We start from the raw sequence: 123,259 nt of genomic DNA, 5'->3' as shown, positions 1-123,259 counted from the left end.
ATTACTTCAGATACATGGCAATGGAACAAACGCTTCAAGCACTAAAACTGGAAATTTGGCTATGACATCCGGTAATGTTCATGCTTACTCGGCTTTATCCAAAACTCAATTTATTGTTGACTCTGGGGCTACGGACCACATGTGTAGTTCTCCAAACTTGCTATCCAATATTACTTCAGGTGTGTCATATCCACCTATTACTATTGCTAATGGTAGGCGGGTTCCAACTAGAGGTATTGGACAAATTGAATTCTTCTCTCATAACTCTGAAGCTTTATTGGTACCCGAATTATCCTCAAATTTATTGTCAGTTAGCAAATGCACTAATGAGTGGAATTGCAATGCTATTTTTACTCCTCGGAAGGTTTTCTTCCAAGATCGAACCACCAGGAGGATGATTGGTGAAGGGCGATTCTGCGAATGGGTCAGTATATGGTGAATTTCAACAGCAAAGTGTTGATGGCGCAAAGGAAGACTGTTGACACATCCCGATTGTGGCATTGGCGTTTAGGTCATCCCTCTGACCGGGTGTTACATGCTCTTGATATGACTTTAAGTTATGATTCCAATTGCTGTGATCCTTGTCATTATGCTCAAGAAGATAGGTTACCGTTTCCACATAGCACACATAAATCGAACAGGTTATTTTATTTAGTTCACTCGGATGTTTGGGGGGCTTCTCCTATTGATTCTAAGGAGGGGTTCAAGTATTTTGTTACATTTATTGATGATAAATCCCGAGCCACGTGGCTTTATTTGCTTAAATCCAAAAGTGAAGTTACGATTGTGTTTCAAGATTTTTGCAATATGGTGAAAAATCAATTTAACACTACAGTAAAGGTTCTTCGTACAGACAATGGAACCGAATATACCAATCGGGCTTTTCAAGTGTTCTTGCGTGACCCGGGAATCATTCATCAGACCTCTTGCGTGGGAACTTCACAGCAGAATGGAGTCGCAGAAAGGAAAAATAGGCATCTACTTGAAGTTACTCGAGCGTTATTATTCTCGGGAAATTTACCCAAGACATATTGGGCGGATGCGCTTCTTACTAGCTGCTACTTAATCAACCGTTTGCCTAGTAAGGTGTTGGAATATAAGGTTCCAATTGAAAGTCCGTATGGCCGAAAATTTGGTATCTCCCACCTAAGAATTTTCGGATGCATGTGTTATGTGCATTCTCAATGCGGTGACAAGCTAGATCCGCGAGCTCGAAAGTGTGTGTTTTTGGGATACTCGAATGTCAAGAAGGGATATAAATGCTATGAACCAAGTACTAGGCGCGTTTATATTTCTCGTGATGTTGTTTTTGATGAGACTAACATGTTTTTTGCCAAGAATCAAATTCAGGGGGAGCAAGATAACTATTCTGAATTTTTGCTTCCTATCCTACCTATCGAACCTTCAATGTTCGATCAAGAGGAAATTCCAACAGCAACTGTTCAAGGGAATCGATCTATGAATATAGAAAATGTCGGCACTGCTCCTGTTCAAGTTGCGACCGATTTGGAAGTTGGCGCCGACGATGCAACAGAGGGAGTTCCAGCAGATGCGGTACCTATTATCTCGGCCCCAATCCGCAGATCATCGCGCATTCCAAGGCTTTCAACGCGGCTCCGTGATTTTTCCACATATTATACTGCTCAGCATCCTATTCAAGATTTTATTGGGTATGATAGAATTTCTCATAAGTATTTAAGTTTCTTATCTGCCGTTGAAAATCAACAGGAGCCTAATACCTTCTTGGAAGCATGTAAAAACAGTGTGTGGGTGAATGCCATGAAAGATGAGCTTCGGGCATTGGACCGTAATCGTACTTGGGAACTTGTTAAATTGCCAAGTGGGAAGAAGACAATTGGATGTCGGTGGATTTATAAGATCAAATATAATAGTGATGGGTCGGTTGAGAGGTACAAAGCTCGACTTGTCGCAAAAGGGTATACTCAAACCTATGGGATAGACTATAAGGAAACATTTGCTCTCGTAGTGAAAATGAATACCGTTCGTGTCCTTCTATCCGTGGCGCTTAACCGTGGCTGGCCGTTGTTTCAAATGGATGTGAAGAATGCCTTCCTCCAAGGAGACTTGGAGGAAGAGGTCTATATGGATGTACCTCCCGGACATTTCTCAGAGAGTGATAAGGGAATGGTTTGCAAATTAAAGAAGGCAATATATGGTCTCAAATAGTCACCTAGAGCATGGTATGGCAAACCGAGTTCTGCACTCATTAGATTTGGTTTCAAAAGGAGCACAGCTGATTCTTCAATGTTTACTAAAGCGATCGGTGAAGGTATTGTTGTCATTCTCATTTATGTTGATGATCTTATTATTACTGGCAAGAACTTAACGGGTATTGCGGAACTTAAGCAATTGTTGAGCAAGGAATTTAACATTAAAGACCTTGGAAAATTGAGGTACTTTTTGGGCATAGAGGTAGCAAGTTCTGACAAAGGTCTATTCTTGACTCAAAGAAAATATGTCCTAGTTCTATTGAAAAAGACTGGTAAGTTGGGAGTTAAACCCGCTAGCACTCCTATGGATTATAACAAGAAGATTGTGTCTAATGAAACACCATTAGAGGATATTGGGCAATTTCAACGTATGGTAGGGAGATTGATTTACCTAACCATTACTAGGCCTGACATTGCTTATTCAGTCGCCTATGTAAGCCGGTTTATGCAGAAACCTACACAAGGGCACATGGAATTGATAAACCAGCTCCTTCGATATCCGAAAGCTTCCCCCGGAAGAGGAATATTGTTGAAGAATAATGGGAATACAGAGATTGTAGGTTTCACCGATGCTGATTAATGGGCAACCTTATGGATAGAAAATCTACCACAGGTTTTTGTACTTTTGTTGGTGGAAATATTGTTACTTGGAAAAGTAAGAAGCAAACGGTTGTGGCAAGATCTAGTGCAGAAGCTAAGTACCGAGCCATGGCTGCCGCCACTAGTGAGATCGTATGGCTCCGTCTATTGCTTCAAGAATTGGGCTGTGATGCCATGTCTAAACCTACGAAGTTATTCTGTGATAATCAAGCGGCAACACATATTGCTTCAAATCCAGTCTTCCATGAGAGGACCAAACACATAGAGGTCGATTGTCACTTTGTAAGGGAAAAGGTTCAAGACAAGACAATAGAGACGCCATATATTCGTAGTAAGGATCAACTTGCTGATGTCTTCACCAAAGCTTTATCCAAGGGAGTATTTCAGGATATGGTGAACAAGTTGACCTCCGACGATGTCTTCGCTCCAACTTGAGGGGGAGTATTGGCGATATTTGCGGGGTATTGTGAGATTTGCGTTTTTCCTATTCAAAGGAAAGGAGATATTGTAGGCAAATATGTTGCAAATCTGTATATTTGGTAGTTTTCCTATTTTTTCGGGTTTGCTTGTTTCCTTTGTTGTAGCAACCCTTGTGTGCAAATTGCGTAACAATAGCAACCGATCTCTCATGACAAAATAAGAGAGTTTTTTCGCCCGAGGACGTAGGTACATCGCCGAACCTCGTAATTCTTGTGTTCTTCTTTGTGATTGCTTTACCAAAATTCAACACATATCAAGCCTAATGGTTAATATGTATAATCTTATGTGTGCCCATAATAAGGAATAGTTTAGTCTCGATATGAGATTTGAATCTCATGAAAGTACAAAAATGATGTGCCAAGATACATCATAATTAACGGATTTGACAATTTTTTATGGTGACGTGAAATTATAATGTTTAACGGCGATTTTTAACGGAGAGTTAAAGAATGCAAATTTAAGATTGTAATGAAAATTAAGGATTTATGTTTAGACAAAAAAAAAAATTTGTAGCAGGTTGAGTCAATGTTTTGTCGGTATCCATATCTGCCACGTAATCAGGGAAATGTACAAAGAGGATCCCTAATGCACAGTGGGTGCTTGAGGGGATCGAAAATTGATGGGAAAGAAGAGCGAGGGGGGCAGAGGCCAAAGATGAGAAGAGGACATTCCTTCAGAGCCCTCTCTCTTTCTCTCTTCTCTGTGGGGCAACCCACGACGACACAAACTACGAAACAAAACTGGTGACAAGACCACTCGATTCCCACCCGTTCCAGCAGTTGCAGCAACAGTCAAAACACAGTGGGTGTGTCAGTGATCAAATCCCGATGACGACCCAAATCGCAAGGTTACTCTCCTCTCCTCTCCTCTCCTCTCCTCTCCTCGTCTAGTTCGTTCTCGACCAGCAACTTCAACTTGTAGTTACTGCTGTCCCCATCCCATGCAACGCCATCCAATTCCACCATCTATCTGTTTATAAACCAGGAAGCAAGCAAAAGCAAGCAAGCAACAGTTCCGCACACCTACGCTCCTGCAGAGTCATTTGTATTTGAAGCGCCGAGAGAGAAATGGATCCTGAAGCATTTGCGGTTGTTGGGTTGCGAACCATGGGGGGACTGGAGGAGCTTTTCGAGGCCTATGGGATACGGTACCTCACCGCCTCCAGGATCGCGGAGATGGGTTTCACCGCCAACACCCTCCTCGACATGAAGGAGGAGGAGCTCGACGACATGATGAACTCCCTCTCCCACATCTTCCGCTGGGACCTCCTCGTCGGCGAGCGCTACGGCATCAAAGCCGCCATCCGCGCCGAGCGCAGGCGCCTCCTCGAAGCCGACGACCGCCGCCACCACCTCCACTCCACCGACCATCCCCTCCTCGATGCTCTCTCTCACCAAGGTACCACCACCTAACCTAACTTGGCCCTCTTTTACTTCTTCTGACGTTATGGCTGATGTCATTATGGTCATTCCCCACGCAGGGCTGTCGGAGGAACAAGTGGTGCAGCACACGGAGAAGGATCAGGTGGGCGGGGCGGGAAGCGCGGACACGGCGGGGACGACGAGGGGGGTCCAGCAACAGAGGAAGAAGCACCGTCATCGTCACCGCATCACCGCCGCGAGGAAAGGAGCGGCCGCGGAAGAGGTCGAGGAGGAGGAGGAGGAAGAGGAGGAGATGAGGAGGCAGAGGGAGCACCCCTTCATAGTGACGGAGCCCGGGGAAGTGGCGCGTGGGAAGAAGAACGGCCTGGACTACCTCTTCCATCTCTACGACCAGTGCCGCGACTTCCTCCTCCAAGTGCAATCGCTGGCCAAGGAGCGGGGCGAAAAATGCCCCACCAAGGTCCCTCCCTCTCTCTTCTAGTTCTTTTACCTGCTATCGAACGTACCCCCGGGCCACCGAGCATACATGCATGCGTTATTCAAACAAGAAGACTCAATGCAGGTGACGAACCAGGTGTTCAGGTACGCGAAGAAGGCGGGAGCAAGCTACATAAACAAGCCGAAGATGAGGCACTACGTCCACTGCTACGCCCTGCACTGCCTGGACGAGCACGCCTCCAACGCCCTCCGCAAGAGCTTCAAGGAGCGCGGGGAGAACGTCGGCGCCTGGAGGCAAGCCTGTTACCACCCCCTGGTCACCATCGCCGGGCGCAGGGCCGGCTGGGACATCGACGCCATCTTCAATGCGCACCCTCGCCTCTGCATCTGGTACGTCCCCACCAAGCTCCGCCAGCTCTGCCATGCTCACCGCCACTCCTCCGCCTCTGCTGCTTCCTCTGCTTCCACCTCCACGTCTGCTCCCAACGCTCACCATCTTGACCTTCCTTACTAGTGAGGGAGATGAGAGTGCTGGTGCTGTGGTCTATTTCTACCGCAACGAGAGGAGTCTGTTAATGAATTTCGACGTGTAGTTGAGCTGAGCTGAGCTGAGCTGAGCCGATGATCATTTTCTCTTCACTGAGTTTCTATTCCTTCTGTAATACTCTAAATCCAGGACTTCAATTTCGCTTCTCTTCTCACACTAAAGGGATGAACAATCATGCAAATGGATATAAGTATAACCTTCTCCAAATCAATTAGTTAGCTAGATTTTGTCAAAACCATATGGCGGACTTGACGGACCTGAAGTGCAAGTGACCCTTGTGAAAAGTAAGGACCCGAATTGCCATCGGAGCCAATCAATGACATTTTTGTCATTTTTATATATTTTTTCTTGTTTATTTATTTCTTGCCGGTCTCCGCCTGAGACTGGCCCTCTGGCCTGAAGGAAGGGCAAAAGAAAAGGAAAAAAAAAAGAATAAAGGAAAATAAATAAATAAAAATAAATGATGAAAATGGCTTGATCATTAAAACAATAAGGGCACTTGCTTTACTTTATGAGAAAATAAGAGCACTCTATATTTTTATTTGGAATTTTCTCAACTATATATGCAAGGTCGTCGAGAATGGGGGGAAATGGCGCGCACCGTCACTTTAACGTGAAAGAAAAGAGAATGTTGGGCTTCGACAAATCGTCAGCATCACAAGTTATTGTTTGTCTAGTATGATGGGTCATTACATTTATTCTTTAGACCATTCGTTCACTCATAGAACTATTGTAAATCCGACGAGACATAACAGTCATGGATCTTAGTTTGTCCAAACATGCAAGTCGAGGGTGCCACCGAGGCGAGTTTTTCAAGTCAATTAATGCTGGCTCTCGTGTGAATTGGAACCTCCTTTATTCCGGCTGCAAAATAACTTGGGCTTTTAATGCCAACTTTGCATCTCGTTGTGTTGTGATCATGATCTCACTCGAGTCGAGTGGGTGTCATTAGCTATGATTTAAATCTAACGCCCCGTAAGGAGCTGCCGTACATTATGATGCTTGAGGCTAATGCCGGTCGTTCCTCCTCGCCATTCTAGTTCATTAAAAATGCAAGTTAATCAATAGTCGAGCAGAACTTCGAAAAGGAAGCTTGTCTTAGTTTGGTAAAGCAGGCTGAATTTATGCTATGACCAAACATTCGTTGGGGTTGGGGAGATACTTAGATTGGTATTATCCATTTAAATGAGATGGATGCAAGCAGGCAATACGACGACTTCACATTAAGTCCATTGTTCTTAGGTCAAAAGGAAGCTTGTCTTAGCTTGGTAAACTCCGATTTCGTGAAATCTAATAAGACACCATCAAAACTAAACTCAAGTGGGTGGGTCAAATACGAAATCGTAAATAGACCCCGCAGTGTGCACCTTATCCGCATCCGTATTGTCTTTATTTTCATCTCGTAAGTCTATTTTAGGAGCTAACTTAATGTAACCGCATCATTAAATTTGGGTAGCCTTTTTAAGGTCTCGACTCCTGAGCAGATTTTTGTAACTTCTTAACGTAAAATGAATGACAAGAACAGTTCCATTAATAAATAATGAGATGGGTACGAATTAGGGAAGATTACCACTCAAGTAATTCTTTCTTAAATGACAAGACAGGTAACCTTCAATTTCATGAAATTTATTAATCTCATTGATTGGCGGGACGCCGTGGAATTTAAATTGAAGCATCCGGCTCGAATACCAGATTATTTGAACAAAGTGATTCGAGAAATTAGACCGTACATGTTATCTGCACCGTGTACTTTCATTATCTTACCAACGGGCCGATCTTATTTTGTTAAGATGTTCGTGTGCGATGTGTTAGAAAAATCTCGCACCGAAGAATTGATGTGGTGTTGAGTAGTTAATATATTCTAGTTGGCTTATAATTCATTAGCTTAAGCTTTTGAGTGAAGGCGGACTCAATTGGATATGTTGACGGACTTAGACTTAGGCTCCCTCTTGGCGATCTTTCCGGGGCAAAGGTATCGGACTTTTGCTGCACGCCTTTCAAAATACTTATTATAACATAGAATCTGTTTGTGACTCTAGCCTTTTTAAATACTAGAACACATGAAACTTTCATGCAATGGAGATGTTGATACACAACATGACATAATAATTTGTCATGTCTTTTCAAAATATACATATAATTATTTTTTCCTTCTTTTGGCCCGAATGTCTGAATTATCATTTAATATTTTATGGAATGTATGTAATATTTTATTGATTCCAAGGAAGAGGTTTTAAGATATCATCCGCCTAGTCGGGATCCCCACTTGAAATATTGGGTGACTTTAATAGTCCACGTAAGCAAATTACCACTCCATTCATTGATTGCCATCTGTCGGAATTGGGCCCACCTTTCAGACTTTTTTTGTCCCTCGCCTCCCTTTCCCGCTCGGTTACCCTCCCTCTCCCCTCGGTTACTTTCCTTCTGCACCACACCATGAAACAGAAAATGCTTGCACGCCATTGAAGCTCCAAACAGAGATGTGCACGACATGATGACCGAATTTGCAGGAAAAATTCAAGAGCAAAACCCCTCGAGCTTTATTGGATGAAACGAATGGAGAAATCAAAACCTGCTTCAAATTGCAGAATCCTTCGTAAACTCACACCCAAACTCGGAAAACACAAACCTCATAGAAACCAAAGCCCGAACCTCCCTTTCATTCTCGAGAACAAGAAGCGCGACGAGGCCATCGCCAGGCTCAGCGACCGTCACCAAAGCACACGTCAGCAGCTCCCTGCTCTGTGAGCTTGACGCCGACCACTGTCCGGTCACTTGGAACTTCGGTCGCGTCGCAAGCTCTACAATGGCAACTCTGCCTGGAAGCATTTTCATCTTGTGGACGCGAGCTTCAAAATCCGAAGCTCGTTCTGGCTGAAGAAGAGGTGAGGGCTTTTTTTTTTTTTTTTTTTCTTTCTTGGTCGAAAGAAGAGGTGAGGTTTGACGGCATGAGTGAGAGGAGAGAGAAAAAGTAACGGAGGAGAGAAAAAAGTCTGAAAGGTGGGCCCAATTCGGACATATGGCAATCAATGAATGGAGTGGTAATTTGCTTACGTGGACTATTAAACTCACCCAATATTTTCTCGGAGGAGGGATTCCTTGATTGGGTTGGTCCAACCATAAACCTAGAATCTACCCGCATTAGGGTCAGTTTCTAGATTTAGGAACAGGAATCTATCCTAGACCAATCATGCTGGTTTGGTCTAGTTTCAGGATTGATCCAGGGAGCCTACCGATTCTTTTTTTGTTTGTTTTTTTGTTTTTTTTTTAAAGGACAGACTTACTTTTTCAAAGTACACATCCATCAACATATAGTATATATATAACCGCGAAACTTAGCAAAGCCAACAGAAATCTAAAGCAACATTGAATTATCCAACTCATCCCTTAATCAAGTAGAACAAAAGATAAAGTAACAGAAGAAATCTTCACTTGCCAAAAGCAAAAGGAGAAGAAGAAGAAGAAAAAAGCAACAACCCATAAATGATGAACACGTGAAATGAAATAAACAATGAAAAGTTCAAAACGCGTAATATAAAATATGAATCATAGAAATCGGGTCTTACATTTGACTTTGATTGGAGATTTTAAAAGTTGGCGTAAAAGATTACTCCAAATTCTAACCAGCTGAAAACAAAATAAATCACAAATACAGTTGAAATGGGTTTGGTGTAGGGTCATCGGTCCGGTTCAACACCCTGACCCCTAAAACCAAACTATTTCTAGTGAAAATTGGACCAAATTAGATCGTACAAATTGATCCGGTTCCAATATCTATCTTGAACCGATGCTCACCCCTATCCTTTGTTACTCAACTCAGCTAAAACGACGTATAGAATCACCAGATTTGATATAGGAGCATGACTAAGCCAGGCTTAATTAGCTAGTCTACACTGCAGGAGTGGGGACTCATGTACAGGACAAAAAGACCCCTCCATGAGGAGAGCCCTTGTAGTCAACCTTTTTTTTTTGTCATTGACCGAGTTTCAGAAGCATCTGATGCCTGTCGAGATTCAACATAATTACAAAGTTTGATTGTTTTGTTCTGCATCGAGAAAACCAGGCCATAAAGTTGACTTTGACCGGCAGCTCATTCCGCTTAGCTATTTCAAAGATTGAGGCTATAACCGCGTATGTGGGATTGGAATTTTGCAAGGGCACCCAATGATGGGGATGTGACAACAAGTCCTTTTGGACATTTTCTAGTGTAGTGACAACTGTTACGGTTGACGACTTTTTCTTTTCTCATTTCGCGTAATTATTATTGAATAGGGCTTAACTTTCTCAGCCGTGTCTATTAAGGCAAATCTTTTGTTTGTGTTCTTGTACTTTTACATGGATCAGGCCCTTTCCTTACGCTGCGACGAGATTCACTGCTCCATCAATTCACTTCTGGGGTTCACCACGGAGTCAACTTGAACTTTTTTTATGGGCAAAACAAGAAAATCGCTTCACTTTGTCATTAATTATAGAGTAGATGGTTCAATGTACATTCTAGTTTAAATAAGGTGAGGTCGTTTTGAACTTTATAATGTGCAGCATTATCATCGCCTGCGATGTATTGTGCATTCCCGATTCCGATATATGCTAGGCGAGTTTTTTTTATAAGCTAAGTGAATTAGATCTCGCAACTAATAAACTAAATTATTGTGATCGAAAGACCGATACTATCATCCGAGAAAATTGTTCAGAGGGAGCTCAAATTCAAGTCCGTCAACATATTCAATGGGCAACTATGATATATTAATTGCTCCATACCTTACCGATTATCGGATGTGAGGATTTTTTTCTTTTTTTAACACATCTCTTACACATGTATGTATCTCAACATTTCTCCTATTGTTTTCGGCGTTTAGTCTTGAGAATAAAAGTCCTAATGCGGGTTCATGATTTCAAATCTGAATTATATAATGAACCAAAAGTGTTTGATGTCTGTGCTAGAAAAAAACTTGAGCTAGTATGACAAAGTTTGTGTCTAATTATAAGAAATGTACGTTACGTGAGCACTTTCTGCAGCAAAAGAGTAGGACTATAATGCCATAACTCTTCGACTTCAACGATTGCTTTGTTCGATCTAGTAAATGGAATAGTTGTTGCTTTCTTTCCTCGCACAATGAAATAAGACTTGTGGAGCAATAAAGTATTCATAGTACCACCATACCGCTCTTTATTCATAATCTGGACCTTATATTTTAGATTTTGTGTGGGTTCCATCAGGGTGGATCTTGAAGTTTACAAAAAAATTAATCTAGGAGTAGTTAAACATATACTCATATTATAATAGGTTAGTCATAACGGTTACATATATAAGAAGACGGTCATAATGTTGACTGCTCGAGAGACTATAGTTGTAATGTCTAAAATATGATCGTAATAAGCATACATCTTAATAGTCATTTCCAAGGAAATTTACCAAAAAAATCCTAAACTTGTTACAATTGTGGCAATTCGAGTCTTATGGCCTTTTTTTTATTTTGCCAATTGAGCCATATGTACCAATTCAGTCCATCCAATCAATTTTAGTCGGAAATCGCTAACGTGACGCGACCGGCGCCGACGTGGATAATCTCTAATATTATTTTGATTTATTTTTCAAATTTTTATTTATTATTTATTTCTTTTTTTCTTTTCTGTCTCCATCTTTTTTTTTTCCTTCCTTCTTCCTCCAATTGGTCACAAGGTCCAGTGACCGGCTAGAGGCGAGGATCGGCGAGGTAGACCTTGCCGGTCTCTAGTGAAGCTCACCTTGAAGGAGGTTGCGCCTCGTCGGCCCTCACCTTTGGCTACAATCGGCTGGAGGAAGAAGGAGGAAAAAAAAAGGAATAAATAAATAAGTAAATAATTTGAAATACATTATAATATTAGTAAAAATTACTCACGCCGGTGATTTTTGACCAAAATTGATCGGTGGACTGAATTAAAATAAATGCAAAAGGTTTAGTACTCAATAGGCAAGAAAAAGGTTTAGGACCGAATCGACACAATTGCAATAAGTTTAGGACATTTTTGGTAATTCTCCCTGCATTGCCGCAACCGAACATATCATATTTGTCTAATTACAACGGTGAGTCTATATGCTTTCTTCATTCATGAAGAGTAGCATTGTCCTTCGTTGATTATAGAGTAGACAGGATAAGAGAGCACGGATGTATGATTTCATTATACATAGAAATGAGTGATATATGGAAGATGATAAGTTGACTTCCTATAAATATCAAAATAAGACACATACTTTATCTCTCAGCCAGTTCATTGGATAAGTTATTTGAAATATTTTCATTTGACAGTAATTAGTAAAAAAAAATGGAGATCCACAAAGAAAATGAGATGAAATGAAATGGAAAAAAAAAACAAAAAAACATGGGAGCCTTAGAGCTCAGTTTCGCACCAGGAAAACCCTAATCTTCATGTAGGGTTTCTCGCTTGAGTCTAGTCTAACCCTCTTCTCCTTCTCCGGCAAATATTCCAAGTCAATCAAGAACAAATTTATAACATTGAGTCACAGAGGGAGGGGGAGAGAGAGAGAGAGAGAGAGAGACTGTGTGTAGACAAAGACGGGCATCTTAACCAAAAGAGGAAAGAGAGAGAGAGGGGATTAATTGTTGATGGAGGGGAGAAACTGGAAGAGATCCAAGTCCCAAGCAGGCCATGTATCGGAGGAGAAAGAGGGTGCTGATCAGAAGAGTGACATTTATCCATACCCCTCGAGCTTGATGGAAACGGCCCGATCTCAACGGGACAGATCTGCCATCGTGTCCGCCCTCACTCAAGTCATCGCAAACCCTGCTGCCGCTGCATCTCATCATGCATCCCACAGTTCATCAGCATCTTTATCTCAAAGTTCGCTTCACGATCATCAGGTTCCGGATGCACAAGGTAAGGCTACAACGCTATAGTACTACTAGGAGGATTGGATGCCTTCAATTTCTTTAAATGCTAACAAGGGTTTGCACGAGCACGCGAACGCAAGCTCTTCTATTATGTATACATAGGGTTTCATTTCAATCACCACACAGTGTAGAAGAGCAGTGATTGTGATGTAGAGAAGTATTGTGTGTATTTTGATGTCAGCACGCTTAATTATGCTTTGGAACAGGGAAGAACAAGAAGCTGGAGGTGAGGAGCAGGAACTATAGAGGCGTGAGACAAAGGCCGTGGGGTAAGTATGCAGCTGAGATCCGTGATCCGAAGAAGGCGGCTCGAGTGTGGCTTGGTACGTTCGACACTGCGGAGGGAGCTGCACTCGCTTACGATGAGGCAGCCCTCCGGTTCAAAGGCAACAAAGCCAAGCTCAATTTCCCTGAAAGAGTTCACTCTTTGCCTCCACCATATAGTAGCGGTAATGATGCTTCTCAGACTCAATCTCAGGAGCTCCCTCCAGCTTTCAGCTCATGTGACAATGATGTTGGGGCTCAACTCATGGATGGTTCTGTCATGCCAGCTCCACGTCCCAGCTTTGTCCACGGACAAGGTCCTACTTCTTCTGCTTCCGCGGGTGATTATTTTCAGTCTCTGCAGCCAAATCCTCTGTCGTCGTCGTCGTCGTCTTCTTCCATGCCGTTCTCTTTCCATCAACACGATCCGGAACATTGCTTCGATGGCTTTTCTTCTTCTTCTTCTTCGAGATCCTCCAAAGAGTAGGACATCACTCAGCCATTAAATGTTGCATCCACACCTTAAGAAAGCTATCCTTTTATCCCACTACTTGCTCTTAATTACTTTATAAAGCTTCATCACCTTATATACTCACTCTCTCTTAAGGAGTTAACATATTAATCATTTATGCAGCGTTCTTCCTCCATTCCATTCTTGTTTCCTTTGTCTTGAGATGTGAAATGTTAAATTAGATAATAATCTCGTGAGAGAGAAGTGGACAGATGGGGTTTTAAGGGTCGTTTAGTACAAAATCGAATGGTAAGGGTGTATCATAGCTTACAATCCCTATGGAAATTTGGATTGGCATTGCTAAACACTCCATATTCACCTTCAACTTTGAGCAACTACAGACACAAATCTCTAAGGAACTTTACAAAAGCTCCTTCACTACCAATTGATGACACATGACAGTGCATCTATTGGATGCCTCAATGGATATCCAAACTGTCTTGTTTGTGGTTTTCATTGTACTGGGAAGTTTAATCACACAATCCAAACAAAAAAGGCAGTGTGTAAATCCAGGTAGCTCAACAGATAAGGTGTTAGTTATGATGTAGTTATGTAGCATGGATCGCCCTTCGTCCGCTTCGCCGCTAGCACTTGATGTGGTTATGGATCCACAAAATCATTTTCTTAGATAGATGTGAAGCAAGTGTGGTATGGACTCACTTTGTTAGATCAAGCTGATCCCATTTGAAGAACTTGTACTAGGCCCGACCAAGATGTTTAAGTTCGTATACGGTTCTAGTGTCGTGATTGGTTTTGTTCAAAACGAATCGTAAATAGACCAAGTCTATCTAAAGTTTCCTCAGACATTGATACCCTGTGAAACTCAAGAAGAACATCCACAAAGATTGTGCAATCACTGTGAGATTTTGTCGCGACAGCAGCGGTTAAGTGTAGATGTTCAGAAAAAGATTGCTTCCCTCAGATGTTGATCCAGGTAGAGAAGAAGCTGAGTATGAGGTATGGAATATGAGCAATAGGAAGTTGTGTTGTGAAATCTCATCCTGGGAACAAGCTAATGAAGAAGAGCGATTTCAAATGAGATCGAGCTTACCATCACTTGTCGGGGATAGAGAGAAAGGAGAAGCAAAACTATCCGTGCAAAAAAAAAAAAAAAAAAAATTGTGAATACGTACCCTCAGACCACCATGATGGTGTGTGGTGGAAGGTTGAAGTAGGGACCGGCCAGGGGAAAACGAATATGAAAGCGAAGAAGCCGCTAAGGGAGTCAACTGGACACCGAAAAAACACCTTTTGTAGCTGTGTGTAGGGAATGGAATGAAATGATGGGCCTTGTTCGAGGAAGACCTCGTTTTAGACGACGATGGTGAGGACGAAACATAGGCGGGTTGCAAAAACAACGCTGGATATACGACATACCTTTTGTTGTTGTCGGCCTCGTTGTGAACGGGAATAAGCAGCTGGTTATTTCAATGGGCACGTCCAAACTGGAATTTGCAATTCTACCAACTTCATTCCCATTCCATTCCTACACACCCTTCATTCGCATATATCGTATCTCATCAAGCTAAAGGACAGGAATTCTAGAAAAATGGTCATAGAATTCGGCTTCTTTGGGTCGGCGCCCATCCACATGTCGGTGTTGGAGGTATGCCAGTCAACTTTGTCTATCCTCTTCCCTCCTCAGACGAATGCTTCCAAAAGATTTATGCAACATCTTCTTCTAATCATATCTCATCCACGAGAAAGTAGCCAATTATTCATATTTGTACAAGCAAAAACCCACTGTTGACACAAAATTGACTAATTCAAACTTGCCACGCCATTGTTTAATGAAATTCTCATGAACTTCGCGACCAGCTCTAGCAAGTAATGCTAGCAAAAAGTCGCACCACCAAGGGTCTACAGCCGACGAGACCTGTTGTAGGTGAGGAGTACGCAGGCAGGTGGGTTAGTCGTCCATGTGATGTGCGTAACTGCGTGGCACACAGTGACATCTTCTAGAATATTTCTCGATCTATTACTTCCACCAGAGTTTAGGATAAAAAAAAAGGAATGGGAAATGAAAGGTTACGCTTGCGAACAACCACAATGATACATGGTAGCACTCGGCTTAGTTATTCAAGTTTCGATTCACATGCCGCAAATCAACTGTTCCACCCAAGCGAGCATGCATTTCCGGCACTAAACATATCTCGTAGATTGTTTTAGTTATCGATTTTTTTGGCTGATTCATGTGTTCGGCCTTGTTGTGTGTTCGTTTCTAGAAAGTCAAAGAAGTACAAACCAACTCAACGAGAAGGTTTGTTGACTCTCTCGGGGATGCCACCCGAATCTATCTAATGTCTCCTCCGCCGGGCTTGGAAATTGGATCGCCAATGGCGGAGAAGCAGGGGAAGGAATAGATCGCACACGTCCAAAAAATTGACACACAGGGTATGTGATTTCTAGGTGTTTTTGCGAACCTTTTTCTTTTGACCAATTTACGTTCCGAATCATTCTCGTGTGCCACATTCTGCCACACGAAAGAAATTTAGACACAGCACACGTCCACTTGCACCCTGCCCCTACTAGATCGCACTAAAGCATCGCGTCGTTTCTAGAAACACGTACGTCGCAACAAAAAAGATAAAGGAAAAGCAAACGAACGAACGAACCAACGGTCGTGATCGTGAATCACATCTACCCTCGCTCTCGCTACTTTTTTTTGGCGTATCTTCCTTTAATTCACTTTGTGGCGCCAACGTTTGTGGTGTGACCAACTAGGAAGGAGTATCGAATACGGTTCAGTCTGGTGGGTGTCTTCTGTCTAACTTTGCGGCCGCTGATTGCTGCCCCGTTCCCAGCTATTTATCAGACTATTACGACAGCAACAAACCCATTCACATCTTTGCCAATTTGTTGTCGAGCTGGCCCGGCGATACCCGTGCTCGCTTTTGGCATCTTTTGCGCAATGCCTCTCAGACAGTAACAGCATGGGATCACTTCATGGAAACCACAATTACAACTTTGCAACTTCCTCTTACTTCGTAAACTAGACTCCAAAATAATTGCTGACATCTCTATCAAGCAGATTGAATGCGCGACATACTTGTTCCTTCAGTATCTTTTGACTCCTCACTTCCACATTCCTCTTGAATAACATTTCACGTGACAATGAAAACTTCTACTCTAGAAGAATAACCACTCATCAAGTTTGTGTGAAAAGTCGGTCGCTAAGGGCGCGCATAATAACACTTCTGCTTGAGAAATGAACTTCTAGCTAGAAATTGATTTTTCTACTTCTACTTAGAAACAGAAGTTAATTTTTTCACTTCCGTTCTAGAAGTTGATTCTGATCATAGAAATTCGTTTGGTAACAGTTGAAAATTTCTAATTCTAAAATATTGTTAACAGAAAATCTTCTATGAACAATTATTGTCGGCGGCCGAAAAATTTCTACTTCATTTTTAAACTTTTTAAATTTTTTAAAAAATAATTTTTATTATTAAAAAATAACATTTTTTAAAAATAAAAAATTATTATTTATTTTTTACTCTAGAGGCCGGAGACGACGACTTGGCGGTAGCGGTTAGCAGAGGGCGGTGATCGGCGGTCATGGCCGGTGGCAGGTGATGGTCGGTGGTCGCGGGTGGCAATGGGCGATGACCGACAATGGGCGATGAGCAAGAATGGTTGGCAATGGTTGGCGGTTGTCGGCAATAGTGGTGGGTGTTAGTAGTCAACGATTGGCAGCGGCGGAAGATAGTAGAGGCGAGTTGGATGGAAAAGAGGGTGATGGCGTAATGAAAAGAAAGTGTGGCAAGAAGTATTTTGTAAGTTTTTTTTTTTAATCCAAGAAGTACTCCGTAAGTTGATAGGCTACTTTTTTAACTTCCGAAATTGGAGGAAAAATAAATTCAGAAATAAAATTTTTTACCAAACGGATTTCCGCTTTAGAAGCACTTCTACAGCAGTAATCCACTTCTAGAAGTGTTAACATGCGCACCCTAAGCATTCGATTGCATGTGGGGTTAATACCACGTAAAATCTCAAACCGATACACTTGTAATAAATTTACTCTAAACTATTTTTTTTATCACAAAAAACCTCAAACCGGTACACTTGTGACAAATTTATCCCAAACTGATACACCCGTGACAAATTTACCATATATTAGTTTTTTTAAAATTTAACCATCAAATTGTTAAGTTAGATGACACGTGGCGGTTGACGAGTATACTAGTTTGAGATTTTTAATAGAGACAGGTTTATCAATTTGAGATTTTTCGTTATATTAATTCAATTTAACGGAGGGTAAATTTGTCACGGGTGTACCAATTTTTGGTATTTCGTGGTCAACGTAATTAATTTAGGGTAAATTTGTCATAAATATACCAGTTTACGATTTTTGGTGGTCAAAAAATTAATTTGGAATAAATTTCCAGTTTGGAATTTTTCGTGGTAAAAAAAATAATTTGAGATAAATTTATTATAAGTGTACCAATTTAAGATTTTTCATGGTATTAATCATTGCATGTGACATAGGCCGGGTTTCTTCCACAAGTACTACGCCTGATTCACTCTCACAGTAGTCCCAGGATTCTCAACATCACACAACTGCGACCTCGGATTTCCTTCCTCGCGACTAAGAGAGGCCTTCATATCCCTAAGAGTGTTTGATAGTTTTTGCAACATAACCCTACATCTACATTCACTACTGTTCTTCCACAATCCTGCCACAGATTCATATCCTCCAAAAGATTCGATGGAAGCCACTTGCTATGTTAAACGAAGAAAAAATCTCTATCTTAACTATGGCACAAGTACGCTGCAACGATCCATGCTGCTGCAACTGTCTCTATGTGTTTGACGCAAGTTTGAATTTCACGGGTTTACTCCAAAATTGTGTGGAGACGAATATGAATAACAAAATATTCAGAACAAGTATGCAGGGACTCCTAATAATCAGCAAAGATGGAGCCAATCTCATATATCAATTGCTACATCCCAAGGAATGTTACTCAAGTAGTTGGTTCCAAGTGCTTTCTATAAACGTGTTTGCTTCGAGTATCTTTTCCGTTGCATGCTTCAATTGCTAAAAGAACAATCTGCATGTAAAAACCTCCGATTCACAGGTCGGAAATGTGTAGCACACTGGTAGTAGCTTTGGCTTCTTTTCCTGGTAACTTTTTACGCTTCTTCAGAGACTGGGGTTCTTTCAGTTTGAGCTCATCGCAAAAGGACCGCAATGAGATGGCCAGGTGTTCATTCCTATGTGCTGCCACACAAATTTTAGATCAAAACAAGCAGCTCGAAAGGCCGTGAAGGCGCACCGCCGGTGTAGCTGTCCCATGACAAATTAGCAGCATACATGGCTAATTTTTTTTATTTAGGGTCTTAACGACTCTCACTAAGAAGCACAAAGTAGGAGAACAGGGCAATTCGACAAGAAAGGGGACTCACCAGAGAGGATGACATCTTCCATGTTAACAGACTTACGCCCAGCATGGTGAGCAAAACGCTCGAGGTCCTTAGCCAACTGTTCTGTTTTCACGAGACAACCGGAACAGTTGTGAGTTAATGACACTGAGCAGGGTCGAAGAAAGACCAGCTCCAATGATGAACAATACAGCAGAGTCCCCAAAAGATGATAGATAATTCCTCAATTCGTAGATTAATTCCCCATAAGCCAAGCTACTAGCTAGCACCGCCATATTCAGGTGATTGGACACCCGAACTGACATGAAACAGGTAATTTCTCTATTTGAAATCTAAGCAGTATCGCGATAATCAGCTAGTTTAGTTGATACGACAAACAAACAAACAAACAAGAAGCCTATTATTCAACAAAGCAGAGGACGACCAGGTTGTGAATCGGAGTAAGGACGCGGTGATTTAACACGAAGAAGAGGATAATGGAGGCTGAGGGAGACCTGAGAATTGGAAAGCCAAATCGGCGAGGCAGGCAACTACAGGTTCCGCGATCTCCAAGCCACTTCGCCGGGCTGCTCTACCAGTAGCCAATAGAAAAGATAAAAGACCGAGACAGTGAGAGATTCAGCAGATTGACCGCGGGGCGGGCGGGTGATGTGAGAGAGAGGGAGAGAGATGAACCTTGAGCATGGGCGATGGAGATGGAGGAGAGCCGGAAACGATCTCTGGACACCTCTCGCGCCGGATCGAACTCGCCTTCCATATCCTGACCCTCGGCCGCAGCAGTTCTTCTCTCCGTCTCCATGAGACGAAAGCGCCTGGGTCGTCTTCCTCCTCTCTTTCGGAATGGGAAAGAGCGGGAAACCCAGAAGAAAAAAAGCGCCAACTCCGATTGGAAAGCCCACCCAAAAACTGCCATTTGAATCCAACTCATGATGTGTCGGGTCGGGCTGGGCTGTGCTGTGCTGTGCACAAATGCTCAAATCTGTCTGGGCCTTAAAAAACAATCCGACTATGATGTGTCGGGTCGGGTCGGGTCGGGTCGGGTCGGGTCGGGTCGGGTCGGGTAGCAAGTTGAGCGGTTAATTCAATAAGAAACGGTAATTAGCACTCGAGTGCTGGCCAGCGATGCAAGCTTCGTATTCAGCAACATTGTTCGTACTCCACTTGAAGGCCCATGGTCCTTTTAAAGGCTAAGCAAAATAATCCGAAGTTTTAGCTATTTATCTCCTCTGTTTTGGCGAAACAACGCCCAGGGGCAAATTTTTCTTGTATGGTTTTTTTTTTTTTTTTTTTGGCAGTCTCTGGTACATGTGCCATTTATTCTTTGTGATGATAAATAACCTTACAAAGCAAAAAAAATTATCTCATTATCTCTAACAGCACATTAATTATAAAGAGTCATCACTAATCATATTAGTCGTAGTGATTTAGGAAATATGGAAAAATAGTGTCATGCATTTTGAATACGTAATGATGACTTTTATATTTTTCGAAATTTATTTTGGTCAATTTCCTAACATACAATACATTATTCCATAAGAAATGGAAAATTTTTAATAATTCTCTAAAATGACTTATTCGTCGAATATGGACTAGCATATGACATATAATTTTTTGTAACGAACACCTAACATCATTTATTTGTGAAAAAATAATACAAATTTTCCATGAACTTTGGCCCAATATGTAATATGATCCCTCAATAATATTTGATATTTTTACAAATAATTTCCTCAATGTTGTCCCTTAACTTGAATTAAGAGAAGGATAATATTGAAATTTTCATATAGTTCAGGGTCTACATTAAACATGTACTAAAAATTTAGGGGCCACATTGTACATTGGATCAAAGTTTAGAGATTATGTAAATAGAGATGCGAAACTAAGGGAAACAGTTACAAAAGGACAAAAGAGGATGACTCATAGCAATAATCAACCCCAATGCAACAAGTAGGGATGAGCACGGTTCCAGGGTTGAACCTAATACCTAAAATCGTACCGGTGGAGAACGGGTCCGGTTCCAAGTTTTAAGGTATGCATGATAGGTTCTAGATTCCAAAAATAAGGGAACCCGTTTCGACAGGTAGGTTCTAGGTTTCGGACTTTAGGTAAATAGAACTTGAAACCTGTAACTTGTGACAATTTCTTTTTGTTTTTCTTAGTATATGTCTTCCTTGGATGCTACGGTATTTCATGATATCCGATGATAAGTGTGTAAAAAATCTAAAACCACTATTCGGAAGTTCCATTTCTAATGATATTTATGGTAGACTTTTACTTTGTTCATGTTTCATATTCATTCGAGTGTCTAATATGAGTTGTGATTAGTTAATTATAATAGCAAATGGTGATTATTAAATATGATAATTCACTATAATAGTTCAATCAAAAGTATAGGTGAAACCGAGCGGACCTTGAAACCCGATTCCAAAGGAACCTCTTGACGGGTAGGTTCCGGCTCACGCCTAGCGGCTAGCCCGGGTTGTCTTGGTCCCACTCTATTGCCAATATATATATATTCTCGCTTGTTTGGGACGGTGAAGATAGAGGTGGCAGGTTCGGCCGAATCGCCGGTTCCGGTTCCAGGTTGGAACTGTGGGCCCGGTTAACGGGTCGGTTCCGGGCCCATTTGGCCATGTCTAGGTGAACAGACTTTCCCTGCTCCTGCTCTGTTGAATGGGACTCGGCATTGACTTGCGTCGACTATTTAATGCATTGCCAGCGTCTCCTCTCCATCTGATTCTACTTCCTTTCTTGCTTACGTCCCTCCAAGGTCTGGTTGCTCTGGCTTTTTGCTCGTTCCTAGCATTAGCAGCAACTCCTCCCACTACGAGCTTGAGGGCCTTTGTCCGGGCTTTCCTTTTGCTCCTGCTTCTTTCCTGCACCCAATCCAAGTACATTGACTACAACACAGCTCCCGTGTCGTGCCCGGCAAGCTCAACGTCCATTTGGTCCCTCATACCCACGGCGACGTCGGCCGGTTGAAGACCGTTGATCAGTACTACGTCGGTTCCAGCAATACCATTCAGGTTGCCTCGCACTCCCGACCCAAAAGTCTCCGTCATCCTTTCTTTCCTAACGAAACGTGTTATCTTTACTGTCTTTTTGATGGATTCAGGGCGCTTGTGTTGAGAATGAACTGGACTCCATAGTTCCCGCACTGCTCGCCGACAAGAACCACAAGTTCATCTATGCGGAACAGGCTTGAACTTGCACCCTCTCCCCTTCTTTTTACCTTCTTTCGCTTTCTTTAACCTGACTTATTATTAGGATATCCCCTCTGTCCATGCAGGCTTTTTTCCAACGTTGGTGGAGAGGTCAGAGCGAGCAAGTCCAAAGTACAGTCAAGCAGCTCGCGAATTCAGGTCAACTGGAGTTCATGTAAATGACCCACTCCCACTCTTTTATAATAATTAACCCCTGCTGTGTGGTTGAGGGAGAGGAAGGAAAAACTACTTTCTGTTGAATTGTCCAGAGCCAGTCTGTGCCTTTTAGCTTCGTTTTACTTGCCAACCAAGTAACTGACTCCCCGTGACGCATCTTTATATTCATCCGTGAGCGTGACGATTCTAATTGTCCATTTCTATCTTTCAGGCACAGAAATGGAGGAATGTGCATGCATGATGAGGCAACAGCTCATTACATTGACATGATTGATCAGACAACTCTTGGTCACCGATTTATCGAGGAAGAATTTGGTGTAACCCCAAGAATTGGTTGGCAAATTGATCCTTTTGGTCATTCGTCCGTGCAGGCTTACTTGTTAGGAGCAGAGGTCTTGCCTTCTCTATATATACTTTTAACATATGCACCTCTTCGTCTCAAGGAAGAACGCCGGTCAAGTGATGGATTGGATCTTTGATGATCCAGGTCAACAGCATTGATTTCATGGCTTGCTCACCACAAAGTTTACTTACGCTGCTTACAGGTTGGATTTGATTCTGTTTTCTTCACACGAATTGACTACCAAGATAGAGCCCAACGGAAAGCAGAAAAAACTCTCGAGGTTGTCTGGCGAACATCTAATTGTCTTGATTCATCTGCACAGGTGAGTGCTGGAGAATTTTGTCTTCTCCCTCCTTGATGGAGGAACTTGATACATCCCCGTACAAATTGACCTTTGTTGTCCAGAGTATTCTTCAAAGCTTATTTGGATTCACAAGTATATGCATTAAGAATTTTCAGTCCTCTGTAGATATTTGCCGGAGCATTTCCACATAACTATGGACCTCCCAATAATTTCCATTATGAAGTTAACGATGATTCGCCTATTGTTCAGGTAATTATCAAGTTTTTCAGGATTTACCCTGTAGATTCATATTATTGTCTATCTAATATTATTACATTGTGTCAATTCGCAGGATGATTACAATCTGTTTGATTACAATGTCCCGGAGCGAGTGAATGAGTTTGTGTCTGCTGCCATATCACAAGTAGGACTGGCATAATAAGATAGCAATTCATTTGACTTAGGAACCTTGCAGGATTTAAATTCCATATGCTTTCAGCTTCTCAGCTTCTTGTCAACGTGATCTGTCTGTTCATAATCCATACAAAGCAGTGGATAATATTTCCCTTCAGAAGCAATTTATCCTGGATGACGTGAATATTAGACTTCGGATTATTTACTCAAGAGGAGATACTACTCCTTTTTAATGATGTATCGACTGTTTGTTGAGTTCTTTCATCGGTTGGCTCTTGCTTTGGAGTGAAATTGATACTTCTGTCGAGAATGATTCATATCTTTGTTCCGCTAGTAAATGAACCAAATCATTGTTGCCAAAACAATCTCCATCCGAATTTGGGCTCATCAGAAATGCCCATCTAATCTGTTTTTCAGGCCAACATCACTCGTACAAACCATGTCATGTGGACTATGGGCAATGACTTCAAGTACCATTATGCGCAGACATGGTTCCGGCAATTGGATAAATTCATTCACTACGTCAATCAAGTTAGTATCTACTATCTTTTATGCTATCAGAAATGCATCATGATGGATTGCTTCTATGCACTCATGATTGATTACTTTATGTAATTCTCCGGGTTCAAGTGATATTGGTCAACATTGACTAGTTTTTGCTCCATTTGATAACTATTATTGACAATGCATCCTATGAATTCACAACTTTACATTCTAGAACATGAAAGATGCAAATACCTTGCTACCACCTGATGACCACATTTTGCAATACCATTGCTTCATAGCACACAGACTAGAGTAATGTCGAACAACTGTGGCATCTTATGATTTTCGTGCATATCTCGTTACTGACTACTAAATTTGCAATCCCTTTGAAATCCATTTCCCAGTTAACTCCAGCAGTCTTATGTCAACATGATCATTTCTCACTCAAATAAACATAGATAAGTGATTTTCATTTTGTTCTCAATGCAATTTGGAGTGATTTCTAGGATGGACGGGTCAATGCCTTGTACTCGACCCCTTCAATTTACACCGATGCCAAGCATGCTTCCAACGAGCAATGGCCACTTAAAACTGGGGACTTCTTTCCGTAAGCTCGTTGTCTTAGAGGAACATAAAAGTTGCATAAAAATATTCTTTAATATTTTTTATCTTGACCTCTCAAAGATGCAGATAAGCAGATCAAATAAATGTTTACTGGACTGGATACTTCATGAGCAGGCCTGCCCTCAAAGGCCACATAAGGATGCTGAGTGGTTACTACTTGGTAACATCCACGTGACCCAGCTCTCAATTCCAATTTCCAGTAACACATTTATTAAGCTCATGATCATATGCAGATGAGTTATGAATATCGGCCTTTCCATATATAAATAGGCTGCCAGGCAATTAGAATTTTTGGCAGGAAGAAAGAAACTGGGGCCAAACACTGATTCCTTAGCTGACGCTTTAGCCATTGCACAGCATCACGATGCAATTACTGGTACTGAGAGACTGCATGTTGCTGATGACTACACCAAGCGACTCTCTGCAGGCTCCACCGAGGTTTAGCTCGTTATATCCTCCTGAGAGTTTTCAAGACATATGACCACATATATTCCGAGATTCTTGTGACTCGTATTTACTTTGTCAGGCCGAGGACATAGTTGCAGCATCTCTTGCCTGCATGATGGAGTCACCCAGAACAGCTTCTTGCAACTCTTCAGAGACAAAAATTCAACAGGCAAATGCAATGAACTGTTTTAAAATTTCCTAGGATTAGTCTGCTTCAATATGAGCTTTTAGCCCGTCACATAACAGCCTTATTATGTGTCTGCAGTATACTTTTTGCATTGGTTGCATAATAATTAGAGATGAGACATTAAAAATGCACCTACATCCACTTTAGCATCAAACTGACATGCAATGGCTAAATATTTGAGTCAGCATTGATGGAAGAGATTTAGTAAATACTTACTCTTCCCTCTAAAAATTTGCGAACTGTTCTGCACTGTACAGTGCCTAGCAGTCTGTTACTTCAAAATCATGACATGCTAATTTCTGATCTGTCTTCTTGGCATGAGTTCAGTGTCCACTTTTGAACATTAGTGACTGTCCACCATCAGAAGTTGATCTATCAACTGGGAAGAAGCTGGTGAGTATTGCAAAACACCTTGGATGGATTTTCATAAACTACCCAAAAAGCAAAAAAGTTGGCGTTTAAGACATAATTTTTGTAGGTGTTTGTTGTCTACAATTTCCTAGGATGGAAAAGACAGGATGTTATAAGAGTTCCTGTGAGTATTTGACTTACTTTTATCTTAGAAAGACAAATTATTAATCGTTATTAGAGTTCCTGTGAGTTTTTGACATACATGGTATGGTACAGGTTGTTAGTGAAGATGTTAGCGTTCAAGACATAAGCTAGATATGCATTATGGTCTTGCTTCCAAATAGCTTATAGATTTTGGGAAAAATGGTTGCGTGAAACAAATGTTGTTGAAATTCTCAAGATCCTCTTTAAAGATAATTTAGGTAATGTTTGCTACCTGCCGTGCCATCACCATGCACATTAAGCATCATGCAGTCACTATGTGGAATGAAAAGGAACACAAGGGCCTATAACATCATCACCAGATGTGAATTTATTCATGATGAAAGTTTCTAGAAGCATTTCATGGGTCAATTTCATGCAAGACACTTGGGCAGTTGGGCTAACCTCATAAGCCCTATCTGTTAGGAAATGACTAGGTATCCTTTTATCACTTGGAGTTAGTCTGCATCAGGTACGCATATATGTCCATTGCTCTTTATTCAAGATGACAATTCTAGCTTCCTAGTCTAGCTTATTTTTGTTAGACATTTCTACTCAGAATGATACACATGAATTCTGAAATCAAGAGCAAGTTAACTAAGAAAGTCGGTCGTCAAAGTCAATTGGTAATACAATATTAATAGATTATGAAACAGAAATAACTCAGCATCATATTCTGTCTTTGGAGATTGACCATGTGATTGATCGTTCTATCTTCCGAGTATCTTAGCAAGTCCTTTCTTCAGAAAATTACTAATTTTCTTACAAGAGGTTTTACATCAGAAAATGCCACAATTTTGAAAACTGCCTGGATCTGGAGTAGAAGATAGAACTCTGTGTTTTGTGGTAACTTGAGAATTTGGCCCATATGCAGATAACAAGAGTTTACGAAAAAAAAGAGCATGTTGAGGTTGAGTTCACTGTAAGTTTGTCGATCTTATCGTTTAGCATCATCAGGGTGAACACTATGAAACACTATGTGATGACCTTATCCAATTTCTGCTGGAGCTATGTTATGCTTGTAGGTGGGGCCTATCCCGATTGATGATGATGATATCGGCAAAGAGGTTGTCACTCAGATTAGAACTACCATAAACAACAATAAGACGTTCTATGCTGATTCCAACGGTCGTGATTTCCTGAAAAGGTTAAGTCATGCAGTTGCCCCTTCTGTCCTAAAGTACTACCATATCCCTTCGTTATTTTTTGGTGCTTGTTTCTTCTTCCCCATGTCATTTGCACCAAGGTAGGGTGTTGGTAAAGATTCTGATTGTACTTTCAGTTGTTTAGTTGATCCATGAAAAATATTCTTGCAGATTCGAAATTACAGAGAAGATTGGGACTTGAAGGGTACTCGACCAGTTGCAGGAAATTATTACCCCATATGTTCTCGTCATATTGCATAACGATCTCATCCACACTGTGTACCAATTGCTCAGTCTTTTCCAGTACGTTTTCCCGCCGGCCTAGTTGAACATAATCCAGATGGAAGAACTCGTCTGATACGCTGATAAGCTAATATATGGAGAGGAAGACTTGAGGTATTGACCTTGACTTGGATGGCTTTCATGGCTCTGCAGCAGACTCAGTTCATGTCAATTGCAAACGGACTTTTGAAAACTTTCAATTGAATTAATAGGACAGAGCTGATATAATATCCTCACAGGGTAAAAATAACCACAATGTAGACGGTCAACTAAAATGTAATTTTATTCTTACATAGTCAGTCTACCACTAGTTTACTAAATTACATTCAACTGTGTGGCAAAAAGTTTAGCATCCATCTGAAAATGCTAGCTGCTTTTTGCGACATCATAGGATGACATCAGGGTTTATTTGCCTTTTCCATTAAGTTAACAGTTGAAATGCATTTCTTGATTGCCAACCCGGGATAATAGGAAGAATCCACTTTATTCGTTTTTCACTTTCAGCCCACAATTGAAACAAACCCAGATGTTGGCAGTCCTTTGTCTAACTCATATAGACGCAGTAAATTCTGGAGCTGTATGTATTATCAACCGGGTTGATTACCTATAAAGTTATCTTTTTTGCATGAATTAGTGGTAAAAGAGAAGTTTTTCAGCTTTGTCAATGTTTCAAAACCTATCGGAAGGTCCTGAATTAGACCAATGGAATTCTGTCTGCTATAATAATAACTAAAATAGCAAATTCTTCAATCACATGAGTGACATGATTAAAGTCAACTCGAGAACACTGATCCCCTTCTAGCAAAGAGTTATGAAACAGGCACATATCAGAATGCGACGGAAAAAGATCAACTTAAGCTTGATTGGAAGTGGCTTTTACTACAGACTTCGTTTAAAATGGGAAAACAGAATTTTGCTTGCTAAAGATCACGACTAGAATTTCTCCAATCCCATCAAATTACTGTTTTAGCCTCTGTTTCCTCGTTAACTCTTTGAGTAACACAAAGATCCATGTGAAAGTAAAAATGTTTTACTGCAATCAACTCCCGTGTCAATCATTCTGGTATTTTCCTTCCAGATCAATCTTGGCCTATACATTCAAGATGACAGGAAAGAGCTCTCAGTTCTAGTCGACCAAACCTGTGGGAGGTTCGAGCATCATTGATGGGCAATTGGAACTTATGCTCCACAGGTTTCTTTTATCCCTTTTGCTTTGAACCTCATTAAACTATGATAAATGCCCTATTCCATTATATCACTGGACAAGTCTAGGTCATACAGGAGACTACTTCGTGATGATGACAAAGGCATCACCGAGGCGCTAAATGAAACACTCTGTGTCATTGATCGTTGCAGGGGACTCACTGTTAGTGGTTACAGGTTCTATTCCGTTTTCTTCAATCAAAAGCCAGTTCTATTTACACATTGTAAGATGTAACCTGCAGATTGTGGGAAAGCACTACCTGAGAATTGATCCTTCAGGCAAGGGTAATAAATGGCGTGGAACATTTGGACAGGAGATATATTCTCCGCTTCTACTAGCCTTTACAGAGCAGGTGAAAGAGTAATGTCTTCGTTTTTCTTGCCGTCACTGCGGACAAAACTCATTATTATCTCATTATCGTTCTGCAGGGAGGGAACGAGGGGGCAAACTCCTTTATACCAACTTTTTCAGCATTAGCTTCTTCCTATACCTTACCTGATAATATTGCCCTGATAACCCTCCAGGTTATGAATCTCATTCTAAGTTTAGTGTTTAGAAAAGGAAAAGTTTAAGACCAATTTTATAGAGTGTGCTTTGAGATTGTATTTGTAGTTCTTCTAGATATTTTGATCAAAGATTTCTATGCTTCAGCCTGACTTTGGCACTAAAAAAACTCAAATGATGGAACAAAAAATATCTCTCTTCTTTTGCTAAATCATTGTTCTGTTTCCTCAACCAATGCAGGAGCTAGAAGATGGGAATGTCCTCCTCAGATTGGCACACTTATACGAGGTCCTTACTTTATTTAGATCGTAGCTCTCCAAAGAATTATTTACACGTTCATAACATTTTTTGAAGATGCGACCTTTCTGTGGTACTTTAAACTCAAGATTGGAGAGGACAAGGATCTGTCAGTTATGGCCACTGTCGAATTGAAGAAACTCTTTCCAGATAAGAAGGTAACTGCAGAATAGACTGAAACAGTTAGGAGTTGCATCGCTGTCAGCCGCTTAAGTGATTTGTCTCACGTTATCTTGTCCCACGATGATTCAGATGAACAGAATAGTGGAGCTTAATTTATCTGCTAACCAAGAAAAAGCGGATATGCTGAAAAGAAGACTGGTGTGGAGAGTAGAAGGCTCTCCTGAAGGAGCCAATCCAGTCAGGGGAGGTCCTGTAGATCCTATAGAACTTGTGGTGGAGCTTGCACCCATGGAGATCCGCACCTTTGTTATAAACTTTGGCTCTTAAGGGCCTTTCAAGCGTAAGAAATGCAGTGCAAATGTGAGTCCAAAGAATTTTTCTTCAGACAATCGATTAATCATGCAGGGTGACCCTCTAGAAGGCCATCCTGAATGGTACTCACTTGAGTTTGAAAGGACAAGGCATATGTTGCATGAGAAAAAAATCAGACATCATCTTACTCTCTCTATTTCTCTCTCTTCTCTGGTTTTAATTTCCAATCCCCTGGGAAATCCCATCTCCAATAAGCAGGTCTTCACAGTGGAATGACTCTTCCTGTCTACCAGCAAGACATTATGTTTCATTTCACCAATCTATCCTATACACAACAGGTCTCATATAGTAGAAATAGACGTAACATTCCATAACCAACACTTCTAGGTTAAGAAAGCATCGTATTTGGCCCAGAATCATATAGGCAATTTTGTCAAGCCTTCATTCTCTCCTTTCTGGAACTCTTTCGTTGTCATGGGATTGGTATGTACATTTTCTTTTGAATTTGGTTCTTCCTCCAAAAGAAAAGGCTACCACAACAGTAATATATATGGAGTACCCCCTTCAAATTATAATAAATTCAGGCTCCAAAACGAAACATTGGACTTGGAGTACTACGTTGTTCCAAGCATCATAAAAGAAGAACCACGGGGGCTTCATTTCACAAATTATACAGTATGGCCGACAAGTTATGTAAAACCCACATCTTGGGCGATTTACCTGCTTTATACGTTGACGCTCCAACTGTACATTCCCCAACTGCACGAAGAGCTTTACCCATGTGATGTTTATAGAGTTCTTCCTCATACGCTAACATAACAACTTCATTCATTCTGTCCTTTCCACCAGACAAACCATAACAGTGCTTGCAAAGTTAATTATCAAAGCCTTAGAGTAGTTCAAGTGCCTTGCTGATTTGTCTGTGTTATGCCCCCATTGCACAACAATGGGTCAGAGCTCCCAATACTTCAGACGTTCTACTGACTGTTAATCATGATCGTTCATGGGTTACAAGATGAACGATTATAAGATGAAAACAGTTTTATGTTCCACCAGAAGAATTCAATATAGGATTCAATGAAAACTTAGGAAAGGCGGCTTGATGCGTCTTCGTCCATTTGAGATTGATAAGTTACTGCAATATGGACTAATTAAAACGAATACAGGTGCATCGAAGGAGCTACTTCTTGCACTTACGATATATGTTATGCCAATTCTTCCCCTTCTCACGAAAAAACAGAAAAAAAATATTGTGACCACTATATCAAGACGGTTGTAAATTGGGAGCAAAGGAATGTAGTTAAATCTCCATATATAACAATTGCATTGGAGAGACAAATTGAACTGGCTTTAGTTTTAAACTGACAGCAACCATTGAGTGAGCCCACATAATCACAAGCTTACAGGTATATCCATTGTCTCCACATCCACCACCGCTAAGACCACTCTCTATCTGTTATTTTTTATTCCACTGCCAATGAGTCCCTAATGTCTTCCACGTTGATGAAAAACACTTTCGACAATTGCGGTCATGAAAATCAGTCACATGGAATCATATCACATTTGCGTGAAAGTTGAAACTAAGCCAACTCCTTCCTCAACCGTTCCCTTCCATTAGTCACTGCAAATGAAAGATTTTAGTTGAAGTGATGCCTACAGTATCAACAATTTGGAACCCAGTGATACACAGAGTCTAGAAAACAGAACACCGATTTGAACTGGATGAGCAATCTGAAGATAACCCAAGAGAAAAACCAACACAAGCAAAAAAATTGTTATGTGCAGTTTAAGTAAGTAATTTTGCCGCTATGAACAATAGTGGATGTGGCACTTCGCTTCGGCATACAGATAGCTATCCTTAACAAAAGCCAATAAGCTAATCAAATGCCCAACTACAGCCTAATAAAAATCCAAAGAGGTGACGGTTGATCGATCTGAAAAACTTCATGCAACCCACAAAATAAAACCTGTCTGAGATATCTTCATGACCAAGCGAATGTGTATATAAATATTATTTGAAGTTCCTGCACTAGGCAATTCTGAAGAAATTCATGAAGAGAAAACCGACAAAGGCCATCACAGGTACTTCCCTAAGCTTCATTTGCAGCTATATGACTGACCTTACATTTTGGAAGCAGAATGAGGAAAAGAACTCCACCGGCAACCCTTATGACTAGTACCATGACATCAGAACATTAGTCTAGTACATAACTGGGAAGGGATGCACATTCTCCTAAACAAAACGTGAATGAAAGGATTAGTTACATAGTTGTTGAGGATGTATCATAACCGAATTATTATTCAAGAAAGATTCAAGATATTACCTCTCTAGACATTATTATGACGTTTCGGTTCCAAAATTTCTTGCCATTCGCTTAGGAAGAATGCCACATGTAATAAACAATAACCATCTCAAAGAGCCATAACATGCATATCCAGGGCAGTCTAGACCCAGCAAAAGCCATCAAGAATTTGCCATTGAGTGGAGAATTACTTGAAACTTATAAAGTTTATCGATATCAAGTTGAAGCCTGAGAAGCAACTTCCATCTCTTCTTCTTTGAAGAAGTTCCCCGGGTCATTCTTGTGGCCACCAATTTCAACCTTATAAAAATCACTTAGAACAGTGGAAACTGGTAACCATCCAAGCCTAACTGCACTTTCCAGAATCTTTTCTGCTTTTTCCATACTTCCTGCTTTGGCAAATCCACAGACCAAAGTACTACATGTAGTCACACTTAGCTTAGGTTTGCGCTCTCCTATCTTATCGAGTACCATCAGAATTTCCGGAAAACTTACTTTTTCACACAATGTAGCCAAAAGATCATTATAGACACCTTCACTAATGGTAAAGCCCTTGACAAGCAATTCATCAAAAAGCTCAATAGCTTTTATCAAGTCACCTTCCTTGCAATACGCATCAACCATCACCGAATAGATTACTTCATCAGGCTCAATCCCTCGGCTCACCATCTCCTCGAAAGCAGCGAATGCTTTGGGTCTGTTCCCAGTGCTGCTCTGACCATTTATTAGGGAAGTATAAGTCACGACGTTTGGTGTCAGATTCTGCCGTTGCATCTTGATGAAGAGATCCTCTGCTTTACTTAACATTCCTGCCTTACAAAAATAATCAATGAGAATGGTATAGGTCACATGATTAGGTGCAATGTGCCTATCAACCATAACTTCCACCAAATTCTCAGCTTCACTCAGCTTTCCCAACTTGCTGAATCCATCAATTACAGCGTTGAAAGAAACAGTAGATGCAAAGCCTTTGTTCACCATATCATTAAACAAAGAAAGAGCCTTCTCTACGTTGCCTTCTTTGAAGCAACCATTGATAAGGGCAGAATAAACAAAGCTATCAGGTTGAACTCCCACGGATAGCATCTCATCAAACAAATGGAATGCCTCACCTAAATTGCCAGACTTACAGTATCCATCTATGATTGTGGCATAGGTCACTCTATTAGGAGCCAAACCTCTAGCTGAAATTCCATCAAACAGTTTCCTAGCTCCAACAATGTCTCCTAACTTACAAAGACCATTAAGCAAGGCATTGTAAGTGACAATATTAGGATTGACACATCTTTGACCCATCTCCTCGAGGAGTTGAAAAGCATCTGCTAGTTTACCCAGTTTAGACAAACAAGATATAACAGAATTGTAAATAAAAATATCAGCCACTAGGCCTTTTTCCTGGAGCTCAGAAAAAACTTCCATTGCTTCTTTTTTTTTCCCATTCTTAGAAAGTCCTTGGATCAACAGTCCGTAAATCTGTACATCTGGGAGCACTTGCCGCTCAAGCATGACCTTAACAATTGTGAACGCGTCTCCAATGTCACCTCCTTTACAATGACCATCAATAAGAGTCGTGCAGATAACACCATTTGGTGCTACACCGCAGTCTATCATCTCCATGAAGAATCTGCCAGCTGCCAGCATATCTCCTGCCTTACAATACCCACTGACGAAAGCCCCATAAGTATATTCGTTAGGCTTGAACCCCTTCTCCGACATTTCAACTAAGTATGCCCTTGCTTCTTCCATCTTGTTTGCTTTGCAGAGCCCCATGATAAGAGAATTATAACAAAAAACATCAGGTGAAATCCCTCTATCCTTCATTTCCTCGAAAATTCTCTTTGCATCTTCATACTTATTTTGTTCAATGTGGCCCTTGATCAGAGTCGTGTAAATTATTGTATTTGGTTTTACATTTGCACTAATCATCTCATCCAAAAGGTTGTTAGACGCTTGGAGATGTCCACTGAGGCATAGGCCCTTTATTATCACAGCATACGTGTAAACTGAGGGTAGCAAGTTTCTACTTTTCATCTCAATCAACATCTCACGAGTCTTAACCATGTTTTGCTTCCTACAGTATTCCTCTATCAGTGGATTATAACTCTGGGTGTCAGGGCTTGTGCCCACGACAGTCATCTCTTTGAGCAGAGTACCTGCCTTCTCCACGTCACCATTCCTACAAAGACCCGCGATGAGTACGTTGTATGTGGGAACCTTCAACTTTAGACCACGGTTAACCATCAAATCTTTGATTCTGAAAGCCTCGTCGACATCACCTTCTTTCATGAACCCATCCAGCAACGCTGTGTAGGTAATTTGTTCAGGATTTAATCCAACATGGAACATTTCATCAAGTAATGCTTCTGCCTCTCTCGACCTCCTGTGCTTACAAAACCCATCGATGAGTATGGTGTAAGTATATCGATCGGGCGTGAAACCCTGGCCAGGCATAGCCTTGAACAAACTTAAAGCGTCATCTAGGAGCCCAGATCTGCACAGTCCTCCGATCATTACGTTGAATATAACTAAATTGGGGGTACATCCCTTCTTCTTCATGTCAGAAAGCACCTGTTTAGCCCCCTCAGCATCGTCCACCTTGAAGTACGCAGTGATGAGACTAGTATAGGTGTAAACGTCAGGAACAGCACCGGCCTCCAACATGCCGCCGTAAACCTTCCAAAACAGGGGCATTCTATTGGCCTTGCACAAATCCTTGAGGAGCGTGTTGCAACACACTAAACTAGGCACGAGCCCACCGTCCATGGCACCGAAAAACACGGAGCAAGCTTCGCCCAAAAGCCCTCTCCTTTTGTAAACACTGATGGCAATCTCAAAAACCGCAACATCATTACCACTGCTAAATTGACGGTAACTCCAAAGCAAAGAGTCTAATATCTGGGACACCGGCGCGCCCGTATCGATCATCCGGTCGGCGACGCCATGGGCGAGAGGAAAAAGCATAGAATTGCAGAGAATGACGGCGAGAATCGAGAAGGAATGCAAGTTCTGGGGCACGCCCAGAAAGGAATCGGACCAGCAGAAGAAGCTGAGGAGGCGTTTGGGGTCGCGTACCTTGTTGTTGCGGAGCACGGATAGGACCACATCGGGGTTGAGCTTCTGGGGAAGGTCGGAGGAACGAAGGAGGAGCTCCCAATCATTATGAGTGAGGATGGCGGCGATCTCGCTCGCCGTCCGGTGGTTGAGCTGAGAATGCGAGGGGCTTGGGGAGGTGGAAAGTGATCGGACGCACTTGAGGCGAGCGAGTCTGGATGATATTGACATGGGCCAACGACAAGTTTGATCCTTGGAATCCGCGCGAGCGGCGATGCGAGTGTGCCTCTGCTGAGGTCCGGATGGCCACTGAACCGGAGGAACAACAGTGACGAGAGGGGGAAGAGACAATGGAGACGGCGGCGTCGGTTGGCTTTCCGCATGGGCCGCCATTCCTGGGCTTAGTTCTTGGGCCTTAGGCCTTGGGCCTTGGAATCCTCGATAATGCGCATCCTACTTTCGATTCGCTCATGTGTGCCGGGCCAAGTCCAGAGACTTTATTTTGCACGAACAATATCTCTCTTAGTCATGCGTCGTCGGATCACTTGGGTTAAAATGTAAGTTATGCGTATACGTGCACGGGGGCCGGTTCCATGTGAGGAATGACTAAGCATTCTCATGACATCTTTTTCAAAAAGTTACCTTGTTATTGGTTAAGTTCTCAATTAAGTTCGTCATTTAATTTCTCTGCGTGCATATTAATTACATGAATGGTAATGAAAAATTATATTGAATCCAATGCTTCAAATTCAAACTAAGATAAACGATCGTTAATACCTAAATTCATTTCGAAATCCCAACAATATTTCGATATTTAAGTATCCCTTTCCACATGGTAAGCAATTTTTCGGCTCGACAATATCCAAAGCCAAGCACGCGAGTTGTTTTATGCAATAAATTTACGAGAACATGCTTAAAGAGTCTCAGAAAGCACTATTATTAAGAAAAAAAGAAAAAGCCAAAATTCATGAAAAAAAAAAACCAAAACATCTATGGGTAGGGGACGTTATAAAGTATAGCTCGTAGTTTGGTTGATAAAAGTGATTAAATTGTCATTCTAAAGAGGAAACAAACCAAGAGGAAAAAGATTAGATGAATTGTGATTCGTGAATACTAAATGAACAAAATGACGAAACCAGAGCTTCTTGAGCGAGCGACACACATGCGCCCCCAAAAACCCTCCTTTCATAATGTTTTCTTTTAATAGATTTCATTCGAATTGGAGAATAATTTAAAACGTGCGGCAATCATATTATGTGTATGTAACGAGCTGTTCCAATTTACCTACGATTAGGGATTAAGGGCGCGAATGATGACTATTCTATTTTCGGGAGCCACTCCTAGCATGAGATAAATTTTCTATTTTCTATTCCCTAGGCGAGTTTCTAAGCAGAGCAACGCATTTTACAATAATACAAAATTTTTGTTTCTAAAATAGAAATTCATTTGGTAACAACATAAAATTTCTACTATTGTCGACCGTCGGCGGGCAGCAAGCGACTACCGGCAAAACCGACTACAAGCAAAAGGGTGGAACAGCAAACGACCTCCGGAGATGGGCGGACCATGGCCAAGGGATAGCGGATAGGAGGCCGGAAACCGACGACCGACGGATGGCGATTGGTGGACAAGGATCGAAGACCGTGGAACCGTCAGACGGCGATCGACAGACAACTACTGGCAAAACTAGCTACCAGCAAAAGGGTGGAGCAACAAATGGTCGCCGGAGACAAGTGGACCACGACCAACGATGACGGACAGAAGGCTAGAGACCGACGACCAACGAATGGCAATCGGTGGACAAGGACCAAAGATCGTGGAACCGGCAGACGGCGATTGGTGAACGAGGACCGGAGATCGAGGAACCGGTGATAGGAACGCGAGAGAGGGGAAGAGAGCAATGAGAAGAATTCTTATTTTCATTTTTGTTGCAAAAATAGAAAAGTAGAAAATTTTTACTTCTCATTTCTATTTCCAAATCTATTTCTGGACAGAAAATTTATTTTATATATTGGGTTACCAAACGATTTTCTGTTCCAAATCTATTATCGAGAATAAAAAAAAATAGAAATAGAATGTTTATCACGGACATCCTAAAGTAGTGTAGAAAAAACGTGTCCATGATCGGCATAAAAGAGATAATGAAGATACATTAATGTAGCCTAGAACTATAGATGAGAAGAAGATGGAAGCCATCTCAACGGCAGATATAACTGAGATTTAATTACTTGATGTCACGTATGGGGTGGACCCAGGCGGCACCTAGACCAAACTAGATCGATCTATATGTGGATTTAATTAAGCAAATGGATAGGGGCGGTGACGGCGACCGAATTCAAAGTGCAACGCTAGTGATGTCATGGGCCCATCTTCGACCCTTGGCAATTAACAATTAACAATTACGTTGGGTTGGGTTGGGTTGGGTTGGGTTGGGTCGCTAGGATTGAGGAAGCTCTCCTCCTGGCCCTACGACCCCAAAGTATGAATTTGGCAAAATTCACTGATCGATCATGATCTTCATGTTTTCGAGTTGACCAAGATAAAACTGATTCATAATGTTTTGGTGGACGGTCCACTCAAAGGGTCGACCACAAATCTTGAGGCACATGGACATCGTCGTGGCTAGTTTCATAATGAGGTCGTGAAAAACGAGAGGTTGAGGACACACGGGTCTTTTTAAGAATGACGTACGTATACCAAAATACATCGGATTCATATAATATTCGATCCAGATCATGGCCCTCGAGTTTAAATAATACGAAAGCTGACCTTCTAGCGGTTCGACAAGGACAATGTTGTCTTAACTGGGCATGTTAGTCCAAATTGCACGAACAATAAGCGCCATGCTGGCTCTTAATCTTCGTGTTGAACATGTTTGGTGGAACTAAGCCGTCCTCGATGAGGTACGATGAGATAATTAAAAGCTCCTTTTTTTGTTTTTAATCCTATTTGGCAGCGTGAGAAACGAGGCACGTAGGAGCAGACCAGGACACAAGAACATGCGGAGCTCCTGGTCTGACCGGCATGGATTTGGTGATCTCCATTTAGACGCGTATCCTTTTCTTACGTTGTTTAATCCTTTACCGTGACTAATAACTTGCTTGTATGAGTTAGCCTTTGCCAACCATGACTTACTCGTCAAGGGACGTATGGGAGTTAGCAAAACCAGATTTGGAAAATTCGCGTGGAAGGAGTTGCGGCTAGTGAAATTGACCCGATGCAACGACACATTTGGGACAAGATTGGCTAGTACAACTTGGGGCTTAGGAGAAAGATGTAATGAGGAAAACACCTTCGATTTGACCTGTCGAAATTCACTGGAGTTGGATAAGAAGGAATGGGACATTGTCTTTGTCATCACATTTGATAGTTAAACTTGAGAATCATTCATTCAACGTGGGACTTGTCGTGTCATGGCGCAAAAATACACGCACAATTTAAACCTTATTATCCAATCCCGCTGAACCCATTCGCTTATCGCAATATGAAATGTGGGCTAATATGGGTTGCCCCCGAATGATTAATTAACCCAGGAGGGGACGGAGCCTAGCCTGGTCTGGTCCCAATTGTCTTCCTCCTCCGCCGGCCAGTCAACCGCTGCAGCACCATGGACGAGCGGCGGAGGAGCTGGCAGTGGCGACGGGTGAAATGGAGTCGATGGTCCCCTCTCCATTGAAATCTCTCTCTCTCTCTCTATCTCCCTTTTCCTTTTCGGGGCTCGTGAAAATGCCAAAAATAGTGAAAGTAAGAGCGTGGTGGGCACTCGGATTCTCCTTGTTGGCACACAAGTGGCTTCAGCCTTGATAGCATTTTGGAATTGACGCACCTTTTTATGTGCTCTTTCCCTTTCCCCACTTCCTTTCGCGGAGCGATGTCGTGAGCCATTCCCACGCCACCATCACATATTTCCCATGCTCCATTGTATCGTACCCTTCTCTTACCCTCTTTGTCTTTTCTCGCCCATGCTCTCTCTCATTTTTCGCGGGGTTGCTTTTCTTCGCTACAGTGGTTGGGGTAATTTTCGTACGGAGGACACGCCATTTCCACGAGTCAAGTCGCTCTTCTCTGACAGCTCCATTTTTCTTTGATTAAAACTCTCTCACACACGCGCGCGCGCTCGCGCATACAATGCACGTGCCCTGATCCGCAGCCCTCCATCACAAATTTATAGTTTCTCGCGATGGGCGCCACCGTTTGAGGTCATGACTCATATCGAATTCTGGTTAATGTCACAAAAAATATCATCTTCGTAATACGTATGTAATAAATTTATTCAAAATTATTATTTTTTTTACCGTCAAAAGTCCTAAACTGATAAACATATGATAAATTTATCCTAAATTAATTTATTTATCACAAAAAAGCCTCGAGTAAGTACACTTGTGATAGATTTACCCTCCGTTAGTTTATCTTAAATTTGATTAAAACCACGAAAAATATCAAAATAGGTACAGCCGTGATAATCTGATGGTAAAATCCCAAACTAGTACACTTATCAACTGCATCATGCATCCAACTCAGCAATTTGATGGTAAAATTTAATGAAATTTAACGGATGACGGATTTATCACATGTGTACCAAATTAAGATTTTTCGTGGTCACAAAATTAATTTAGTGTAAAATTGTCATAGGCATATTTATTTAAGGTCTTTCGTGTTATTAACTCGACCGAATTCCAATAGCCAATAACTCTGCACCTAGTGTAAATATCTAATTTTATTGATCCCTTAACTAAAGAATGCATTTGATATAACGTCTAATAGAATACACGACATGACAATAAACTACAACAAAACCAAGTTATTCAAAAGCGAAACGCATATGTTTAGAGATCCCAAGTAACAAAAAGGGATAATAACACAAATAGTTTCATCTATTGTGCAATGTCGTCCTTGAAATTTAGCCCAACTTGCAATATCGCACCCTCAATTTTTTGTTGTTTGCTAATACGATTACCTAAAAGGGGTGAATAGATGATTATAATCAGCCTTCGTAAAATAATGCAGAAATAAAAAAAAATTCCAAGTTTGATAGGAGTAGATATAAATAACAAACCCGTGCAGTGCTTCTATCAAACAGTAAGTATATGCTAGTAAAAGTATAAAAAATAATACACAAAGAGTTATAGTGGTTTAACTTTTGGTAGCCTACGTCCCCTCCTATACCAATAGCCTATTGATTGGATTTCACTAAATAATTAAATAAGAGATTATAGAAAGATGTGATGGATTGAACACAAATACTTCAACAGAAGCTAGTGTTGCTTCTACCGAAGCTATCTCACCCTACCCACATTTGAATTATGTATTATACCTCTCACCGGATCTTATCCAATAAGCTCGAAAAGATAATTTGAACTCTTGATCTCACTTACTTCTCTTTGAACCTCATGCTTCTTATATACTCCTCATCACCCAAGCTTTACGTTGGATAAAACCGCACTAAGGATCAATTTCAAACTAGCCGCTAACGACTTGGTGAATAAAGATCACGAGACAATTGAGGTTTGAAAGAACAGAGATTTGAGAGGATTTGTTCGTCCATATAATCAAATCCTCGAACCCATAAATCAAGCTTTTAATAAAGAAAATTATCTAAAGTATGATTGCCAATCAATCAAAATTCATCAAGAAACTTATGAGAATATCTTTTAGATTGTTGGTGTGTGACTTAGGAATGAAATATTTGACCATATTATTAACCATTAGCGAGGGATATTTTATCCAATAAACATTAAAAAAAATTATAATAACAATGAGGATTGCTTAATGATCATACATCCCGACACAAATAACTTGAGCGAGTCTATTTCAAATTAGAAACTTGCTTCTATCAGAATATAAGCATTTATCAGATTGTAAATAAGGCGTAAGTGGCCTCAGAGTAATTCGCAAAGCCTTTTCAACATATTATAACAATTTTGTTTCTTTCGAAATGTAATATAATTGTTCAACACTTTTAATTTCTTTAATGTTGTCTTTAAATTTTTTATAAATGTTCAATTTGATCCATAGAATATATTAATTTTTTTTAATATTATCTTTCAATTGATTCAAGTTTATATTTTTAAATTAAATATGTATAAAAAATTTAAAGATGATATTATATATTAAGCGAAAATTCATTAATTTTTCCTAACCAAAAAGAAGAAGAAGGAGGGAAAAGTAACTCCGGTTAGAGTCTCGACCACACTCCAACTTGCCCGTTGCTCCCGTGACAAGACAAACAAGGGACCCACCCAAATTTGCCCCCATTATATGCCACTGGCCAACCGCACCCTGACATGCGCACAACAACGAGAAAAAGCTGCCTTCGCGTCCACCGCCTGCAGCCGGTCTCATAAAGCACTCCCACCGGTGACTGTCGGTGACTTGGGTGGTTGAGGAATTGACCGCGGTTGAATAATTGCGCTTCGAGTCACACAAATTCGGAGAGAATTGGATCGTGGCATCTCCAAGCAACTGCAAGCAGCCTGAACTCATATCAAAAACAGAAGAAGACCATTACCCAGCAGAGAGTCGCAAGTCCACCCGCAAATTCCATATTCTCGACGAACCAAGCGCCAGCGATTTCACGGTCTCCTTTGCCTTCTCCTCCTCTTCCTTTCATGTGTTTCCGGTCCAAATAGCAGGTTCCTGATTTGGAGGACGACGACGAGCTCCGAGCACAAGCCCTTCCGTCCGATACTCTCCAGTTCCACCTCGATTTCTCCCTCATAGCTAGTGTACTGCGCTCTATTTCTCCTTCGACCTCATCCTGTATTGGAGCGGCCTTGGGTCATGGATTGAGCGGGCTGAGTGAAGCTCAGGGTGTTCTTATCGTCGTGTCTGACTATACTTTTTGGCGGGAGACGAGAGATCTGTGCTGCGACCAGGTAGAAATGGCGTCGGGGAATGTCAGGGTAGAGGGCCGAGCTGGTAATTCCTACTTTTCCCGCCCCTGTTTTGCCCGGCGAGGTTGAGCTGCACTCCCTTGAGATCTGAACTGATCGTGACTCGGGTGTTTTTGCACTTGGCAGATGTTGAAACTGCGCTCTACAATGAGCTCTGGCAAGCCTGCGCTGGTCCTCTCGTCGCCGTCCCTCGTCAAGGCGAGCGTGTTTTCTATTTTCCCCAGGGCCACATCGAGCAGGTTAATTACCTCCCTCAGAATATTGGTCCTTCTCTGGTGAACAACACAAGTAGTAGTCCTGCTTTGGTTAGATGTTGCAGTTAATGTTGCTTTTTGAGTTTGGTTTTAGGTCGAGGCCTCCACCAATCAGGTCGCCAACCAGCAGATGCCCCTCTATAATCTTCCCTCAAAGATCCTTTGTCGTGTCATCAACGTCCAATTGAAGGTTGGTATCAATCGTCAGCTCCTATTCATTCGGGTCCTGTTCTGTCGAAATCCGTTCGACTTTAACTTGGTTGGCTGCTTGCTTTTCGTTCACTTAGTTCATCTCTTGGCTTTGCAGGCTGAACCAGACACTGATGAGGTGTTTGCGCAAATAACCTTGCTTCCCGAGGCAAACGTAAGTGACGATTCATTGTTCCAACGTGTGTAATTCGAGTATATTCATACTAATATTCGAGCTGCTTCTTCAATTTCAGCAAGATGAGAACTCCCTGGACAAGGAACCTCCTCCTCCCCCTCCTCCAAGATTTAAGGTGCATTCTTTCTGCAAGACCTTGACTGCCTCGGACACCAGCACTCATGGTGGATTCTCAGTGTTGAGACGTCATGCGGATGAATGCCTTCCACCCCTGGTGAGGATGTCCATCTGCTCATCATATGTAGAACCTGAACTTCTTTCCTACCAAACAATCCGGGCGCGGTCTCTAATTTATTGCCTTTCGCCCTAACTATCACAGGACATGTCCAAGCAACCTCCTACACAAGAACTGGCTGCCAAGGATTTGCATGGGAATGAATGGCGTTTTCGGCACATATTCCGGGGTGCGAATTGATGACTTTGATTCTTGGCTATTATAGTGACTATGCAAATGTGCTGGGGAATTGTTCCGTGTTTGGATTGTTATTGCATCAATATACGACATCTTTTATCAGTCATTAAACAACCAAATTTGTTGTTCCACTCGTCATGGTTTATCCTATTCTTTTTTTGTTGTTTTTTTTTTGGTCGAAATGGTTTACCCTACTCATCTGGTATGATATTGCCAGGTCAGCCAAGGAGGCACCTACTGCAAAGTGGTTGGAGTGTTTTTGTGAGCTCCAAAAGACTTGTCTCTGGAGATGCATTTATATTCCTAAGGTGGCTATATTGTCTTCAGAATTATTTTTCCATGGTTTATGCGGCGACAAAACCCAAGCTCACTGACATATGTAATGCAGGGGCGAAAATGGGGAACTTCGTGTTGGTGTTAGACGAGCTATGAAACAGCAAGCCAACGTTTCACCATCGGTCATATCTAGTCACAGCATGCATCTTGGCGTCCTTGCTACGGCATGGCATGCCATTTCTACAGGAACTATGTTCACTGTTTACTACAAACCTAGGTCAGTGCTTTGCATCGGATACTTACACACGGTCAAGAAGAAAGTTTTGGTTTTCCATTTAAATATTGTGATGTGAACTTTTTTAACCAAAATAACTTTGTACTTCATAATTGGTTCTAGATGCAGACATTTAACTGGTCAATTAGAACATGATGCTTTATACTCCAATTCGTAGGGTACTTGCCTAATCAGCCTTGCAAATTTGACTTTAGCATACGTTTGGCATTCTCTGGTTGTATTCTCCTTTAAAGAGGAATTTATCACCATTCTATGGGCTTTGTATTCATATGTAGAAGTGAAGTGTGATTGGATAGGATAGTCCTGGGTATCTTATGTGTGGGGTAGACCAACTTTGTTAACTCACAACTGTCACTCCCCTTAAAATTAGAGGGAAAATTAGTACCAGGATATGCACTGACAGATGAAACTCAAACCCCCTACTTCCGTTGTCCCTTGTGGAGGAGGGAGACGGAAAATATTTTGACCTACCTTGTGGTGGGTGAGATGGAAAGAAATTGTTTCTTTAACATTTTTGTGAGATAACTGTGTTTGCTTTGACATTTTTTAGTCCAATGTTTTGACATATTTGATCACACTGTAACATAGTTAATATACAGTTTGTTCTGCAATATGTGTCGCCATGTAATTGATTTTTTGTTATACTTAGATATGCACCTGCCCTCTGTAATGGTTTTGCTATAGCAAAGCCTAGCAACAAATATGGCCTTTACGTGGTTGGACCAGTCACATGGAAATTAGATTTTTTGCTAGTCTAAAAATTGTTTGACCCTTTTCTTTATTGAATGGAGCAAGTGAAATTGTCAAGTTGCTTAAGTGTATTGTTGTTATGTTGTGTTAACTGAATGCTCTGTAATAAATATGTTGTCTTAGGATAAGCCCTGCTGAGTTCATCATCCCTTATGATCAGTACATGGAGTCTCTCAAGAAGAATTACTCCATTGGAATGAGATTCAAAATGAGATTTGAAGGGGAAGAAGCTCCGGAGCAGAGGTATACAACTTGTTCCTAAATGAGATCTCAAGAATTCTTTTCAATGTTGTTGCTATGTTTGAGATCGACAATATGTGGATTTAGCTTTCAAGGCCAAAACTACCAATGTCCCTGCATGAACACGCTGCATGCTTGTCTCAATGAGAAGGGATAATATTTAATATCTCCCTCTCACACACGAACAACCCCCCACCTACACACTATCAATGCCTGAGATTCTGCTACTTATTTGTTATCTGTTAATTCTTGTATTCTCTGGTTGATATTAGGACCTTCTTTTTTTTTTGCACAAAAGATATTAGGACCTTGCACAGCTGGCTAGTGAGGATTTTCTGTATAGTCTCAGAGTTAGCTATTATAAACTTCACTAAAGCAAGATGAGTGGGTTGATATTGTTAATGCGTAGCTTTGTGACTTATTAAATATTTCTCTTACTTGGGCATTTGAAAATCACATAGGTTTACTGGAACAATAGTTGGCGTTGAAGATGCTGACCCAAAAGGGTGGCGAGATTCAAAATGGAGAAGTCTCAAGGTAGTATTTTGATCCCTGGCCTTATGGTGTTGCTGGCATGGTTCCCACTTAAAATGTCATACCCCTTTTTCAGGTGAGATGGGATGAGAATTCTGCCATACCTCGTCCAGAAAGAGTATCACCTTGGAATATAGAACCTGCTATGGCTCCTCTTGCTCTAAACCCTCTTGCAGTTTCCAGGCCTAAAAGGCCTAGGACAAGCATTTTGCCCTCGTCTCCTGAATCTTCAGTTCTTACTAGGGAAGGTACAGCTTTTATTGCTCTTGTTAGTGAAATGTCCATAATTTTATAGGTTCAGGACCCATTGACTGACTTTGTTCAGGTTATATATGTAAAGTAGGTGCAGACCCTTCATGTTCAAATGGGTATTCGAGGGTCTTGCAAGATCCAGAATCATCGATCTTGAGAGGAATTGCCACCAATAATGATTTTGATGCCATGGAGAAGTCTGTAATGTTTCCACCTTCACTGGAGGAAGAAAAGTTTGATATGCTTTCTGCTTCTAAACGACATGAACTGGAGAGCTGGATGACTTCAAGCAGGAGGGGGCCAACCTGCGCTGATTTACTATCAGGTTTCGGTGGAGATACTGATGTCTCCCGTGGGTTCAGCTTGTCCTCTGAACAATCTTCTGCAGCTAATCCAGCGAGGAAACAGTTAGTAGATCAGGAAAGGAAATATCATATAATCGGGAATTCTTGGTCCATGATACCTTCTACTCTATCGCTTAACTTGTCAGAATCTAATAGGAACACTTCTTTACATGGAAATGATACGCACTCTCCGCAATGTATTGGTCAATATAGCGGGTCCAATGAATATCCAGTTGTTCATGGCCAGAGAGTTGAGCAGCCACATCAGAATTGGGTGATGCGTCCACCCACGTCACCTCATTTTAATTTTCCTCATGCAAGTGAGTCAATCTCGAAGTCTGCCTTGGAGCAACAGCATGAAGCCTCAAAAGCAAAGGAAGGCAACTGCAAGCTCTTTGGAATTCCTTTGGCCAGCAATCCTGTTATGCCTAAATTTGCTCTTTCAGTTGGAAGCATGACAAATGTGTTAATAGACCATATGCATTCCCCTTCATGCCAAGCTCATGGGTTTCCACTGGATCAGCCAACAGAGACACTAAATGGGGCAAACAATGGAGATGATCTGGTTGCCAATGAGCTGGAGAAGGAGAAGCTGTTCCAGAATAGTCAACCATATAGCAGAGAAATCCAACATAGGGTGCAGGGAAGCTCAACTAGAAGCTGTACTAAGGTTATCTTTTTCTCCAATAATTTTTCCGAGCCGAGGTGACCTCTTTGAGGTTTCTCATATTAATGAAGTATTTATTCAGGTTCACAAGCAGGGGATTGCGCTTGGTAGATCTGTGGACCTAGCCAAGTTCAACAATTATGACGAACTGGTGGCGGAATTAGATCGATTATTTGAATTTGGTGGGGAGTTAATGAATCCGAGGAGCAACTGGCTAATTGTATATACTGATGACGAGGGTGACATGATGCTTGTTGGGGATGACCCGTGGCAGTGAGTGTTTATGTTAAATCATGTTTTGGATTATGTTTCACGGCCTTCAATTTGATGGCAATCTGCTTGATGCCACTGTTCTTTTAATTGACCAGTTTTATCTTGTTGGTTTAGGGAATTTTGTGGCATTGTTCGGAAGATTTCTATTTATACTCGAGAGGAGGTTCAAAAGATGAACCCAAGGACTATTAGTTCCAAGGACGAAGACAATTTGATGGTCGATGAAGGGGTGGTTTCAAAGAAAATGACTTTGGACGTGCTGCCTTCAGCATCTGTCGCTAAAAACTGTTAAAATTTTTCTCATCTCTGTGAGGTAACAATCTCTCTGTATGCTCTAGCTGATTAGTGCATGAAAGAATCCATGCCAGATGATAAAATTATACTCTTGCTGTCTGAACTAGACAAATCATTGTGAATGTATTATGTTTAGGTTCTATCTTGTGGCATTATGTAAAATGTGATTTTCTCCCTTTGTCAGGTCTTTTAAAGTCATTGGCTGAGCCTAATCAAGTCGGTATGTGATAAGGAATTTATTCTCTCTGTTATTTGAGAAATGGTTTTGTAAAAATCAGTAAGGAATAGATCTGAAGTATTCCATTCTCCAGTTTTGGACAAATGGACTTAGTATTGTATGGTTCTTCGCTCTATTGTACATGGAATTGAATGCATGTATTCTGTTAGGGGAGCTTCAATAACGAATCAGCTTCACTTTGTGTAGAGCTGTTATTGCTGCTACATCTTGATGATGGATGAAAATGAATGCATCGTCCATTATGACATATTTTTAAGTGGATGGTTTTTGTCAGTGATGTTAATTGGAATGGTATGACCTTAATCTGATACCCAGTTTCAGTGTCAAAAGTAAGCTCATTGGTATTTGCGACGGGATGGTAAACCCATTTACGAACCGTGTAATATACCCAAAGTTATCCCTCCTGTCCAGCTTCATCCTTATGGTCTCTGCTTTATGGTCATATAAATAGGGGATGCCTGTTAAAGCATTTTATTCGATTTTATGGGATCTTGATTGTCCTAGTCTTTTGTATGAATTTTTCAGAGTGTATGTGTTTTCCAGAGACATGAATTTGGGCTTCGAGTTCCTTTTATGGAATTTTTTCTCCAACCTTTTTGCTATGGGAACAGATATTATACGTATATCACTAGTTAATTAGTTACTGAGTTAGTGTCTCCTTCTGTGTGGCTGCAGTTCCCTGATGCTGAAATTCGTTGCTGTCCACGGGGACTACACATGATCTTCTTTGTCTATTTTCTCTGTGCTTCAGTGACCATTTTCTGTCCGACAAAGCCGTATTTGTATCATCAATGGTATCCTTGGATTTGGCTTCAAGATGCATGGGTAGAGCTTGTATGAGCTTTTAATTTGGACTTTTTTTTTATTTATTTGATTGGTCTTTTGTATTGTGGCCTGATATGTCTTCCGCACAGTGTGTTTGGTTAATATAAATCCTTTCTTATAGCTCCCTGAGGAGGCCAGAGGCAAATCAAAAAGGAGAACAATGAGGCTGTTTGTACTCAGCATTTTTTAGAAGGTATGCGACTCTTCTTTGCTTGCCTTGGAATTATCCACAAGTTGGATTGTTATGCATGTCATATTTCATTTACAATTTAAGTTTGCATTTGGAGCATACTCATCAGCGATTTTAGGGATGATGTCACGAGTGGTTTCTCTACTTTTGCTTGAAATTCAAAACCTTCCAAGCACCTCTTTTTTTCCCAAAATCATCACTTCACTTTTTGAGAAGTTACATCAGTCATCCTTCGGTTAATAACTTAATTTTTTTCGACTGATTGTTTTTGACATGGACCATCGGAAAGTTGAGTTAGCTACCAGAAAAGTTGATGTGTTTTAAATGAGTAGGAAAAATTTAAAATAAATCAAAGCACATAATGCATAAAGTAATAGGCAAAATAGGAAATTAAAATACAAAGAAAGAACCTAGTCCTATCAATACCAAGCCGCCGCTTGCCACCGTCTCGTGATGCCACCTTGCTTGTTGTCCATGGTTGCAAGACGTCGAAGCTCGAGTGGCCATGAGACTCTAGATTGAGCATCAAGTGCCACAACACTTTGAATCTAGTAGTCGTGGCTGCGAGCTCGAGCTTTGCAGCTATGGCGGCCATGAGACGCCGGATCGAGCATCCCATTGCCACGACACTTCCATCTAGCAGCCATGGGTGCGTGAGCTTGAAGCTCGAGCGGCCATGGATGCCGTGAGCGAGCTGGAGCTCTAGATATGGTGGGTTGAGCATTCATTGCCACGACGCTCCAGATCTAGCGGCTATGGCCACAAACCTTGAAAACTTACGTGACTTTGTTAGCAAGCTTGAGGCCACGAATGAGCAGAGGTTTGTCTGAAGGTCAGCTAGTGGTTTTGAAGTTGAAGATGCGTTTTAGGATTTAAGAGGAAGAACTCTGTTCATTTTTGCCAAAAGGTTTGAGTTGCTGCAGATGTTGATGGAGAGAAAGAGGGAGGGAGAGGGAGAGGGAGAGGGAGAGGGAGAGGAGAGGGGGGGGGAGGGGGAAGTCCCTTTGGACACTCCACATCACCTTTTCTTTTTTCAAACAAAAGTCTAAACCAGCTTTTTTTGACTGCGTCAAGTTCACGTCAGCAATTTCTAATTGCATCAAGTCCATATCAGCAAAATCCTTCATCGGAACTGTGCAAGGACGGATGATGGCACATTTTATGGACCATTGTGAACCAAAAACAGTTGATGGACAGTTTTGAATTTCGAGCAAAAGTAGAGGGACTACTGGTGACATTATCCTGCCATTTTGTCTTTCGCGTTTCTTATTTTGTGTGTAACTGAGAATCTGCGCATATATGAACGTTGAATAGGCCAGGGGAGTTGAAATGGATCGCTACTGGGGGAGCTTCCACAGCGAATGGGCTTCACTTCTTATAGAGTTGTTGTTGACTACCTCTTCATGGTGATTGGGTGCTACTTAAGCACATCATCCGCTTCTTGAGGAGAATACTAGCTTGATGCAGTGAGTTCTGGTTGTTGCTATTGTACTTGTGGTGGATGAATGACTATATTTTGATTGTACTGACATTGGGGATTTCATGATGAATGGAAACGACGGCAAATCAATATTTGCTTGTGGTTTTGACAAGGAAGGTGGTGCAGGAGTGAGGAAGAGTCGAAGCAAAAGAGAGCCATGCTATGCTATGAGTTTTTTCTTTTTTTTTTGGGTATCATGTAAGTTTGGACAGACCCGAAGAACCTTCTGTTTTGGTTTTTCTGTTCGGTGTTCCCGTCGATGTCTTACAAAGGTAGTCTTCTTAAAATTTCCTGTATTTCTCGGCTTCAGATAATTTCAGATTTCAAGTGGTCGGCAAAGTGTAGGAAAAAAACAACACAGAATTATCATTGCTCAACTCTGGTTGTATATATAGCTTCTTTGGGCGTGTGAACCTATATGAAAAGAATGTATCTCTTTGTTCTATACTTTCATGGCATGCCAATGAGATAAGGGAACTTCTGTTCCGACACATTCACAGAAAACAGTTACAACCGATGGATCTTTTACGTAGTAATTTGAGTATCAATGGGATGAAGAAAGAGCAAACAGAGAATTCAGGTTCAAGAAAGCATGGATTCATTCGCTAGTGAAGACGCCACATTGCAAATGAAATCTCAGCTCAAATCTACTAGAATCTTTCTAAGGTGTTTAGCATGTGATTTGAGAATCGAGTTTTGACTCATTTGAGCACGGGGAATACAAGTGCCAATTGGGGAGCGGCATCTCAGTGATTGAACTGCTATCTCCAATTTTCAAAAGAGTGTCCCGTCGACGATAATAGCTTGATGTCTGCGGTCGTCACCAAAAATCTGAAAGAGGCGCTTCGGTTGTCTTGTTAGGTGTGAGAATCAGGGTTGTATCGGGGAAGAGAACATTAGCAGGACATATTTTTGACTGACGGTTGCGCTTGAAAAGAAGGTGGGTGGGAATCTTAATTCCACTTCTGACACGAGATAATATATATTTTTTTTACTATGGGAAACGATCGATATTAATAAGAATGGAAGCTACCGCGCCAAGCGGTCGCGACTCATGACCCGTGCACGTAACGTAAGCACCGGTCGAGCCGCATCAAATTTGCAATTCTCCTGGAACCACGTCGCCCCCACACCAGAGCGAGAAAAGATAGAAATATCTGTCTGTGCGTGGGAATGGAATGGCCGAGACGCTTCATCTGTCCGTATTTCCTTTCCACTTCGTGTCCCCATTTTTAAGATAACTGAAAATCATTTGGGTAAAAAGGAGGAGGAGGATTTGCACGGGGGATATTTATCAGGATTGGGATTGATGGACGAGAATTCACGAGAAACAAGAAAATATCGTTTTTGGAGTTTGGAGGGGAAAGAGTGACGACAGCCAAAAAAATGGGATGGTGTTATCCTGGAATCGTCCGTAACCTCTATTTATCTTATTAAAGTAACGACGACAGACGAAGCCGCCTCCCTGTAGTCCGGGCCTCCCCGCCTTATCATATATCCTCATCATCGTCTTCTCCTTTTGTTTCTTCTTCTTCTTCTTCTCTCTCTCTCTCTCCCTCCGAGTCGAGCCTTTCAGGTAAGGCCCTTTCGATGTGCGATCCTTTCCTTTCTCTCAATTGAATTCCGTAATGCTTTTCCCGACAACATAAAATTAGTTACTTTGGGTTAGTTCATTCATTACCCGAACAAGGTTTCCTTCTCAGCTACCCTCCGCCGGATGATGAGTGAGCCCACCTCACACACCGTATTTTCTCTCTTTCTGTGTGCTCCGTCCATTCATTCCGTGCCTATTTCGTCGCAGTTCCTAATCGCCGCCTTCTTGCTTGCGCCGATTCTGCTTCTGTTCCATCTTCTTTCTTGCTGGTCTGAGCAGCTTAGTTTGGACGTCATCCCACTTTCCCACTCATTCCTACATTTCTGCATCTAGTATGTAGGTTGATGATGAATGCCTGAATTAGATACTTTACTCATTTCCCAGTTTTCATTTGATTATGGATTTCGTCTCTGGGGGTCTGTTTTGCCGAGCCCCTTAGGGTAGCCTGAGCTCTCTCTCTCCCGCATGAAGCACTTTGTGCACAAACTTATACCGGAACGACATCTGCGAAAAGGCTACAATTTGAACATGTGTTTCTTTCCAAGTCACATATTTGCTTGCTCATTTTGCAGACTGACAGATCGTCGCCCATACCGGCAACTTGGTCAGAGTTATGGCTGGGGTCCTGGCGCAGTCGAGGAATGTACCAGCTATAGTGTCTGGCCAGAGGTATGGCGGCTCCAGTGGCTCTGCAAAGTCGAGGAGAACCGTGAAAATGATGTCCGCTCTAAAACCACCCAGTGTAAGGATGAGGGGCTTCTCCGGTCTTAGAGGATCCAACACTTTGGACAACTTGTTGAATTCAAGCCCCGACTTTCGCTCTAGGGTGGCAAATTCAATCTCCTTTCGCAGGGGAAAGGCAAGCCGTGGTGTAGTCAGGGCTATGTTCGAGCGCTTCACTGAGAAAGCGATCAAAGTCATTATGCTTGCTCAAGAGGAAGCACGGAGGCTGGGTCACAATTTCGTGGGGACAGAGCAAATTCTTCTGGGTCTTATCGGCGAAGGCACTGGTATTGCTGCTAAAGTCCTCAAGTCCATGGGAATCAATTTAAAAGATGCACGTGTTGAGGTTGAAAAGATTATTGGGAGGGGAAGTGGATTTGTTGCTGTGGAGATTCCTTTCACTCCGCGTGCAAAGCGCGTCTTGGAACTGTCACTGGAAGAAGCTCGGCAATTAGGTATGATATTGCCCCTCTTTGATGCTGCTGCAACTGTCTCTCTACTTCTAGGGTATTCTCCCCCCACTGAATGTTGCAGATTTCCTGACGTGTATCTTGTACTCACTAGCTAGTAAAATTTGCCTCTCTTGAATCTTAAGGCCATAACTACATTGGGTCTGAGCACTTGCTTCTTGGATTGCTTCGTGAGGGTGAGGGTGTGGCTGCTCGTGTTCTTGAGAACATGGGTGCTGATCCTAGCAACATTCGCACACAGGCAAGCAAGCGTTTTGTGCTTATTCTTTTGATATCATCACAATAGTGCATGCTGTGAGTATTTTCAAGGGCGAGACACTAATATATCCCGTAAATAGGTTATTAGGATGGTGGGTGAGAGCACCGAGGCTGTTGGTGCTGGTGTTGGTGGAGGAAGTAGCGGCAACAAAATGCCAACGCTTGAGGAGTATGGAACCAATTTGACTAAGATGGCAGAGGAGGTGATCCTTTGGTCATCGTTTTGTTATTCTGTCTATTCAAGTGATTATATTGCTATCCTATTCTTAAGCTTGTTTTTCATATTTTCTAGGGAAAATTGGATCCCGTTGTTGGAAGGCAGCCGCAAATAGAACGAGTTGTCCAAATTCTTGGTCGCCGAACCAAAAATAATCCCTGCCTTGTTGGAGAACCTGGTGTTGGGAAGACTGCAATTGCCGAAGGTCTTGCTCAGCGTATTTCAAGTGGTGATGTCCCTGAAACAATCGAAGGGAAGAAGGTATGCAACTGGTTTACTCTTTCACAATGGTGTTGCATTGCTGTTAACCATCACCCCTTGTGGGTACTAGAGTCGGTTTTCAATGAGCTCGAGCAGAGCACAACTGGCAAAGTACTATAGAAGTGACAATGTTAAAATTGTCCCGTCCCATCATACTCTCTATCTGATTTTGTTCTAGATTGTTTGAATTCACAATGACTGAGCTGGGTATAGTCCTTAGCACTTCACAACCATATAGTCCTTAGCACTTTGCAGCCATAAATTGATGAAGGTTTATCTATGATTGCGGTTCAGGTCATTACCTTGGACATGGGTCTTTTAGTTGCTGGAACAAAGTATCGTGGAGAGTTTGAAGAGAGATTGAAGAAGCTAATGGAGGAAATTAAACAGAGTGATGAAATTATACTCTTCATCGATGAGGTGCATACTCTCATTGGAGCAGGGGCAGCAGAGGGGGCTATTGATGCTGCAAATATCCTAAAGCCCGCTCTGGCACGAGGTGAACTGCAGGTAAGTTGCATTGACATGTGGCTTTTGGTTATGCAAATTGTTGGCTATCTGGCTCTAAGTGTGCTGTGGATTGGTGATTCTGATAAAGATAATTGAGAGCTTGGGTCAACTGCTGGAGTCCCTCAGCTTTAGACTGTTCTAAGAGCATGTTGTTTGGCTTTTTAAACTTTCACACATGTGGACCACTATTTTCATGCAATATATTTGCAAATCCCTAAGCACCTCCTTTATGATCCTGATCAAGATTGGGTCCTCTGGAAGGACATGTGCCACCAGAGCTCTGTTTTAGCCTCTTTGCATCCTACTCTACCACTTTACTGCTTTTTTCTGTGTATCCTGATCAAGATTGGGTCCTCTGGAAGGACGTGTGCCACCAGAGCTCTGTTTTAGCCTCTTTGCATCCTACTCTACCACTTTCCTGCCTTTTTCTGTGTATACACATAAGCTAAAGAATCCTTTGAAGCAAAAAGGTCCTTGCCTAAGGGAATGTCCATTGCCTTCAAAACTTCCTCCTTTCTCGAGAAGAGTGAGACAAGGATGGATTTCCCTGCAAAATTGGAGATGGACCTTACCCAGGCCTGTCTTGTGGACTGGTGGGTATAGAAGGCAGTCAAAACTTCCAACTGACTATAAATTTGGATGGCTTGCCTTTCCTGGTGTAACTTGCACCCTCTTGCAATTGATGATGGTGAATTACGTTAGTGGAAACTGCTTTTCTGGTCTCGGGTTGACCATACATTGTAAATAATCTTGAGAAGATGGACAAGATGGCTTTCTCTTCTGTCACAAGGAGCTTTTCTATGCCAAGTCGACCACTGTTCTTTACTCTCTTTTGTGGAGTGTTATGAATCTGCTTTTCCTTGATTTGAATTAACTGATTATAGAGAGAGAATAGCAGTTAGCCTACTGCTCAGTCAATTTTCATATACATTCACCTTGGTTAGAACTTTAATGGGAGATAAGATCAATTCAATTACAATGGTGCAGTGTATTGGGGCCACCACACTGGATGAATACAGGAAGCACATTGAAAAGGACCCAGCCTTAGAAAGACGTTTCCAGCCTGTCAAAGTTCCTGAGCCGACCGTAGATGAAACTATTCTGATTCTGAAGGGACTTCGAGAGAGATATGAGATCCATCACAAGCTTCGTTACACTGATGAAGCCTTAGTATCTGCTGCACATCTCTCTTACCAGTACATAAGGTATGAAGCCCTGAAATGCGTTTCCTTGCTGGATTTACCTGATGTCTATCCACAATTTTGGATTTTGGGAAGCTCTTAGGGATTTTGTCTTAAATTCATTATTGTGCAATCTGTGGTGCAATCAGATCGATGGGACATCCCTGGTTTATGCATTTGTTCAATTTTGAATCTTAATTGCATTTGTCTCGCGTCATGATTCTTCAGAGTGAATGTGTGTTAATTCCTGACAATTTGAATTCGGGGTTTCAGTTACCTTTGTGATGATTGCTGTCCAGCCCATTCACAATGAGCCATTGGAGTAAATCTTGTGCATGTGACTGGTTATTCAAGTATCTTTGTTCTGTTCCGACTAAAAAAAAAAAAAAATGTATCTTTGTTCTGTATGGATACAGTTCATGATACGAAGTTACACTTCTATCCACTAAGTTGAAACATAATCTTATGCGGTGCTTTCACTCTGTTCTTCAGTGACCGTTTTCTGCCTGACAAAGCCATAGATTTGATTGATGAGGCGGGTTCTCGGGTTCGGCTTCGTCATGCACAGGTACAAGCTGTTACTTTGCTTATACACAGCCTGATATGTCTTCCAGGCATAGTCTTGTTTGTTAATGTGATTCCGTTTATGTAGCTCCCTGAGGAGGCCAGAGAGCTTGAGAAAGAACTCCGGCAGATCACGAAGGAGAAGAATGAGGCTGTTCGCAGTCAGGATTTTGAGAAGGTATGGAACTTTTCCTTTCCCTGCCCGCCTTTGAGTTGTTCTCTGGTTTGGAGTGTTAGGCATGTTATACTTCATGGAAGGAAGTCATATGTAGTTCCTTCTCTCATTTTTTCTTGAGGACTGCTGTTCTGCGCTTGATTTAGATCTGCCGTCACTTGATTTTGCACCAAGGTCGCTTTGCAATTTGAGTTTGGAGCAGACTCATCATATCGGCCATTTTGTCTTTTGGAATTTTGTGTTTGTTATTCTGCTGGCATTATGTATTGTTTAACTGAGGAGCAATGATAACTCACCAACGACTGAAGCCAAAAAAACAACCAAATATGACCCAATGGCACTAGATGTAATTAGCAGCAACTTAGAGGGTGTTTCTTTGTTGTCTCACGTTCGAAACCTTCTTCGGCTGAAAGATTCGGAGAAAGTCATTTTCCTTTCACTAACAAACTATGCATGTATGAATCTTGAACAGGCTGGAGAGTTACGTGATCGAGAAATGGATCTTAAGGCACAGATATCTGCAGTGGTTGACAAAGGCAAAGAGATGAGCAAGGCTGAGACTGAGGCTGGGGACGATGGTCCTTTTGTTACTGAAGTGGACATTCAGCACATTGTCTCTGCTTGGACTGGCATTCCAGTAGAGAAAGTGTCAAGTGATGAGTCAGATCGCCTCCTCAAAATGGAAGAGACCCTGCACAAGCGAGTAATTGGACAGGACGAAGCAGTCAAAGCCATTAGCCGTGCCATCAGGCGAGCTCGTGTTGGACTCAAGAACCCTAATCGTCCGATTGCCAGTTTCATCTTTTCTGGCCCAACCGGTGTTGGGAAGTCGGAACTTGCAAAAGCACTGGCGGCTTACTACTTTGGGTCTGAAGAAGCCATGATCCGACTTGACATGAGCGAGTTCATGGAAAGACACACAGTCTCCAAGCTAATTGGTTCCCCACCTGGTTATGTTGGATATACAGAAGGTGGTCAGCTCACTGAAGCTGTTCGTCGGCGTCCTTACACAGTGGTCCTTTTTGATGAGATAGAGAAGGCCCACCCGGATGTCTTCAACATGATGCTTCAAATTCTTGAGGATGGAAGATTGACAGATAGCAAGGGGAGAACTGTTGATTTCAAGAATACACTTCTCATAATGACGTCGAATGTTGGGAGCAGTGTAATAGAGAAGGGAGGCCGCCGGATAGGATTTGATCTTGATTATGATGAGAAGGATAGCAGTTACAACCGCATCAAGAGCCTAGTGACGGAGGAGCTGAAGCAATATTTCCGGCCAGAGTTCTTGAATAGATTAGATGAAATGATAGTGTTCCGTCAGCTTACTAAGTTGGAGGTGAAGGACATCGCTGACATCATGCTTAAGGAGGTGTTTGAGCGGCTGAAAGCAAAGGAGATTGAACTTCAAGTGACGGAGAGATTTAGGGACATGGTGGTGGAGGAAGGCTACAATCCAAGCTATGGTGCCAGACCTCTGAGGAGAGCAATAATGAGACTATTGGAGGACAGTATGGCTGAGAAAATGCTTTCCGGGGAGATCAAAGAGGGTGATTCTGTCATTGTGGATGTCGATTCTGATAAGAATGTGACGGTGCTCAACGGAAGCAGCGGTGCTCCAGAAGCTAGTTTCTCTACGCCATGAAAAAGTATACTGAGATCAAAGCCGGGGTTGTGTTTGAAGGGGCCATCGAGGCTGGTGGTGAAACTTTAGTCCGCGGATTTTTGGTCGGCATTCGAGCTTGTAAGTCTTTGGCACGACAGCAAGTAGCACCAACAGCTTTTAGATGTGCACTGCCGGTTAGCGGATAGGCGGATCTGTAATACAGCAAGAGTCAGAAAGAGGTCATGTTTAAGTTAGTTCTATTAATGATTTGTGATGGTTTGACAATTAGCAGGCGTGAGAACGGCCACTCGAACTCGAAATGTTGTCTTAGCTTGGAGACATATTCATAAGACATCTGCTGTACAACCACATCTCCTTCCTATGTTGTGATGTTCACCAATAATACAAAGTCGTGAATGAATTCCTCTCTTGTAGTGGTAGGTCTCTTCTCTTGTTCCTCATCATAATTCAGTTGTATCCTATTGCTGGCAGCAAGACCCCGTGCAATGCCGACTTTTAGGGTGTTTAATACTAATTTTAACCCTATGAACTCTTCATGTATGAAAACGTGGATTTAATATAGTAGCAGGCAATATCTTTTATTTTATCATATATTTCAATTGATTGTGTACGAAATTAAAACAAATTATCCACTGAAAAACACGTTACAAAATTTTTTGCACAAATACATTTAGAAGGGCGAGAATTTTGATTTTTGATTTTTTTTTTTTATCTTTAATGGACCGCTGTAGTAAATATGTAAATTTCAAAATTAAAGCACGTGAGAGGTAAAAATTGTTCTTGAGAATGCGTGAATACTTGGGAAAGGAGACAACGATCGAGAACATGTAAAAGGGGTTCAGTGAACGACGCCGTTTCGTAATCGTAACAAAAGGAAGAGAAGAGGGGACGAGACGACGCCGCCTCCTGTCCGAGTCGGAATCATCAAAATCAAATCCTCAACTCAGTCTGCTTCCGTCTTCTCTCTGCTTTCGTTTCTTCAGCTCTCCCTCTACCGACCTCCCCTCCCCCCCTCCTCCGTCTTCTCAGTCGAGCGCTTCAGGTAAGCCCTCGGCCACTGCGGTTTTGTAATCTCATCCTCTTCTTTCTAGCTGTCGCTGCGGTCTGTATATGCACGCTTTAGTCTTAGGGCTTCTCTTCGTTGATTCGATTTCGTAACTCTTACACTATTTCGATTCTTTCTTGTCTTTTGATATTCTCCACCATCGGTCTTTTGCATATTGAATTTCCTCATTAGTTAACTTGCTTATTTTTCATTCCCTGGAATGGGTTCGCTTTCATCTAGCCATTTCTTGGATGGTGAGTGAGCTCAGCTCGTGTGCTGAATGCGGGGATTTGATATGTTACTTACTTGTTAGCTCACTCGATCATCGATTTCTCTCTGAAGCCCCTTTACGAAAAAGCCCAGGCTTTTCCTCCCTCGCTCTTCCAAATGAAGAAAATTGTGCACAAACACACGTATTTTAATATGTGAGAAAGACAACAGTAAATGAAATTCAGCTTTTCGTTCTCTTATTTCTGCCGTACTTTGCAAACTGACACCTCATCACCTATCCAGACGCCTTGCTCGGAGTCATGGCCGGGGTCCTGGCGCAGTCAACTAATGCTCCAGCCATAGTGCCTGGCCAGAGGTATGGCAGCTCCGGTGGTTCCACAAAGTCGAGGAGAAATGTGAAAATGATGTCCGCTCTCAAAGTTCCTGGTATAAGGATGAGAGGCTTCTCTGGTCTAAGAGGATCTAACAGTTTGGACAATTTGCTGAATTCAAGCGCTGATTTTCACTCTAGGGTGGCAAGTTCAATCTCCTTTCGCAGGGGGAAGGCAAGCCGTGGTGTCGCCAGGGCCATGTTTGAGCGCTTTACTGAGAAAGCAATCAAAGTCATCATGCTTGCCCAAGAGGAAGCACGGAGGCTGGGTCACAATTTCGTGGGGACAGAGCAGATTCTTCTGGGTCTTATTGGCGAAGGCACTGGTATTGCTGCTAAAGTTCTTAAGTCGATGGGAATTAATTTAAAAGATGCACGTGTGGAGGTTGAAAAAATAATTGGGAGGGGAAGTGGATTTGTTGCTGTGGAAATTCCTTTCACTCCACGTGCAAAGCGCGTCTTGGAACTTTCACTGGAGGAAGCTCGACAACTAGGTATCCTATTCAGTGCTGTTACAACTTTGTATCCGCTTTTAGGGTATTCCACCCAATCAATGTTGAATATTTCCTCGCGCATATCATGTACTAACCTTACATTAATATTAAGGCCATAACTACATTGGGTCTGAGCACTTGCTTCTTGGACTGCTTCGCGAGGGTGAGGGTGTAGCTGCTCGTGTTCTTGAGAACTTGGGTGCTGATCCTAGCAACATTCGGACGCAGGCAAGCGAGCATTCTGTGCCTTTTTTATTGATATCATGACAATATTTCTTGCTCTGCGTTGTTGCAAGGGCGAGACACTGAAAATGTCCTGTAAATAGGTCATTAGGATGGTGGGCGAGAGCACTGAGGCCGTTGGTGCTGGTGTTGGTGGAGGGAGTAGTGGCAATAAGATGCCAACTCTTGAGGAGTATGGAACCAACTTGACTAAGCTGGCAGAGGAGGTAATTATTTGTTTTTCATTCTGTTTTCTCTAACTATTCAGTAATGATATGGCTCTGTTCTAGGAAAGTGGTATTGTTGAGTTTCTTTTCCATGTTTTGTAGGGAAAATTGGATCCCGTTGTTGGAAGGCAGCAGCAAATAGAACGTGTTGTCCAGATTCTTGGTCGCCGAACCAAAAATAATCCTTGCCTTATTGGAGAACCTGGTGTTGGGAAGACTGCTATTGCTGAAGGTCTTGCTCAGCGTATTGCAAGTGGGGACGTTCCAGAAACAATTGAAGGCAAGAAGGTAAGCAAATTATTCACTTGCTTGCAAGTGTGTTGCATTGTTGTTAACCATCACTCCTCTTGAAAGAGTTAAAGGACTTCCAAACCTACATTTTTGGAGTAGGAAGGTGAAGCGCCTAAGATTCTCTCATGCCCTTTTTTTCCTTCTGTCACTGTCGAAGCATCTTCTAGCTCATGTTGCATCAGATGTCTTCAGTAGCATTGAGAAGACAGCTCATAACCTGTACTTCCTCTTCGCAATGAGAGCAATTTGTAGGAGCGATAAATACTTAGGTCTTTTGGCGACATCATAATTGACAGGCAGATTCTTGGAGATGGGACCATCTAGCACTTGAGAAATTGGATTGTAAAACAAGCTTTGTGCTTCTGCATGCTTATGCTCATGGATATTTCACTGGCGATGTTTAATCTTTTAAGTGCACTAGTATACTTCGGCGTCCTATGCTTGTTGGTTGGTGTAGTGTAGCGAGTTGTGGATAGTTTTATAACGACTCAATCGGTTGGAAGCCAATACCGAGTCTTACGAATTCGATTTTGTGGGAAGTAATGATGCTAATGCTAGGATTTGAAGGATAATCAAATGCTAGAAGTGCTTTTGCTGAAGTTCATGCAATTTTTGTTCTCTCTCTGTCTATAATGTCGGAAAATATGATTTAATGTTGCATCCTTTTGTGTCCTTATTCTTAAGAATGATCTTGTTTACTCGAAAAAAGACAAAGCTATGCATTATGCATTTTATTTGCCTGAGTGACTAAACCATATTGTTTCCCTGTAATGTACTATAGGAATAAAAAATGTTAAAACTATCCTGTTCATTGTTTGCTTTTGTCGACATTGTCTGGGTGCAGTGATGACTGAGCTAGATATAGTCCTTAGCTCTTTGTGACTGTGAATTAATAAAAGTTCATCTATGTGACTCAGGTCATTACCCTGGACATGGGCCTTCTAGTTGCTGGAACAAAATATCGTGGAGAGTTTGAAGAGAGATTGAAGAAGCTAATGGAGGAAATTAAACAGAGTGATGAAATAATACTCTTTATTGATGAGGTGCATACTCTAATTGGGGCAGGGGCAGCAGAGGGAGCCATTGATGCTGCCAACATTCTGAAACCGGCTCTTGCACGGGGTGAACTGCAGGTAATTTCCATTGACAAGTGGATTATGCAAATTAATTGCTAAATATTTTTAAGTGTGCTCTCAGTTGGTGGTTCTGGCAAAGACTGTCGAGAGCATAGGTTGACTGCTGGGCTGAGAACACATTATTTGGCTTCTTAAACTTTTAAACACATGGACAATTTTTGGATGCTTATTTATGCAATTCACCAGACACCCTTCTGTATGTTCCTGATTAAGAACATGTCATCTGAAAGGCCATATGCCTCCTCAGATCTTCTTCCCCCTTGCTTCCTTTGAACCACTTTTCTGTTGCTGCTATGTTCCATTTGATGCAAGCTAAGGAAGCAAAAAATTCTTCGCCGAAAGGACTGTGCCATTTCTTTCCTCATGACACCTTCCTAGGGCCATGGTGCTCATACTAAAAAACCTCTTCATCCTCCATTTTCTCGCGAAGTGTGGGGAAATACTGGAGGCCCTGCAAAACTATAGATGAACCAACCCTACTCTGCCAAACCAACCCTACTCCGCCCTGTTCAGTGGGTGGGCATACAAGGTAGTCGAAACTTCTGACCTACTCTATAAACTTGGATGGCTTTGCTTGTTTAACTTGCCTCTCTTTTAATATGTAATGGTGAATAGCAACTGCCACGGTTGCTTTTCTGGTATTGTGAGCCTCGTCTTGTTGGCATTATCATTTTCCTTTTATGTCATTGATCTGGCTGGGTTTACCGATGTTCAACATAATCTTGAGAAAGTGGACAAGTCGTCTATTTATTTTTCCCTGAGGAGCTATTCCATGCCAAGTTGACTACTCTCCTAAACTTTTTTTAAAGTAGTGTTGTATATGTTCTTTTCTTTCAAGAAGAGAATTAGTTATCCCATAGGTCATTCAGCCCTTGCTTTCTCCTTGGTCATCAGACCTTTCTCCATTGATGATTGTCATAGTTATTCAAATTACATTGGTTCAGTGTATTGGGGCTACCACCCTGGATGAATATAGGAAGCACATTGAGAAGGACCCAGCATTAGAAAGACGTTTCCAGCCAGTCAAAGTTCCTGAACCAACAGTGGATGAAACTATTCAGATTTTGAAGGGACTCCGTGAGAGATATGAGATCCATCACAAGCTGCATTACACAGATGAAGCCTTAGTAGCTGCTGCACAGCTCTCTTACCAGTATATTAGGTATGAGGCCCGAAAATGCGTTTACTTTGTTGCATTTACTGATTCTAAGTCAAGCTCGATATGTTTCACAGTGAGCTAATTTGACGTCTTTCCACTATTTCGTGGAGCTCTTTGGTATCTATCTGAATTTTATTGTTGTTCAGTCTGTGTTAGTCATATGGACAGGGAATTGCCTCTTTATTTGTTTGTTCAAATACTGAGGATCTTAATTGTTGTAGCCTTTTGTCTAGATTTTTTGATCCGAGCCTTTTGTCTAGATATTTCTGAGTGAATCTGTGTTAACTTGGGGCTTCAGCTCTCTCTCTGAAGTTTCTTCTAATCCATTTATTGTGCCATGGGGAAAAAATGCCATAAGTAAATCTGTTTTCAGGAGTTCTTATGCTAGTATCTTGTACTTCATGACTACAATACATGATAGCGGTTTGCATTGTCATCCACTTAGTTGAAATATACTTACTCATCCTGCTTTCCCTCTGTGCTTCAGTGACCGTTTTCTGCCGGACAAAGCCATTGATTTGATTGATGAAGCAGGTTCACGGGTTCGACTTCGTCATGCGCAGGTATGAGCTCTTAATTTGTTTATACTGTAGTCTGATATTTCTTCCACACATTGTCTTGTTGGTTAATGCGGGCCCGCCCTTATAGCTCCCTGAGGAGGCCAGAGAGCTTGAGAAAGAACTCCGGCAGATCACGAAGGAGAAGAATGAGGCTGTTCGCAGTCAGGATTTTGAGAAGGTATGGAAGTTTTCTTTACCCTGCTCGCTTTGAATTATCCGCAGGTGGGGAGTGTTATGCATGTCATAAGTTGTGATGTGATGATACTATCCCTTTTTGTTGGAATTACTGTAATGCATTTGATCAGAGCGAGGTGATATGATTGCATTCGTTAGAATTGCCCCCCTGCATTTGATCTACATCTGCTTGTCTCGTTTTTGTTATTTTTGGGACATAAGATCATTGTGAATTCAAACTTGGAACACATTCATCGGCCATTTTCTCTCCTAAAAATTTCTTAGTATCGTTTATGGTTCGTTTTCGCCCCCACTATGTATTGTTCAGATGAGAAGTTCCATGTGTATATTTCTTGAACAGGCTGGGGAGTTACGTGATCGGGAAATGGATCTGAAGGCACAGATAACTGCGCTGATAGACAAAGGCAAGGAGATGAGCAAGGCTGAAACTGAGGCTGGGGATGTTGGTCCAATCGTTACAGAAGTAGACATTCAGCACATTGTCTCTTCTTGGACTGGAATTCCTGTAGAGAAAGTGTCAAGTGATGAGTCAGATCGCCTCCTCAAAATGGAAGAGACGCTACACAAACGAGTCATTGGACAGGACGAAGCAGTTAAAGCGATTAGCCGTGCCATCAGGCGAGCTCGTGTTGGACTCAAGAACCCTAATCGGCCGATCGCCAGTTTCATCTTTTCTGGCCCAACCGGTGTTGGGAAGTCGGAACTTGCAAAAGCACTGGCGGCTTACTACTTTGGGTCTGAAGAAGCCATGATCCGACTTGACATGAGCGAGTTCATGGAAAGACACACAGTCTCCAAGCTAATTGGTTCCCCACCTGGTTATGTTGGATATACAGAAGGTGGTCAGCTCACTGAAGCTGTTCGTCGGCGTCCTTACACAGTGGTCCTTTTTGATGAGATAGAGAAGGCCCACCCGGATGTCTTCAACATGATGCTTCAAATTCTTGAGGATGGAAGATTGACAGATAGCAAGGGGAGAACTGTTGATTTCAAGAATACACTTCTCATAATGACGTCGAATGTTGGGAGCAGTGTAATAGAGAAGGGAGGCCGCCGGATAGGATTTGATCTTGATTATGATGAGAAGGATAGCAGTTACAACCGTATTAAGAGCCTAGTAACGGAGGAGCTGAAGCAATATTTTAGGCCAGAGTTCCTGAACAGATTGGATGAAATGATAGTCTTCCGGCAGCTTACTAAGTTGGAGGTGAAGGAAATCGCGGACATCATGCTTAAGGAAGTGTTTGAGAGGCTGAAAACGAAGGACATTGAACTTCAAGTGACAGAGAGATTCAGGGACCGGGTGGTGGATGAAGGCTACAATCCAAGCTATGGCGCAAGGCCTCTGAGAAGAGCTATAATGAGATTATTGGAGGACAGTATGGCTGAGAAAATGCTTGCCAGGGAGATCAAAGAGGGTGATTCTGTCATCGTCGATGTCGACTCTGATGGGAATGTAACCGTGCTTAATGGAAGCGGTGGTGCTCCGGAGCCATTATCTGAAGCAATTTCTGTGTGAATGGGGCAACGGCTTCATGCAACTTCTGGCTTAGATGCGAAGGGAGTCCATTGTATTTGAAGGGCTTAATGTGGCCAGTGGTGAAAGTGTCGTGTTTTAGCTGGTATTCGAGCTTGTATTTGTGGCTCAGCAAGTAGCGCCCGGCAACTAATAATTTGGTATTTAACATTTGTATTACAGGGAAGTCGAGATATGATTTGTTAAGTTAGTTCCATTGATGATTTATGATAGTTAACAATAGCAGGCAGTCTGCATTCACGACTGATCAAATATTTGGGATTTTCCATTTGGAGTCCATTTTGTCAACGACGTTATGCCTTTCGTTGGTTATTTCCTAAGCCATATTTTTTCGCTGAATTACCACAAATACGTCTTTTTTCATCTGTTATTGACTGAATCAATGACTGATAACCTGGAGATTACAGTGTTCTTGAGCCACACACTTAGAATATCAAACAACCGAAATCACAACCTGCCAGTCTGTGCTGATGCATAAGATGAGAACAAGCTTCATGCACGAGAACGTGGAGAGTAGCTCCAGCTCAGACGGGCATAAATTATGGGGTAAGCTTAGTTCGGGAATGAAGAGAATATGAATGGTGTAACTCACTGATCATAGTCATGGAGGAGAGCAATGTCGTTAGATGGCGATGTAGGAGGAGGGCGGTTGGTAAGTTTGCGAGACGCTTCCCAAAGTTGGTGTTCTATTCCAAGTTTCTGCAGCTCCCGTAAACCACGCTCAACTGCCTCACAAAGGAATCTACTCAGTTATGTCATAGATTGTCAGTATCAAATCTCAATCCTGGCTAAAAGGATAACCAGGATACTATGTCATGGCAGTGCTTCTGTTCTTTTCTTCGCTATAAAAATCCAAATACCCTCAGAAGGGTTGCTCAAAATTTTTCTAGCTTCATAAGATATCCGCAACACCATATAACTCATTTCCTACGACATGTCATGGATGAATGCATCACTTATTCATCTGTTCTTCTGTTTGCATTTGGAAGTGCTTTTGGACTCAAGAAAAAGTTGCAACGGCGAGGTGGTCCCAACCCCGTCAAAACCCTTTTTACTTTCCACGAGGAAAAGAAAATGAAAAAGGGGAAGTCGACCGACCTTTTAAATGTATAAAATGCATGTTCAAAATTCAGTTTAACTTTATAAGTGATGTAGGTTAGAGAGAAGAAACGAGGGAGTTAGTCTACCTTCCACGGCATCATGCGGACTTGGTGTCTGCCCACTCCAGCCGATCCAGGATTGAAGCCTTTCTCTGGCAATGTCTTCTTCAACATGGTGCACCACAGCTCTTCTCCAGAAGTATGTCAACCAAGCCTACACGTCATTTTAATAAGTTCGGAAGACAACGGGGATGGTGAGTTTACAGGACATGTGCTGACCATCCTCTATGTTGAGTTCTGTAACTAGTCAATTGACCAGGCTTATCTACCTATCTTCTGGTTTTAGACAACTCAAGGCTCATGGATGCACGTCAGCATTCATATTCGCAATAATCATAACTGAAGAACATGAAAAAGTGAAACGACACTGTCGCATAGAATGAGGCAACAGCTGCTGACCTGTTTGAAAAGAATATCTTCAGCCTCCTCTTTGCTTAGTTCTGTAGAATGACAGCTTAAAGCATGTTATGACAAGACTAGGGCTCAATAGTTCCTGACTTGTACCTCTTGCATGCATCTCAGAAGTCAAAGGCTAAACATAAGGCCAGGCATTTCCAAAAGCATCTTCTGGTGAAACTGCACCCTAAAATGCTTTATCTCCCAAGAAAGGGCAACAAGATTGACTACTTAGTTTCCTTCAGGTTTTTTAGCTCTTGCTGAAAATGTGATCGCCAATTTCATAACAAACAATACTCAGAAAGGATATTAAATGAGGTCTAGTAAATCATTCAAGTGTACCATAACTTAACAAAGATTTCCTCTTACCAAACGTATCGATGAATTTGAGATCACCAGGAAGTATGAAATCTGAAATACAACAAATAAGAGGAATGAGACAGTCTAGGGTGGATATCATCACGTATATAAAACACTCGTCTAAATCTGAGAGCAGCACGTAAACAGATTTTGCATGTGTATTATCTCAAACTTGTGACTTCAATGCGCAGATGAGAAATCATGCTAAAGGAAGTGGACAATGGATGTCGATGCATATTTTGAAAATTGGAAGAAAACCTAATAAAACTACGGCACGACATACCTGAGGTGGATTGCCTAACGAAATTGGATCGGCTTTGAGCCATTGCTATAATGACGGCTTCTTCAACCTGCAAGAAGTGCAAAGCAAGAGAAACGCATGATCAGCTTCTTAAGTAACAGTTGTGTGTGTTAAAACAAGTGAAACGGAAATGTGTATCCAATTTCAAAGTCAAGAAAGGACCTTCAAAGAAGATAACTCCTTCAGCCCGGCTTCAACCAAGAGCATGCTCTCGATATATCCTTCACCCGTTAAATCACTTGTATCATTAACGAGTTTTCTTCTATCTGGATTGTTGCCGCCTGCTTCACGTCAATGAAAAAGTAGTTAAGACTAAATGCAAGTAAGTGGATTGTCATGTTAGACCAAAAGCTACTAATATTAGCAGTGTCACCTGCACACCAGGACTCTTCCTTAGCCTTCACTCCGGCAGAAATCACCATCTCGAATGAAAGCGGAGCTAGAGATGACCAATACTCCTGTCTTGATTGTGCTATATCAGCACAAATGCCTTAAGGAGAAAAACAAGAAGTCAAAGTCTGTGCCTCAAAAAAGTTAAAACATGCCAGAACCATCTAAACATCTTCACCTATTTTTATGGTAAATACACCTGTTAAATTGATGAAGACAAACTTTACCAGAAAAATGTGACTGTGACATACTCGTCCAGCTACAAGATTCTGGGGTTTTGGATATTTCTGAATCAAACGATGAAGCAAATTCATTTCATCGTGTAGAGTACTGAGACCTCTCGGATTCATTATCCTCCTCCAATTTTTCTTTTAACTTATACTTTGATAAAACCATGTGATTGAACTTCCCATTCAAGTTGACCAAAAAAGAAATTTGTAAGCACAAACATGCAAACCATGTTCAAAAATCAAAGTGAAGAGAATCTGCAAAGATGATCACCATGCTTTACAGCTAAACCCCAGTATCGAGCGAGCCAACATCTTTTCAAGACAACTTCCTCCTGAGATGGGAAACAGATTAGCAGAATGTTCAATTTTTATTCTAGTCCAGAACAAGAAGTCTTCCATGCATACCTTCTCATCCTGCATCAAAACCATTCTATGTACTATCGTGCGCAGAGCTTTCACTTCAGAATTTGCTTCCTGAAGTTGGGCAATAGCTGCTTCTCTATCTTCCGTCAAGTTCTAGTCAGAGTCAAGGCACAAAAACAAACAAACTCAGAAAGACGCGAACAGTTAAGCAAATTCCACATTATATATAGTGCTTTACCTCCATTTTCAAACGAAGAGCTACAATTTCCTTGTCTCTTCCATTCTTTAGAGCAACCTATAATGAGAATATAACTTCTTTACGTACTTCAGGCTCTAAAATCAAAGAAATCTTGAAGAATCAACTATCCCTACATGTAGTTCTTAACTCACCTCTCTTTCGCGCAAGATTTCTTCTCTCCTGCCATAGATCGAAACAACAATCATATCATTACCAAATGATGTTTCTAAGAATTTGTCACTTCAGAAATCCACAAATTTACCGCCGTGAAAATTCGTCATCAAGGGATAGACCTTGTCCAAGTTTAGCAACCTGTATATGTAGATGTGGCATCACAGTACACAAAAACATCTTCCGTGTGGCCTACCAGGCTACAATAGCATATAATGGAATTCTCAAATGTTTCGTTCTATTACTATAATCTTCATAAGACAATTTGCGCCTCAAAACAAAGAACTAGCTAAGTCAGTAAACAGAACCTCATTGCATGTTAAGTGTGATCGGAATTTCCTAGCAATTGCAAGCGCGTTTTATCTTTCTCACTGACAAATGAGTAATTGTACTACAGGTGAAGCAGCATTGGCATTCTTTAATGTATGACATTAAAGCTGTTCGGTATGCTATAGTGGCTGAGAAAGGTCTTCACTAGCATAAAATTATTTTGAATCTGTAAATATGTCAATCTTGTGGTGTCATCTCGCTTCATTAAATAGTCACTCTGGTGCAACAGTCATGAATAAGAGTCGGCAAAAAGCTACTTACCCCTAACAGTGCTATGTAAAAGAATAAGAAGTATGAGAAGTCAATCTGACTTACCTGTTTTTCAAGCTCCCTGGCTCTGGCCTCTGCTTTGATGCACCTCTCTTCAGATTGTTGAAGCTGCATGGAGATGCTAGACTCATGAAAAGAAGGAGGAGTGTAATGAGATAATAATAATATTGTTTCAGACTTCAAGCAAATGCACCTTCTCCCATAATGAGTAATTCTCTCCTTGTAGCATGTCAAGCTGTGCAAGTGAAGTCTCAGTCAGTTTCATTTAGCTTTTGCTGGTGTTTTGATTGTGCAAGTGGATGCACGATTTGGGATTGTCCTGAAAACCTGTTCTTGAAATATATCATGACAGGGAGGGAGGGGAGGTGTTCAACATACATACTTCATCACGGAGTGCAGAAACTTCGTGCTTACTCCCAGTGTCATTTAGGTTGGGTTGTCGGGCATCGAGAGGAATTCTGCATGATCATCCACAAAAAATTCAAGAGGCCTGCTTAGTCATGATCACAAGAGAGGCTCCTGGCAACTGAGAGCAATGTCTACAAGGATCACCAAAATATACAGAGGTGCCAGGCAATCATGAAAATTGACAGTACTGAAAATAGATTTAGGTGCTTCCAAAAGAAATGAGAGTTCACATTACTGCAAGTTTTCCCCTCTCAGATGAAAAGAGAAAATGTTTACGACTCTTAATACTAATGAAAGACTACAAAAGAATAGGTCACACTAGAATTACATACTCCTCAGAAGCTGTAAGAATCTTTACCTTTTATCTGCTCTTGCTTTTCTCTTAGGAGTTTGGATAGGAGGTATCGGAACTGGTGTTTGGATTGCTGATGCTGCAGCCGTTGAAGGCATGGAGATGAATGGTCTTCCTGCCGATTCGGAGCGAATAGTCTGAGAGTACTTCATGGAGTTCCCACCTTGCTGATTTAGATAACCAATGTTCCTATGAGCCTAATTATATTCTTACAATTAATCAGAGTTCTAATCAAACGAATCATAATATACAACATCGAGAGATCATGGGTTGGGCAGAGAAAATTCATCAACTTATGAATGAATAAGCCTAATGCTGCCATGTCAGTCTAGAGGCAAATAGCGATGGCAATCAGTACCGCAGGTGAAGGCGACCGCTCGAGTGTGGAAGCAGGAGTCGAGCGTAATCCCTCAATGGCATTGGAGACATTGTTGTTGCTACCGTGGGGAAGGGGATAAGACGAAGTAAAAGGAGACCCGAATTCAAAGTCATCATGATCCTCATCTTCATCACTGGCAGCAGCCCTCTTCATCATGGCAGCAGCCAAAAAGTGCGAAGCAGCTTGGACGTTTGGAGGACGCTTAAAAGTGGAAGCAGGCGACATCCCCGGTGATGATGATCCATTGCTGTTCCCATGGGCACAGTTGGAGTAAAAGGGGCGATCCTGATCCATCTGCGTGCCGGTGGTTCAGTTGAGCAAGAGGGATGGATCATAGAACCATAACGAGGACTTTCTGACTTCTTCTCGGAGAGAAGAGACTGTCTAAAAACGCAAGGTAGGTAACTAAATTCATTGGACTGATTCAATTCAACGGTAATAGTGTTGTCGAAACGTTGCTGTCATTGGGTCATTCCGTGTTCCGTAAGAACATTTGACAATCATCCCTGCGGAGTTTCCTTTGGGCATTTCGGTCAGGACCCCGGGCATTAACTGAATTAAGACTATATACACGTACGAAGAATCATTTGGACACGACACCAGACTTGCTGAGCAGATTAATGTTACATTTTATTATACGTCGTGATCGCGAGGTGTCAAACTTGAGGAAGCCATTTCATGTCAACGTTTCCTCACGTTGTCAATGACTCAAGTCTTCCGCTTACAAGTTACCACTACCAGCGACCGGAGAACATGTGTCAAATATTTTAGAGCCGAGTACACAACTAAACACCCTTTTATCTAAATTTCACTCGAGCTAGTTTTGCGTTTGGATTCATTGTGTTGGCCAATTCATGATGATCTCATTGAATCAATGATTTCAACTTCGCTTTGGATCGTAACAAAGATGGGAACGGAAACACGAATCATAGAAGAAATTAAGAGGAACAAAGAAAACTTTTAGGATTCGTCTATTGAACGAGACAATGTGGCTTTTTTTTATTAAATCTACTGCAACCGAGTTTTGTCGCAAAAAAAAAAAAAAATGAAATTCTTCTTCTCTCTGTGAGACCAACACACGCCCATCCCCCACGAAGCTCACCGCATTCTGACTTATACTACTCATTTTGCTGGTGCTCCGCGACTGCTGGCCGAACAAAAAAAAAAAAAAAAAGAGGCCCAGCCCCATCCCTTCCTCTTCCTCTTCCTCTCACTGCCATCTCCCACTCTTGAAACCCTAGCTCCAGTCTCGCTCTCCCTGACCCACGACTACTGGCGGGGACGCTTCGTTCGTTACCAAGAGTCCGTAGAGATTCCTCTGTCCTTACTGAATAACGCCAATAACGGGAAGAAATGGCGGACCCACAAGCTACGACGGAGGGGCAACAGATGAATGGGGATAGGACCGTCACTTTGGCCGAGACCGTCGGGGCCAAGAGGCAGAGAAGGCCCAGCGTCCGATTAGGCGACCTCGGCGGTGACCTCACCTTCGACTCCCACGTCCGAAGGAAGCATCATTCCGCCTCAGGTAACCTCCATAAATCCTCCAAGACTCGTCCTTTGTTCAATTTGAGCTCCGACCACCACCAAACCCTCGAGGATAATGACAAAATCGACAACTTGGATTCCGTCGCCATTGGGAGCTGGAAAGTCAAGGACTCCAAGAAGCGTGCCTCCAATGCCACCAAGAGGGTGCGCTCCAATTGGGTTCCCAAGGTCACTGATGAAGGCGGCGGCGGCAGCGGCGGCGAAGTAGAGGTGGACAAGTATAGCGGCGGGGAGGATTTTGACGATGGGTATAACGATTTTGACATAGAAAATTTTGAGTCTCCCGTCAAGGAGCAGAGCTTAGTACACTCTTTGGAGAATTTGGGTGGGGATAGCCATGGAAATGAGAGGGATGTGCTGTATAGGAGACCTGGTAGGGGTAGGAGTAGGGACCACCATGACGCGGTTGAGTTATCGGGGCCCTCAGATACCGATTTCAGGGATAGGGATGGAAGGTGTGGAGAGGATGGGGTGAAGATTTGGCTTAATGGGTTAGGACTAGGGAGGTATGCACCCGTTTTCGAGGTTCATGAAGTGGATGACGAGGTTTTGCCTATGTTGACGTTGGAGGATTTGAAAGATATGGGGATCAATGCAGTCGGTTCCAGAAGGAAAATGTACTGTGCCATTCAGAAGCTAAGCAAGGGATTTTCGTAATGCCTTTTCTGTTGGTTTTGAGAAATCCTCAGACATGGTAATGTGAGCTTTCATGTCTGTAACAGCTTTTAGCTTTTAGTATATCCAAGCCTGGTAGCAAGTTTTAAAGAGTTCCTTGTTGCTCGCTTTTCTTCGTTCATGCTTCATAATTCGCCAAATTCTGTTTGCTGCAGTTTTGTTGTATGTACTTCCTTGACTGCAATACTGAAGTAGGCTGGGAAACTACTGTTGAAGTTGGTGAGAGAAATTTTTGCTCTTCTTCCAACTATGAAAAAGGAAGAAACAGAACAAATTTATGCACAAATTCTTTTAAGGCCGGCGTATATTGATATTGACTGGGGTGCTTGTACTAGCTGTTGCTCATAGAATATTTTACTTGGTCGTTCTTGGAATAAGTAGGTTATGATTTTGAAGCACTTCACATGCATAGAATGATATGGGCCTTGTATCAACGCAAATAGATTTGCAAGTAATTCCAAAGTGTATGAAAAAAATATATCTTTGCTTTCCTTTGGTGTTGGATGGTTTGCATTCCGGTTGTTTTTCCCTCTACAGTATCAAGGTTGTGTTCAGTTTTACTGACTTTTGCAAAGTATAGGACAAGCTGGCATGTGACAACAAGAAGGAGATTGTCCTAGTTGTTTATTAAGCAATTTGCCTAAGTTCTCATACTATTCTGCATGGTCTTGTTCTTACGTGAACATATAAGCAGAGAGGTGATCTTGTTTGTTGAAACTGATCAGCTCTGTTGGAATGTCATGACGTCACAGCATCAAATATCAGGAGAGAATTTCTTAGTAGAGTGGCACTTTAGCATAGAAGTGCACGAGAGTATGAATAAGGTGAGCGTCGCCATTCTCGTATTGTTGATGCTTCATTACAGGAACTTAGTTGTCCATTCTGTGGTAAGGAAGTGATCACAGGGAAGTTGGGACAAGTTTTGACTGAGGAAGCTGGTATGAACTCTTTATACACGAAATGCAAGGTGTAGAACTTTGGTTAGCAGTGGCATGCTCTGGCCACAGTTTCCATAGTGGGGAGAGTGGCAAGAGGCTGTAATGAGTAGGTGCGTAAGGCATGTGATTTTGGTTTATTCTTTGTGGGCCAAGTGGTAAATGATGTTTAACTTGCACAATTGTGTGATCTTATTGATAAATCTATTGCTACTAACATGTTTTGTAATCATTGCATCGGAATGCATGTCATTGATTTGTTGGGATCGGCATCGAATGGCAGTGGACAAATATAAGGGTGTGTTAACCGCTCATTGTATCTTCTGTTTTGGTAGGCTCATCTTGTTAAATGTGAAATGGGTGGCATCCTTGACATTCATATTCGTTGCTGCTAATCTTTTTCCAACATTCAGCATGAATGTAACATTCTGACCAGCCAAGGTGGTCTTATTTATGGCGAGCCTCTTTCTTGGCTCTTGTTGTATATTCGGACAGAGAAATTAGAGGAAAAACCATGAATAAAAACTATACAACGGGGGAGAGATTTGTTCCAGCCGCTTGACCTGGCATTTTAATGAAAAATCATCTCTCTCACCATTGGAAGTCATCTTTAATTAAACCACGTATTCATAAGTCATTCTGTGGGGCTAATAGTTTCCGCTTCAAAACGTAAAAGCCTCTTTTTTCCGCATTCAATAAAGCCAATGTTATATAGAGCAAGATACGTCTGACTTCCAATGAAAAAGCTCTCTACTACTGCAGCCCCAGTTTCTTCGTGCTGAAGCTCAAGAAAGAGATTGTTCTCAAAAGTGCCTGAGACATTTGAAATGCACCAATCCTTGAATGACCCGAGGTGGAAGACTTTGCGTATTTCAGTCAATTTTAACAAGTACCTAGTCTTACCATAATAGAAAAATAAACGAGATAACTGGGTGCTTCAACAGTTCAAAAAGAATAACCTAGAAACAGCTGCAAAAATGCCTCGTTTGGATTAAGAGCGACAAGAATCTTATACAAAGAGGACAAAGAGCTTCGGTACAATAACATATGGAAATATTTTGGTACAGTCAAAGACTCCCTAGGCCATAATAAATTTGCTCAAACATGGGAAACTTTTGTCAATTTGGCCTTGCCTCTTGGATCTCACGTGCTAGAACGAACTAATGACAATTGCATCATTCCATGGAACTGGATCTAAATGCGCATCCCCCTCTTGTAGAGAATAAATGAAGCTCCATAATCAATCCCATAGGGGAGTCAGTCCTCTTTGATCATGCCTTCCTCCTTTTGCAGCTTATTGGGCTCAGCGGGGAAGTATTTGATGCCCACCAGATCACCCACTGAGCCGATAACCTGTGAATTAAAAACCAAAGAAGAAAAGTTACAAACTGCAAGTTCAAGGGGGTGGTGGTATTAGATTTCACACCTCAACGAAAGGTTTATCTGGTCTGCAATTCACCAGGTGCATCTGTTTTGGGATAACACAACTTGATGGGCGCAAATTTTTTTTAGTACTGTAAAAAGGGAAAAAAAAAAATGGGACACCGTGTTACAAATAGAACTTGATGGACGAAAATTTTTGTTTGGGATAACACAACTTATCTCTATGGATGTGACATAATGTCCAAACCTGACGTCATTGCATTGCTCCAACCGAGATTCCCAATTTCAAGGATAAAAAGAAAAAGTTCCTCTTGCGCAAAATGTTTGTTCTCCACGATAGTGATAATTATAATTTTGCTTGCCCAGAAAATTGTAGTCTTATAAATTGAACACACATGAGCATCTTATTCGAAAATGATGCACACCAAGCCAAATCAACCTGAATTAATTATCTTATACTGCTTAAAGCCGGACTATTTGATTTGGTTTGAAAGGTCAACCTGATTTATCTTGGCCAAACTTGTGGGCATCCCTAGTTATCGGAGGAGTGGCTTCCACATATAATACGCTCGAAAAGCAAAACTGCAGCATGAGAATCATTGTGGTGCAAGTACGATCATGGAGGCCTTACACCCATATCAGACATGAAATTTCCTCGGCCTTCCTTTCTACTTGCATCAGAAGCTAGTGCTCAAAATTACGCAAAAGACTAGGGCCTTGAAGTGTAGAGCTTAATCTCTCCTATCTACTTGAGAAGTGCGCGCACAGAAGAACTTCAACCAAGTGAAGGGTCTTCTAGGTGGGGTAACTGGCAATAAGAGATTTCCGAGTAGTGATAAAAAAAATTACCTCCAAGGCCTTAAGAAGGTCTTCTTTAGTGTGAGAGGCAGATATGCATATACGAGCTCTAGCCAAAAGGAGTGGAGTAGCTGGAAAAGCAACTGTAACCACAGCCACCTGCAGAGCATTTCATGATGATTATTCTCAACAGATACCAAGCCTTGTGGCTCCAAGGTATCCCCGAGCTAAGCAATCAGAGATTTTCATGTTTATTAAAATAACATGGCTTCCGGTTATGAGAAGTACAAGAACTTACATTATGCTTGAGACATTCACGAGAAAAAGCAGGGATTTTTGCTGGATTGTACAGCATTATGGGCATTACAGGAGAATCATTATCCCCGAGAACCTCGAAACCCATCTTCTGCAGCTCTGACCTGAAAAAATTGCTGTTTTCACGTATTCTTGCCAGTTTTTGTGCCCCTGCATTGACGAGAAGACTGATCATTGAATCACAAAATCAAATCAGAATTAATCTAGGGATCTCACATAGGAGAATTTATGACCTCTATTAGAACCATCCTCTCCAAGAATAACTTTGATGGCTGACATAATCTGTTCTGCAGCCGGAGGTGAAATTGACGTGGCGTAGAGATGAGCAGGGCATGTGTACTTCAAATATTGTATAAGTTCCTGAAGAAAAGGAATAGTCAATTTCAGAGAAACCAAAATTGACACCATAAATCTGCCTAAACTTATGTAGAATGGAAAGGAATATCTTCAGCATGAGAAATGGCACAAATGACAAAAGGCACTTAAAAGTGAATCAATTGTTACATGATACTCACAGCCAGCGATGTTGGTGCAAATAAACTATTCGTAAGTGAAAGTCTGCACTCGGTGCAAGCAAAACTCCAGCAGATACAAGAGAAAAATCTATAAATTTCATAATCAAATCCAGCCTTTCTTTAGAAAATTTTTTAGACTAAATTCTTCCAGAAAGAAATGATATAACTCGCCTGTCGGGTAATAAAAGATAGAAATAGGAAGTAGAAGAAGCAGACAAAGTGAAAAGCCAGTGTACGAGTAATTTGGGTGGTCAAGAAAAGAAATTGGGAACTTTTCAATAAGGCACTTAAAAGGAGAATGATGAATCCCTGAATTAACAAGCCATATCTCCATTAAGACGAGAATCGACTGATAGGGAAATCGATAATATAGATAATCTTCCATGAGCTTAGCTATCACCCAGACATTTAACTGTAATACTTGATTTTCACAAGAATAATTCAAGAGCAGGCAAGCCAAGAACCTTAGATCCAGCAATATAGCCACCACATGAGCCAAAGGATTTTGTGAAAGTTCCCATCATTACATCAACATCAGCAGTGTCAACTCCCAAGAGTTCACAAACACCTCTTCCCGTCTTTCCAACTGCTCCAATGCTGTGAGCCTCGTCCAAGTAGATATAAGCCTATGAAAAGATCAGGGGAAGAAATGCATCAATAACATAGTTGATTTTTTTCAGTGGAATTGATTAGGGCCTCGAGCAAGATGGATGTCGGCATAACTTATCACCTTATATTTCTTGCATACCGCAACAATCTCTGGAAGTATGCAGAGCTCTCCTTCCATACTATATATACCCTCAACAACGACTATTATCTTCTTCCACGGTCTATGTGTCCTTGGTTGCCCCTCAGCAATTTGCTCTCTCAAAACCTTCTCTAAGTGAGATGGTGCTAAACAAAAAGAAAATTTTTAGCTATGGACTGGTAAATCATTATACTCTTCGTGAGGATAAAACGGAAGATCCAAAACTAATACACACACACACACACACACACACACACACACACACACACACACACACATATATATATATAAAGAGAGAGGGAGGGAGAGAGAAGAGAACCAAAAGTGAGCATATATATATATATATATATGTATGTATGTATAAAGAGAGAGAGAGGGAGAGAAGACAACCAAAAGTGAGCATATGTGTGCGTGTGTGTGCGTGTGTGTATAGAGAGAGAGAGAGAGAGAGAGAGAGAAGAGAACCAAAAGTGAGCATATGTATATATGTTTCAGTTATGTACCATTTTACTTTCATCATGTGTAGAAGGTTTTTTTTGTTGTTAACAAATTCTCAAGCATGATGTCCCAGAAAATGTTATCCAATTTTTTTTTATCTTTTTTATTTTTGACTTCGCAACATCAGAGGACTCAATCATTCCCATGCTTATTATTCTCTAGTTTCAAGCTAATGAATCTGCCTTTGTCGTTCCATTAGTTCATGGTGTCATTGCTCCAACATTGAATTATCATATATCAAGTGATCGACACATGGACTATGACATACTTGTTCTGCTATTGTGTCAGTGCGGTCAATTCACCAATCCAGACATTTTCATGGTGGCCCTAGATATCGATCAATAACAGTTCTGAATGCTCAGATATATTACACTAAATAACATGTGCCTCATGTGTACTAAAACTATGGTAGACACAAAACATAGATTGATGTCTCAACTAGGAATTACAGACATAATAGACGACTGAAGAGGTCCATAAAGTAAAATTTCTTGTAGGTGATTAAGTTTAAGTCTATTTAATTCCTATCAACATTTATATTAATCACATTCATTTCACTACTAAGTCATCCGTAGCACTATTAATAAATAAGTCATGTTCGGGTTAACTAGCCTGGCTCATTTAATTAAATGGATCGTGTCAACCTGAATATTGACCTAACTTATTAACCTATCTAACTTGTTTTTATATAATCTATTTTAGTATCGGTAATGACTATAATATAAGTGAATGCTGAAACTATCATTGTTATACTTCAGTGAAATATTTCCATTGTGAATTTTGTATACATTATCTAGAATGGACATCCATTTCTTCCACAAGTCGACCAAAAAGAGTACATTTTTTTTTATTGATTCCTGTAAAATTACCTCATCGTGTAGAAATAATCCTATTAACTAATAGAGCGAGTCAATTTATGAAGAAACAACAAACAAGTTAAACCTTATATGACAAGTCCTGTTTGGATTGTCATTTTCGGATCGAATTAATCCAAATTAATCGTTTTAATTAGATTGATTAACCGACCATGTTCAAATCATCTATTTAATAATCAGAACGTGCTGGAATTGAGTTTTCTAACATGATTTTCTTGGGCTGTTAGAGTAGTTAACATATTTAACAGTTCATCTATGAGTTGAACAACACACGAACGACCCCAGAACACGAGTTGTCAACTCCTAGCCTAAGGACATTTAATTTATGAAAAGCACCTGCAATTTGACTACCAAATATCCTCTTCCAAGACCATCATCAATTCAGGTCTCCTCGGGAAATTCTTCCCTCGACTTGGTCCACTAGACCGAATCCACCATAACCATTGAGTTTGCGGATCTCCAATATAGGGTTTATACGGATCTCATAAGATTAACATTGTGATAGATCCGGTCTAGGGAATGAGTTCCCTTCCCCCACCCTTACACTTGAAAAATCAAAGAAGTAGAACACAGGCCTCTCAATTGATGATGTCTTCAGTAGAAATGAAAGAACTAAAATGATTCGTTTTTCAAAACTTACAACTTTAGAATTGATGAGTGCCAGAAACCAACAGCTCAACAAATGGCAGGAAAGTGACAAAATAGGATAAGTGATTTGTTTGTCAAATTAAAACTGCAGTTAAAGGTGGAGAGTCGAGAAAGTGGATTCACACTTAAAACAGATTGATAGATTATACACTTGAAACAGATAAATCCTTCAAGGAACTTACTGTTGTGCTGGAAAACCTTTATTGTAGCTCTGGAGCCCCTAGCACCACTCACAATTGAGTTATGGTTCAAGGAATCGCTAATTACCAATCCTCCCTGCAAATGAGACGGAGAAGTATGTGGTTAATGAATATGAAACGTATCTTAGCAGCATTGCCTATGTTTTTAGTGTGTGCACCTTTCCAATCAGAACTGGAAGAATAGCAGAATTTGTCACATAACCCATGCCAAAAACGATGGCGGCCGGCTTCCCCACAAAGGCTGCGACATTCTCCTCCAACTCATTATGCAGAGTCGTAGTTCCTAATAAAATTGTTCGATCAGGGACTACGTGGAAAATGTTAAAATTGTGCAGAATACCATGCATACCTCCATCAACACGGGAACTGCATGTACTTGGTGAGAACTTCTTAAGTGTCTCAATAACACGGGGAGTACAGTATTCGTCAGCAGCAGCAAATCCAAGATAATTGTACGATCCCAAGTTGAGACACTTACTTTTGTTCGTGGTTCGTCTGCACGAGATGCGAAGACACTTGGGATTTAGGATGTAGGAAGCACACAAGAGGGAATTCTATTCGTTTGCAAAAGATGCATGATGGATTGGCCAAGTGCAAAAAGGAAGACAAAGCAGCGAAAGAGCGTTCGAGAAAACAATTTAAAGTGTCGATTGACACTCTGGACTCACTTTAAGGTCTTGTTATTATCATTGGAGTAACGTTCTACAACGTCAAACCAAGCATCGGGAGCACTTGATATAGGCCGTCCAAAGCAGTCCTGCAAATCTCAAACATAGTAATGCACGCAATGCATTTGAATGGATAAGTAAAGAAGTCTGCTTGCTGAGATTAAAAGCTGCACGACGCGTGAGAAATGATTTTTGCCATGAGATAATTGCCGTGCGTCGACTGGAAGAAGTGAAGCTTATTGAAGAGCAGACATGAAGTCGTATGCTCAAGTAGTAAGTGTCGTTTCATTTAGTTGCTTCATCATTTCCCGCTGTAACTGTGTGAGTTGAATTGATTCAATATATGTAAAGAGCAAACGTGTATCCAGATTCAAATTCTGATGAATCAATAAGCCATAAGTCATCTCATTTGCTGTGAAATGAGATAAACATTGCGGAATTTTGCAGAGTGCGCAAGAACACCGCATGAAATCTAAATCTAAACAATATCTCAAGCGCTTAAACAAGCAAAATTGGACATATTCCCAAGATAAAAGGGGCCAAATTTGAAGTTTCTGCAATTAAGGGTAGTGAGACGGCCATTTGCAGGAGAAAGTTGTATCATCTACAGGCACGAGCATAAAAAAGAACCTGAATCCGGAGATACAAGCGACGAGTGTAGAAATCCTCGAGTCCCAAGCAGATGGGCGCATACCCCTAATTTGAAGAAAGAAGAAATCCATGGATCGTCATGACGCAGATCGAGTGGATAAGACGTGGGGGGAAATGGGGGGAAAAAAAAGGAAGGGAGAAGGAGGAGAGACCTGAAGATCGCTGGAACGCCACCAATCGAAGATCTTCCTGAAGAAGTCGCGGAATTGGCCGAAAGCGAAGAGGAGACCGTAGCTAAAATAGGTGGAGAGAGCGGTCAAATACGGGATGGTGATCATTTGGATCTGCCTCTACTAAAAAACTCTCTCCCTTCAAAGAAATCAATGGGGGCGGCCAAGGGACCTGCAAACCATCCCAACGTCCCCCTCGGATTAGAAGAAGAGAAACCGCAAACACAGCAGGAACACACGCACACGACAAGAAAGAGACATACTGAGAGATCGATTCTAAGATCCAAATCTCATGCGAGGAAGAAGGGGAGAGGAAGAGAGAGATAGAGAGGGGCAGGGATTCCAAGTTGCGATTGATGTTTCGATCGACCGAATCTGCTCCTGAGTTCGTGTATGTCGGGGTTTCCTTTTATATCCGTCGTCACTTCTCTGCGATTGGATCTTTCAAACGTTTGAAGCCAATTTTTCTCCCTCTTCTTCTTCTTCTTCTTCTCTATTTTTCGTTCATGCATGGGGCGAATTTTCTGGGAACGTGAGATGGTCAAAAAGATAAGATGAGCTCAATTCATCGTTTTCCTAAAAATAAGAATAAATTCAATAAAAACCTTAAACGCGTTCATTTTTATTTTTATTTTTTCCAAAGGATACTTTAAAATATAATTTATTTTAAAAAAGCGGTTAAAGTGAACATGTCACCAATAAAAAAAAGGGTTAAATCTTGTCGGCAGGCCAAATCTTTCGACTTATTAAGGATATTTTTGTCTACAATAAAATTTTATTTTATGTTTTTTTTTCTTTCTTGTTCATCTTCTTCTTCTTCTTCTTCTTCGTCGAACACTTTCATGCTACCTCGTCATTAGGTGCTCATCGGTTGCGAGTGGGGGCCATAAAGCCCTTGCCAATGGTCGGTGGGTTTTGGAAAGCCCTTGCCAATGACCATCAAGGGATTTGCCGCCCTCACCTGCGGCCGGCGCCACCCGTATCGTTGTAATAATCCGGTTGGTTGTTCTTGCATATGATTCTAGTAGCTCAGGTCGTTGCTTTGATCTTCTTCTTCTTGTTAAATGAAAAAGAAGAAGAAGAAGAAGACGAACATGAAAAAAAATTGCCCTCAAATGCCCCGGAATATTTGGCAATTTAACAAGGTGGGACCCTTCTTTGAGACCGACATCATCACTTCAAGCTCTTATTTGATATAATGTCCACTATGGATCCTTTTTTGAGGAAATGAGAGCACTTTAGGCTACAATTTCGGCTGAGGACCATCCTTTGAGTAAATGAGAGCAATGTAGATTCTTATTTGCAATTTTCCCGGAAAACAAAAAAAAAAAGAATTCCGAAAAATGGTCATCGGTTAAAGCCTATCGGAATGGGAACATGATGTCGGGCCGACAGGTGGTATTGATCGCATGAACTGGTAATGAAAATTGATTTGGGCTTATAGCCCATCAACCGACTAATAAGGGCTAGGCCTCAACAGAACCCTCCTACCCTCCATTGCTTACCCTCGTGCGGATAAAGCCCACGAAGTTTTACATTACTGTCCTTTGAATTTAATGGTTTTGGTAATAGTTCCCTTTTTTGTTTTTGTTTTTTTTTTTTTTTGTGGGGGTCGAAGGTTTTGGTAATAGTTCAAGTGAAACACAAAATGCACCAGATCTACTATGTTTTGTAAATATGATTGTCGGGATTTCTCATCAATAAACGAAACAAAAAAAGTCGTACGGACATTTAACGGTTATAGTTTGCTCCATTGTTTAATTATTTTTTTGGATTTGCTTGATTAGGCACGACGTCAATGCATGCTGGTCAGTGCATGTGCTTGCTTGATTAGGCATAAAATTGGGGACAAAAATCGCATGAAGGCACAAAAAAGAAGAAGAAGAAGAAGAAGGTTTGGAGCGGTTGAAAGTAGTTGATAATGCGAACTATGTAGCTTGACTTTCTAATCCTCCCACAACTGAAAGACGTCTTCCAACTTTTATTAGTTTCGTTTGGCTATTGTCTAATATAGATTGTGGATTGCGAACGAGAGTAGCTTCGAAAGGAAAGATTTCACGAAATTATTATTTTCGTGTAGCCAGGAAGAATTACGGAACTTAATCCAGATGTGTTTAACCATAAAAAGTAAGGTATTCTTACTTAAAATGAAAAAGCGCAGAGAAACTAATTATTTACCAAAGGTTAGACGAGACAAAACTCACACTTTCTCCCATAGAAAGCAAGAACCTAGCAGTAGCAGCATTAGATAGATATGGCTACCGTTGACATTTGATGTTTTCCAGTTTGGAAGGCAATGCAATTGCACACTCGACCGCTTTGCTTTGCTTTGCTCGCATTCATCGTCGGAGTGACTAGTATGCCAGCAAACAAGTTTGACTCCGGGAGGCACCCGATTCTACTGCACGCGTATCGTTTAAACGCCGTCGGGATAAGGGGACGATAGGAATGAGCATGGGAAAATGGGTAAAGGACTAAAAGTCAATGGCTTTTGATCAACGGCGATTAATGTGAGCGCGAGGGCCCAATGAAAGCGACAACCCGAATTACGGAAAGACTCTCTCGTTTCGATTCGAGGAGGTCGTCGGGGATAGAAAAGACCCACGCACGCATCTTCCAATCACATTATTTGTTATTTATTGAAAAACACACACCCCTTGAGAGTTGAGAGGAAAGCGACCTCCCTGGCAAAAAGGACGACCAGGCCAGGCCAGGCCCTCTCCCTCTCCTCCATGAATTCGTCTCTGCCTGACGAAATTTCCCCACCAATTGGAAACACATGCGCTGTCCCCACCTCACTCGGGGAGGGAGCATTTTCCCAATGAATCTGGCCCGTCCAAATTGACGACGACGACGATGATGACGACGAGTCACGCGGTGTTATAATGGGCCAATCATGTTAATTTTGATGACGAGCCGGCTCCCACTCTCCCTCTTATCTAATCTAATCTTTTAGTCCTAAAAGTCCAATCAGAAAGCCCAAGTCCCTCTCGCTCAACTTCCCCGCCCCCTCGACGCTCAGTCGGTCACCCGTCAATATCACCTCCTCCTCCTCCTCCTCATCTGCTTCTCTCTCCTCGGACCTCACTCACTACTCACCCTGCCCTGTCCGAGTGAAATCTGGAAAAAGCAAACCCCCCCCCCTCCCGAAAAAGCCTCTCCCCTTTATCTCTCTCTCTCTCTCTGTCTTTCTGTCTGACCGCGACATAACAAGAAAAAAAAAAAAAAGGAGAGCCCGCCGCCGCCGCCGCCGCCCGCCCGCCATGAGAGCACCGGATAGTCAAGCTCAGGATGAAGACGATCCCGTCGCCATCTGCCACCACCTCCTCTCCTCCCTCTCCTCTGAAATCCCTCGCGCCCTTCACTTCAAGCCCAAGTGGTCCCTCCTCCTCTCCCACCTCTCCCTCCTCTCTTCCCTCCTCCCCGACCTCTCCCCACACCACCCTCTCTCCCTCGACCTCCTCCACTCCATCTCCCACTCCCTCCACCACGCCCTCTCCCTCGCCCTCACCTGCCAGCTCCCTTCCCTCCCCGACGGCAAGCTCCACACCCAGAGCCACCTCGACTCCTCCCTCTCCCTCCTCCTCCGCCACCTCCACGACTGCCACGTCCTCCTCAACAGCGGCCTCCACCCTCCCCCCTCCTCCTCCTCCTCCTCCTCCAACCTCTCCAAGCGCGAGTCCGTCCGCCTCCAGTCCCGCCACCTCCTCACCCGCCTCCAGATTGGCGCCCCCGACTCCAAGGCCTCCGCCCTCGACTCCCTCTTGCCCCTCCTCTCTGAGGACGACAAGAACGTCGTCGTCGCCGTCGCTCAGGGCCTCGTCCCCGTCCTCCTCAAGCTCCTCGATTCCGGCTCTCTCGAGGTCAAAGAGAAGGCCGTCGCCGCCCTCTCCCGGGTTTCCACCGTCGACAGCAGCAAGCCCGTCTTGATTGCCGAGGGCCTCTTGCTCTTGAACCACCTGCTTCGCGTGCTCGAGTCCGGCAGTGGGTTCGCCAAGGAGAAGGCCTGTGTTGCCCTCCGGGCTCTCAGCTATTCCAAGGAGAATGCCAGGACCATTGGGACCAGGGGCGGCGTCTCCTCGCTCTTGGAAATCTGCGTGGCCGGCACCCCGAGCTCACAGGCTTCCGCCGCTGGGGTTCTGCGAAATCTGGCCACTTTCCCAGAAACCAAGGAGAATTTCATGGAGGAGAACGCGGTGGTGGCGCTCCTCGGACTTGCGTCCTCAGGGACTGCTCTGGCCCAGGAAAACGCGATCGGGTGTCTCTGCAATTTGATAGCCGGGGACTACGATTTGAAGCTCACGGTCGTCAGAGAGAAGGGGATCGAGTGCTTGAAGAACTACTGGGATTCAGCTCCGAGCGATCGGAGCCTTGAAGTGGCGGTCGAGTTGCTGAGCCAACTCGCATCTTGCCAGCCGATTGGGGAAGCTCTGGTTTCGGAGGGGTTCATCGCCAGATTGCCGACTGTTTTGGAGTGCGGAATGCTGGGGGTGCGGATTGCTGCGGCGAGAGCTGCTTGTGAACTGGGTTTCAGTCCCAAGACCAAGAAAGAAATCGGGGAATGTGGGTGCATCGCCGCATTGATCGAGATGTTAGATGGTAAGGGGGCCGAAGAGAAAGAGGCGGCCGCCAAGGCATTGTCCAGTCTCTTGCTCTACGCCGGGAACAGGAAGATGTTCCGCAAGGACGCGAAAGGGGTGGCGAGCACGGTCCTGCTCTTGGACCCGTCGATCCAGAATCTGGACAAGAGATACCCAGTGTCGATATTGACGTCGCTAGTGCATTCGAACAAGTGTAGGAAGCAGATGGCGAGCGGGGGCGCGCGTGCTTATCTGCAGAAGCTGGTGGAGATGGAAGTGGAAGGTGCCAAGAAGCTGTACGATAGCATCGGCCGTGGCAAGATATGGGATGTGTTCGCCAGCGCCAGACCATAGTTTGAGAGATTTGTTGGAGCCGAAGCTGAACTTTGGCGACTGTAGAGGAAAAGATTGATTTGTCCATTTCCTGTACCGTGTACGTACGCTACGCTAGCCCTTCTTTTTGACTTTTTGCCTTTTTCACTATTTACTTGTGCTTGTTTTGTTTTGTTCGGTTCGTTCGTTGGTTGGTTCAAAGTCAGTCCTTCCACGTTAATAAATCTGTTACCTTTTTGCCTAAAGGAAATAGTACAGAATCTGAGAATCTCAGTGGGTGAGCTAACTGGGTGGGTTGACGTTTATTTGATTTTGCAAAGGAAGCCCCAATAAGGGAAGGTTGCTTTCTTCTGTCGGAGCTCAACAGTGGCATTTCCATTTCTCCTTTTGCTTTGAAGTCGACCTCAAAACCCCAAAAGCGATTGTCAATGATTGTGCAATCGACGGAGCTTCATTTCTTTTTTCCCTTATTTTGCCGCTTTACCCTGTAGATTGATTGATTCCAATGGTTGGGGCACATCACGCGATGGTCAACTCTCTCCCATTGAAAGTTTTATCTGTTCCTGTTCAAGCGTATCTTGAGGGGCGGGAGAATAGGCTAGGCTTTCATTGTATAGGATAGTTGTGGCTCATCATACCCTTTTTAATTAATGGAGCTTCTCGAATGGTGTGTTTTTCGTCTTTAAAAAACTGAGTAAATGGGGGTGGTGTTATCGAGAGCGTGCGTGCTTATTTTGGGAGCTTGTAACCTTTCAATTGGACTCGTTGAGGGAGGGAGGGAGTAATACTCGAGATGGATTTTATAAGCGAGGATTGAGAGATCATTTGGTTTTTTGTGGAGACGAGTTGGTGTATTTGGTATAACCATGTGCGATTGTTCTTTCGACCATGTGCCATCGTCCCACCACCCTTTATGCGAGACTTTGGACTGTTTTGTGCTGGCCTCTTGCTCAAAAGGGTGAAGCACCTGCTTGATAAAAAGACTTTTAATGGAAGCAGAAGATGTCTCTCCAGCAGGAGAGTCATGCATCGTGCCCCACCGATATTCTTTTGGATAGAGGCAGTTTGGGTTTATATTTTTGATGAAAGTTCGGGTACCTTAAAAAGAGAAGGGGATTAATCATTCTGCGACCATATCATTGTCACAGAAATAGCTAAGTCGGGTTCTTCCTGGATAAATTGGTTTCGCACCCTCAAAATGAACGGCCAAGTGCGCTAACCTTGCCTCCCAGAATAAAGAAGAGAATTCGAATCTCGCTTACTCTGAAAACATCCTTTCCGATCCAATATCCAATCTCAATGAATGGCCGGGTCGATAATCTCTCCGATTGAGAGAGAGAGAGAGAGAGAGAGAGAGAGAGAGAGAGAGAGAGAGAGCTGGGATTACTGCTATATCATTGCTGGAGAGGGAACAAAGTATGGCATGTAAGGACTAGGTCAACCTGCAACCAAACTAGCAAAACCGAAGTTCGTATGAAGAATAGCAATCATGAATTTCACGTGATTATCTCAGTGCAACCAGAAATTACATTACCATTTACAGATTGAAAGTGGGTTACCGCCCCCCTATATAAAAAAAGGTCAAAAGAGATCAAATGTACACATATGTACAGTAACTTTTCATTAAGAAATTGACCTATACAGAATCTTTGATGCTGTGTCCAACATTGTGTAAAGAAGATGTGCTGGACCATTCAGTTTAAGTTGAAGTATTTTGGATCTGATGGAAAATGATACTCCACGTGCAACTGCAATCCAAAATCAGCCAATCTAAGCAATGGATGTAGATGGAAATTAGGGACGAGACATCAATTCCATTGACCATGGAAGCAGGGGACTCGTATAGCGGAGACTAGGCCCGATATTCTCAAATTCTCCCTTGATTTTTTATAAATGCATAAAGACTATGTGAAAGCTAAAAATTTCTCGATGGACTAGAAAGATTGTATGGAGAAATCATAAAACCGTGACGTGGCCAGAGATATGAGATTATAACAGACAAACCACAGCCTACACTCATACAACTCAGTGCACCAATTTCAGCAAATGTAATGATATTTACCTTGCCTTCATCTGAGTCTGAATGCCGTTGAGGGAAGACAACTTTCAAGTCATTGTACAAGTAAAATCGCCGTGGCCCATCGTTGCAATTGTTTTTCCCAGTTGGAGCAGATGATGGATCAGAGTTACACCTCCTTACCGACTTGAATTTCTTGGAAAACTGGCAAAAGAATCGGAGATGAAGGGCATAACGCAAAGAGCCTCTAACACCAGGGACCTGGTTGACCTTCGATGAGTTAGTAGGTACTGTATTTGTATCTGATTGGGAGCTCCCTTCGTCAGTCTTTGCAGGCTCGTCATTCATGGCGAATTTTCTCAAGTGATTCGGAAGATCATCGATGCAGCCAAAGCCTTTTGCCTTCATCTCTTTATTTGGCTTTGCTGACCTTTCCATATATTCAACACCATCTAATTTCGAATAACTATTGCTGGCTTGTGAAGAATGTGTAATTGCAGACGGCTTAAAATCAACTTTTGCTCCGGCGTCTCTCAGACTTCCATTTTCCGCTATAGGATTCAATCCAGAAGATGCTAACATGATTTTTTGACGCAGGAAGGTCTGTTACCGGGCATACCAGGAAAAAAAAAGGCGAAAGAAGAGGTTCAGACGTCAAGCAGCAGGATCAGGATATCCGCTGGACTAATAATAAACTCGGGCAAGCAGACAGAAAAAGTGGGTTCAAAGCACACGCCAACTTGGGTCCTAGTGAAAATCATAGGAATTCTCCCATAAAATGTGAGGAGCTATATTCTTCTTCTTGTCCATTCTCCTTATCATATCTACACATAAGCAGGCTGCTTTCAATTCAGCTTCACAATCAAGCAAAGGGCAATAATTATTCAAAATATCCTCTTCGGAATTACAGCAAGCAAAGGGCAATAATATGCGAAATCATGAGGAACCAGCATTTCACCATGGATGTCAAGTTACTGTACTAGCTCATCAAAGACCCCAACCAGTGGTTTTTTCCTCTTAGCAGAAACACTGGCATACAAACTGAAATCCCTCATACCTTTGTACCTGCTGGCATGTCACTTAAGTCATAGTTACAGAAGAACGTGTGGATAGGTGTCTTCTCTGGGTTGCTAAGAACCTGCCAAACAGTACACTTTGTAAGCATATGAAACAGCATCGCTCATTGTTTTATATTAATGATGTAGTTAAGTTCATTTCCGGACCTCAATGATCAAATCGAACATATATGTGCACGAGCTTTGTGTTTACAATTCTAAAAACGTTTCGCTCTAGTTTTTAGCAGGCTTTCTGGTGAGCTCTTTCAGGCCACTCGCGATAAGAACATAGTCAGGGTTTTGACTAACATCAGAAGAGTGCATCAGGTCTTATAAATGAACCAATAACTTGATTAGAATAATTGAGTAACTTATAACCAATAAACAAGAAACGAGCTCAAGAAAATAATTAAGCACTAGAGAAGCCAAATCTTGTTGCTTACACAAGTCCGCTATAAATGGACCAACTATAGCCCATTATAAATATGTCTCTTCTGGTTCAAGACTGCCTGTGTTAACTTAAGTTGAGGTGATTCAAGTGTATTTGCATAGAAGTTTCTTTTGTGTAGTCTTATCATTTTCGACGCTTAATCCAAGGAACAGTTCCAGATAGTTTCCAATACCAGTGAATAAAATTTCATGCTACAGTGGAAGGTGACCTCGCATTTAGCAAGAGAAGTTCGAAGCCTTTGTTTGCTTGATTTACCCAACTTCACTTCAGGCAACATGGAATCTGTTCTTTTGCTTTTCGCTATTGTTCTTTTTCCATAATGCCCTTGGACACTTCATTCCTCATAAATCCCTAATATACCGTAGCTACATCCATTATGTGGCTACAGAAAGAAACATAAGCAAGAAAAGGTTCCTGACTGTCGCAACCCCCCTCCCTTCCTGACTGTCAACGCTGACTTGTTGGAAACTAATAGAATAGACTTGATTACCATTACCGCTATTCTGGGCTGGAAGGTGGATGTCAAGAAATTACCAGTTGTATTCGACCTTTCATGGGTATATGCAGGCAGCTCTTTTCTTCTCGTAAACAGTTGACGCTCTTGCTCCTCTTTAGTTTTGCTCCTTTACAACCGTCAGCTGCCAAGGTATCAGAGAGACCTATAGAAGAATAGTACAGCAAGTAGTTATCTCCATCTACACTGGTGACTGCAAATGGAAGTTTCTGCGCTTTGGGAGAAAAATCACCCCCAGTGATATTTAGAACAGCGAGAAAACCCTCAATTCTCTGCATATGAAAGTGAGTCAACAATCAGATTATCAGTTGGTAGTGATTAAGCTAAGAACAAGTCACAAGCTCATACACACAGAATACAAAATCAACGGACTTAAAATGCTAACCTGGTTGACTTTACAGGATAAGAGCCGACCTGAAAAGAGGGACTCCTCAAATGAACCCACTAATGATCTTCTAACTGGAAACTGGACAAATTTGCAACGTTGAGAGTTACACTTTAAATCCAGACCACAATGCTTTCCACTGCCAGTGGTGCTCTCTGATGTAAAGGAAACGAATTCTTTGGGTAATGAATAATGTTTGTGCAAAGATTTAGTATTCTGAAAGTCCATCCCCTCGTCAGAAGATAAAACATTGCTCAAACCTCCATCGAGCAACCTTTCCACGTCCTTTGAGGCTATACAGTCATCCTCAAACTTCTTTGGAATGCTTTCGCATCTGCTTGTGGATCTCATCCTATCAAAGAGTTTTGGCCCCAGAGGAGACGGAGGAGGTGAAACTACCTTCTCCCTGGGTATGTCTATGGCAACTAACGAGGACCTTACCTTAGTTGTTCCTCTCATATGATTTATTCCAGTAGAAAATGTAGAAGATTTAGACTGCATTGCCGCTTTCTCAAGCAAAGGGCCATCAGTAAGAGGAATGGAATTTTTTCTGCAGTCTTCTCCAAGTGAATTGTTCCACTTTGAAAGACCGTCTGCTGACCGAATAGTGAAGTCAGAATCACCAGAATTGCCAATATGAGCTTTTTTAGATTCTTGCATTAAGGAGACGCCATTTTGAGAACTATCATTTACAGACATGCTTTGGCCAATATCTAAAATGTCACCATCATATTGGTCTGGGAGAAGCATTCTGTTTGGAGGGGACAAGACACGCTTCCTGGCTAGGGAGCCAGAGCCCTCATTTGTCCTACCTGTTCTACTAACCTGACTGAATAAAGACGGTTTTCCATTAACCACATTTGACAGAAAATCCGGAGGTCCCAATTCAAAACCCACAATCTTAACAGCAGGTGCTCGAGTAATCTGCTTCCTTTTACCATGCAACCACTCATGTTGATTGATGGCGTTAATTCTCAAACTTTGCTCCTCCCACTCATTGTCTATATGCTTGTACAATTCATCAGGATTCCTTGAAATCTCGAAGCTACATTTCCTTTGCAGTTCTGCAGAAGAAAAGCAAGGCGGAGCCATATTCACATGTACCCAGTTCCCGAGCTTCCCTTCATGCACTGCAGTCATGTCATGATTGTGTGCACCAGCGACAAGAGAAGTAGCCTGCACAGATGTGCTCACTAATGCTATGACTTCATTGTTAGAAGAATGTTGGGGCAACCCCATTTATAATTCGAGTGCACACTTGCCACAGACTCTTCTACAATTCCTTTAGCTCAGGTTCATCCTCTTTTACACTGCTCTGCCCTTGCTGAGAAGTGTTTCCACATGGATAGAATAATGACAATTTCAAGTCCTCAAAAAGCCTACAGCCTTAATTGTCCCGTTGGACATCCCTGCGGAGCGCCATCAAGTAAGACTCTCAATCAATATTTGTTGGTCGTATGTCTGAGCAGTAACTTGAACCGAGGGACTATGCCTTCTCATATCCTTTATGTATCTTGGACAAGACTGCTTGGTCAGTTTAAGCTGGAACCAGAAATAGAAGAGGATTACACTCCATAACCTTACAGGGACAAAAGTTAATGCAGAAAGACGCCCGAACCTGGAAATGTAGTTGTAAAAGGCGAAAGAGAGAATCTGAATGAAACCGTTTTGAATTTAAAAGAATTTAGCGTATAATGTTAAAAGGTCATGTGAATGATAACATTCATTTTCAGGATTTCACAGGTCCTTATAACATCTTCTATTTTATACCATGCTATCGAGAGGAAGTACAGAGGGGGAAGGAACGAACTGAGATGAAGGGGTACCTTGTTTTGTCAGCTCTGATAAAAAGAGAAGAGAACCCCGATCAGTGGTATTAAATGACGGCGTATATCCTGAAACTGAAGTTGCAAGGATATCAAACCAGGCTTGTGCACGACATCAAAAGTGTTTGCCAAAGTATGACAGCTGAACATTCTACTACAAGTACAAATGACACCAACTATCGATTAGCACGGGATAAGAGTAGCAGACGAGCACAATCAAGCTGAGGCAAGGCCAAGGAACCAGCAGAGACGACATTTTAGTCTTGGAAATAGTAAATGATACAAGTAGCACGCGACGGAGCCAAAATGCATAACAATAACGAACTCAGATTAATTCAGACGTAGACAGAAGTTGCAGCAACCAACAGCAGGCGAAACACAAAAGCTCAGGGATAGTCTAGAATGGAGATATGATCGGGGAAAAAAGAGAAGGCACAAGAGGATCACGCACCAGCAATCGCTCAGCAGTCAGCTCGTGATCATCATCATCATCCTCAGGATCGTATGAAGAAGATGAGGGCGCACAGCAGTCCGTATCAATGGTCGAGTCAAGGGAATTTCTCCTGGTTATGGTGAGGGAAAGAAAGAAAGAAAGAAAGAGGCTTTTATTGGGGTTGGGGGGAGATAACGATGGCGGAGAGTGGATTGGATGGGAGCCTCCCGAATACAAAAAAGGACGTGCCTCTCTGCCTCGACTCGCTCCAGTTCCACCATTCTCATTTCGTTTTCAAGTTTTTGGGTGGTACAGAGGGACTGGGATTGAGTTTGCGGCTCCATTTTCCATGGACGTCCACGTCGATACACTCGTGGTCGTGGGTCGTCATCATCAACATCAATCAACAGTAAACGTCCATCTTCTGGGCTTCAGCCTCTCGAAGTCGATCCCCAGGACTGGCCCGATACTCCTTCTGGGCTCCGCTCTTCCATCTCTCTAATTTCTCTCGTCCCGCTCGAACCCACGGCCGGCCACTTCCATATGTCGCCGCCATGGCATCACGCCTGATTTCACGTGGGGGCGAAAAGTCAAAAAAGCCCAATCCTCCTCCTCCACCCGTGCTATATTTATTTAGTGAATTGGTTATGTAAAAGTTTTTTTTTTTTTGGTCAAAGATTATGTAACAATTTAATCGTCTGTTTTTGGTCAAAAATTCGTGGCTTATACTAGCAAATTATCACGCGCTGTCACTTGAGATGACTAGAGCACTTTATATTTACTTCTTAATATTTCACTTGATCAAAATCTCGCCCCCGTTCATTTGGCTTAATTCTTAAATCTAAAACACCGGAAAGTTTTACAGCTCGCAATCCTTAACGCACAAATTTGCATTATAACTTTTTAAAATGTGGATGATATTTTAAAAATCGAAATGAAAAGAGAAAAACTTTTTTTTTTTTGCTTTTGCTAAAGCGCGAGCAATGTGCTCTATATGTAAAGCCAATGATTTCATCGGATTCATCAATCATAAAATCAAACGGAAATTGTGCTCACATAATATGAGGGATCGGAGATTAACACCCCCATCCTAGTCACTATTAGACTCCCAATCAATCGGCGGAGCAACCCTAGTGTTGGGATCTAAAAGTTCTTGCCTAGGCTCACTTATATGCTTAAAAAGTTAATAATTTGTTGCTCTAGAATGACCGGATCTATATGGACGTAGGCAGGCTAGATCCGAGAAAGGGAGTTGTACGCCCATACCCACATTCACAAGCATTGTACGCTTTATTTTGGCTAGGGCTTCGTTCGTGAGCAGCCATCCGTTCAGGTCTATTTAGTATTGCAGTTGGTGATATGGAGAGTTGAACTTGTGCTGTGCGCCTCATCCGCACGTACACGTTCTCTCTTCTCTCTTTAACCAGTGGATCGATCTCACGTGGCTGTATTTCTTCTATTTCGTCCCAAGAATTTGAAATCCTAACCCGGAATAGATATACGAAACACGACCGGCAAATATTTGAGAAGTTGAGTTGCATTAGGAAATGCATTGGAAAGAAGTCGAGGAGAGAGAAAGTGTTCCTTGCCTTCCCATATTTCTTCGCTGGTACGGTGGCGGATGACTGATTAAGGAATCATTAACACATGGTCGCTGCCAAGTTGAAGAAAACTTTTACTGCATCGTATCTCAATTGAAAAGGCGGAGGAAAAGAAAGAAAGGAAGGAAGAAAAGGGAACATCTTCGCTGCGAAGGAAAGTACCAACATATAAATCAAAGAGCTAATCAGATCAATTATGACTGCTTCCTTTGACTTTATGAAGCTTCTTTTGTATTAGGGTCTCTTTCTTTCCCTTCAAAAGCGTGACTTTATTGATGGACTGCCCCTTTGATCTTCCTTCGAATTTCAACGGGGAACTCATTAACAAGAGCCTTCTATGGAGGCTGGGATCAGTCGTCATTTTGCTTGCTCGCTCGCTTGCTTAGTGCTAACAAAGAGAAGTGCGGCATTACTAGCTTTTCTTGTATGTGTCGTATGTTTACCAAACAAAGCGACGGATGCTACCGTGTAAAGTCGCAAAAGTGGCGTAGAAAAGACCCATCTCCTCCAAGACATGTGATATGAAGATCGAAGCGTCTTTTGGCGCAAAGGGTTTAATCGAAAGGCCTACCCATTTCAATATTCTCACATAATCATAATCATGCAGCAAAAAACTGACGGGGACGATCAGTTACTGAGTTATTTTCCTCTCATTAGCTTAGAAACTCCCAACACACGGGCGGGGGTCACGTACAAATCGCCAGGAAATGGTTGAATCTTTCGCATGGTTTCATTAATAGAATAATATATGTTTTCTTGTCCATCAGCTTAAAAGTTTTGTTGTACTTAGACGTGGAAGAACTCAAGACTCTGATGAAAGCTACTCGACATGGACTAATCGGTGGATCAACATGCAGTGGTTCTTTAGCGTTCATGGAGACCTTTTAATAAACCATCAGATGGCTTCTCTTTACTTGTTGCTACTGTTCTTGCGAGTGTTGCACGTACCAAAAGAATGCGTCAAATCATTAATGCAGAGATGACGGGTTGAACGTGATTTGTACAACGGTAAACATTTGGAATGACTTAAATTTACATGCACTGCAAAGGAGGACGCCTTTTTTGTTTAAATTCACACCCACTCTCGGTCTCTCCTCATCGCGATGATATATAAAGGCCGAAGGGTGCCCACGCTCTACCACTCCTCATCGCATTCATTTCGTCAAGTTTGAACCCCCCGATCTTGATTCCTGAGGAGGAGTTTGTGTCCGCATGGCAAAGCTCAACCAGATCAGATCCATCGGATCAATGAGCAAACTGCCTCCTGGCTTCGTGTTTGAACCCACCGACGAAGAGATCTTGTTTGAGTACTTGCGACGCAAGATTTTTGCCCTTCCTCTCCCCGCCTCCATCGTCCCCGAACTCATCGCCCTCTCCAACTATGATCCCTGGGACTTGCCTGGTAATTCATTCGGTCCCATTGCTCATCGGCGTGTGGGTCATATAAAACGATATGGCGCCAATCTCGGGTGCATGTAATGGTTTTGCCTTATACTTCATGTGAACTATTACAGGTGATGGCGAGGAGGCGAGATACTTCTTCAGCAACCTCGATGGAGCCAGCAACGCCGTCGTCCGAGCAACTTCTTGTGGATACTGGAAGGCACAGGGCGTCCCTAAACAGATCTCGCCTTCTTCGAGCGACGCTCACAACCGCATGATAATGGGGATGAAGAAGACTCTGGTGTTCTTCAGAGGGCGGCCTCCGCATGGTTCTAGGACGTCTTGGGTCATGCACGAATATTGCCTCCTTCCTGCACCCTCCGCTGCTCGCGCCCCGCAGCTGGTAATTGAGTTCTTTCCAGATATGTTAATAAATACAGTGCATGACCGTTTGCCCCATTTTACGTTGTCGGTTGTGCTTTTGCCTCAGTCATTAGAACATAAACCCTCTATAAAATGTCAACTGCTCAAGCTCAACTTTCATCTGTCTGTCATTGCAGAACTCGTGGGTCGGCGAACTAGGAAGGTGGGTTCTGTGTCGCGTCTTTGCGACGAGAGCAAGCAGCAGCAGCAGCAGCGATTTCACGAGCATGGATGTCTTGTCGTCGTCGTCGTCAAGCAATAGTAGTGTCACAGAGGACTCCTCCTCATCACTTGATGAGGAACAGACTAGTGAACGGTTTGGCTGGTGAGCCTAGTCACGTGACCGGCGGTAAAAGGCCCATTTCCAGCTTTCGAGATAATCGGAGAAAGAGATCGATCTAATGAAATCTACAGTCGTGTGCGATTGTTGGTGTGTTATTTATCATCCATTCGATATGCCTTCTCTTCAGCCACATTCCCCGCAGGAATCTGCATGACTGATGATTCCACTTGTTATATATTCGATCAAACACAACACCATCATATTTCAAACCAACAAGCATCGCACTCTATCTAAAACTAAAGTTGAAGCATATCAATCTGAAGTAAACTACTTCTTTGAGCTAAAGACCATAAGGAAAATCTTCTTTTCTTATAACTAAAGGGAAAGATATCTTCATTGTGACATACAGAATATATCTACCTACATTCGGATGTTGCAATCCTCGATCATGTTGAACATGACCAATATAGACATAGAATCATTGTCTAGGGAGTATCCCAGATACCAAATTGTCAATAAAAACAAGATTAAAGTTAGCATAACGGCGCCGTAAGTCTTCAATATGAAAACGTGGCTTCTCTATTCTTAATTGTCCCTAGAAACCGCTTAACTTGCTTAATCGGTTCCCTTGAGAAATTAGAACTGAGAAGTCTCGCTAGGGTGGGGATTTCCTCAAATCTCACTGAGTGAGATTCCTTGAATATGAAGAAAGAATAAACAACAAAAGGAAACGGGTAATTCTAAAGCAAATTAAATACCGAAATATAAATTATCGAATGTGAAGAAATATCATTATTACATCAAAACAAATCATTAATGTCGTTGGAAAGATCATTCAAAGATTAAAAAAAAAAAAAAAACTTGAAATGCTGGCTTTGAGACTGATAAGGAAATCATGGTGCATTCAAATGGCTCCTCGTCCTTTTCGCTCAAATCAAGTTCCGCTGAAAGGATTCTCGAGTGACCTAGAATCAAGACCAGTGGATAAAAGACGAAACTAATCCAAGTGTGTTGCTTGGAATCAGGAGTCCTGATCAACAGGCAGGGCAGGTTCCAATGGCTTTTGTGCCGAGGAAGCCTGGTGCATGGGTTGCAGAATCTGAAATCATGGATTTCATTGCTGAACAGGTGCAGTCCTCCTGGATTCATCTGTTTTGGAAAAACTCTTCCTCATTTTATTTCTCGAGAGTTGATTATGTAACAGTCTTTCGGTGACCGTAATATTAACAGTTTGTTTTTAGCTAAAAAAAACAATTAATTAAATTGACACGTTGTCAAAATGTTTAGAATTTAAAAGGTTAAGGACTGAATTGGCCTCCGTACAACAGGTTTATGACTTTTTGAATAATTTTCTCTCTTTGCATCTCATTAATTAGTGAACAAATAAATCGTATAAGTAACGTACATGTATCTTTTGAATGACGTTTAAGTATGATTAAGCGCATCGCTTATGCTTGTTTAGGATGGAGAATTAGGATGACACAAAAATGGAATGAAGTGAGAACTTAGGCTCCGTTCATTTCGCGTAAAACTACTTTAAGGAAAATGTTTTTCGGATTTTTCGGCACTCGGTTCACAAAAAAATATACGAGTCAAGAAAAACATTTTCCTTTCATAGAAAAAGCACATTCAAAAGTGTGGAAAATGATTTCCATTTTTTAAGAAGAGGAAAAAAATTTCCCTCATCTTTTCTCCATCCAGTCCTTCACATTCTTTTTCTTTTTAATTATTTTTTATTTCTTTCAATTTTTTATCTTTTTAATTAGTTTTTTTATATAGTTTTTTTTCTTTTTCTTTCTAATTAGTTTTATTTTATATAATTTTTTATTTTTTTTTATTTTTTTTAAATTTAATAAATATAAGCACTTTAAAAAACTGAATAAGATATTTCAAGAAAAAAAAAAAATAAAAAAATTAAACAAAAATGAAAAGGCCTCGATCACAAAAATGCTACATCGTAATGATTTGTCACTCATCAAGTATATTTTAAAGATAAAAAAACCTAAAAAAAATACTTTTTCAATAGATATTTTGAAAAAAATAAATAATCAAAGGAAATAAGGCCTTTGTCGTATTGAAAAAGAAGTGGAAATGCGGAGTTATCCATATCAAAAGCAAGTGAACATTGTGATAGCAGCAATGACTTTGCACAATTATCTACGAAGAAATGTTGTCGTGGATGATGCACATTTTGCAAGAGTAGTTTTGGATCCCAATTTATATACACTGGATTGCCATGTTGTAAATGAGCAGAATAGTGCTTAAAATGATGACGCAGCATTTGACATGACATGTTTACGTGATAAAATAGCTATAAATTTAGGATATGCTTAACGATGTTTGTAATATTTAAGGATAATGATTTCTTTCCTCGGGCTTATGTGTTTTTTTAAGCCAAATTTTTTATGTTCATAAATTTGCTAATACCTATCTATAACGTTGCCGTCAATGTTTAAACTAAAAAAAGTTGCAGACATATTTTTTTCGATTTTAAACCAATTAAAAATTAAAATGCTTAAATTAATCACTCCTTTCCAAATGTGTTTCTACCAAATAGCTTTTCTCTCAAAGATACTTCTCAAAGCAGAGTTTACCCATCAATCTTTGCATTTTCCCAAAACCCTTTTAGACTAAACTGGTTTGCATTTCCCTAAAACCCCTTGAAAAAGCCGAACCAAACACACCCTTAAAGCCTTTTCAAAGTACAAAAGGTCTCGCTAAGAACAAGTAGTCACTAGTATTCGACTACAACTAGAATACGAATCATACTCCCATTTTAAAAGCGCAATAGGTAAACCAAGTTGTCGAACTAATATTTGTTACTCAGAAATCGAGAACATTGATATCAGTTGAGTCGCAATGTTTTCACATGTTTAGTTCAAGCGTTGTTTTCTAATAATTCTGTGCGAGCCGTGCCTGTATATTTACAGAGTTAGGCTTGTATGTAATGCATTTGAATTGGCTTCTGGAGGTGAATTGGAACTGATTAGATGCATCGGGTTGAGAGCATTTCATGTTAAGAGCAAACCTATTCAGATCGCGTTGAAAAAATTCGGAGTTTCCTATTTGAATAAATTTCAATGTACGAGTGTGGGGCCAAAATCCTCACCCCTCAATCCTTGTCAGCTTACAGCTAAATTATGATCTTCCAACCACTCACTCACGGACTATAGTTCATTAGCTAGGCGAGTGATTCCATAAGTGAATTACTTCTTATGCACGTGCATGGATGACAGAAGTAACAGGTTGACATTCACAATGCAAAAGCTTTATTCTTTTGTACAACAATTGGTTACTCTGAAAATAGGTACAGAACTGGTGTGGGGAGAGAAATCTATAAGGATCCTACGCTAACAAAAAGATTATCGAGTCTGTGTACCGCTCTTCTTTTCTGATTTAGAGAGAGCATCGAGAGCTGGAGGCCAACTATTTACTTCTGATTGTGAGATTGGATCCGTAAACAAGCATCCGATGGCATGAATGCGAAGATGAGCTTCCCATCTGCAACAACTTGGGAGTCGCCTTTAACGTCTTCTGGCTTGTGGAGGATCCAGCTAAAGCATTTCCAACTGAACTTGATGAGTTCTGATTAAGTGACTGGCATCGACGGGAATCAGGTGCAGCACTTGACACTGGACCAGTTAGGCATGCGTTAGCAGAAGATCCAACCACTCCATCCTGATGTGCAGGTGGGAATTTCCCGCTTCTGCTCATGGGATTGGCTTTCTTCATAACTCTCAGCCTCTGCAGATTTACAACAGAAGGTTAAGCAGACAACCCTCAAGACAAGTGCCACCCTATGGTTTGGGTTGGTTTTGCATTTTCCGGATCAGCAGCAACAGTTTGCCTATACTAAACAGTAACAAAAGAATGCAAAGCTCCAAACAAAGAACATGTTATATGTTTGGTGGTCTCACTGAGATGAGCAGTTCTGGATTGGACAAGCATCAGTGTATTAACCTACACATTGAGCTCCAACCCAGGAAACATTTCAACGCAATGAATGCAAAGGAAAGCCGATACTGACTCCACAGTGCCAGGGCATGAGTGGGCAAATGCACGTGTTCATCTAAGGAGTTAAAAGTCCTAGGATATTCAAACAATGCAAATGAAGTTCCAGTTGTAAGTGACATTCACTGTTGGATCATACAACGGGGGCACATATGAGAACCTGCATGAACATCAAATGAAGAATTTGCATCACATACATGCAGAGTTGCCTGATTCTCTGCAGTGGCTTCTGGGGCTGGAATTAACCTCCCAGCCCGACCATGAACCCCATCCATTCTGGAACCATGGAATGCACCAGGTCTCTTGCTTGAATCTCTTTGAACATGAAAAGGAAACCTCATTTTAAAGACATCGACATCAATAGTTTAGACAGAGAGTATGGAACGAAAGAAGACCAACCTTCTCGCCTTTTCCTTGATCAACTTTAGATCCATCTCTTTACTTGGAGGATACTTTGGCAGACTTGACGGTTCACATGCATGAGGTTCAGCAGCAAAGAACTACGCAGGGAAGTGAACTAAGTCAAACTTCTATGAATTGGACAAAGGGAGGAGTTGTTATCTAGCCCACCAACAAATTTCTTAGCTTGGGATATGTACGTATGATAGTGCTTCAGATAAAAAAGTACTGCATTATGCTTGCCCTGATACCATTCTAGAAAATCTTTTTTTTTTATGGTCAAAATCTAAAAAATCATTGAAATTCAGAAGAAAAATAAATAAAGAAAAGGCGTGAAAAGTACATAAAAAAAGGCTAATATATGGCATGGTTTTACTATGTTTTTCATGAATAATTTTGTTTCAGGAAAAATCTCTGGCTTCACAAACTGCTTCCATCTTCTGAAAAAAAAAAAAAAAGAAGAACCAACTGAAACTAGTCACGAGCTTGGGGTCATATTACATGTCTTTGCTTCGAGAATGCTCTAGCAAGATATTCATTCCATCCAAATAGAAAACACTAGTTTGCTCTGTTCAACAGATTGAGCAACCATAACTTACTTCACTATTTAGTGCCGTTGTGGCGGTGCCCCGTTCATCAGGGTCCATCGAAAGCAGAGTCTCAAGGAGAGGTAGAGCAGACGGTGGGAAGTCCTTGAATGTTTCTGTTATGCAACGAGTGTAAGGCTGTGGTGGCTTGAAAATATTGGCATTTGGCAATTTGAATTTGTTCCAATATGCTTCAGATGGCGAGCCACATAATTTGAATATCTTATGCAGTTGCTCTACCTAAGAAAAAGAGAAAAAATCATATGCAAGTCAGGTTTCAAGCTTCAACCTTGAGGCAAAGCAAACTATTAAATTGGAATATACATGATATGTGAGTAACCAGCCAACCCAGGTGCTTCGACACATACATATCGAAAGTCTAGACCGTGTTACAGAACCTATTGATTAACACATATGGCCTCCCTACCCATGGTTATCACTTGGTAAAGAATTTCTCGTTCATATTTAATTACTTTACTTGACCACGCCGCCAGGATACTATATTAAGAAGTAAGAGCTCAAAAGTACCTCAGTCCGTCCTGGCATTATTGGCTTTCCATAGAGTAACTCCGCCAAAATGCAGCCTGCACTCCAGAGGTCAATGCCAATTCCATAGCTAGTAGCCCCAAGCAAAAGTTCCGGTGCTCGGTACCATAGTGTTACAACTTTATTGGTCATGACTTGCTCGCGCTCAGGATCATAGAATGTCGCCAGTCCAAAATCAGCTATTTTAAGGGTCCCTTCATTGTCAATAAGTAAATTGGAGCACTTAATATCACGGTGCAGGACATCACGATTATGGCAATGCTCAAGCCCTGACAACAGCTGCCTCATATAACATTTGACCTGACCACATATTTTGGAGAGGACAGGAATTCATATTTTAGATACCCCAAAGAAGACGGAAAGAAAACTTGAGATTTCACTATGTCAAATCATGGATATTTTGAAGTCCAGTGAAACTCTGGAAACAAAACGAAAGAGACAATATCATCATATCTTTAAGGCAGACAAACAGATAGCAAACAATTCCATGTAGCACTGACTTTCCATGGGCTCTGCAGGTGAAACTGATTAACGTGTGAAGAGTGCAATGAACCTCATAGCTTGTGCGCAGCCTAAAAAGCATTTGGAAAATTACGCAATCCTCTTGTTTGCAATTTTAAAAATCATATTCCTGAACATGTGAATATTCGAATCAAATTTTACGGTTCAGCATGTTTGAGAAGTTTATTGTATGCAGTGAATCTCCCTCCATATACCTCATCACCCCTAAAAAATCTCCAACAACCAGAATAAAAGATGATACTTCTTTTTTCGACCAATATGCTCTCCTCTTTGAGCAAGTGTTGCAAATTGGAAAAAAAAAAAAAAAGGAGGATGAGAAACCTACAAAGAACAACTCCATTTAGCTTGTGCAAGGATGCACCAGAGTTGCAGATGCAAGTAGAGAACTTTTCCTTTGGCAGAACAAGCTTGCTGATGCTGCCTCAAGATTTAGAGAAGTATGCGAACTGTTGATCTGATTTGTCAATATGAAGTACAGATCCTTACTAACATCCAAAACTTGAGTAGGATTCGCAATTCACCTCCATGAGCCTTAAAGCAAGAATTTTACAAGATATTCAGAAGTCAAATAGACATCCTTCCTAAGCACATTTATTATTTGATAATTTGAGAGTCTACAAACCCCTCTCATCAGTCTTTACTGAACATTCACTTCTGAATTAACTTCTGGACATTCTAATTCAACTCGTACTTATATTATCAATCAAATTCTCTGCCCAACTCATAGTTCAATGGCTCCCATGACAAATTATGCGCTGAATTGGCCGTCAAGTGTATAACCAAAAGCTCACATCACCACAAAAACCCCTTCAAGAAAACAGAGCTAGAGTGGTATAAGGGCTAAGGAGACCAAAGCAACAACTATCTAGAATAGAGAAAACAGCCTCTTATCAATCACCAGTTTACCACAACGAAATCGAAGTCCAAGGACGATTACAAATAACCGTGGCGAATCAACAGAACCACACAAGAATATGTAATCAGCAAAAAAAAAAAAAAAGAAGGAAGAAAGAGAAAGGAGGACAGGTTTGCAGAAAAAAAAAACAGAAGAAGAGAAAAGGGTCACCTGAGGCTCAGTGAACTTGCCATTTTGGCGGGCAGCGATTCCGGAGAGATCATGTTCCATGTACTCGAAAGCCAAGTAGAGACCCGAGGACAGGCGCGAAGTGACCAGCCCCTCGAGCTTAATCACATTAGGGTGGTCAAGCCTCGTCAACACCAGAATCTCTCGCGCCATGAACTTGATGCTCTCTGCCTCCAAATTATCGAACCTGACCTTCTTCAACGCGACCGTCTTCCCCGTCACCAGATCCCTGGCTTTGTACACGTTGCTATACGTTCCTTCCCCAATCTATCACGGGACCAAACCATCAGAACAAAAAGAATGCCAAAAACGCCAAAACAATCGGAAGAAGAGCACACGCCTCGGAGGTACCTTGTCGAGCTTTTGGAAGGTATCGGCGCAGCGAGGGACGAATTCGCGAATGGCGTCGCCCACCACGGCGGCCAGCCACGGTGGCCAGCCTTGCTGAGGTCTCGGTGTCTCGTCCGCCGGAGCGCTGCTGGACTTACATTCGTCGGATACCGCGGGGGTAGCAACGGGCGCCTTCCTACTCGGGCGGTGTTTAACGGCGGTGCGGCGACGACCGTCGGTGATGATGGTCGAGATGCAACCCATCGCGTATCATGGGAGGGGAAGATTCGGAAGGGCTTGGTCGATACAGGGAGCCAAGCAACTTCCACTGTTCATCGTTTACGAAGGAAAACGATGGTTTACATTCGAATTATACTGTATACACCAGTCTGTGCGTATGCATGTCTAAGGCTTAGAAAGAAAGCGTGTGGGAGAGAGCCCGCGAAAGCAAGCAAGGGAACTACAACAGCGGAGGTTGAACAGAGTCCCGCGCCATCAGGAATTGGGTCATGCGAGTTTGGCGCAACATAATCCAAAACTGCCGGTCGCATTTTTAAGTCTTTAGCGGTAGCCCATTAATTTATGTCTCTGAAATCAATTCCTGATGACAAATACATCCTCCTCTTTTTTTTCTTTTTTCTTTTTTAAGTTTATGGACAAGTTTCGAGTTCCCGAACAGATAAACGCGTTTGATAACAACATAAAATTTCTAATAGCATAAAATTTCTAGGGTTGCCGATGATCGGCGACCGGTGAGATGCCCTGATAATCGACGTGTTGCGGTCTGTTAAAAAATAGAAAAAATTAAAAAAAATTTATTTATATTCTAAACATGTTTCAGAAATAGGTGTGGAACGGAAACGGACAAATAGAATACAAAGAGTGGCACCCTTTTTCTTTGTATGCTGGTCGAATATGCTGGAGTAGATAAAATGGTGGTGAATAAGGGGAGTGGTCGGGTTAGCCTGTTAATTAGGGCCCAGGGAACCTTCCCCAAAAGTCAAAACAACAAATGGTGAAAAGTCTGATCGGTGTCTGGGGTCCGAATTCAACAGCGTCACCTTCTCATCTTGACTCCCTCTCCACCCTGCCAGTGCCAACCAATTGAAACTCCTCCTCTTCTTCTTCTTCTTTTTGTTGTTTTTATCGCAATTCTTAGCGATGCTCATCGAATGAATATTTAATTCATTTAATTCCGATGGAGACCACGTCCCGAACGAACGATGAACGTTGAGCAGAAGTCCAAATTCCCATCAAAGAAGAAAAAAAAAAGGGGGTCGGTGTTCTCTCTGCGTCACATTTAATTCGAGCAAAGATGCCAAAGTGATTGGTTGGTTCCCTTGTCGATCCTCTTGGGCCCCATCACCCATTTACATGTTTTTAACGTGGATGAGGGACTACGGCCCTGCTCCGGTGATGATCCATCGCGGTCGAGAATGGACTGCTCATTTAAGGCGGATCCCACCCTTTTCCAATCACATGTACAGTGGCGTTCACCTACCCGTGGTGACTTAAGGAGCTTTTTTTAATTGGGTTTATTACATTCTGTCTTTCCCATGGAATTGCGTACTGCCCCGACAATTTTGTCAACGATTCCACCCGGAGAAAATCGTGGGAGGGAACAATTTCCCCCCCATGGCATTTTCAACCCACCGGTCAAGACGGGGTTTGACCACGAGCGATGACTCAGCCGAAGATGCAGATGGAATGAAACGTCGTGGAGAAATAAAGGGTGTTGAGGGAAAAAAAGAAAGATAGAAGTAAGAGAAGAGAAGAGAAGGGTCGAGTGGGTAAAAAAAAAGCTAACAAGTAGGCACTAGTTGAAGTTGTTGGTGGGGAAATGTAGAATTCAATGCGTGGTGGGGAGACGTGATCGGTAGGAATGCCAAAGCGATTCCCAAATAATGAAAGGATGGATTGAAAAAGAAGAAGAAGAAGAAGAAGAATAAAAAGCTTCTTCTTCAGGCTACAAAAAAGAAAAAGCATGACCCAGTTCCCATTTGGACTTTGCATTGCATTACAGATTCGTATTCCTTGAGCCTCCTCCCCCAAAGTAACCCTTCACTTTTTCGTTTTCACTTACCCTACTGAGGAATATTTCCCTGTTCCGTATAATATGTTTATCCCATAAGCCACCCGCAAGAGGGAGCATATAAAACAGGTAGGGGCGAGCCTACGGACCGGTTCAACCCGAGAACCGGCCCAAACCGGCATTACATGGCCAACTCGAGGCCGATTCAAATGGGGACCTGTTCGATTTCCGGTTTCAAAAATTGGAAATCGGCATTGACCGTTTCATTCTTAAAATAAAACCCGAAACTCAACCGGTTCACCCCCAACCTTAAATAAGTTGTTTTGCTGTTTTTCTTCGTATGTTCAGCCTTGTGTGCGTGCGTATTGAAAATATTATCCTCAAGCAGAAAAAAAACTCTATTCATCGTTGGCACAATGCATTCGTATATACAATAACATGAAACTAAAATAAAATCACGACCGGTTCCGACGTCAATAAGGTCAGTGTAACCATCCCGACGATATAGGTTCCAAGTTCCAAATCTAAAAATCTAGGCTCTTGAAACTGATCACTCTAATTATAAACGTAATTTTGGCGGAAGTTGCGTAAACGGGGTCATTGTACCGAGTATGAAACTTGAGAAAAAAACAACATGAGTCAATGGCAGAGGTCACATTCCATCCCATGCATAGCTGTTGGCTGTCAGTTTCAGTGTCTCATTGCATACCCGACCCCGGGCTTTTTACAAACAAAAATATACATCTTGACTCGGTCCACCCATCCATTGAAGATAGTCTGACTGGCCTGCCTAATTTTTCAAATAGCGTGTTGAGACCCTCGCGCGTCTTCCGAGGAATTCTACCTCACGATCTCCTGCTGCCCACATTATGCAGCCTCGAATTTCTTGCTTTAACTCCGCCAATACGCGTGGATGTTGGCAACACAAGTTCACATGTCTGAATTCTCTCTCCATTAACGTTCGTAGCACCAAGATGGGTAGGCTCCACGCATGCCCTGGGGGGCAACGCCTGCCATTGCCCGTCTTCCACGCCACTACACAGATTCCCCAGCATACAGACCAAAACAAGAAGCACCATTGAAGGAGGTGGAAGAAAGATAAAAGTCACGAATCAACGTGGCAACTCGTCTGTGGCTGTGCTAGATACTTGGATAGGACCCCCATGTGCTCCCAATTACTTAAAGCTCTGGAGACCTCCAAACTTCCCCTTCCACGCTTCCACATTCACACTTGAATCACAGCTCAGCTCATCTTCACACTCCGCCTTCTCATTGGAAGGAGCTGGTAGCTAAAGATCCTCACATCTATCACCAGGGATATAAGCATATGGCTATATGCTGCGAAGAGGAGGCAGACTCCAATGGCATGCTGATAGGTTTGGTGCTAGCTCTGGTCATCGCAATGCTCCTCTTTGTCATCTGTCAACCTTACCCTCACAGGAGAATCACCGTTTATCGCTGCGACTGATTAAAATGTAGAATTTCTTCTTCTCTTTACTGAAATCAAGACCCTCCTACTACTCATAGATGGATCCCCAAACTCTGTATCATGCATGAAAGTACCTCTCTCTACATTGAACAATGAATGCTTAGGGTGTTTGATAAAAAAATTTGTTGTGCAATTACCCACAAGGGTTGATCAAAATACAAATGTTCCATTGCAATTTGATTCCAGGAATAACTCATGTCTGAATAGTAACAAATAAAAAGATCTTACATTCAGTTCAATGCAGCCCTTTTGATTTGCTTATTTAGTCTCCTTATAGTAGGAGCATTGCAGGTCACAGAGAGAGAGAGAGAGAGAGAGAGAGAGAGATGGGTCGTGTGTTTACTGCATTTAGTGCAGTCCCAATTTGATCTCTCGTTAAAGGTGAGGTTTCACTTGACTGCCAAGTTGACAACATTATAAGCTGCTGATCAACAAAACATAAAGAAAGGCGCGCAGCTCTTTTGATCTCACTAACTCGCCCAATTCATGTCAAAAGCAACCAAACTCATTCTTTCATAATCTCACATAGTATGAAAATGAGCTTGGAGAAAATTATCAGCAGGCTGACAAAAGAGATTACCATAAATTTCCAGTGCGGCAGAGAAGGTTCTATCTCTGTTACATGCCAAGGTATTGATTTCATTTTTGTACGAAAAAAATGGAAGATGGCACCAAATTTTCCAGCTACAACATGTGACATTCAGCGCAGACTTTATTCTGCAAAATGCAGTGATCCAATCCCACCCCATATATCCCATTCTCATGTAACCAATTAGCACGATCATTGCAAAACAAAGTCAGAAGTCCACCAATATCCTGGCGCAATACTGGATGCAATTGGTGCACAAGTTAGAAATTTAAAATGACTTGTGAATAGTGAAGCAACTTCACATGCACATTCTTTGCCAAAGCAAGCCATACTAACCAATTGCAGAAGTATCTCCCATTTCAATAGAAACCCTTTTCACATTAGCAGGAGTTCATAATCACAACTCCTCATCAAAATTCTTAACTATAGTCACTTCCATCATGGCAGGTTGTCAGTCAATCATGTCATAAAACTAATTAATCCAGCATAGATACTTGTCTATGGGGAGGACCGCGATTGTCCACAGCATCCAAAACCATGCATTAACCGAGCAGGTGAACTATATGTAATTAAATCTGTGGAAGTTATACTATTGGATCTCAATCATGGACACTGCAAGGAACTTTACACTTAGTAGTTGTCGAACCCTAGGCAGAGCAAAGCTTTTCAAGAGCCAAGTTCTCATCACCACCAACAGCGTCAAGTGTAGTCCTCACAAGAGATTCAAGGAAGCCCATTTCCACCAGTCGTTGTACCTAAATCAGAAAACTGAATTATTCCAGTTGCTATCATTTAAGCATATTTTCACTAAGGATGCCGTGGTGATAACCGATACACGATGCAAATCTGGTTTCACAAATAAATATTTCATGCTTTAGGAAATTTCAAACTTACGTTGGTCGGGAATCTTATAAAAATGCATTCTAATGTTTTCCCCTTCATAGAAGTATACATGAAAGCACAAAACGGTCACTACACATACACAGATGCACACATAAATACGCGTTTACGTTTTCACACACACACACACACACACACACACATTCAGAGCAACATTACCTTCTCTTCAACCCCAAGGGCAGATGTCTTGGCAAAGGTTTCGGTCCAATATCGTGCCGTGCCAACGAATGTCTGGTAGTCTTTAAGATACTGTAATATCCTTATACAGACACTTTATTATATTACAACCAACTCCATCAGCAAAAATATGTAAACAAAGGGGCAAGGCCAGCAGCGAAGGGAACCTGTTGTGCTACCACTGCATCTTGAGGATCATCAGGTTCAGGGGCAGACAGTAATGCTTGTATAGAAAGAAGTGCAGTCTTCAAAGTGAGTGCTGGGCTCCATTGGTCCTTCAAGATGTCCAAACAAATTGCTCCACTTTGGCTGCTGATATTAGGGTGCCTACACGATTTATTTACACACACATCCTTATAACTGTCAGTCACAATTTTGAATTAGCAGCTTACTACAGCTAGATTTCATATTTTAGCTTCCTAATCCACTCGTAATGACATAATGAGTTGACTCAAAGTGGATCCAGAAAATGTCCTACCATTACTTAAACTTTTAGAAAGGAAAATTTAGTGCTGGCTGAGTACACAAAGAAACTCAACTCAAGCTTGAGAGTCATTTAAATGGGATACTGTTTCAATGGAATCTTAAAAGATACACACACAAGTTATGCCTCGATTTAAGAAAAGCACAGAAATAATGATGAAAACCAATAAGGATATCAACAGGGTTATTTCAGAGGGTTCAGATGGTTAAAGGTTTGGTCTGGAATCTGGATTAGACTGGAGTTACACGAAATATGAACAATGAATGAGCCATAATCAAGGCACGCAATTTACCTTGGTTCCTGGTTATCCAACTCGACTAGGGTGACGGCATTGAGTGCCCATCACATGCTCAGCAACCATCATACACATACAACTATTAGATGTAGTTTGGGGTTCGACTTCATCTTTCAAGAACAACAAATTAGCTACCACATGCATTACCTAACAACAAGAAGAAAAAAGTAACAAACAAGATTTCAACCTACCAAACTTTGGTTGCAAATTGCATTTTGGGGGGCTGGAAAGGATATGCATCTGTGCCAGGAAAAGGAAAAAATAGTGGATATCAATCAATACAAAGCAAGAACAAAATATCTCTGTTTCTGCACTTTCTAACAGCAAACTAAACTATAGCACATGAATGGGAAAGAAAGGAACACATAACAGCGCAGAACAGAGAAAACATGCGGTGCAAACATTGGAGTTTTTCTAAATCACTGTATCGAGTTCAATTTTGCCATTTTTAAGAAGGATTCCCTCCAACCCACCCACCAACTGGCGCACATACACAAATGGCGAGTACCATTCAGTTTCTGCGAGGGAGTTCAACATCCTCGGGATAATTGAAAGATCACAAAGAAACTAATGACTTACACACTCGCGCTTCACGTGTCCATAACCGCAGAAATTACACAATCGCATCGTCTTTTAACCAAAACGATGACCCCAATTGAATAATCTCCGGAAATCATACATCGGCAGTGCTTAAACCCTAATTGGAAATCTAGCTAAGGACATACAGGCACTCTCACTCCCACGCGATACCAAGCAGGTAACGGAACAGGAGGAAAACCTAAACAACAAATGCGAAATATGCTCAAACCACACTGCAGTTCAGACAATGGGAGAGACAATATAGGCCCTGACGACGCAGGGACGATAAAATACGAAAATCGGAGCAAACAAGGAGGTAATAAAAGGGCGGGAACGTACCAGGAAGAGTGATGTCGATTTGGAAAGTGCCGCCTTCATAAGGAGTGCCAATAGGACCAGGTATGGTGCCGATCAAACGAGCAAGGTTATCGGCTTTAGGGCTCACTTTGATGCCCGACGCTTCGAAGTCCTTGCTGCATTCCTGGAGCTCCTTCTGCACCCTGCCAAAGTCTATCATCTTCAACCTCAAACGGAACGACAGGAAACCCTAGACGAGCTCCGAGTCCTGGAAACGAAGAAAGGGTGGACTCTGGAGAAAGGTGAGCGTGTTAGAGAGAGAGAGAGATTTTTGAATGCTCTTGGAGCTATAGGTTTATCGAGCGTCATGCTCCTTGCAAAATGGTCCAAGATTCGGTGGCGACAATAGAAATATTATAGAAATCACTCGATTACGGTCCAAAATAATATTGCGCCACCTACGGAGTCCGCAGGGCTAGTTGGGTACTTCTTAAATGTATAGTGTACTCCTTAGACACCCCAAAAAAAATGTAAAGTATACTCAACAATCTTTTTAATAAAAGAAGGTGGCACGTCTAAGCAATCTTTCATATGTTCTTTTCGGACATTCTCGTATAAAATTTTTATGACAAGATCCAAGACGATTGCTAGCAATTATATGAAATATGACAGTAAAAGAGGAGATTGTTCGTTTGCAAGGGGGCTTCATTCGATGATTTTCTTGCCTTCTCTTTAGAATAACAGTGGAGTAAATCATTAATCATCATTCTGCATATGCACTATGGAGTTGCCTCCTAGAACTCCTCTCGAGTCATTCTGCACATGTTTGTTTGATCAAATAGAATCAGAAACCACAAGCCATTTCGCAATTCACACATGTTTGTTATCTTGTATGCTGCAGAAAGCAGACCGGACGGGAACAACTCAAATAACCTCTGAAATAAGAAAAAACCAAAATATAACAGTGTAATAGACGAAATCCATGAGTACACTACATGACGAGGGTCGACACTTGACAAGAACGCAATGCGGTGATGGTTTGGTTTGGTCCCCGAATCAGAATCCTAGTCAAGTGAGCTCCACTCACTCACAAAGTAGAGTGTGTTTTCAGGGAAGGCAATGTCTCATTAAAGATGCTAGTCTAACAAAAAGGAGGTTGCATTGGCGTATTATATTCGATTGCTGTCCTACTGTAGCTCTTTGCTGACAGCCTATCCATATTTACAGTAACATTTACAACAAGTTTCCTTGCCATATCCATCGTCTTCTTTTATCTTTTACATTAAGAAACATAGATTTTTCCGATTCACGAAGTCTCGTGAATCTGCCAAAGGTTTCCAAATCTCTGATGTCCCGTTTTATCATCTCCACTTGGCAATGCAAAACCTTCATTAGACATATTCCAGCCTGCACTCACTCCTCAGACTTCCGATGCAAATCAATCAATCCATGATCATTTTCGAAACCACCATCAGTAGTCCTTCCATTAACGATATCTCCACCTGCGCTATCCCCAGTTAGATTCATCTCCGTTTCTATATTGGCAATGGCTTCACTCGTCCCAGAACTCACAATTCCATCCACCATTTGGCTTGAAATTTGAGGCTCATTTGGTAAATTCACCATACTGATTCTTTTTGATTCAGAAATTGATCCCCCACCATGTTCTGTTCGATCATCAATGTAGGTCTCTCTGTCAACATTTACAAACTCTTTCGTGGAGCCGTTCCAGCTTGGATTGTTCCCCAGTTCTGTGTCACTGATGACTTTGCTCATGTTCTGGCCAACAAAACCGCCATTCATTCTTTGAGAAGGAAACTGAGGCTCCTTGGGTACTTTGGCCCTGAAATTGTTCCTTGATGGAGGTATTGGAGAGAAAAATACCTCCTTGAAGTTGTCTAAGACCCCTTTATTAAAGGGGTTAGTTTGTCTACCATAGCGATACCTGAAGTTCTCATAAGTAGTCTGCAAGAGCACATCAACATTGCAAAGCATCAAAGGACATGTCATGTCGTATGAGGAATTGATGTATTGGATTTTCATCGAAACAAGGCAACTCCTGCTATGACATGTAAATTACAGAAAAAGAGAGGTATAATCCACAAGATGGTGAGTATGGAAAAACTTTGAAAAGCAGCTTTCAACTCCCAAAGACTATTGACAGGAAGGTTTTATGCTTGCTTAATCTATTCTGAAACTCTTTGAACCCAAAACTTGCCTTTCCCAAGCCCGAACTCCGAAGCAGCTCAAAGGCCTTTGGCCGTCCAAAGCCACTTTTCGAATTTTTCCCAAACTCACCATGTAGCTATAACTTGAGAAAATTTGCTAACCTGATTTGTGCTGATGAGATAAAAATGGAAGACAGTCAAGCCTCCAACAAACCAAGCTGATAAGAAACTGTAAATTATCAGCACAATGGAGGCAGGACTTTTGATCAATGCTCTCCAGACTGAGACTTGCTTGCCGTCCATGATTCTAGCGATATAGACCCAGCAGAAGCCAAAGACATATATGCAGAGAAGAGTTGCAGAGAAAACGAACATGAAGAAGAATCGGTAGTTCCGCTGACACGGGGAAAAAGAGCCTAATTCAGTAACATCACAGCCACTAGCTAATAAACTTCTAGAGCAGTAGTGATAATTCTCAAAGCACATATGCGATAGTGCATAATACTCTTTCTACAAGTTGGATCCAATCAGAGAATTATCATCTGAGCAAAAGGGCATTAGGTGTGATAGTGCATAGTACTCGTATTCCTAGTTGGATCAAATTAGACAATCATCGTCTGAGCAAGAGGGCAATAGGTTAACACCCAAATGTACACCCAACTGATACTATAGATATATGGTCTAATCTAATGATGGGAAGTATAAAGATTGGTGTGGTAATCCTTGGTAAATCCAAGTCGGAATTTACCTAACTCAATCCGGTGCTTCTATTACATAATAAGGCTATATAAATGCCAATTCAATTGAGTAAATAAAGGTAACTGGCTAAAAGATTACAGCTGAAGAATCTAATATGGCTAATTTTCAAGAATGCATTTCTTCCCACTATGTTTCAAGGCAGAAAAATTTCCATGTCAATCAATTTACACTTTTACCATCCAAAATGATTTTCCGCAATGTGGTGAATCTTCATGCTACAGCAAGAAAAACAATTGACAACATGCTGTGACATTTGATCATTGACATGTTCCCTACAGCAAAGTACATGGCACGGGTGGATCACTGCTTAAAAAATAAACTTGAAATTCTCTTTTCAGTTCATCTTCTACTTAGGTCGGCTTTCTGTTACAATCAATCAAGAAAAAACCTGATATGAAAATCAACTTACCAATCCTACGCACTGGCCAACCCAAGGGCAATGATGGTCGAATCTTTCAACACAGTTGTCGCATATTGAACAGTGAGAACATCGAGGAGGCCTGAATAGCATGCAAGTATCACAGTATTTGATCTTCACTGGTATTCCATTGATCATCACCTCTTTTGTTCGTGACGGGCGTCTCTCTGAAAGTTGGCCTTCCTTGTTTTCAGAATTCTCAATAAAATTTGCTGTCTCAGGTGGGTGAGTACTACGAGGTACTATACCAGGATCTCTTCCTGACGTCAACAGAAGGAATATTACAACCTGATGGGACAGATACAGAGAAATGTCAGAGGATAGTGAAACCTGAATCAACACAAAAAGGTAATTTTAAAGTAGATAGGAATCAAACTTACAGATAAGGTCAAAACAAGAACCACGACCATTATTGAGATACCCAAGTGATGCTGATAATCGTTAATAAATTTTCTGGCAACAAAGATACAGAAAACAGCAACAGGAACGATGATAAGCAGTAGGGTTAAGAGAAGAGATCCAGCATCAGGTCCAAATATTAGCCTCCCTCGAAGACCAAATATCTGCAAATTGGAATAACCAAACATAAATACGCCGAGTTAGTAGGGAAGCCAGCTGTGGGTCAAAGGACACGAAACCCTTGAGAGTGCTAGCACTTCCCAATTATCCTACCCCGACAGCAAGAATAATGATTTGAATAAGAATTCTGGATGAACACCACCAGGACAGGACACGCTGTATGAAGACTTCCTTGCTATGAGGACAATGAGCATGCCTACGTGAGTCTCAGCGACAGAACAGCTTGTGCCTGGCTTAAGCCATATTAGCTGTCCACCTGGAGAGATTCTTCAACTATTTTACATTTCCTAGAGTCATGTCTATTTGCAGTGATATTGGGGAATTCTCCTTGTTGTTCCCATTATGCCAATGCAAATTGAATCGATGTGATCAACTATGTAGTTGAACCTTTTGAAGTTTTGTATTTCTTCGGTGTTAACCGATATGATGGTGCTTTGTTGCAAACATGCTAGTATGTGACCAAGCCTCAAAGCACAGTTCAACAAGCATCTAATCGGGAAAAGTCTGATTATTTCTGTACATGGGTACATACTAGCATGTAACACATGCAGAGGAATCTATCAAGCAGCGAAAAGTTGCTTTGCCGAGGGCATAGCAACTTGCATCTCTAACCAACATGTTATCTGGAAAGAAGAAGGACGACGCGTGATGTTGTTGTTCAGATGAAAACACCCAAAGCTATTGTCGATCAGATTCAGCGGATCAAAACATCTCGGGTCAATCTGATGTTCTTGTCCGGCAACCATGGCTAAAACAGTACAACATGCACAATCAAATCAACAATCCACTGCGAAATTCCAATCCATGCACGAGAGTGTGAGTTGAAATCCAGAAGCAATCGAATTAGGACGAGTAAAGTTGACTCCAGGAGAAATTGAAGAGCGACGGAAAGAAGTGAGGCAACTCACATTACTTCCTTTCCAAGCCTTGTATGCTCGGACAAAGCTCGCACCGTCCCGGGCGTGGGCGGAGTCCGCAGAGGGAGGAGGATAAACCGCATCCACCATCATCCAGCGCTCTCCCTCTCTCTGTGTATCTGGGCAATGCAATCTGCAAGAGTCAACGGGGTGAAATGGCGATGCAAGGAGAATCAGGGAGGGAATTGGAGGAGAAGGGAAGAGAAGGTCAAGAGAAGGCGGCTCTTTCTTTTTTCCAAATAATAATTAAATCCGAAATGACTCGGCGTGGGGGAGGAATTTGACTATTCCAAATTGAGAGGAACGGAGTTGGGGACGTCAGGATCCGCCAACAACCGCCGCCGCCGCTGGCGGCAAACGACGCCTTCACGGCGGTAAGCGACCCTCGCTCCCATTGAAAATCCTAACTATTAACAAATTCAATCTGTCGTCTGCTGTTTTGCCCAAGAACTTGGAGTTGGACGGACAAAGTCCACGTCACGCTACGCTCCGATGCTGACCCTATCCCTCACTCTCCGAATATTCAACTTCTCTCTTCTTACGCATTCCAAATTCACCACCAGAAGCACCAACGACATAATCAGTACAATCATATGATTGCTGTTTGACCTAAAAAAAAAAAACATATGATTGCTGGCGCGATTACGGATTCCTTCTCCTTTTTTTTTTTCTTTTTCTTTTTTTTTCCTCAATTTTCTTTTCGCTTTTTTTTTTCCTGTTTTAAAATTATAGAAGAATTATAAAAAAAAAATCTCATAAGCCTATTACAATTGTATCAATTCAGTCATAATTTTTTTTTCAATTCAATCCTAAATTTTTTGAATTTGTATCAATTCGATTCATTTGGCCGACCAACAAGGCCAATTTTCACAATATTTTAATATTTTTTTATTATTTATATATTTATATATTTTCTTCCTTTCTTTTTTTCCATTCCTTCTTCTTCCTGCCAGCTACCAAGTCAGCGTCACGTCGGCGCAAGCCACCTAGATGGATTGAATTGACATAAATGCTTAATGTTTAGAACCGAATTGTCAAAGAAAAGTTTATAACTGAATTGACACATTATAATAGATAGGATTTTTTTGGTAATTTTCCCGAAAATAAACATAACAAGACTTATGACATCTAATACATACATCCATACATATATACATACATACACACATATCTATATAAAGAACATAAAAGAAAAGGAAAAAACCACAAAGATATTAAAAAAAAAATTGAAGTATTATTAAAAGTGTCCACTTCGGCTTTCGGCACCGACATCCAAGTCATTGATTATCAACCATAATTGATTGAATTGACTCAATTAGTATCAATATAAAATGATTTGGGAATAAATTTGTCCAATTTAGATATAGGACTGAACTAGCATCAATACAATATGTTTATGACCTTTTTTGGTATTTTTTCCCCTGTTATTTCGTGAGATAAGTTATGGGGCGTATCCATAAAATTAGCTACAACTGGTCTATGCTATATATGAAGAATTATTAGGTGTGCATGTCTTACCTATTAGAAATCAATGTGGATAGATCCGGTGGAATTTTTGAAATAATCCAAAATCCTTGTAGTATATATACGGAAAAATTATCGAAAAAGTCCTAAATCTATTGCAATTGTGCCAATTCAGTCATAATTTTTTTTTTTGTTGTCAATTCAATCCTAAACCTTTTACAATTATGCCATTTAAGTCCATTTGACGAATTTTGGTCGACCGGAGCTAACGTGGACGCCAATCGGGCGGTGACCTAATATTTTAATATTTTTTTGAATTTTTATAATTTTTATTTTATTTTTTATTTTTTCTTTCTTTTTCATTTTCCTTTTTTTTCTCTTCTCCTACCCCTCCCTACATCCAGCCAATCGTCGGTCGGCGACCGGCCGTAGACGCAACCGGAGAGGCCGAGCCTCGCCCGGCCTCGGCGAAGGTTGACCTCGCGGTCGTCGGGCGAGGCAACGACGGCAAGATAGAGTCTCGCTCGGCCATGGCGGGGTTCGAGGCTCGCGAATGGATTGATGTCTAGCGAGGTCTTGTAGGAAACTCTTTGGAAGAAAAAGTCACTGACTTTCAAGGATCAATAGCAATTGATTGAGGAGAGCATGACCTGCAAATACAAACAAATATTCTTTGGGTATTCGGTGGAGCGTGGAGACGAAGGATATCTTCGAAGGGGATGAGAGGCCGCGTCCTCATGCTCGTGCTTAGGACATCGGGATTGATCTAGATGGCTCGGCTCGTTGCAGTCGTTGAATGAGGTCAAGCCTCGCCGGCCCATATCCGGGCTTGCGAGGTCAAGCCTCGCCCGGCCGTGGCGGGGCTCGACCTCATCGTCGCTGCCTCGCCCGGCGACAGCTACGTGGACCCCCACCGAGGCTAGGCGAGGCTCGGCTTATCCGGTTGCATCTTTGGCCGATCGCCGACCAAGGAGTGGCTGGAGGTAGGGAGGGGTGGGGGAAGAGAAAAAAAAAAGAAGGAAAAAAAAAGAAATAAAAAAGAAAAGAAAAATGATAAAAACTAAAATCAAAATTAAAATATTAGGTTGTCGGCTGGCCGGCGTTCACGTTAGTGCCACTCGGTCAAAATTCGCTAGATGGGCTTAAATGACATAATTACAAAAGGTTTAAAACTGAATTAAAAAAAAAAATTATGACTAAATTGACACAATTACAATAGGTTTAAGACTTTTTTGGTAATTTTCCGGTATATATAAAGCGTTTCACCTAATAACTTCTACTATGTGAAGAATTAGTTTTGCATCTTTCTATTTAAAAAATTAAGTATCTTAACAAGAGAGTCCTTTGATAGTTTTCTTGACATGTATATATGATGCAAAAGAAATACTTAAACGATTTTAATAGAGAATTGCAGAGAATGCTCCAGATGATTGAAAATTCAATGACGACCGCATGATGTGCAACGTCATTTTCATATTCATAAACTCGCAATGTCGAAAAACATGACATGTGTCGAACATGGTTAGAATGAGAATGATGATTAAGATAAGGCATAAATCTAACTTAAGAACGTGGCGAACTTTTGCAACAACCTAATCCAGAAGAGGTGAGATATAAATGTTTTATTGGAAATATGATCAACATTGGGGACAAAATGTACTAATGAGGATAAGTACAGTATAAGTACCATAACTTTTGTATGGCGTTCACTTGAGTACCATAACTTTCAAAACGTTCACTTAAGTACAATAACTTTCAAAAATCATTTACTTAAGTATCATCGTTGACGTGGACGCGTGAAAAAATTGACGTGAATGCTGGAAAAGGCGATGTGGCACCGGCGAACCGATTTTTTTGAATATTTAATGTACACATGGAAATTTTCATTAATTCATTTTTTTTTTTTGCATATTTTATTTTTCTGGTTTGTTTAATTATTGGAAAATAAATAATAATAAAAAGGCCAAACCCTTGATTTCTCTGTGGTGGCGGATGAGGGTCTCGTCGGCCACCACCGACCGGCCCAGGGGCTAGGGTCGGCTCGCCCTAGGTCGGTGAGGCCGCGATGGCCTTGGCTGATGGCTGCCGCGGCCTCGGCAGCCGCTCTCTGTTCTTGCGGCTTCTGTCCACTAGAGAAACATAAAACAAAACCTTTGCTTTTTATTTCTCTGTTCGTGAGGCAACCTAGAAAGAACCCCCCCCCTTTTTTTATCCTTTTTCCTCTTTTAACCCTCTTGACCCCACATGGATAATATGTATCAGAGGAAACTTGCCTTTCTTTTGTCCGGTGCAGAGAGCCCCTCCAACGTGGGCTTGTATTATTACTCCTCTTAATATTTCCGAAGACACCATCATGATTAATAAATCTTGGTCAAATCTTGGATAAATATCTTAGATAACCATGAGGATTCTATCTACTTAAGAACCCAATCAATAATTCCAATCCACATCCAATTCGGGTTAAATTTCCATAAATGATTCAAACTCGAGACATTATCTAACAAAAGGAGACCACAGCTTTTAAAGATGCTTGGCGAGCGCCTCAACCACAACATCTCAAAATTTTTGTAGCATATTTTAGAAAGCCGTCTCACCCAACTTTAAGGTGCTGCAACTTTAAGATGTAAATTACCAAGTACATGAATTGCAACACTTCACGGTACAGTTGTGTAGCACAACAGAGCTACAACTCAGTCACAACTATACCAATCGAGATATGAATAATCCCCATGATGCTGAACCATCACATAAGAGAGTCGGATTTTGACCGACTTGGTCAGGCAACAGACCACCATGAAGAAGACAGTTTTAATGGATTATCCTCACTGATTTGCAATCTATTTCAAAAAGACAGTTTTAATGGATTATCCTCACTGATTTAGAATCTATTTCAAACCTAAAAACTGAAACTTTTGACGGGGATGTATAAAGCGTGACCAAAAATTTACTGGTAAACCGTATCAAAGTTTTTCGGTCGGAAAAGTGAGCAGGTTCGATCACACTTCTTCCTTCCCTCGGTTGGTTCAAAAAGTCGAAACCTATCCGGAATTGACGAGTCCTCAGGACAATAACACATTAGAGGAGGAGTGCACATGAATGCACTAGAAATCACCTGAGCTACAGAAAATATCTAGCCTGAAGGGAAGTGCTGCGTGCTTATGCTAATGAAATCTTAAGCACCATAAATATCACAAGAGATCCGCTGAGCTAATCATAGCATTCAGATCACTAGAGTTTAGAGCACTTGGTAAAAAGCAAATCTTATCACTTCAGGTGGTCAAATATATTCCAAGACCAACCTACCACTTCAGGATCTCCGGGCTTTTAATAACCTTACTGTATAAAGAGGAGCGAATTAGGGGAAGCTAGCAGCAGTATTCTATTCAGTTTTATAACAAGGCGAACTCCAAACACAAAACCGTAAGGTGTCAGGACATCAAATGATGGATCCGTGTAAGACCCTTTTGATAATATGTTCTTCTATAAGAGGTAGATGCGTATAAGTGTCACGAGAGAAGCGGTGCCACTTGTACCAGTACAGGAAAAAGATGTTGCAAATAAATATCCTGCGTACGCGTGCCGGTCCAAAAAGCTATTGCGGAAGATAGAGCGCAATACCATTGAGTCCTTTTACATTAGATTAATCAAAGCCGAAAAAGATTTCCATTCATAGCTGAAGGGACGTACAAATGTTGGTCGGGAGCCACCTGTCGTCCATTCATGTAGGAGGCATAGAACATTTGTGCCGTGATAGGTCGCTAAGCGGATGGGATACACATTACCCTCTCGGCGTTTGGGCATGCCAAAACTAATATGGAGGGAGTCTAAAATGGCAAACGTCTAGAAACCTACGGAAAAGAATTGGACAACCTCTTTTTTGGAAGCTCAAATATATGAGTGGGATGGTCCCGTCAAAGGTGAAGAGAGTTTGTAATACGTAAGTCTGGCAGAAAACATTGATAAATATAGAAATGATCTGATTAGGTGTTGATCTTCCGGGTGCACAGTCTGTCTGTGCCACGCCACTCAACCAATTATTGGGTGATCAATCATACTCTTCGTCATGGCCTAGAAAGAGAGGTCTTTCTCCCCTCTATATATATTGCATGGCCTGTGGGACTGGAGTTCACAGCATGGCTCATCACCGAGGGTTGTGGTAGAGACATAACTAGGGCATCTCATGTTCAGCTTTGAAACCTCTTCATTTTCCAGATATTCCTTCGGTTGAGCTTCCACCCTTGATTTTCTGAGAAGTAGAGAGCAGGACGATGGCCATTTTCTCGACCGATAATCGCTGGGTTTTCGCTTTGGGCCTCCTAGGTATAGACTTCAGCCGGACATGATCTAACTTGTGTAGTAATCTCACTCAGTATCTTCATCAAACTAGAGTTAACATGCACATTATAAGTCGTGCCGTCACCAACCCCTCTCTCATCAAGATTTTGTTTCCCTCGTAAGGGCATGGACTGATTCATTTGTCATCTTTTCTTATAATTCTTTGTCCCAGGTAATCTCATATCTTTCGTGGTCTTCTTGGCCCCAGTGTATGTTCATCTCCTTGATCAACTTTTTGTTTGACTTAACTGGTGGGTCTGGAAGTATGAACGACTAATTAATAGGGGTTCTTGCAATTCCTTTTCTGTTTGTGTTGGCAGACCGACATTTTATAGGGTGTGCAAGAGGAAGTCAACCGAAGGGTTCCAGTCAGTTCCGTACGTGGTTTCTTTGTTCAGCGCCATGCTCTGGATATACTACGCATCCCTCAAGTCCGAGTCCAATAATTTCCTTCTCATCACCGTCAACTTAGTGGGATGTGTCATCGAGACCATCTACGTCGCTCTCTACCTTGCTTATGCTCCTAAAAAGGCCAGGGTACGTCCCATATAAATGTCTACAATAGAGTCCCACTTCATACACAGTTGAAGTGTACTTATTCCGGGATTCTATTCGTTAGCAGTATACGTTGTTGAAGAAGTTCTTTTAATTGATAAGTCCGTCCGTGCATGCATGCATGCAGATTTTTACACTGAAGTTGATGGTGATGAGCTTTGGAGGGTTCTTTTCCATTCTTCTCTTGTCCCACTTCTTAACAAAAGGGTCCACCAGGGTCCAGCTTCTTGGGTGGCTTTGTGTTGGATTCTCCATCATCGTTTTCGCATCTCCTTTAAGTGTTATGGTAAGCTGTCACTCGAGTAACTCTTGATTTCTTACTTTTCACCTTTCCCTAATTATACTTTTCTTCATGCACAATGGCACTGAGTAATGGGAGACAAGTTTTGCATGACGTTTATTATCCACGTGTATTGTGCAGAGAATTGTGATAAGCACCAAAAGCGTAGAGTTCATGCCTTTCACTCTCTCATTTTTCCTCACGCTTAGTGCTGTGACTTGGCTCCTCTACGGTCTATTCCTCAAGGACATCCACGTTGCGGTACGTCTCAGACTTTCAGCAAATGCTAGAAATTATCCTATGATGTACACCCATTAACGTAAGTGCGATCATTTATGTAGGTTCCAAACGTGTTGGGGTTTATCCTTGGAGTGCTTCAGATGGGACTGTATCTGACATATAGGAGGAGGAATGTGAAGGTTATGGAGGAACCCGATTATTTCGGTGGTGCAAAGCCGATTGCCGATGCTCAAAGTTGCAATATCGCCTCTAACGACAGCATCATCGATGTTCATGATGTCCAAGAGAGGAAAGATGATGCACACAAGGATGAGAAAAGCTCTGAAGCGTCCGATAATGGACCAGTGGTGAATAGTTCGTGGGAAGTTTGACACTGGTTAAGTCGCTGCATGTGCCTCCGCTGATGTTTTCCGAGTGGCTAGTTTAAGCTAATTTAGTTCTTTCTTCTTTGTTGTTACTGCACGCGTCATAACTTGTATATGCGAGTGGTGATTAAGCGCGCGCGCGCATAAGTGCTCCGGAATTGTAATGTTCTGTCTAGCAATTAAAATCTTTCCGGTTCCATTCCCCTCGTAAATGAACTCATTCTACTGTGTCTTTGATCCGGGTTTTGGAAAACATCATCTACGTAAGTTCGTCTCAATTTGGACCTATGAAGATCATAATTTGCGAGCCGAATCGAAATCGTCCGTGAAGGATGCTTGTCATAATAGATAGTTTGAACCACCGATGCTCCCTCCGAGCTAGGTGCTGAGTAGCATCGACATTGATACGCGACACGACACGATATGTCAATTTCAAAAAATAGAAGTTTTAGATACGTTAGGACACGTTGTATATTTTATAAAAATAAAAAATTTACACACAAAAAAGCTCTTATAATAAAAAATTAAACTTCTAGTTATGGTGCTCTTGTAATCCCAGCCAACCTAGAATAACAAAAACAAATAACAAAGTAAATAGTTAATTAAACAACGTGACCATCTTTATCTCTTTCTCTAGGGTTTTATCCCATCGCTGTCCATCGCTTCCCATGGCTGCCTCCCTTCCACCTACGACTTTCCCCTCCCCCTTCCCTTCTGGAGGCTCGATTATCTCTGACGAGTTCTGTCACGCCCCAATCCCTGAGGTCACAATAATCCTATCAAAACATACCAGGTCATAAAAGAATAATGTCCAGACACGTCATCGATCTATTATTTTTACTTTTTTATTAAACGTATACGAAACGTGCAACTCCCAAACAATTATAAAATCAACATGAATAGAAAAGTAGAAAATCATACCAGACACAATCTTTTTTATTTATTTACTGTTAACCATAGGAAGTACCTATATACAAGTCCTACCTTAGGGCCACTTCCTACAACTCTCCAAAATATCAAATTAGGATTACGGGTTAACACTATTCCGTACTACTAAAAAAAAATCTGCGCTCACTTCCGACTTTCCATAGCTAAGGGCCGAAAAAATAGTTAACAACAATAGGGAGAGATATAAAATCTCGGTGAGTCAACGCCTAAGTCCAAGCAGGACATTGACTCGCTCAAGGCGGTCTAAACACACAGAACAATGTCGATAGCAATTCAATAGCGTGCGACTCTTGCAACGCTCTATCTATCACATGATCAAGCACAATCCAACAATCAATCATCA

General features: G+C 41.8%; 17 protein-coding genes and 1 pseudogene across 48 annotated transcripts; 10 read left to right on the top strand and 8 right to left on the bottom strand.

Annotated features, from left to right (window-relative positions):
- Positions 1–4,069: 4,069 nt before the first annotated feature.
- LOC115749581 (leafy/floricaula homolog FL1) lies at positions 4,070–5,645 on the top strand. Its single transcript, XM_030686466.2, has 3 exons — positions 4,070–4,709; positions 4,792–5,153; positions 5,256–5,645. The coding sequence occupies exons 1-3, from the start codon at positions 4,379–4,381 to the stop codon at positions 5,643–5,645; spliced, it is 1,083 nt and encodes a 360-aa protein (XP_030542326.2). The 5' UTR covers positions 4,070–4,378.
- A 6,449-nt stretch (positions 5,646–12,094) lies between these two features.
- On the top strand, positions 12,095–13,467 carry LOC115749583 (ethylene-responsive transcription factor ERF110-like). Its single transcript, XM_030686469.2, has 2 exons — positions 12,095–12,554; positions 12,775–13,467. Exons 1-2 carry the CDS (start codon positions 12,284–12,286, stop codon positions 13,317–13,319), a joined length of 816 nt encoding a protein of 271 aa, XP_030542329.1. The 5' UTR covers positions 12,095–12,283; the 3' UTR covers positions 13,320–13,467.
- A 4,858-nt stretch (positions 13,468–18,325) lies between these two features.
- LOC115749587 (protein MHF1 homolog) lies at positions 18,326–19,601 on the bottom strand. The gene is made up of 4 exons (XM_030686472.2): positions 19,398–19,601; positions 19,217–19,288; positions 18,747–18,827; positions 18,326–18,561 (listed from the first exon to the last, which is right to left on the bottom strand). The coding sequence occupies exons 1-4, from the start codon at positions 19,519–19,521 to the stop codon at positions 18,413–18,415; spliced, it is 426 nt and encodes a 141-aa protein (XP_030542332.1). The 5' UTR covers positions 19,522–19,601; the 3' UTR covers positions 18,326–18,412.
- A 1,794-nt stretch (positions 19,602–21,395) lies between these two features.
- Positions 21,396–29,730, top strand: LOC115749484 (annotated as a pseudogene).
- An 839-nt stretch (positions 29,731–30,569) lies between these two features.
- Positions 30,570–35,069, bottom strand: LOC115749576 (pentatricopeptide repeat-containing protein At5g61990, mitochondrial). Of its 3 annotated transcripts, XM_048282407.1 has the most exons (4): positions 31,770–35,069; positions 31,630–31,720; positions 31,426–31,538; positions 30,570–30,926 (listed from the first exon to the last, which is right to left on the bottom strand). In XM_048282407.1, exon 1 carries the CDS (start codon positions 35,050–35,052, stop codon positions 31,825–31,827), a length of 3,228 nt encoding a protein of 1,075 aa, XP_048138364.1. In that variant the 5' UTR covers positions 35,053–35,069; the 3' UTR covers positions 30,570–30,926; positions 31,426–31,538; positions 31,630–31,720; positions 31,770–31,824. The 3 variants fall into 3 exon arrangements, with proteins under 3 accessions (XP_048138364.1, XP_030542315.2, XP_030542316.2); XM_030686455.2 differs by having other exon boundaries at positions 31,630–35,069; XM_030686456.2 differs by having other exon boundaries at positions 31,431–31,538; positions 31,630–35,069.
- A 6,040-nt stretch (positions 35,070–41,109) lies between these two features.
- LOC115749514 (auxin response factor 2A) lies at positions 41,110–55,217 on the top strand. 19 transcript variants are annotated; one of them, XR_007199111.1, is made up of 19 exons: positions 41,111–41,577; positions 41,679–41,791; positions 41,901–41,996; positions 42,114–42,170; positions 42,250–42,405; positions 42,511–42,595; positions 42,821–42,911; positions 42,992–43,156; positions 44,048–44,167; positions 44,626–44,701; positions 44,775–44,946; positions 45,024–45,964; positions 46,044–46,234; positions 46,349–46,547; positions 46,713–46,748; positions 47,442–47,600; positions 47,713–47,784; positions 49,096–49,459; positions 49,572–49,705. XR_007199111.1 is itself a non-coding variant. In XM_048281722.1 (15 exons), the coding sequence occupies exons 1-14, from the start codon at positions 41,541–41,543 to the stop codon at positions 46,524–46,526; spliced, it is 2,478 nt and encodes an 825-aa protein (XP_048137679.1). In that variant the 5' UTR covers positions 41,110–41,540; the 3' UTR covers positions 46,527–46,547; positions 55,128–55,189. The 19 variants fall into 19 exon arrangements, 1 of the variants encoding a protein (XP_048137679.1); XR_007199110.1 differs by adding an exon at positions 46,953–47,057 and having other exon boundaries at positions 47,518–47,600; positions 49,096–49,705; XR_007199122.1 differs by having other exon boundaries at positions 45,048–45,964; positions 49,096–49,705.
- LOC115749513 (ATP-dependent Clp protease ATP-binding subunit ClpA homolog CD4B, chloroplastic-like) lies at positions 50,797–57,254 on the top strand. 2 transcript variants are annotated; one of them, XM_030686346.2, is made up of 10 exons: positions 50,797–50,837; positions 51,428–52,033; positions 52,174–52,289; positions 52,387–52,509; positions 52,599–52,784; positions 53,079–53,294; positions 54,282–54,499; positions 54,968–55,043; positions 55,128–55,217; positions 55,687–57,254. In XM_030686346.2, exons 2-10 carry the CDS (start codon positions 51,469–51,471, stop codon positions 56,857–56,859), a joined length of 2,763 nt encoding a protein of 920 aa, XP_030542206.1. In that variant the 5' UTR covers positions 50,797–50,837; positions 51,428–51,468; the 3' UTR covers positions 56,860–57,254. The 2 variants fall into 2 exon arrangements, with proteins under 2 accessions (XP_030542206.1, XP_030542207.1); XM_030686347.2 differs by lacking the exon at positions 50,797–50,837 and adding an exon at positions 50,921–51,005.
- A 482-nt stretch (positions 57,255–57,736) lies between these two features.
- Positions 57,737–64,584, top strand: LOC115749512 (chaperone protein ClpC, chloroplastic). Its single transcript, XM_030686345.2, has 10 exons — positions 57,737–57,883; positions 58,400–58,981; positions 59,094–59,209; positions 59,308–59,430; positions 59,533–59,718; positions 60,639–60,854; positions 61,802–62,019; positions 62,504–62,579; positions 62,665–62,754; positions 63,112–64,584. Exons 2-10 carry the CDS (start codon positions 58,417–58,419, stop codon positions 64,288–64,290), a joined length of 2,769 nt encoding a protein of 922 aa, XP_030542205.1. The 5' UTR covers positions 57,737–57,883; positions 58,400–58,416; the 3' UTR covers positions 64,291–64,584.
- A 73-nt stretch (positions 64,585–64,657) lies between these two features.
- On the bottom strand, positions 64,658–70,037 carry LOC115749553 (coiled-coil domain-containing protein SCD2-like). The gene is made up of 17 exons (XM_048281723.1): positions 69,636–70,037; positions 69,284–69,444; positions 68,900–68,975; positions 68,711–68,752; positions 68,563–68,625; positions 68,009–68,058; positions 67,899–67,926; positions 67,747–67,803; positions 67,551–67,661; positions 67,417–67,477; positions 66,899–67,015; positions 66,688–66,806; positions 66,508–66,574; positions 66,234–66,275; positions 65,868–65,908; positions 65,496–65,622; positions 64,658–65,033 (listed from the first exon to the last, which is right to left on the bottom strand). The coding sequence occupies exons 1-17, from the start codon at positions 69,948–69,950 to the stop codon at positions 64,897–64,899; spliced, it is 1,614 nt and encodes a 537-aa protein (XP_048137680.1). The 5' UTR covers positions 69,951–70,037; the 3' UTR covers positions 64,658–64,896.
- Positions 70,038–70,748: 711 nt separating this feature from the next.
- LOC115749600 lies at positions 70,749–73,320 on the top strand. 3 transcript variants are annotated; one of them, XM_048281725.1, is made up of 2 exons: positions 70,749–71,903; positions 72,745–73,320. In XM_048281725.1, the coding sequence occupies exon 1, from the start codon at positions 71,010–71,012 to the stop codon at positions 71,859–71,861; it is 852 nt and encodes a 283-aa protein (XP_048137682.1). In that variant the 5' UTR covers positions 70,749–71,009; the 3' UTR covers positions 71,862–71,903; positions 72,745–73,320. The 3 variants fall into 3 exon arrangements, with proteins under 3 accessions (XP_048137682.1, XP_030542353.1, XP_048137681.1); XM_030686493.2 differs by lacking the exon at positions 72,745–73,320 and adding an exon at positions 72,035–72,510 and having other exon boundaries at positions 70,749–71,898; XM_048281724.1 differs by lacking the exon at positions 72,745–73,320 and adding an exon at positions 72,035–72,510 and having other exon boundaries at positions 70,750–71,903.
- A 464-nt stretch (positions 73,321–73,784) lies between these two features.
- On the bottom strand, positions 73,785–80,743 carry LOC115749597 (long chain base biosynthesis protein 2a). Its single transcript, XM_030686485.2, has 13 exons — positions 80,547–80,743; positions 80,266–80,455; positions 80,093–80,158; positions 79,463–79,551; positions 79,144–79,289; positions 78,953–79,077; positions 78,777–78,870; positions 76,556–76,719; positions 76,290–76,451; positions 75,544–75,670; positions 75,294–75,460; positions 75,047–75,154; positions 73,785–74,167 (listed from the first exon to the last, which is right to left on the bottom strand). The coding sequence occupies exons 2-13, from the start codon at positions 80,389–80,391 to the stop codon at positions 74,072–74,074; spliced, it is 1,470 nt and encodes a 489-aa protein (XP_030542345.2). The 5' UTR covers positions 80,392–80,455; positions 80,547–80,743; the 3' UTR covers positions 73,785–74,071.
- A 2,767-nt stretch (positions 80,744–83,510) lies between these two features.
- LOC115749594 lies at positions 83,511–85,658 on the top strand. Its single transcript, XM_030686480.2, has one exon. It carries the CDS (start codon positions 83,547–83,549, stop codon positions 85,215–85,217), a length of 1,671 nt encoding a protein of 556 aa, XP_030542340.2. The 5' UTR covers positions 83,511–83,546; the 3' UTR covers positions 85,218–85,658.
- An 895-nt stretch (positions 85,659–86,553) lies between these two features.
- On the bottom strand, positions 86,554–92,136 carry LOC115749593. Of its 3 annotated transcripts, none has more exons than XR_007199267.1 (7): positions 91,896–92,136; positions 89,619–91,160; positions 89,254–89,505; positions 88,271–88,351; positions 87,259–87,816; positions 86,780–86,944; positions 86,554–86,684 (listed from the first exon to the last, which is right to left on the bottom strand). XR_007199267.1 is itself a non-coding variant. In XM_048282442.1 (6 exons), the coding sequence occupies exons 2-6, from the start codon at positions 90,855–90,857 to the stop codon at positions 86,891–86,893; spliced, it is 2,184 nt and encodes a 727-aa protein (XP_048138399.1). In that variant the 5' UTR covers positions 90,858–91,160; positions 91,896–92,136; the 3' UTR covers positions 86,710–86,890. The 3 variants fall into 3 exon arrangements, 1 of the variants encoding a protein (XP_048138399.1); XR_007199268.1 differs by lacking the exon at positions 91,896–92,136 and adding an exon at positions 91,811–91,890; XM_048282442.1 differs by lacking the exon at positions 86,554–86,684 and having other exon boundaries at positions 86,710–86,944.
- Positions 92,137–94,584: 2,448 nt separating this feature from the next.
- Positions 94,585–95,903, top strand: LOC115749604 (NAC domain-containing protein 83). Its single transcript, XM_030686495.2, has 3 exons — positions 94,585–94,880; positions 94,993–95,264; positions 95,422–95,903. Exons 1-3 carry the CDS (start codon positions 94,691–94,693, stop codon positions 95,611–95,613), a joined length of 654 nt encoding a protein of 217 aa, XP_030542355.1. The 5' UTR covers positions 94,585–94,690; the 3' UTR covers positions 95,614–95,903.
- Positions 95,904–98,797: 2,894 nt separating this feature from the next.
- LOC115749596 (probable serine/threonine-protein kinase At1g54610) lies at positions 98,798–103,507 on the bottom strand. 6 transcript variants are annotated; one of them, XM_048282455.1, is made up of 8 exons: positions 103,068–103,506; positions 102,699–102,983; positions 101,093–101,410; positions 100,577–100,804; positions 99,978–100,078; positions 99,776–99,893; positions 99,166–99,311; positions 98,798–99,071 (listed from the first exon to the last, which is right to left on the bottom strand). In XM_048282455.1, exons 1-8 carry the CDS (start codon positions 103,308–103,310, stop codon positions 98,930–98,932), a joined length of 1,581 nt encoding a protein of 526 aa, XP_048138412.1. In that variant the 5' UTR covers positions 103,311–103,506; the 3' UTR covers positions 98,798–98,929. The 6 variants fall into 6 exon arrangements, 5 of the variants coding, with proteins under 5 accessions (XP_048138412.1, XP_030542342.1, XP_030542341.1 ...); XR_004016353.2 differs by lacking the exon at positions 98,798–99,071 and adding an exon at positions 99,528–99,653 and having other exon boundaries at positions 99,191–99,311; positions 103,068–103,504; XM_030686482.2 differs by having other exon boundaries at positions 98,798–99,311; positions 99,788–99,893; positions 103,068–103,504.
- Positions 103,508–107,495: 3,988 nt separating this feature from the next.
- LOC115749605 (ubiquitin-conjugating enzyme E2 27) lies at positions 107,496–110,249 on the bottom strand. 2 transcript variants are annotated; one of them, XM_048282480.1, is made up of 5 exons: positions 109,931–110,249; positions 109,204–109,252; positions 108,413–108,560; positions 108,216–108,305; positions 107,496–107,911 (listed from the first exon to the last, which is right to left on the bottom strand). In XM_048282480.1, the coding sequence occupies exons 1-5, from the start codon at positions 110,106–110,108 to the stop codon at positions 107,804–107,806; spliced, it is 573 nt and encodes a 190-aa protein (XP_048138437.1). In that variant the 5' UTR covers positions 110,109–110,249; the 3' UTR covers positions 107,496–107,803. The 2 variants fall into 2 exon arrangements, with proteins under 2 accessions (XP_048138437.1, XP_030542356.1); XM_030686496.2 differs by having other exon boundaries at positions 108,401–108,560; positions 109,931–110,247.
- A 911-nt stretch (positions 110,250–111,160) lies between these two features.
- Positions 111,161–115,271, bottom strand: LOC115749598 (probable protein S-acyltransferase 6). Its single transcript, XM_030686487.2, has 5 exons — positions 114,721–115,271; positions 113,614–113,796; positions 113,225–113,521; positions 112,219–112,452; positions 111,161–111,853 (listed from the first exon to the last, which is right to left on the bottom strand). The coding sequence occupies exons 1-5, from the start codon at positions 114,820–114,822 to the stop codon at positions 111,302–111,304; spliced, it is 1,368 nt and encodes a 455-aa protein (XP_030542347.1). The 5' UTR covers positions 114,823–115,271; the 3' UTR covers positions 111,161–111,301.
- Positions 115,272–120,461: 5,190 nt separating this feature from the next.
- LOC115749485 (bidirectional sugar transporter SWEET12-like) lies at positions 120,462–121,974 on the top strand. Its single transcript, XM_030686312.1, has 6 exons — positions 120,462–120,513; positions 120,701–120,737; positions 120,849–121,065; positions 121,211–121,369; positions 121,505–121,624; positions 121,705–121,974. The coding sequence occupies exons 1-6, from the start codon at positions 120,462–120,464 to the stop codon at positions 121,972–121,974; spliced, it is 855 nt and encodes a 284-aa protein (XP_030542172.1).
- Positions 121,975–123,259: the final 1,285 nt, after the last annotated feature.

This window comes from Rhodamnia argentea, chromosome 7, assembly GCF_020921035.1.
Source record: "Rhodamnia argentea isolate NSW1041297 chromosome 7, ASM2092103v1, whole genome shotgun sequence".
NCBI lineage: Eukaryota > Viridiplantae > Streptophyta > Magnoliopsida > Myrtales > Myrtaceae > Rhodamnia > Rhodamnia argentea.
Note: the sequence above shows the minus strand (reverse complement) of the source record. Positions and strands in the feature narration are given on the sequence as shown.

What these genes read in the sequence shown, in the direction of transcription:
- LOC115749581 (XM_030686466.2), top strand. Translation starts at nt 4,379, where the DNA reads ATGGATCCTGAAGCATTTGCGGTTGTTGGGTTGCGAACCATGGGGGGA. An exon ending in CGATGCTCTCTCTCACCAAG is followed by an intron (nt 4,710 to 4,791) that starts GTACCACCACCT and finishes TTCCCCACGCAG; the next exon opens with GGCTGTCGGAGGAACAAGTG. An exon ending in GCGAAAAATGCCCCACCAAG is followed by an intron (nt 5,154 to 5,255) that starts GTCCCTCCCTCT and finishes GACTCAATGCAG; the next exon opens with GTGACGAACCAGGTGTTCAG.
- LOC115749583 (XM_030686469.2), top strand. Translation starts at nt 12,284, where the DNA reads ATGGAGGGGAGAAACTGGAAGAGATCCAAGTCCCAAGCAGGCCATGTA. An exon ending in TCAGGTTCCGGATGCACAAG is followed by an intron (nt 12,555 to 12,774) that starts GTAAGGCTACAA and finishes GCTTTGGAACAG; the next exon opens with GGAAGAACAAGAAGCTGGAG.
- LOC115749587 (XM_030686472.2), bottom strand. Translation starts at nt 19,521, where the DNA reads ATGGAGACGGAGAGAAGAACTGCTGCGGCCGAGGGTCAGGATATGGAA. An exon ending in CTCCATCGCCCATGCTCAAG is followed by an intron (nt 19,289 to 19,397) that starts GTTCATCTCTCT and finishes CTGGTAGAGCAG; the next exon opens with CCCGGCGAAGTGGCTTGGAG. An exon ending in TTTGGCTTTCCAATTCTCAG is followed by an intron (nt 18,828 to 19,216) that starts GTCTCCCTCAGC and finishes TCGTGAAAACAG; the next exon opens with AACAGTTGGCTAAGGACCTC.
- LOC115749576 (XM_030686455.2), bottom strand. Translation starts at nt 35,052, where the DNA reads ATGGCGGCCCATGCGGAAAGCCAACCGACGCCGCCGTCTCCATTGTCT.
- LOC115749514 (XM_048281722.1), top strand. Translation starts at nt 41,541, where the DNA reads ATGGCGTCGGGGAATGTCAGGGTAGAGGGCCGAGCTG. An exon ending in TCATCAACGTCCAATTGAAG is followed by an intron (nt 41,997 to 42,113) that starts GTTGGTATCAAT and finishes TTGGCTTTGCAG; the next exon opens with GCTGAACCAGACACTGATGA. An exon ending in GATGCATTTATATTCCTAAG is followed by an intron (nt 42,912 to 42,991) that starts GTGGCTATATTG and finishes TATGTAATGCAG; the next exon opens with GGGCGAAAATGGGGAACTTC.
- LOC115749513 (XM_030686346.2), top strand. Translation starts at nt 51,469, where the DNA reads ATGGCTGGGGTCCTGGCGCAGTCGAGGAATGTACCAGCTATAGTGTCT. An exon ending in CTAGCAACATTCGCACACAG is followed by an intron (nt 52,290 to 52,386) that starts GCAAGCAAGCGT and finishes TCCCGTAAATAG; the next exon opens with GTTATTAGGATGGTGGGTGA. An exon ending in TGGCACGAGGTGAACTGCAG is followed by an intron (nt 53,295 to 54,281) that starts GTAAGTTGCATT and finishes ACAATGGTGCAG; the next exon opens with TGTATTGGGGCCACCACACT.
- LOC115749512 (XM_030686345.2), top strand. Translation starts at nt 58,417, where the DNA reads ATGGCCGGGGTCCTGGCGCAGTCAACTAATGCTCCAGCCATAGTGCCT. An exon ending in CTAGCAACATTCGGACGCAG is followed by an intron (nt 59,210 to 59,307) that starts GCAAGCGAGCAT and finishes TCCTGTAAATAG; the next exon opens with GTCATTAGGATGGTGGGCGA. An exon ending in TGACTAAGCTGGCAGAGGAG is followed by an intron (nt 59,431 to 59,532) that starts GTAATTATTTGT and finishes CATGTTTTGTAG; the next exon opens with GGAAAATTGGATCCCGTTGT.
- LOC115749553 (XM_048281723.1), bottom strand. Translation starts at nt 69,950, where the DNA reads ATGGATCAGGATCGCCCCTTTTACTCCAACTGTGCCCATGGGAACAGC. An exon ending in ATTACTCATTATGGGAGAAG is followed by an intron (nt 68,626 to 68,710) that starts GTGCATTTGCTT and finishes ATCTCCATGCAG; the next exon opens with CTTCAACAATCTGAAGAGAG. An exon ending in CCAGGGAGCTTGAAAAACAG is followed by an intron (nt 68,059 to 68,562) that starts GTAAGTCAGATT and finishes CTACATATACAG; the next exon opens with GTTGCTAAACTTGGACAAGG.
- LOC115749600 (XM_048281725.1), top strand. Translation starts at nt 71,010, where the DNA reads ATGGCGGACCCACAAGCTACGACGGAGGGGCAACAGATGAATGGGGAT.
- LOC115749597 (XM_030686485.2), bottom strand. Translation starts at nt 80,391, where the DNA reads ATGATCACCATCCCGTATTTGACCGCTCTCTCCACCTATTTTAGCTAC. An exon ending in CGGTATGCAAGAAATATAAG is followed by an intron (nt 76,452 to 76,555) that starts GTGATAAGTTAT and finishes ATCTTTTCATAG; the next exon opens with GCTTATATCTACTTGGACGA. An exon ending in AGAGGATGGTTCTAATAGAG is followed by an intron (nt 75,461 to 75,543) that starts GTCATAAATTCT and finishes TCGTCAATGCAG; the next exon opens with GGGCACAAAAACTGGCAAGA.
- LOC115749594 (XM_030686480.2), top strand. Translation starts at nt 83,547, where the DNA reads ATGAGAGCACCGGATAGTCAAGCTCAGGATGAAGACGATCCCGTCGCC.
- LOC115749593 (XM_048282442.1), bottom strand. Translation starts at nt 90,857, where the DNA reads ATGGGGTTGCCCCAACATTCTTCTAACAATGAAGTCATAGCATTAGTG. An exon ending in ACATGCCAGCAGGTACAAAG is followed by an intron (nt 87,817 to 88,270) that starts GTATGAGGGATT and finishes GCCCGGTAACAG; the next exon opens with ACCTTCCTGCGTCAAAAAAT. An exon ending in CAGACTCAGATGAAGGCAAG is followed by an intron (nt 86,945 to 87,258) that starts GTAAATATCATT and finishes TTTGGATTGCAG; the next exon opens with TTGCACGTGGAGTATCATTT.
- LOC115749604 (XM_030686495.2), top strand. Translation starts at nt 94,691, where the DNA reads ATGGCAAAGCTCAACCAGATCAGATCCATCGGATCAATGAGCAAACTG. An exon ending in TGATCCCTGGGACTTGCCTG is followed by an intron (nt 94,881 to 94,992) that starts GTAATTCATTCG and finishes GAACTATTACAG; the next exon opens with GTGATGGCGAGGAGGCGAGA. An exon ending in CTGCTCGCGCCCCGCAGCTG is followed by an intron (nt 95,265 to 95,421) that starts GTAATTGAGTTC and finishes CTGTCATTGCAG; the next exon opens with AACTCGTGGGTCGGCGAACT.
- LOC115749596 (XM_030686481.2), bottom strand. Translation starts at nt 103,310, where the DNA reads ATGGGTTGCATCTCGACCATCATCACCGACGGTCGTCGCCGCACCGCC. An exon ending in CCTTCCAAAAGCTCGACAAG is followed by an intron (nt 102,984 to 103,067) that starts GTACCTCCGAGG and finishes GTCCCGTGATAG; the next exon opens with ATTGGGGAAGGAACGTATAG. An exon ending in AGAATCAGGCAACTCTGCAT is followed by an intron (nt 99,312 to 99,775) that starts GTATGTGATGCA and finishes GTAAATCTGCAG; the next exon opens with AGGCTGAGAGTTATGAAGAA.
- LOC115749605 (XM_030686496.2), bottom strand. Translation starts at nt 110,108, where the DNA reads ATGATAGACTTTGGCAGGGTGCAGAAGGAGCTCCAGGAATGCAGCAAG. An exon ending in AATCGACATCACTCTTCCTG is followed by an intron (nt 109,253 to 109,930) that starts GTACGTTCCCGC and finishes TTCCTGGCACAG; the next exon opens with ATGCATATCCTTTCCAGCCC. An exon ending in CAATTTGCAACCAAAGTTTG is followed by an intron (nt 108,561 to 109,203) that starts GTAGGTTGAAAT and finishes TAAATCGTGTAG; the next exon opens with GCACCCTAATATCAGCAGCC.
- LOC115749598 (XM_030686487.2), bottom strand. Translation starts at nt 114,822, where the DNA reads ATGATGGTGGATGCGGTTTATCCTCCTCCCTCTGCGGACTCCGCCCAC. An exon ending in AGGCTTGGAAAGGAAGTAAT is followed by an intron (nt 113,797 to 114,720) that starts GTGAGTTGCCTC and finishes TCCAATTTGCAG; the next exon opens with ATATTTGGTCTTCGAGGGAG. An exon ending in ATCTCATCAGCACAAATCAG is followed by an intron (nt 111,854 to 112,218) that starts GTTAGCAAATTT and finishes GTGCTCTTGCAG; the next exon opens with ACTACTTATGAGAACTTCAG.
- LOC115749485 (XM_030686312.1), top strand. Translation starts at nt 120,462, where the DNA reads ATGGCCATTTTCTCGACCGATAATCGCTGGGTTTTCGCTTTGGGCCTC. An exon ending in TTTCGCTTTGGGCCTCCTAG is followed by an intron (nt 120,514 to 120,700) that starts GTATAGACTTCA and finishes TCTTTGTCCCAG; the next exon opens with GTAATCTCATATCTTTCGTG. An exon ending in GTGGTCTTCTTGGCCCCAGT is followed by an intron (nt 120,738 to 120,848) that starts GTATGTTCATCT and finishes TTGTGTTGGCAG; the next exon opens with ACCGACATTTTATAGGGTGT.